The sequence below is a fragment of the Capricornis sumatraensis genome, chromosome 3 (assembly GCF_032405125.1).
Source record: "Capricornis sumatraensis isolate serow.1 chromosome 3, serow.2, whole genome shotgun sequence".
In the NCBI taxonomy this organism is placed as follows: Eukaryota; Metazoa; Chordata; class Mammalia; order Artiodactyla; family Bovidae; genus Capricornis; species Capricornis sumatraensis.
The window spans coordinates 8,853,359-8,982,585 of record NC_091071.1 but is presented as its reverse complement, the minus strand read 5'-3'; the positions used below and the strand labels follow the sequence as shown (position 1 = coordinate 8,982,585).

Below are 129,227 nucleotides of genomic sequence, written 5' to 3'. Positions count from 1 at the left end.
GAAGGGGACAACCCAGGATGAGAGGGCTGGATGTCATCACGGACTCGATGGACATGAGTCTGAGTGAAATCCGGAAGTTGGTGATGGACAGGGAGGCCTGGCGTGCTGTGATTCATGGGGTCGCAAAGAGTCGGACACGACTGAGCAACTGAACTGAACTGAACTGAACTGAATCTACTGTCTATAAATTTGTCCATTCTGGATGTTCCATTTATTATTACTGTTTTTTTTAATTTGTCTTTTAATTGGAGGAGAATTGCTTTACAGCATTGTGTTGGTTTCTGCCATACAACAAGGCAGTTCAGTTCAGTTCAGTCGCTCAGTCGTGTCTGACTCTTTGCGACCCCATGAATCGCAGCACTCCAGGCCTCCCTGTCCATCACCATCTCCCGGAGTTCACTCAGACTCACGTCCATTGAGTCCGTGATGCCATCCAGCCATCTCATCCTCTGTCGTCCCCTTTTCCTCCTGCCCCCAATCCCTCCCACCATTAGAGTTTTTTCCAATGAGTCAACTCTTCGCATGAGGTGGCCAAAGTACTGGAGTTTCAGCTTTAGCATCATTCCTTCCAAAGAACACCCAGGGCTGATCTCCTTTAGAATGGACTGGTTGGATCTCCTTGCAGTCCAAGGGACTCTCAAGAGTCTTCTCCAACACCACAGTTCAAAAGCATCAATTCTTCAGCGCTCAGCTTTCTTCACAGTCCAACTCTCACATCCATACATGCCTACTGGAAAAACCATAGCCTTGACTAGACAGACCTTTGTTGGCAAAGTAATGTCTCTGCTTTTGAATATGCTGTCTAGGTTGGTCATAACTTTTCTTCCAAGGAGTAAGCGTTTTTTAATTTCATGGCTGTAGTCACCATCTTCAGTGATTTTGGAGCCCTCCAAAATAAAGTCTGACACTGTTTCCACTGTTTCCCCATCATTATGCATGTACCACCTCCCTCTTGAGCCTCCCTCCCCTGGACATTCTGTTTACATAGAATCAAATGTGGTGCTTTGTGACTGGCTTCTTCCGTTTAGCATATTTGCAAGCTTCACGCACACTGTGCCGTGCCGTACATCCATGTGCAGCACTTTATCCCTTTTTATCATGAAATAAAGTTCCATCATGTGGGCATGCTGCATGTTGTTTATCCATTCACCAGTCGGTGGACATTTGGGTTGCTTCCATTTGGGGCCATTATGAATGAGGTCGCATGGACATTTGTGTACTAGTTTTTGTGTAGAAACATGTTTTCCCTTCTCTTGGGTGTGTGAACTTCCCTGGTGGCTCAGACTGTTAAGCATCTGAGGGAGACCCGGGTTCGATCCCTGGGTCGGGAAGATCCCCTGGAGAAGGAAATGGCAATCCACTCCAGCACTATTGCCTGGGAGATCCCATGGACAGAGGAGCCTGGTAGGCTACAGTCCATGGGGTTGCAAAGAGTCTGAGCGATTTCGCTTTCACTTTTTCACTTTGGGTGTGGTTAACTCTGTGTTTCACGATATGAGGCGTTTTCTTTGGATTGTTTTCCAAAGTGACTGCACCATTTCACATTCCCACCAGCAGTACTTAAGGGTCCCAGTGTCTCCCCATCGTCCTTAGCACTTGTTATCTGTCTTTTTTTTTTTTTTAATCTGTCTTTTTGATGATAGCCATCTCACAGGTTTATGGGTCTGTTTTCATTTTCTTTATGGTGCTGCTTGAAGCACAAACAAATTTTAATTTTGGAAATTCGCTGGCGGTCCAGTGGTTAGGACTTGGTGCTTTCACTGCCAGGGCCTAGGTTCGATCCTGATCGGGGAACTAAGGCCCACATGCTGCACAGGCGGCTAATAAGTAAATAAATGTGGACTTACTGTTTTGAGCAGGAGTAGGGTTTCTGCTTCTTGAATCTTTAACATCCTGTCTTTTGCCAGTTCTGGAAAATTAGTAATCATCCTGTCTTTAAATATTGCCTTTCCCCCGTTCTTTGTTTCTCCTTATAGAACTTCTTAAGACCTGTGTGAATTTGTTATTCTTCCTTCTATGTGTCCTAACTTCTGTTTCATATTTTCCACCATTTTACCCTTCTGTGCCTTCTGAGCACAATCTATTCCTCAGATATGTCTCCCAAGTCAGTCATTTTCATTTTGAATTCATTTAACTTGTTACGTTACTAATTGCCCTTTTAAGATTGTGTTACATTGAGTGCATTTTTATCTTTAAAAGTTCTGTTTGTTCTTAAAACCTGTCTCCTTGGCCCAGTGGTTAGGACTCCACGCTTGCACTGCCGAGAACGTGGGTTCCATCCCTTGTTGAGAAGCTAAGGTCCCATAAGCCGCAAGGTGCAGCCAAAAAAACCCACAAAACCACCCTGCCTCTGTTTCCACCCCGATAATGTCTTATTCTTTAGCTTTCTAATTCCTAATACTTTTTCCTTTAATCATTTGTTAAGTGATTGTATTGAATTATAACATCAGTTCAGTTCAGTCACTCAGTCATGTCCGACTCTTTCCGACCCCGTGGACTGCAGCACGCCAGGTTTTCCTGTCTGTTGCCAACTCCCCGAGCTTGCTCAAACTCATGTCCATTGAGTCACTGATGCCATTGAATTATACATCTGAAAAAGTATACAAATCCTACGTATGCATGTCACTAAATCTTCAAAAACGGAACAAACACAGGTAACCGGCACCTGGATCTGGACACAGAATATTCCAGTACCCCTAGAAGCCTCCCTCATGTCCACTCCTTACCCCTAAAAGCAGCCACTCTCCGCCCCCACCCTGCTTTTTTGGCACTCGGGATTTTAGTTCTCAGACCTGGGATCAAACCCATACCCCCTGCAGTAGATGTGCAGAGTCTTAACCATTGGACCTCCAGGGAAGTCCGGCAACCACTCTGTAATCACCTTTAACAGACTTATTTTGTGTTCTCTTTCAGAGTGTTGTCCTGTATTCTGGAGACCTGGGGCCTCTGGTTTGTTTTGTCTTCTGAGTTTCCACCCCAGTGAATCGTCCCCCTGGGGGGTTTGACATTTCTTACTGTGAGCTCATCCTTAGGGTGGCTGGTTCTTGTTTTTTTTCCCTCCAATAGAATCTGTTGCAGCCTGGATCTTGGGAGCACGACTTCCAAGCTTTTTTTCCCCCTTTTCGCTTTTCCCCCAGAAGTATCCTCAGGCTTTGTTCAGTACTTATGTCTTTCGAGTTGGGACTTTCCTGAACCATTCCTGTCCAGTCAGTGCAGCGCTGGGTTGGGAGTTCTGATTCTCAGGCTGCAACAGACAAGCTTGCTTGTCACCTCCTTGTAGGTGAGCATTTTTAAAAATAATTTTATTCATTTATTTTTTGGGGGGTATGCTGGGTCTTCGTTGCCGCATGGGCTTTTTCTCAGATTTTTGGTGAGCGGAAGGCTACTAGTTGTATGGGGCTTCTTACTGTGGTGGCTTCTCTCTTGTTGCTGAGCGCAGGCTCTGAAGCACAGGTTCAGTAGATGTGGTGCACGAGCTTAGCTCTTCCGTGTCATGTGGGAGCTTCCCAGACCAGGGATCGAACCCATGTCTCCTGCATTGGCAGGCAGATTCTTTACCACTGAGCCACCGGGGAAGCCCCCTAGATGGGCATTTTTTCTCAAGTTCTTTAAAGGTCCAGCTTTAGATAGAGCTCTCAGGACCTGCCCCGAGCTTAGGCACGCTCCCAAGGCTGTCTCCTATCCCCACATGCGCTTGAGCACAAGCCCCTGCTGTGCCCCTGTCCTCACCCCAGAAGCAGGGCAAGCTGTTCTCTGCAAGGGTCAGCCCCTTCTTATTTCTGGCATCTGGGATTTCTCTCTTTCCTGGGACCTCAGCTGAGTGTTTCAAATAATTTCTGTTCTGTCCACCTTGAGGAGGTACTGAGCATTTGAAAGGTAGTTAATCCGACTGTGGAACTCATTTTTAAATTCTTTTTAATTTTAACCAAACTTCATTGAAATTTAAATAGCACATGTGGCTGGTGGCTCCCTTACTGGACAGTGCAGCCTTTAAAAGGAAGAAGGAGCTTAGGTCAGACTAACCCCCAGGGCATGGATAACCCGCATTCCAGCCTCCTGGGTTGGCCTGGATTCCATTCTGTGGGTTTGGACCCCTGTGTGCTTGATGAAATGGGCCAGTCAACCTGGAGGACAGGCCCTGGGCGGTGCCCCAGGGATTTGTATTAGGCCCCACCTATTTATGTCTATTTATAGTGTGACAGAGTTGAGAAGGATCCCGCCGCATTGCAGGACCTGAGTTCAGTCCCTGGGTCTGGAAGATCCCCTGGAGAAGGGAAAGGCTACCCACTCCGGTGTTCTGGCCTGGAGAATTCCATGGACTGTATAGTCCACGGGGTCACAGAGTTGGACATGACTGAGCGGCTTTCACTTTCATGGCAACTTAGGTGACAGTCAAGAGCCTGGATGACCTCTTTTGTCCCTTAAACCCTCAGCGTTCCTTCTCTCTCCCCTCCCCACTCCTCTATTCTGTCTTCAGCCCTTTCCTGACCCCAGACTCTCCCTGAAAAGTTCTTCCTCCGGGGACTCCAGGTCCCCTGGATGCTTAGATAAACAGCCTCATTCATCTTGGGATTCCCCAAACTGGTCCCACTTTCCAAAGCCAGCAGGCCTCTGCCCATCCTGATGAACTTATGGTTGCCAGCAGGGGTGGGCAGGGGGAGGAATGGATGGGGGAAGAGACAGTTAGGGATTTGGGGATGGACATGTACACACTGTTATATTTAAAGTGGCGCTAGTGGAATGGAGTAGCCATCATGGTCAACAAAAGAGTCCGAAATGCAGTACTTGGATGCAATCTCAAAAATGACAGAATGATCTCTGTTCGTTTCCAAGGCAAACCATTCAATATCACAGTAATCCAAGTCCATGCCCCAACCAGTAATGCTGAAGAAGCTGAAGTTGAATGGTTCTATGAAGACCTACAAGATCTTTTAGAACTAATACCCCCCAAAAAATGTCCTTTTCATTATAGGGGACTGGAATGCAAAAGTAGGAAGTCAAGAAACACCTGGACTAACAGGCAAATTTGGCCTTGGAATACAGAATGAAGCAGGGCAAAGGCTAACAGGGTTTTGCCAAGAGAGCGCACTGGTTATAGCAAACACCCTCTTCCAACAACACAAGAGAAGACTCTACACATGGACATCACCAGATGGTCAACACCGAAGTCAGATGGATTATATTCTTTGCAGCCAAAGATGGAGAAGCTCTGTACAGTCAGCAAAAACAAGACCAGGAGCTGACTATGGCTCAGATCATGAACTCCTTATTGCCAAATTCAGACTTGAATTGAAGAAAGTGGGGAAAACCACTAGACCATTCAGGTATGACCTAAATCAAATCCATTATGATTATAGAGTGGAAGTGAGAAATAGATTTAAGGGACTAGATCTGATAGAGTGCCTGATGAACTATGGACTGAGGTTCGTGACATTGTACAGGAGACAGGGATCAAGACCATCCCCATGGAAAAGAAATGCAAAAAAGCAAAGTGGCTGTCTGGGGAGGCCTTACAAATAGCTGTGAAAAGAAGAGAAGCAAAAAGCAAAGGAGAAAAGGAAAGATATAAGCATCTGAATGCAGAGTTCCAAAGAACAGCAAGAAGAGATAAGAAAGCCTTCCTTAGCGATCAATGCAAAGAAATAGAGGAAAACAACAGAATGGGAAAGACTATCTCTTCAAGAAAGTCAGAGATACCAAGGGAACATTTCATGCAAGGATGGGCTCGATAAAGGACAGAAATGGTCGGACCTAAAAGCAGAAGATATTAAGAAGAGGTGGCAAGAATACACAGAAGAACTGTACAAAAAAGATCTTCACAACCAAGATAATCACGATGGTGTGATCACTCACCTAGAGCCAGACATCCTGGAATGTGAAGTCAAGTGGGCCTTAGAAAACATCACTACGAACAAAGCTAGTGGAGGTGATAGTATTCCAGTTAAGCTATTACAAATCCTGAAAGATGATGCTGTGGAAGTGCTGCACTCAATATGCCAGCAAATTTGGAAAACTCAGCAGTGGCCACAGGACTGGAAAAGGTCAGTTTTCATTCCAATCCCAAAGAAAAGAAATGCAAAAGAATGCTCAAACTACCGCACAATTGCACTCGTCTCACATGCTGGTAAAGTAATGCTCAAAATTCTCCAAGCCAGGCTTAAGCGATACGTGAACCGTGAACTTCCAGATGTTCAAGCTGGTTTTAGAAAAGGCAGAGGAACCAGAGATCAAATTGCCAACATCTGCTGGATTATGGAAAAAGCAAAAGAGTTCCAGAAAAACATCTACGTATGCTTTCTTGACTATGCCAAAGCCTTTGACTGTGTGGATCACAATAAACTGTGGAAAATTCTGAAAGAGATACCAGACCACCTGACCTGCCTCTTGAGAAATCTGTATGCAGGTCAGGAAGCAACAGTTAGAACTGGACATGGAACAGACTGGTTCCAAATAGGAAAAGGAGTACATCAAGCCTGTATATTGTCACCCTGCTTATTTAACTTCTGTGCAGAGCACATCATGAGAAATGCTGGACTGGAAGAAACACAAGCTGGAATCAAGATTGCCGGGAGAAATATCAATAACCTCAGATATGCAGATGACACCACCCTTCTGGCAGAAAGTGAAGAGGAGCTAAAAAGCCTCTTGATGAAAGTGAAAGAGGAGAGTGAAGAAGTTGGCTTAAAGCTCAACATTCAGAAAACGAAGATCATGGCATCCGGTCCCATCACTTCATGGGAAATAGATGGGGAAACAGTGGAAACAGTGTCAGACACTATTATTTTGGGCTCCAAAATCACTGCAGATGGTGACTGAAGCCATGAACGTAAAAGACGCTTCCTCCTTGGAAGAAAAGTTATGACCAACCTAGATAGCATATTGAAAAGCAGAGACATTACTAAGGTCCGTCTGGTCAAGGCTATGGTTTTTCCAGTAGTCATGGATGGATGTGAGAGTTGGACTGTGAAGAAGGCTGAGCGCTGAAGAATTGATGCTTTTGAACTGTGGTGTTGGAGAAGACTCTTGAAAGTCCCTTGGACTGCAAGGAGATCCAACCAGTCCATTCTAAAGGAGATCAGCCCTGGGTGTTCTTTGGAAGGAATGATGCTAAAGCTGAAACTCCAGGGCTTTGGCCACCTCATGCGAAGAGTTGACTCATTGGAAAAGACTCTGATGCTGGGAAGGATTGGGGGCAGGAGGAAAAGGGGACGACAGAGGATGAGATGACTGGATGGCATCACTGACTCGATGGACATGAGTTTGAGTGACCTCTGGGAGTTGGTGATGGACAGGGAGGCCTGGCGTGCTGTGATTCATGGCGTCGCAAAGAGTCAGACACGACTGAGCGACTGAACTGAACTGAAGTGGTAAAGAACCCACCTGCCATTGCAGGAGACATAAGAAGCATGTGTTTGATCCCTGGGTCAGGAAATCCCCTGGAGGAGGCCATAGCAACCCATTCCAGTATTCTTGCCTGGAGATCCCATGGACAGAGGAGCCAGGTGGGCTACAGTCCGTGGGGTTGCAAAGAGTCGGACACGACTGAAGCAACTTAGCACACCCTTAGCACGAAACCAACAAGAACCTATGGTATAGCCCAGGGAAGTCTGTTTCATGTTATGTGGCAGCCTGGATGGGAGGGGAGCTTGGGAGAGAATGGATTCATGTGTATGGCTTAGTCCCTTCACTGTCCACCTGAAACTATCACAACATTGTTAATCGGTTATACCCTAATACAAAATAAAAAGTTTTTTTTTTTAAGCCAGTCTCAAACATTACCTCCCCCAAAAGCCCAACTTCTCTACTCCCCAAATATTCTAATACACGTGCATGTTCTAATACGTATGTACACAGGTGTGTGTACATATACACATGGATAACATTTGTTTTTAAGTGTAAGCTTTATAGCATAAGATTCAGAATCCACCCAGGGGTGTAAGGTGAAAAGTTTGTTTCCCCCGACGCCCTGGGCTCCAGGCCACCCAATTCCTCTTTCCAAAGACAACTGCTTCCCTGGTGGCTCAGATGGTAAAGAATCCGCCTGCAGTGCAGGAGACCCGGGTTCGATCCCTGGGTTGGGAAGATCCCCTGGAGGAGGGCATGGCTACCTGCTGCAGTATTCTTGCCCGGAGAGTCGCCATGAACAGAGGAGCCTGGCAGGCTACAGTCCATGGGGTTGCAAAGAAGCAGACAGGACTGTGAGCACACAGGCACACGTGGGCAGAACAAAACCTTAGCACACACCTGGAAGCCCATCAGCGGTAGAACAGGTGAAACAGTCATCATGTCATTCAGTGGGGTAGCTCACCAAAGTGAGAATGAGTCAGCTACAGCTGCACACAGTGTGGGTAAATGAAAGCAGCCAGACACAGGGCCTCCTCGGGCAGTCCTGTGGTTAAGACTCGGCACGTCCACTGCAGGGGGGGGCGCACTTGGGTTCCATCCCTGGTGGGGGAACTAAGATCCCACATGTCTCACGGTGCAGCCAAAAAAAAAAAAAAACAGACAAAAACATACTGAGTCTTTATATATTAAATGTCCGAAAAACAGGCAAAACTCAACTCCAGTGTTAGAAGTCAGGAGAGCAGTTAGTTTTGGGGTAGCACACGCTAGTATTGGGAGGCTGGAACCTACCGCTCCATCTAGATGCTGGTCAATTGGGTGTGTGAAAATTCACGGAGCTTTTCCCATATATATACACCTTTATATATGTATATTATATTACACTTTTAAAAAAGAAGTTACAAAAAAGAAATGAGAAACCTTTCCATATACTGCAATCAGGGATCTCTAAGGCTGAGATGGAAAGAAAAAAAGGGAGTACACGCCCATTAAAAACAAGTTGTTTTCTGGGAAGAGCATGAACCTCTTATCTGCTGGCAAAGCCACAGTATAATTGCATGGGCCTCCTGAACTTCTGCCACGTGAATGTATTTCTTATTGGAGAAAATGAAAGTTTCAGATTGGCCTTTAAGAAACATTACGGGGCCCCTGCCAGGCACTGGCTGGACCATGCTTCCTGCTCCTCACCTGATCCTGAGAGGACCAGCACCAGCCTGCAGGTACCCACAACGTGAGAGATGCTGGCAGTGAGGCCTGGAATGAACCACCCCACTCCTGTGATGGAGAATTTCAGAAGCACCTGGATCTCAGGTTCCCCAGCTCTGGCTTTCACAAGTGTGCTTTGGTGGCTTAGGAGCCTGGAGAAGGGCCCCCGAGGCCGTGACCCCAGCTTTAAGCACTGTGATTCTATTCTGTGTACTCGGTTCTATGAAGCTATTGTTTGAAAAATAACTCTATTGCTAAAGAGTCCAAAAGCCCCTTTTCTAATGAAATGCTTGCCCAGAAGTTCTCAGTAGCCTGTTGGTTATGTGGCTCTACTTACGGGACTGTCTCGAAAGTTGCAAGGATCTCAGTATCCACCGTGCATCAACAATATTTGCAATCACCATGACGACCAAAATCACCCCTTAAATCATCCAGCGGGCGAGAGGGGGCTGGGGTGCACTAACCAAAGCAAGAGATTCTTTACCAGTGTGACGGTCCACAAACTTTCTGGGATACCCCCCAGTGACAAGGAGCTCACTACCTCCCCAGGCAGCCCATGCCGCATTCAGCAGCTCTGTCTCCACACACAACTTCCTTTTCCCTGTAATGTCCATCAGTTAGTTCCAGGTATCAGTCAAAACATGGAAAGTAAATCAAACTCCTTTCCCATATTTACATCACACCACCCATGAGATGGGGGGTTCCCTGGTGGCTCAACGGCAAAGAATCTGCCTGCAATGCAGGAGCCTTAAGAGATCTGGGTTCGATCCCTGAGTCAGTAAGATCCCCTGGAGGAGGGCACGGCAACCGACTCCAGTATTCTTGCCTGGAGAATCCCATGGACAGAGGAGCATGGTGGGCTACAGTCCATGGGGTGGCATAGAGTCAGACTCGACTGAGCACAGCACAGCACCCATGAGTCATTTCTTTTATTTTCTAAGTTTTCCATTTGCTTGTTTATTTACTTGGCTGTGCTGGGTCTTAGTTGCAGCTTACAGGACTTCTAGTTGTTTTTTAGTTGTTAAGTCATGAACGACTCTTTGCATCCCCACGGACTGCAGCATGCCAGGCTTCCTGTTCTTCACTATCTCCCAGAGTTTGCTCAGACTCATGTTCATTGAGTTGGTGATGCCATCCAACCACCTCATCCTCTCTCCTCCCCTTCTCCTCCTGCCCTCAGTCTTTCCCAGCATCAGGGAGGATCTCTAGCTGCAGAATGTAAACTCTTAGATACAACATGTGGGATCTAGTTCCCTGACCAGGGATCAAACCCAGGCCCCCTTGCTTTGGAACTGCAGTCTTAACCACTGGACCACTAGGGAACTCCAGCCATGAGATGTTTCTGTCAAAACGATTAACTGAGCCGAGTCAAGTCTCTATATTTAACTTCTCTTCCCATTTATAGAAAATAAAGGGGACGGAGGAATGAGGTAAGTGCCACCTCAAGGAAAATGACAGATCCAGAGGATGGAACTTTGTACAAGATGATTGGCCTGGGACAAAAAAAAAGAAAAAAACAAAAAAAAAAAAACCAGGGATGACAGGATTGGTGGGGGCACAGGAAGAAAGAGAACAGACAAAGGTGCCCTGAGCCTTGACTGGGTCCTGATGCGACCAGCAAAAGAATAACAACTCAGCTATAAAATGCTTAGCTGAGAAGTCTGGGGAAACTGACTTTAGACTAGATAGTAGTAATACTGGAAATTATTATTTGTTTTTCATTTTTAAAAATATTTATTTGGCTGTTCTGGGTCTTAGTTGCAGCATGAGGGATCTAATTCCCTGACCAGGGATTGAACCTGGGCCCCCTGCACTTGAGAGCGCAGAGTCTTAGCCTCTGGACCACCAGAGAAGTCCCTATTGTTAATTTTCTTGAGTCTGATCATGGTTTTGTGGTTTTGAAGATAATGTATTTTTAGGAGGCGTCTGCATGCCGAAGTATTCGCTATGTTCAGGAAGTGAAATGTCATGATGTTTGCAAAGTGATTTCAAATAGTTCAGCAAAACCAACCAAACAATTAACCTTGTACACACACTGCCAGATGTTAACAATTATTGGATGTAGGTGGCGGGTGTAAGGGACTCATTAACTTATTATTTCAAGGTTTCTTAATGTTTGAAATGCCTCATAATGAAAAGTTTGCAGAAACATCTTTCCTTAAAGAAAGCCCACTGGGGGGACTTCCATCCTGGTCCAGTGGCTAAGACTCCAATGCTCCCAATGCACGGGGCCCAGGTTCGATCAATGGTCGGAAAACTAGATCCCACATGTGAAATTATGAGTTCCCATGCTGCCACTAAGACCCGATGCAGCCAAATAAATATTTTAAGCAGAACTCTATAATGTCTCAAAAAAAAAGCAGTTGATGTTTTATACTCAGTGTGCCCACTTTTGTGTATGTGGTTCTGTACAGTCAGCTTATGTAAACCAAGCAGACAAAAAGCTCAACTCCATGGAGACAGCTTTGGGAAAGCAAGTGGTATCTGGGAATTGTGAGGCCAGTAAGCTGTGTTTCTCTGGGGAAGAAGGTGAGGCTGGAGGGTGGTCTGGGTGGCTTGGGGAAGGGCCTCAAATGCCGGGTTAAAGAGGCTGATTTCCTCTGCAAGGACTTGGACCAGCTGCCGAGTGGGTCAACTCTGGGCTGTAGTTGGGAGCAGAGAGGGTGACAATGGACGGGGGAAGTGCTTTAATCTCAAGTGCCCTGAAGAGCAAGGCTTGTCCTTGGGGGTCTGTGATCATCAGTGTATGGCTGCCACTTGGGGACACCAAGGGAAGAACATGCATGTGGACCCAATAAATTACTCAAGAGCAGCCAGAGTTCTTTCCTTGTATGTGACGTCTAGTGTATAGTGTCAGCTCATTTAAAAGCAAAAGCAGGGAATTCCCTGGTGGTCCTGTGGCTAGGACTCTGAGCTCCTAAAGCAAGGGTTCTGGATCCTATGCCTGGTCAGGGAACCAGATCCCACGTGGCGCAACTAAGGAGTTCACATGCCACAACTAAGACCTGGCATAGCCAGATAAATGTTTTTTAAATTAAGAAAAAATAAAAAGAAAGCAAACCACCGTTGGAGGCAGACAAAGCAAGTCCGAGGCCCTGAGCAGGGGCCCACCAACCCCAGACTGGAGACTGCTGAGTTAGGAGGTATGATGACCCAGAGGGCCATGCTGGTGGCTGACCTCAGATGATGATGCAGAGGGACAGTGGCAGGCAGAGGCCTGATTGCGGAGATGCCCAGAAGTAGATTCCATCCTGAAGACTTTCAGAAAGAGGAGGCCGGGGTCCAGGGTGACTCCCCGGTGTCTGCGTGGGTTGGATGGGTAAGGATGACACTTTGGAGCTGGGATCCCAGAAGGAGGGCAGGATGCTTGGGGGAAACTGAAGTCTGTGTCTGGGCACTTGGCCTTTGAGGAGTCTTTGGGTCTTCCTGCAACCAGCTAGAGACTTGGAGAGATGAGTTGGAGGCCCTAGGGTGGGCAGCCCTGCTGCAGGTGGAATTCTCTGCCAAGAGTCAGGAAAGGGTTGAGGACAGGATGAGTGGGGAAGGTATGGAGAAGGAAAGCTGAGGCTTTAAGGGGCAAAAGGACACCCTATAGGGTCCTAACACGCAGGGCTTCCTGGTCCTTCACCATCTCCCAGAGCTTGTTCAAACTCGTGTCCGTTGAGTCAGTGATGCCATCCAATTATCTCATCCTCTGTCGCCCCCTTCTTCTTCTGCCGATCCTTCTCCACTCTGTGTCACACCCAGAATGGACAAACAGGTGGGGCCTAATGCAGACCTCTGAGATACCCCTAGGGCCTGTCCTCCAGGCTGACTGGCCCACTCATCAAGCACACGTGGGTGTAAATCCACGGAATGGAATCCAGACCAACCTGCATGCTTCCCTCATGACCTCCATCGAGGTCCTCAGAGACCTGGACAGAGGCTGGAATGCAGGTTGTCCACCCTGAGGGTATTCTGACCTGGGCCTGCCAAGCCTGTGGGGGTGGTGGTAAGCTCCTCCTCTCTGTTTTAGGGGAAGGGAAAATGATCTTTATTGAGTGGTTGCTCTCTGGTTTAATCACACATCAGACCTGCACAGTGGGTATTACGCTGACCACAGGCGTCACCCAGTCATCTTTCATGCATTCACGTATTCACTGTTCATTTACTCAGCATCTTCTGTGGGTGCATTAGGCACAGAAGTCTAAGACACCAGGAACTGAATCAGAACACCGGGGAAGTGAGTTGTGTCGTTTCCCACATTGTGCGTGGGTGCTCAGTGGCTTCAGTTGTGTCCCACTCTTTGCAACCCTATAGACTGTAGCCCTCCAGGCTCCTCTGTTCGTGGAATTCTCAGGCAAGAATCCCGGAGTGGGTTGTCATGCCCTCCTCCAGGAGATCTTCTCGACCCAGGGATCGAATCCACATCTCTTACGTCTCCTGCACTGGCAGGCGGATTCTTTACCACTAGCGCCGCTTCTCAAGTTACAGAGGAACAATCCCCACTGTCACCCCACTTCTGGCCCCAGATGCACCCAGATTTTGGCAGACGCTCTAGGAGGCAGTGTCAGGATTTTGGCAGGGGAAGAAGGCCTAGGAAACATGCTCTGAGAAACCTCCCCATGTGCTTCTGCTTTGGCAGCGAGGATAACCAGAAAACTCAACAAGTAAAACCCTTTGAAATGTTTGATCAAATTAAAGTTACTTTAGATGCACAGATGAGCTCCCAGGGAAGAAAGAGAAGACCCGGGAGTCCAGAAACAAACAGGGGACTAAACGCCACACATGACCGACAATGAGTCAATAATGTGTCTTCCCTTAGGTGTTAGTGAGGGTCTGTAACCAGGAGCGACAGGAGATGAGATTTACAAGAAAAAAAAAAAACACGACAGACTAATTCAGGATGTATTATGTATACGTAAAGTTTTGGGCTAATATGGCGGTTGGACTCACCTACAATGAAAATTGTACCCATTATTGTACCCATTATTAAGGAATGTCGTATATGTATAAGAAATATATGTATACTATGGCTGATTCATGTTGAGGTTTGACAGAAAACAACAGAATTCTGTAAAGCAATTATCCTTCAATTAAAAAAAAAAAAAAAAGTGTCGAGGGCTTCTCTCGTGGTGCAGTGGTTAAGAATCTGCCTTGCAACGCAAGGGGCATTGGTTTGACCCCTGGTCTGGGAGGCTCTCAGATGCTGCAGAGCAACTAAGCCCGTGCTCCACAACTACTGAGCCAGAACTCTAGAGCCTGTGAGCTGCAACTCCTGAGCCCACGAGCCACAACTACTGCAGCCCCGCGCACCTAGCTTGGCAGCAAGAGTAGCCACCACAAACAGAAGCCATGCATCACGACCAACTCACCACGACCAAGGAAAGCCCAAGTGCAGCAATGAAAGCCCACCACAGCCAGAAAAAAAGAAGAAATTTTAAAGAAATGTCAAAGCCCTTAAACAAATTTTCACATGTGAGAATCAAAGTTACAATCAGGACAATTATAGCCCCTAGATCCTGAGGATATACAACAGCACGAAAGAGAACATAAAATTCAGTATGCTGAAGACTCTTAAAGACATAAAATAATAAACCCAAACTTTAAGACAGCAAACACTCCATCTGACAAAGAACCAAATAAAGTTTCTAAAAAACTGAAAATGTAGTCACTGCAAGAGCACCATCAAGCCCTCAAGGGGTGGATTTAATACAGTAGTAGTGACTTCCCAGGAGGCGCTGGTAATGAGACGCAAGGGATGCAGGTTCAAGCCCTGGGTCAGGAGGACCCCCTGGAGGAGGGCACAGCAACCCACTCCAGCATTCTTGCCAGGAACACTCCATGGACAGTGGAACCTGGTGGGTTACAGTCCATGGAGTGGCAAAGAGTCAGATATGACCGAGTGCACACACACACACACACACTCACACACACACACACTCACACACACACACATACACACTCACACATCCCATCTACCCTTCCCACAACGCATCTACTTTCTATGAATTTGCCTATTCCAGACATTGCATGTACACAAGAGTCATCAACACGTGACCTTCTATGTTTGGCTTCTTTCTCTCAACATTATGTTTTCTGGGTTTATCCACACTGTAGCATGTATCACTATTTCATTCCTTTCCATGGCTGAATAATAATCCATTGTATGGATATACTAGTTTTGTTTGTCCATTTAGCTGGTGATGGACATTTGGTTGTTCCCACTTTTTGACTATTACAAATAATGTTGCTAGGCCCCTTCACATACAAGTTTTTATGTGTACATTTCCACCTCTTCTGTTTGTAAACCTGAGAGGGGGATTGCTGGGTGACAACTCTGTTATAAAAAAAAATTTTTTTTAAATTTGTTTTTGGCCGTTCTGGGTCTTTGTTGCTGTGCACAGGTCTTTCTCTAGTCGCGGTGAGTAGGGGCTTCTTTTCATTACGGCGAGGGGGCTTCTCATTGTGGCGCCGCGTCTTCTCGCTGAGCAGAGGCTCTAGGGCAGGCTGGTTCAGTAGCTGCAGCCCTCGGGCTCCGTAGCTGTGACTCGTGGGTTCTAGAGTGTAAGCTCAGTAGCTGTGGCACACAGGCTTAGTTGCCCCGTGGCATGTGGGATCTTGCTGGACCAGGGTTTGAACCCATGTCCCCTGAATTAGCAAGCAATTTCATAAAAACGGGACCACCAGGGAAGCCCCATAACGCTGTTTAACATTTTGAGGAAGTGCCAAACTGTTCTGCACAGCAGCGGCACCATTTTATATTCCCATTAACAGAGAAGGGAGTTTCTAATTCATCCATGTCCTTAACAACATATTTTTCCTTTCTTTTTAAAAATGATGGCCATCCTGTGGGTGCTAAGTGGCATCTTGCTGCGGTTTTCCACGGATTTACTCTCGAAATACTGAACCACTATTACATTCCCGGGGTAAATCCTACTTGGTCATAGTATGTTATCCTTTCTAGGTATTTCTGGAATCACCATGGTGCCTGGTTTTCCTCTTCCTAATTTCTGGCTTTAGAAAGAGAATGACGCGTTTGTGTACGAAAGATATCTGCGTCTTGTTATGTGGAAGCATTAAGCTGTTAAGAGTTGTATGGAAATCAAATACGGTAGAAAGGTGTGTGCGGGTGATGAGGAGCCAAAAGGCTGGGTTGTGCTGGTTGCTTATGGTGCCTCAGCCCCAAGCCCACTCCACTGCCTGTTCTGTGATACTGTTGCTGGACTGCTAAAAACTACATTTCCCAGATTTCCTTGCAACTGGCTTCCTGTTGAGGTGGGCCTGCTAGCAGGGGCCCGCTGAGGGAGACTGGAACATGGAGCAGGTGAAGAGACCTTCTTCTGCCCTTGTCCAGCAGGAGCCAATGTTGAGCTCTAGCACTATTTTTGCATCTTTTTTTAAAAATTACTTTTGGCTGCATCCGGTCTTAGTTGTGGCATGTGGGCTCCAGAGCGTGTGGGCACACAGGTTTAGTTGACCCACAGCATGCAGAACCTTAGTACACTGATCAGGGATTGAACCTATGTCCCTTGTACTGGAAGGTGGGTTCTTAACCATGGGACCACTGGGGAAGTCCCGCATCTATCTTCCTAGTAAGAAATTCCAGCACCAACTGGAATCCAACCTTCCCCCTAACACACATCAAAAATCTAAGCACTGTTTTCCATGTCTCTAGCCAGCTTCCAAGATGCCTCCAGTGATTTCTCCTGGGCTGTATTTGTGGCCCTGTGTAGACAGCTCACACGCTGGATCGGGGTTGGTCTGTGTGACCGGTGGAATATGGTGGAAGCAAGCCTGTGTGACTTCTGAGATTAGGTCCTAAAAGGCAGTGGAGCCTCTCCTTTGCTCTCTTGGGATGCTCACCCTCGAGGATGCTGTGAGGACTCTCAAGGGGCCCTGTGGAGAGGCCTCTGAGAGGGACTGAGGCCTCTAGTCAACAGCCAGCCCAGTTTGCAGCCATGAGCATGAGCCATGTACAGAAGGTCCTTGGAAAGGGACCCTCTGGCCCCAGTGAAGCCCTCAAAGCATTGCAGCCCTGGGCAGTATCTGACCACAAACACAGGAGACCCCAGGCCAAAACCACTCACCAAGCTGTTCCCAATTCTTAACAGAGAAGTTCTGAGCCACGAGTGACCACTGTTATTTCAAGCCACCAAATTTAAGGGGTGAATTGTTAACCTTGGCACCACATAACTAAATTAACTTCTTTCCTTAAGTGCCCCAGCCAAGGGGTGGCCGCTTCCTACAGTTCAAGAGAGATGGTTATCTCAGTATCCACTTTTTGTCCTTCCACTGGATTAAACGACTTCCTGGATTAAATGACCTACATTTGAAATATCTAGGGTGGTTCCTAGTTTCCTGATAGAACCCTTTACATTTTAGAAAAAAAAAAAAAAGGCAAGCATGAAATAAGAGCAGCCCATTCCCTAGTCTCCCTTGGCTCTCCACCTACTCCTCCCCCCACCCTCAAACTCAACTTTGGAAAAGCTGGGCCAACACCTCCATCCCCGCCCTCTTATCTGTCCCCACCCACACCTCCATTCCTGTCTTCCCAGACCAGGCTTCTAAATCAACAGGTCCCTCTGTCCTCCTGTGTCTTTGGGGCCCCCAGACACACGTCACAATCCGGGATCTGGGGGGGGGAGGACGGAATTTATTTTATTATTCTGAGTCTGGGTTTTGTTCCTTAGACGTCCCCATTCCTGGATGGAGATGACTCTTGTCACCTCTCTGAGTCATAGTCCCGTGGGCCTGTTTTTGATTGTTTTCCAGGTTCAAAGTGCACTGAGAAGGCTTCACAGTTTTAATACTTCCTAGATGCTCAACTGAGGCAAAGTGACAAAATGGCCCCCCCACCCCCGCCTGCCGAAAAAAAATAAAACCCCAAGCCCCCAGCAGCTGCTGCTGCAGCCGTTATGAAAAAATAATACAAACTCTTCTTAAAAAATAGATTACACAGAAAGAACCCAGAGGACAGAGCGGTGTGGGGAGGGGCAGGGGCTGCTTCAGCCACTGGCAAGGAGCCTGGGGAGAGGCCTGGAGGGGGTGCTGAGATGAACTTCAGGGGGCTGGGAGGCTGGGGGACTCTGCCTAACCACCCTCTGCAGCGCTCCCCAGCAGCTCTGGCCCCCGGACCACGGCTCCCCCCTCCCCTCCAGGGACCCTCCCTTCTCCCTGAGGCCTGGTACCTGCTTCCCACTAAAGTGGCTTCAATAAAGAAAGGAAAAGACCCAAAGTGAGTCAGGGCTGCTGTCTGGCCCCCGGGACTTCTGCCCCATGGGAGCAGACCTCTCTCCCTTTGGGGGTTTGGATAATTATCTATACCTGCTGCTACCCAGACAACCCACTGGGGGGCTGACGGGCCCCAGACTCCCTGTCTGCTCCTGGCAACACGCATGAAGGGCCACAGTAGGGGCGGGGGGTTAGAGGGGGTGGCCTGTCCTCCAGCCCAGCCTCGGAGGAACTGCAGACAGCAGAGTGTGCATGGGGGTGGGCCGGGGGGCAGGTGCGGGATGGGGCGCAGCTCACACGGGCCCTCCAGCTCATGCAAGGAGAGGCGGGAGGGGGCGGCCCCACCAAGACAGAGGTAAGGCAGGGTGAGGTGATGGTGTGTGTGCGGCCAGACCAGCTCTGGGGCCAGGGGCAGAGATGGGGCAAGGCAGGGCCTGGCACGGGGGAGGGTCTGGGTGCCCGCTGCCCCGGTGAGGGCGGCACACCCGGGCCGCCTCCTGTAAAGGAATCCAGTGCCGGGCAGATTCTCTGGAGGCAGACAGGGGCAGCCAGGGGTGCTGGGCTCAGTCAGGGACCTCAGGGTGGGCGGGCAGTCCGCTCTCGCCACGCCGGTAGGTCTCCCAGAAGCCCCTGTCCAGCTGCTCCAGCTGTGGGCCCAGCGGCAGGTGGCCAGCCAGGTGCATGTGGAGGGTCTCCAGCCACTGCTCCAGCTTCACAAAGGAGGGCCTGGGTGGGGGGTGGGGGGTGGGAGACAGGAGGCGGGGGCATGGTGGGTTCCGGCTCTGCTCAGGAACCCCCCCCCACACATCCCGCCCTAAGCCCTGCATCCCACTCACCTCTTCTCGGGGTCCAGGTCACAGCAGCGCACGGTAATGGGGAAGAAGCTCGGGGGGCAGTTTGGGGGGCAGTAACGGTCCAGGAAGCCTCGCACATTGAGGCCAAAATCCATGGTGCGTGGCAGGTAGTCCGGGTCAGCGTTCACTCGCCCGATGATCTGTCCAGATGAGGCCTGGCAGTTACCCGGGGTCCCTGGGGCTGGGTGCCACCCGGACGGGTTTGAGGGTGGATCTGGCACCCGTCTGATCATGGGGATGCAGGCAGTGGCAGGCAGCCCGTCCCCACAGCCTCCCTAGCCTGGGGGCCCGGCAGGCCTCCAGCCTGCAGCTTGGAGCATGTGGGGAGGGGGCTGGAGCCCGCTGCCGCCCGCCCCCGGGCCTACCTCGCACAGGACGATCCCGAACGAGAACACATCCACCTTCTCGTCATAGCTGCGGCCTGGATGGAGAGACCATGGTTGGCAGGTGCACAGGGCCGGGGATCCCAGCCAGCAAGGAGGCTGGGCCGGGGACCGCCCGCTGGGGAATGTGCTGACCCGCAGGTGGGGACCAGGAGGCAGATGCTAACAGCCTCCGCAGGATCAGGCCCTGGGCTCTGACCCTACCTGGGCCCACCCAGGCTGAGCCAGCCTGCTGGGGGGGTGGTGGCTGGTGGCTGGTTGTGGGCGGGGGGAGTCAAGGTGAAAGCCCTGGGCAAGGGGTTCCAGGCCCAGCTCGGTCACTAACCAACTCTGACTCCAGGCATGTCATGGACCCTGTGGTGACCTCGAGAGATAACTGTGTCAGACCCTCAGAGCCTGTTGGTGCTACTGTTTTGGGAGAGATAAAGAATTGATTTGAAGATATGATTCAAGATCCTGAGATGAGACCACCCTAGATTATCTGGGCAGGTTCTAAATGCCCTCCTGCATGTGTACTCACTCAGCTGTGTCCAACTTTTGTGACCCTTTAGACTACCGCCCGCTGGGCTCCTCTGTCCGTGGGGTTTCTCAGGCAAGAACACTGGGGTGGGATGCCATGCCCTCCTCCAGGGGATCTGCCTGACCCAGGGACTGAACCTGAGTCTTTTGCATCTCCTGAAGTGCAGGCAGATTCTTTACCACTGAGCCAGCACGGAAGCCCCAAAATGCCATCCTAACTGTCTTCATGAGAGAGACTGAAAAAGAAGACATACAGGAGGCGGCAGCCACGTGGAAACAGAGGCAGAGATCGGGCCGATGTGGCCACAAGCCCGGAATGCCAGGGTCAGAGCTCAGACAGAGCAAGGAATTGACTCTCCCTTGAAATCCCTGGAGGGAGCGAGGGTCTGCTGGATTTCAGACTTCTGCTGTAAGCACTCAGTTTGTGTGCATCTGTTACAGCAGTCTCAGGAACTGATACAGACTCTCTGAGCCTCAACCTGCCTTAGCTGTAAAATGGGAACAATACCGTCTACCTAATGATGTTAAAGATAATCAGGACAGCCACTCTCACTGAATCCTGACTAGTTTACAAATATCTTACCCAATCTTCATGCCACTTCTTAAAGATAGGGACTCTTTTTGTTTGTTTGTTTTATTCTTTTTCTTTTCTTCAAGATAGGGACGATTAACCCCACTTTACAAGGGCTTCCCTGACGGCTCAGACGGTTAAGAATCCACCCGCAGTGCAGGAGACCTGGGTTCGATTCTTGGGTCAGGAAGATATCCTGGAGAAGGAAATGGGTACCCACTCCAGTATTCCTGCCTGGGAAATTCCATAGACAGAGGAGGCTGGTGGGCTACAGTCCATGGGGTTGCAAAGACTCAGACACGACTGAGCAACTAATGCTAACATTTTCACTTTACCAGTTATGTTATTAGGGGGTGGCTTATATTAACTTTGGTCAGAGTTGGTGTTAAGATGACCCTGAGTCTGCCTGTCCTGACCCTGGGTTTGCATGTCCCCTGCCTGTGGATGGAGTTTATCACCCCCAGTCCAGGCACACATGGGATCACTGTGTGACAGGCCGGAAAAAAGAAATGGCCTGGGAGAAGGGTGCTCTGTGGGAGGCCTAATAATGGTCCTGGAGAGACCCTAGACCCTGTCCAGGGACCGCCTGCTCCTTGGACCCTTGGACCCTGAATGTGCTGCCTTTTATGGGACTTTGCAGGTGTCACTCAGTTACGGATCTTGCGATGAGGAGATGATCTTGGGTTAGCTGGCTGAGTCCTCTGATCACAAAGGTCCTTGTGAGGGAGAACGGAGAGTCAGGGTCAAGGTAGGAGAAGTAACGGGACATGGGCGTCGGAAAGAAGTGCTTACACTGCTGGCCTTGCCGGAGGCGGGGCCAGGAGCCAAGGAGTGAGGCCGCCTCTGCAAACTGGAAGAAGGAAGGAAACAGATCCTTCCCACTCGAGCCTCGAGAAGGAACGCAGTCCTGCTGACACTGGACTTTAGCTCAGTGAGCCTGATACTGGGCTCCTGACCTCCAGAACTATAGGATAATTTGCCTGCGCGGTTTTAAATTTTTTGGGTGAAACTCAAGATATGTAGGGCTTCCCTGGTGGCTCAGATGGTAAAGAATCCGCCTACCATGCGGGAGACCGGGTTTGCTCCCAGGGTCGGGGAGATCCCCTGGAGGAGGAAATGGCTACCCACTCCAGTATTCTTGCCTGGGGAATTCCATGGACAGAGAAGAATTTCACGACAGTGGACTATAGTCAGTCCTTGGGGTTGCAAAGAGTCAGACATGACTGAATGACTAACATTTTCACTTTTCACGTTCAGTGGGTCATACTCCCCTGACCAGGGATCGAACCTGTACCCCCCTGCATTGGAAGCATGGAGTCCTAACCACTGGACCGCCCAGGAAGTCCCTAGGATGACTTGTGCTTTTTAAGCCAAGTTGTGATAATCTGTTGCAGCAGCAAAAGGAAACTAATGACAGGACTCGAGGAGGAGGAAGAGGAGGCCGGGACCTCTGCCCCCTGCAGCTCCGCCTGGGACTGTGCGGCCCCGGGGATGTGCCCGGTGGGGCCCGACTCACCGTTGATCATCTCGGGCGCCATCCAGTAGGGGTTGCCCACCACCGTGTACCGCTTTTTCCGGTCTGGCTTCTTGAGGCTCCGCAGATCCTCAGGCTGCGTCTTCTCGTCCACCATGAGCCGCGCCAGCCCGAAGTCGGCCACCACCACGTTCTTGTTCTAGGGTGACAGGGAAGCAGGGCCGCGCTGAGACACGCTCCCGCCACCACCTGCCCACTCCCTCCTCTGCCTTCTGGGGGCAGCCTGTGGCCTCTCCATCACTGCCCCTTAGACCCTGGGCTGCCTGCTCCCATTGCCTCCCACTGAAGTGTATCTCCCTGCCCCAAATCTCTTTCAGTAAACCTCTCCTGATTGCCCCAGCCCCCACATCCAGGCCCTCCTCTGGGCCCAGAGCGGCTGGTGCAGCCTGGTGTGGCCCGTTCTCTGCGAAGGTCACCGTCCCAGCAGACCCCCAACCTGCTAGGAGTGTGGTGGGCGGGGGTCCCACTGGCCCCTCCTGCAGGCCTGCCTGCTCACCTCACGAACCAGGCAGTTGTGGGAGTTGAGGTCCCGGTGGATGATGTTCATGGAGTGGAGGTAGGCCTGAGGGTAGAGAGGCATGGAGATCAGGGGGCAGCTGCGCTGAGGGACCCAAGCCCCGCCCTTGTCATCCTCCGCAAGGCTCCCATCTGCCCCCCTACTGGGTTCCCTTTGTCTTCTCTTGAAGCTTCCTATGGAATTTAGGAGAATGGTAGAGAATTGTTTTGGCAGGGGTTGGGTCAGGGGGAACTGCAAAGCAAGGCAGGCGGGATCTTAGTTCCCTGACCAGGAATCAGACCCATGTCCCCTGCAGTGGAAGCATGGATTCTTAACCACTGGACCATCAGGGAAGTCCCCTACCCCGTGCCGCCCCCGAAATCAAAGCCTACTCACCATCCCAGAAGCAATGTCCTTGGCAAAGCTCACCCTCTGACTCCAGGGGTACTGGCTGTCCTGGGGGTGGGGGTGAGGGGGGAGAATGTCCAGGATGAGCCAACAGGGCCACAGGGACAGGACAGTGGATGAGAAAGGCAGGAGGGGGTGACCGTCCTGTAGGGGCTGATGACCATCCCCCCTACTCTCTACGACACCCACAACTGTTCCCTCTAAGGGGTGTGGGTGAACAATTCCAAACAATTTCCTGACAGAGCAGCTTTGAGATCAGAGGCTTATCCCCAGTGAAGAGCCTGGGAGACTGGGGTCCAGGGAGGAGCCACTGGGTCCAGGGTCCCTCAGTGGGAGCAACTGGGATGGGATGCAGGTGGGGGTGGGGTGGGGGCGAGGGTGTGGTTCTGCCCAGCACTCACCATGCTCTTGATGATGCCCCGGAGCGTGCCACCCTTGATGTACTCGGTGATGAAGTTGAGCCTCTTGTCCTTGTAGAGCACCCCAATGAACTTGAGCACATTCGGGTGCTCCAGGCATCGCATGACCTTCACCTGGGAAGTGGGGTGCAAAAAGGCTGCGCCCCCATCTTCTCCTGCCACTGTCCCACCAGAAGCCGCCATGGACAGCTCCGAAGGAGGGGGAGTCTCCACACCCCACCCTCTCGCTGGGGGTTTCTGCCACACCTGCCGCCGCCCCCCCCGCCCTTTGCTTGGGCTGCCCCCACCCCCAGGGCTGTCCCTGCCCCTCTCGCCCCCCTGGCAGTCTGTCTTCTTTCGATGAGAGCTTGAGCGTCACTTCCTCCCGGAGCCCTTTGCTACCCACCCCCTCTCGAAGGGCAAGCATGGGGCAGGCCCCTCACCCACCTCCTTGAGGAACGTCCGCTGGGTCTCCTCGTCGAAGCGGATCAGCTCCTTCATCACCATCACCTCGCCCGTCTCTCGGTGCGTCACCTGCATGGGGACACGCAGGGCACGGGCTCTGCTGCAGGCTGCCCCGCAGGAGGCCCACCGCTTCCCAGGCAGATGGACACACGGGGCCGGGGGCTGAGGCCTGGCTGGTGGACATGGGCAACCTGGCTGGTGCTTTTTCTATAAACCTGAACCTTCTAGGCTGGTCATTGCCAGAGAATATCAGAGGCAGGAGAGGGCTGGTCTCGAGAGTGTGGAGGGGGTAAGCAGCCCACGTTAGGCTGAGTAGGAGGGCCTGGGGGAGGAAGCCTTCAGGGTCAGTCTGGGCTGCCCTCCCATCCTGACTCTCAGAAGCCACTGTCCCAGGACCTCCTTCACAAAGTCTACCTATATACGGTAGCTAGCTTGACGAGGCCCAGGGGGATGTGAGCCCTGGCCAGGGAGTCTGGAAGCCAGACACCTTTCCACTGTGGCTTCCTGGGGACACTGGTGGGAAGAGGGTGGAGGGCCCACAGGTCACCCTCAGACAGTCCCCTCCCTCCCTGGCATGCCCCGTACCTTGATGGCCTGGCCGAAGCAGCCCTTGCCCAACACCTCCCCATGGATGAGATCTGAAGGCCGGAAGATGCGGTGCGGCCGGCAGACCACACGGAGGGACTCGGAGCGACCCAGGTCCTTGCGCTGGGAGGCCGGGGAGCCCAGCGAGCTGGCGCCCGGGGACCTGTCAATGCTGCAGCTCCTCCTGGGGAGACACACCAGCGCCCAGTGCCACCGGTGGCAGGTGGGGCCCTGGCCGAGGGCCCCTTGGGGGACGCCAAGCCTCAGCCCTGCCCCTTCCCCCAGCCTGCCATGCGCCATCGATGCCAGTCCATGTAAATTGCCCGTAGTCAGGAAGGGTGGCGCCGGGCAGCTCTCCGGGGCCATCATGAGACCTCTGCCCTACCCAGATGCAAGCACTCCGTGCCCTGTCTGGCTTGGACTTCCTGTTCAGGAAGGAATGTTTGCCCTTGGCCTTCTCTGCCTGATGACCCTGGATCAGATGCTTTGTCTCCTAGCATTTGAGTCCCGGGCCCCGAGGTGCAGAGGCGGAGGACCTGCGCAGGACGCCCCTAGGTGGCCCTGCAGGGTGACCTGAGCTCCAGACGGGGGAGGAGGAAACACAGGCCTTCAAGGTCACTGCTTCTTAGTGTAAAGGCAGTCACCCCAGGTGCCCCCTGACCAGGAGTCCTGAGCAGGTCCCAGAGTGAGTAGCATGAGAACCAGGCTGTCTCTGGGCTTCTTTGCACCCTTCACCTCCCCTTAAGAGGTGCCTCTGGCCCCTCCAGCCTGGACCACATCACAGCCCTCGGGCTGTCTCTGGTCCTGAGCACCTTCTTGCAAAGGGGATCAGAGTGGTCTCTGTGGGACACATCACTGTGCTGTGAGACCTTGGCCACCAGCTGCTGCCTTGGAGCCCACCTTGCAACACAAACCAGATGCCTGAGCACCAGGCCAGCGGCTCCTTGAAGCCAGGGCTCTGGTCCACCCTGGGAGCCCTGTCACCCCCAGCTGGGGGTGCCGCTTCCCCATTTCCTCCTTCTCATTCCCCTTCTTCTTCCCAGCTCCCTGCACCCCTTGCTGGCATGTTCTTGTTTTTTTTTTTGCAGGGCTGACTTCTCCATCAGACTGTGAGCAACTGGAGTGCAGGGACCGCCCCTCCCTACCCCCACTGAGGCCCAGCGTCAGGGAAAGTAACAAGACACAGAGCATCACGGTGCAGGGCTGACTTACAGCACGGGCTTCTGCCGGCTGGAGCTGCCTGCCTCCCCGCTGGGCGTGTGAGCCGGGGAGCCCAGGGGGCTGGGCTCAGTCCCCAGCCCATGGCCCAGACTGTCATGGGGGTCATGCTCCAGAGTCAGCTGGAGCAGGCGGCTGGTTTCCTGGATCAGCAGATCAATCTGGGGAGAGCAGGCATGTGGACAGGTGAGTCTCAGGTGGTGGGGAGCAGGCACAAGGGCACCACCTCCAACCCCGCTTGCCAGACCTGGGACCCGCACCTCGTCCAGGGGCACGTTCCGGATGGGCGTGCCATTGATTTCCAGGATCCGATCCCCGACGTGGATGGAATTCTTCACATCCGGGCTCATGCAGCCTGGGTCCACTCTGCGGACACAGAGCAGTGGTCAGACCTCTGCCTGCCCCAGGGAGCCAAGGCCAAGGGGACCAGATCAGGATTACGAGGGCAAACCATGCTGTCTTGCGTGACTGGTGGGTGGCAGTTGTCCAGAACCCTGAAGTCTGGCTTGGTGGGAAGAGTTCTACGTTAACTGCAACGCCTGCCATGGGTGGTGGAAAGTGCCATGCCCCATGGTATCTGCCCCACTATACGAGATGCTCAGGCTTCCCTGGTGGCTCAGATGGTGAAAAAAAAAAAAACAAAAACAAACCTGCCTGCCAATGCAGGAGATGCAGGTTAGATCCCTGGGTCAGGAAGATCCCCTGGAGAAGGAAATGGCTGCCCACTCCAGTGTTCCTGCCTGGAAAGTCCCTGGGACAGAGGAGCTGGCAGGCTACAGTCCACAGAGTCGCAGAACAGTTGGACACAAGTTGGTGACTGAACAGCAAGAGCAGCAACGATATGCTCGGGAGCTCTTGTGCAACACAGCACTGTCTCTGCTACGGAGGGCAGACTTCTGCCAACTGCCTGTGATGCTTGGGGCAGACGAGTGTCAAGAGGCCTAAGAGGGTCTGGGCCCACTGGCTTCCCGCCTGACCCCAAAATGTGCCCTGCAAAATGAGCCTAAGGCTCCCACTCCCCTGAGATTGGCAGGAAGGGGTGAGCAGCCTTCCCTGAACCACAGCTGCAGGTGAGGTGGGGCTGGTGGCTTCCATTAGTCGGCCATGAGCTAAGTCACAGAACGGCCAGCTTGCCACACTCCTTTGCTTCTTTTAACTCTTCCTGAGTGTTAATGATCTGATTTCATTTTGTCCTCATTAAAGCTTTCCAAGGAATGTCTGCCTCTGCCTTGAGATGTGGAAGGGCTGGGGCAGGGGGATACGGTTGTGGTGGTGGGCAGAAGAGAAAGGAGACAGAGCTTTAAGAAAAACAGAGTCTTAACAATTTTTCAATTATTGAGAGTATATTCTCACATGGGGGGGAAGCGCTTCCTTACACCGGGAAGTCACCTAACAAATGAAGCAGGAAGAACAGAGCTAGAAAAATCATCACTCTGTAGCCATCACAGTAAAACTGCTACAGGGAAGACTTATCATGAAGGCAAGAACCATTTAGTGAAAGGTGGTTGGGGACAGGATATTTACACACTCAAATCTCACAGACCACTCACTGGTTACACTGCAAAGGGGGGAAAAAAATCCTTTACAGCAGAGAGAGTAGATTGCATTTTAACCAAATAATCGAAGTTGACATCCCCAGTAAAGGGTGCACTTTACTGACCTCCTGTGTCTACCACTAAGATGCACAGAGGAGGAGAGAGCATCATCAGTTACGCGGGCAAAACGCATGACCTAAATCTAGGGAAGAGGAACCCAAGTGCGGGGGCGGGTGACATCCTCCCAAACGACTGACTTGCACTCTTCACAGATGTCAAGGGCATAAAGGACAATGGAAAGCGGAGGAACTGGCACAGGTTACAAGAAACTGAAGACACTTGAGGACAGCATTGTGGCGACTGACAAAATCCGAATTCGGGTTGTATACTGGACAAAAGTATTATATTAATGGTGAATTTCCTAACTGTCATATAGTTGCACTATAGGATACAGTGGGCAATTACATAAAGAGAATGCTTTTATTTTCAGGAGAATGTCTGAAGTATTTGGGGAAAGGATGAGTCAATGGTGCCTACAGCTTACTCTCAAATGATTCAGTAAATAACTGTGTGTATGAACATATACAAATAAATATATATATATGTTGATACACCCACACCTAGATATACATAAGACGAAAAGACACACATATCTCAAATGTAACAAAAAGTTAAAAACGATGAACCTAGGTAAAGGGTGTACACGTGCTAAGTCACTTTAGCTGTGTCTGACTTTGCGACCCTGCGGACAGGCTCCTCTCTACAGGACTCTCCAGGCAGGAACCCTGGAGTGGGTTGCCATGCTCTCCTCCTAGGGATGTTCCCGACCCTGTGATTGAACCCACGTGCCTTACGTCTCCTGCATTGGCACATCGGTTCTTTACCATTAGCACCATCTGGGAAGCCCGAAAGGGTATACAGGTATTCAATACACTTATTATTTCAGCAATTTTTCTGCAAATTTGGTATTTTTCAAGATAAAAAATTTTAAAATAGTGACTATGTTTTCACAGAGACTTCTTGTGGACCAGGTCAGTTCAGTTTAGTCGCTCAGTTGTGTCTGACTCCTTGTGACCCCATGGACTGCAGCACTCCAGGCCTCCCTGTCCATCAGCAATTCCTGGAGTTTACTCAAACTCATGTCCGTTGAGTCGGTGATGCCATCCAACCATCTCATCCTCTGTTGGCTCCTCCTCCTCCAGCCTTCAATCTTTCCCAGCATCAGGGTCTTTTCCAATGAGTCAGTTCTTCACATCAGGTGGCCAAAGTATTGCAGTTTCAGCTTCAGCATCAGTCCTTCCAATGAATATTCAGGACTGATTTCCTTTAGGATGGACTGGTTGGATCTCCTTGCAGTCCAAGGGACTCTCAAGAGTTTTCTCCAACATCACAGTTCAAAAGCAACAATTCTTTGGCGCTCAGCTTTCTTTATAGTCCAACTCTCACATCCACACATGACTACTGGAAAAACCATAGCTTTGACTAAACGAACCTTTGTTAGCAAAGTAATATCTCTGCTTTTTAATATGCTGTCTAGGTTGGTCATAACTTTTCTTCCAAGGATACGGCCTTAAAAATATATTTCCTGGACTGCCCTGATAGTCCAGTGGTTAGGACTCTGCGCTTCCACTGCGGGGCGGGGGGGGGGGGGGGGGCCGGGGAGGGGGGCCTGGGTTCAGTCCCTGATCAGGGAACTTGGATCCCGCAAGCCGCATGGCTTGGCTGAAAAACCAATAGGAAAGCGTGTATATATATATTCCTTAGACTCTCCATCTCCCTTGTCTCAGTCTCCTGCTCAAGTAGCGGGGAGGGTGGGGCAAAGATAAATTTAACTTCCCTTTCAATGCTGCTATAAACAAAATACACATAAACAAAATAAAAAGTGGCCAGCTAAGACTCTTCAAACAAACAGTTCAATCTGGCCAGGAGCCTTTGGGCAAGCTGGGCTGCTTTTGAGAAGGGTGTGGCCCCTCGCAGACTGCTGGGAAAGCAGACGTTGGCTGGAAAGAATGCTCGCCCAGTGAGGGAGGCAGGGAGGAGGTGTCATTGACTCTCTGTTCCTAAAATTCTGCCTGGCTGTCAGGGTCCAGCTGGTCTGGGAGTCTCCCTGTCTCTCTCACCAGTCCATCTGCTCACTTGTGTGCGGAAGGCAGCTGTGTGCCTGGCTGATGCTCCAGATGGGGCTGGAAACACAACATCAAGTCCAGCCTCCTCCTCTCCCCCACTACCCTCTCCCCTCCCGCCCCAACCATCTTCACTTCTCACCAGGAACTGGCCTGGTACCCAGCAGGTGTATGAGAACTGTTCACTGACTCCCAAGGAAGGAGTAGTCCACTGACTCCAAGGGGGTAGTTGTCCTACACTCAGGCAATTATTTCTCAAGGGTCCATGAAGGTCCAGGAGAAATCTTAGAAGGCTCCAAGGTATCTGACTCCCTCATGGTTTAGACAAAGACTACGAAGCTCAGAGGAGAAGGCAATGGCCCCCCACTCCAGCCTGGAAAATCCCATGGACGGAGGAGCCTGGAAGGCTGCAGTCCATGGGGTCGCGAAGAGTCGGACATGACTGAGCGACTTCACGTTCATTTTTCACTTTCATGCATTGGAGAAGGAAATGGCAACCCACTCCAGTGTTCTTGCCTGGAGAATCCCAGGGACAGGGGAGCCTGGTGGGCTGCCGTCTATGGGGTCGCACAGAGTCGGACACGACTGAAGCGACTTAGCAGCAGCAGCAGCACGAAGCTCGGAGAGGACAAGGAAGCAGCTCAGTGTCGCACAGTGTATGAGCCACTGGCTTGCCCCCTTAGCTTCCATTCCTTCCTGCATCTCAGCCCTTCTCTACATCCTTTGGAATTTTCTTTAGGGATGATCAGCTGGTATCAAATCCTGTTTTGTCTGCTTTAACATGTCTTTATTTCACCTTCATTTCTTTTTAAATTTTTAACTGATTTATCTGTTTGCTGTCTTTTGGAGCTGTGCTAGGTCTTCGTAGCAGTGCTGGCTTTTCTGTAGTTGCAGTGCGCGGGTTTCTCATCGTGGAGCCCGGGTTTCAGGCGCCTGGGCTCAGTAGTTGTGGCTCCCAGGCTCCAGAGCACAGTCTCAATAAGGTGCACGGACTTAGTTGCTCCACAGCATGTAGGATCTTCCCAGATCAGGGATTGAACCCATGTCTCCTGCATTGGCAGGCAGATTCTTTACCACTCAGCCACCAGGGAAGCCCCTTACCTTCACTCTTGAAGGACATTCTCATCAAGTATAGAATTCTGTTTTGTCTTTTTAAAATTATCTGGCTGTGCCTGGTCTTAGTTGCAGCATGCAGGATTTCTAGTTGCCTGACTAGGGATCGAACCCGAGCCCAGTGCAATGGAAGCTTGGAGTCTCAACCGCCAGACCACAGTCTGGTCTTTTTTTGAAGGAAATTTGTTTCTTCCCTATGGCTACTTTTAAGATATATATATATATATATATGTATGTATATATGTGTATATATATATATTTTTTTTTTGCCTTTGTGTTGTAGTTTCACTAGGTGGGGTGGTCCATGGGTAGATTTCTTATTTTTCTGTTTGGGATTTACTGAGTTTGAGTTTGTGGACTGACATCTTTTATCCCCTCTGGGAAGTTCTCAGCTGTTAAATACTGCCTCTCTCCCATTCTCTCTTCTTCTGGGATTCTAGATGGATAATTAGGTCCACTCACTCTGTCCTCTCTTTCTCTACTCTCTCAGGCTCACTACTTTCTTACGCCTCTCTACTTTCTTAGTACACCTTAGCCTCTCTTTCTCTACTTTCACCTTGTGTTTCTGCTTCTCACTTCAGCTGTTTAAAACCCTGCTCTACTGCTAAACCTGTATCTCACTTCTAGAGGTTCTATTTGGTCCTTTTCCGCACTCATCCGCTCTTCACTCACTTTTCCCAAGCATCTCTCACTTATTAAAACACATGGAGTGAATAGGAAAGAAAGCACAGAGAGTGCGCTTATTTTGCATGGCTTCTGATAATCTTGCTGTCTGCAGTTTCTGTAGGTCTGCTTCTGCCCCGTTGCTGCTGTTGGCTTGCGCTCACAGGGCCTTGTTGCCACACGTGCTCTGTGGTTTTTGACTGAACGGCTCCTATTCCTTGGGACACTCATCTCGGGAAATTCTCTGAAGCCTGGAGGTGGGTTCCACCTGCATCTGCTTCTGTCAGGGCCTAGGGACGTTCCCAGTGAAGAAGTCCTTTAAACTTTTACAATTTCTCCTGGATGCTTTTTGAACCACCCAGGCTTGTCAATTTGGTTGGCAAACCCAAGTGTTTGAATTCTCAGGGGAGATTCCCTCTCCCCTTCTGTTCAGGTTCAAATCAGTTTATTTTCCAGTTCTGGGAAGGAGGGGTAGAAATCGCTGGTGGAAGGCATGGTTTATTTCTTGTTCTTCCTGACCTTGAGAGCACTTTGGTGGGGGGGGGGGCAACTTTATGGAGAAGGGATAAGTGTCTCTTATTAGACTCACTTTCCTAGAGCTAGTCACTTGGGCTTTAAGAGATGCTCAGCCACAAGAAGACATCAAAAGTGAAACTTCATTCCCCCGATTTAGATTTGCCCTCAAGGTATGGCTGCCTTCCATGCTCTGCTGACACCCTCAGGCTCCCTTCTTCACCTGTTCCTGACCTGGTTACTTCTCTTTCTTGTTCGGTCATGCAGTAAGTAAAGAAAACATTTTAAATATTTTATCTGGCAATTGTTACAGATTTTTTCTCTTGGAGGAATGACTGGATCAGACAGCTGGTATACCAGGTTGTTGGAGCTGGGCTCCATCTGGGCTCACACTTACCCGTTCTCAGTCCCCGCCCCAGAGTCGGCCTGCCCACCTAAAGCATCCGTGCCCACAGCCACACCAGCTGCAGCCTTCGCAGGCCAGCGACTCACCCCTGGACGCGGACGGTGTGAGAGTGCTCCGTGCTGCAGCCCGGCAGGCCGTGAGGGGGGTCGATGGAGACCGAGAGGCCACGTTTGCCATGAGCTGAGGCCGGGATGGAGACTAGGGTGACCGTGTGGGGCAGGTGGGAGCCAGGGGAGTCGGGCAGAATTTGCTCGATGACGGGGGTCACCACGGTCTGGTAGTAGCAGTGTCCACTGCAAGAGCCGCCGGTGGCGGGGACCCAAAGAGCGGGAAGAGAAGTGCATCAGGGCAGCCAGCAGCATCAACCCCCCACAATCCCTCAGTCCCGGGCTCTTTTCTCCTTCCACCCTCCCCTTCCTGCTCCCCGTGGGAGGAGGAGGGTCTTGGCTGCTTGGTGGGCTGGGAGCAGGCCCTGCCCCTCTCTGGGGCTCAGTCATTCTGGGTTGTCTACACTGTCAGCTGGCCAGGATGAGGCCTGGGGATAAATCCCATTTGGGAGGAAGTCATTAAAAGTCCATTTGGTAGCCTCAAATGCCATGCTGCTCTCAAATCCAGCTTTATCAGTGCTGCCACACTAAAGGATTTCTCTGATCTTTGTCCTTAGTTCCTGGGAAAGAGGCTCTAAATCCTCAGGAGTGTGTCTTCTTTTTTCATGAGCCCCCTCAACCCACACTTGAGCTAATGTTTTTGTGTTTGCTTTTATCTGTTTTTCTTTTTCAAAATTTCTACTTATTTTAATTGGAGGCTAATTACTTGACAATATTGTGGTGGTTTTTGCCATACATTCACATGAATCAGCCATGGGTGTACATGCGTTCCCCATCCTGACCCTCCCACCCACCTCCCTCCCCATCCCATCCCTCAGGGTCATCCCAGTGCACCAGCCCTGAGCACCCTGTCTCATGTGTTGAACCAAAATTTTTATTTATTTTTTGTCTTTTTTTGAGTTAATGTTAGTGAGCCAATTCAAGTGGTGGTGGGGTAGGGGTAGGCTGGTCACCAGAAGGCTGGTCACCAGTAGGCTGGTCACATGATGAAAGGCTGCCACTCTGATCCAGTCTGACCTCAAGGAGCCCAAGTTCAACCCCATGTCCAGTGATTCAGTCAATTATGCCACATAATGACATCCTAATAAAAACTCTGGTGATGCTGGGGAGAACGGATCACATGCCTGATTCTATGAGCGGAATGCATGGAAGCGCTGCATTCCAGACTTCCCGGACCTGGCCCTTTGTGTGTCTCCACCTGGCTGGTCCCGATTTATAGCTTTTCAGTCTTGCCTCCTTTGTCATAGATTAATTGACCACAGGTGCATGGGCTCATTTCTGGGTTTTTATCCTGTTCCATTGATCTGTATTTCTATTTTTGTGCCAGTACCATACTGTTTTGATGACTGTAGCTTTGTAGTATAGCTTTTAGTAAAAACTATGATTGTGGTGCTCTCCTGAGCTCTGTGAGTCACTGAGTGAAGTATCAAATCTGAGGGGGCTGTGGGGATCCCTGAGTCTGCAGTCAGTTGGTCAGAAGTGTGAGTGGCCTGGGGACCCCTGCACTTGGGTCTGGGATATGGGCGGTCTTGCTGGGGATGAGTCCTGAGCTTACAGGGTCAGTATTCACGCTGGTGCCAGAGTTGCACAGCAGTGATGTCAGGAAGAGAGCTGATGTCTCAGGCTTCCTCCATCTGACTGCGGTGTCTTATTTCCCAGTGGTTTCTGCACTGTCACCATGACCGCCCCCTCACAGAAAGGGGAAGGGCCCTGGCGTGGGAGACCTGGGGGCACGCCAGAATCAGGGAGGGGTTGGCACTCACCAGTACAGCTTGGAGTGCTCCACCAGAGTGTAGGTGTCCCCGTCACCGATGAAGGTTCCGCATGTGAGGCAGATGAAGCATTCGGGGTGATATTTCAGCTCCCCAGCCACCTGGAAGCAAGTGTGTGTGTGTGTGTGTGTGTGTGTGTGTCGGGGGCCGTGCAGGGAGGGGGACCACAACCCAGCTCAGAGGTTCCTTTAGCCCCTGTAGCTTCTCCCCTTTGCCTCCTCTCAGAAGGGCAGCCCCAAACCAACTTGGGGGCAGAGCTGGCTCCACAGATGGGGACTGAGGGATACAGACAGACAAACAGGCTCAGGAGGCACCGGGGAATCAGAAAACCAGTGAAAAGAAGAACAAGAGAGATGATGGGAGAGAGATCTGGGGCAGGGAGTAACCTGTGAACACACACACGCACCCACCAGGTGAGGTTGGGGGGCGAACTTACCATGACCAGCCCCTTGGTGATGTGCTCTGAGCATCCGTGGCAAGACTCGCCATAGCGGGCCCAATAGTCCTTCTTGCAGAAGAGCTGCCCATCCTTCTCGTAGTACTGGTGCGAAAGGGAGGCACTGCATTCGCAACACCTGGGTGGAAGGGGAGCTGGGACTCAGAGGGGCCCACCCTTTGCCCCCACACCTGGGCCCTGCCAGTCCACAGGCAGCATTAGAGAAAGGGGTGTTCTCTGGATGGAGGCAGGCTGCTCTGGGCACAGGGCTTGGCGAGTGGACTTAGGGATGGATTTGGTGACCACCCCACTCCTTCCACCATGGTCCATTGGCCAGAAGCCTTGGTCCTGCGTGCAACCTCAAGTCACAACCCCCGCACCCCCACCACAGCAGTTCTGCACCCAGAGTGTCTGGCCTACCTGCTAGCCCTGGGGTGAGAAGTGCTCCTCATGTGAGGCCCCCATCCCCTGTCGTGCACGGAAGAGGGCCAAGTGTGGGCAGAAGACTTACTCTCAGGCCCAGGGAAGAACCTGGGAGCCCAGGACTCAGGCTGCAGGGGGCACTGGAACGAACCGTGAGCCCCACTCATCTAGTCTAGTCTGCTCCTTCTCCCTCCCTCTCCTCCCATTCCCAGCAATGAGGAGGCTGCTGATGTAAATGGAGGTGACTTTTTGGAGCTGTGAAGACCTACTAAGTGCTCGCATCTTCCCATTAAAAAAAATTTAATTGGAGTATAGCTGTTTTACAATGTTCTACTGGTTTCCGCTGTACAATGTGAATCAGCTCTAAGTATACACATATCCCCTCCTTCTCAAGCCTCCCTCCTACCCCCCCATCCACCCCTCTAGGTCATCACAGAGCATCAAGCTGAGCTCCCTGTGTTACGCAGCAGCGTCCACTAGCTATCTGTTTTACACATGGCTGTGTGTATATGTCAAAGCTGCTCTCTCGCTTCATCCCACCCTCTTCTTCCCCGGCTGTGTCCAGTCTGTTCTCTTCATCTGTGTCTCTATTCCTGCCCTGCAAACAGGTTCATCAGTACCATTTTTCTAGATTCCACAGATAAGTATTAATATATGATGTTTGTTTTTTCTTTCTGACTTACTTCACTCTGTATGACAGGCTCACTTCTTGCTTAAATTTACTTAGTCCTCACAGGCTACCATGAGGCAGGCATGGCTATCCCCATTTCTAGAGACGAGGCAGATGAACCTGCGAGGGTCTATTCCACCCAAGGTCATACAGATGGGGGGTGCAGGCCCCACAAAGATGCTCCCAGTTGCACTAAGATACAAGGCAGGAGTTCAGCTCAGTGTAGACCAGTCAGTCAGCTAAGACAAGGAAATCTCCTGGCTTCCTAGACTCCAGCTAGCCCCATGGGTGCTGTCGGTCAGAGGAACAGGGTTTGGCATGAGGAGCAGGGAGGCCTGGCTGGTGGAGCCCCTGAAGGGCAGGTGGGGAGAAATGATGTAGAGGTTTCCTCCTAGGCACAACTCCACAGGCCAGGAGCTAGAGTGACATCGCCTGGCTTCTTTATGCTCAAGGGTCCTGGTGGGGTGGTGACCAGCAGCCCAGCTAAGCCAGGGTGAGCAAATGCAAGAATGGACTCTGAGCGACCGACAGCCCCTCCACCCTGGGTACAAGCCCTGCTGGGTTCTGTAGAGCTTGACCCGGGGTCCTGGCATGCACAGGTATGTCTGAGCCTGAGGACATGCCATGCAGAGGACTGCTAGGGAATCCGTCCAGCTCTGCTGCTATCTGGGTGCTCTGCATGATGTGTCAAAGTCACACAGGGATAGAAGGACCAGGCTCAGAGCTCCTAGCTCATTGGGGGAACAATCTAGGAGAGAGGAGGGCAGGAGAGACTGGGACTAGGTCAGAGAGCCCCGTGCTCCAGGCAGGCGGGGAGGCCGCCACTCTATTGTAGCCTGCAGGGTGGCAGCGCTCATTGACTCCCTAACTGCTCCTGAACTAGGCAACTGGCGAGGTGGGGGCGGAGGAGGAGGAGGAGGGAGGGGACAGCAACCAGAGCCCTGATGGGACGCTGTCCCTTTAAGAGGATCCAGCGCGTTCCCAGCTGTCTGGAAGCCTGAGGGGAGGCTGCTGGGGACCACAGCTCAGGGCATTGGGTGGGGGCGGGTGGCAGAAGAGCACAAAATGCCCAGGTTTTGAAACCTCCAATGGTGGGGGGTGGGCAGGGAGAGCTCCTGGAGGCGGCGCTGGGATGTGGGAGGCGGCGGCTGCGGCGGAAGCGGCTGGACCAGAGCCATGACGTCACCGGGCGCCCCCGCGGCCCTTCCTGCCCCGACTTCACGGCCCCTGTGGTGGGTGGACGTCTTACCGCAGGGTGGGCGGCGGGCAAGGAACGCACCGAGCCAGGGGGCGGGAGGACGCCCCAGGGTGGGGAAGTCCCTAGGGGAAGTCCCTAGCGCAGCGCCCGGGGGGCTCTAACCCAGCGCGGAAGGGAAGGTGCGCGGCCTGAGAGCGGGCTCCGCACAGAGGCGGCGCGCGCCCGCCGCGCACCCCGACCCGGGAGTCACTGCGCCCTTCCACCGCGTCACGGGAGTGTCCCCGCGGGAGTCTCCCCCGACTCCCGGGCGGCTGGAAGCCCCCTCCCCCGCCCCAGTGGGCGGGGCGGCGGCGGCCGCCTTCCTCCAGGGCAGACTGCTCTTCTGGCGGAGAACTACTCCTTGGCTCACGCACACACAACACTGCAGCAGCCCTGGAAGACGCGACTGTTGATTCACTCAAGCGCTGAGAGTGCAGTCAGCTCCCCAATAACCACTTCCTCGCAGCCTGCTCCGATGCCCCCCGCCACGGGCTCCCCAGGCTGCCTGCAACCCCCCAGCCTCTGCCGTTATAACCTGCCGGCTCCCTGAGGTCCCAGGCCAGGCACCTATAAACGGTGTTCGCCGAGGAGAACAGAAGTGTTTCCTGTCCGACGCCATCAGCCTGGAGCAGTTCTCATCCCCCAGCGTCCTCGGGACCGCTCCCAGGAGCCTGGGGCTCAGCCTCTACCTCGGCCAGAGGACCTCCACCTCAGAGAGCGGACCCAGCCTAGGGTCACACAGCGGCTTGGTGGCTGGCCCCCTGGGGCCTCGGTGGACTCTGCTGATGGCAGGCACACAGGAGCCCCTGACGCTGGGCATCCCCTCATCCCTCAGGCCCCTATCTGGGCAGGAGCCAGAGGAGGCAGGTGGGGCAGGTTATGTCCCTACAAAAGGTGTCCAGAGAGGAATACCCAGGATACTGTACCCTCCCCGAGAGCAGGCAAAGGCACAGCCAAGCTTGGGCAGGAGAGAAGGGCACTGGGGGTGGGGTTGGGGGGGCTGAACAGGCCAGGCTGGGAAACCGGGATGACCCCCTCAAGGAAAGGGCTATCCCTCCCAGGGGTGCCCTCTACCCAGAATCATATTTCTGGATACCAAGGGTGCAAAAGAGCAGCCTGATGGGAGCCTGTACCAGAAGGGCCAGGGGCCGCAGCCTCGGCCTGCTTCCCCCAAACAGGCAGCCAACAGTGACCAAGGAGTTTCACTTCTCATGCCCCAGAACCCGGCCTCAGGTGGGTCTGTCCCACCATGGCCTCCGGCCCCAGCCAGCCCCAGCCGGCCCCAGCCCTCACACCGCAGGCCCTGCCTGAGGCCTGGGACGGGTCAGGAGGGGGGCTTTCCACTTACTTGGCCCTCCTGAGAAAGACGCGCCGTCTTCTCAGGGGGGAGGCCAGCATCCTTCGCTGCTGCCTATCTCTGGGGCCCCGGAGGCTGCGGGGAGCGCAGGGGTGGGCCGACAGAGCTGCTTCCCCGTCCACTCCAGGCACTGAGGATTGGAGGCTGCTGAGGGAGGGGCGAGCGTGGCCACGAGGCAGGGGAGGAGGATGCGGAGGTGTGGGCGCTGGGGGACCTGGTCTTAGCTCAGAACAGGAAGCAGCTGAAGGCCCTACTGCCTGGGCTCTGGTGCAGACGGGAGGCCTGGCCGCCACCCTGCCCTCAGCTCTGCACATCCGAGGAAGGCACCCTCCACGCCCCTCAGCCTCTTTTCTTTTTGGCCTCACTGCATAGCTTGTGGAATCTTAGTTCCCTGACCAGGGATCGAACCTGTACCCTCTGCATTGGGAGTGTGTGTGTGTGTGTGAGTGTGTTCAGTCATATCTGACTTTTTGTGACCCCATGGACTGTTGCCTGCCAGGCTCCTCTGTCCATGGAATTTTCAGGCAAGAATTTCCTTAAATTCTTGCCATTTCCTCCTCCAGGGGGATCTTCCCGAACCAGGGATCAAACCCGTGTCTCTTGCATCTCCTGCCTTGGCAAGCGGATTCTTTACCACTAGCTCCACCTGAGAATCCCTCATTGGGAGTGTGGCATCTGAACCACTGGACTGCCAGGGAAGTCCCCCTCAGCCTCTGCTTTGACAAAGGCTCCGGGGACTCTCTGGGGACAGGGAGCAGCTGCTTCTTCCGGTGCTGCCCCCAAGGGAACAGAGGCTGACTTCCATGAACAGTCCATCCTCCTTCCCTGAAAGTCCCCTGAAGAGGGGGGCACATCCCAGCCCGGGCTCCAGCCCCCAGTGCCAGCTGCGCACTGAGCTCTCGCCCTCCGGGCCCCACCAGCCTCCAGGGAGATGTTACCAGAGTTACGGCAGCCTCGGGGCTCCTGCACCACACTTTTCTGAGAATGGACCTCCCAGAGGCAGCAGCTGGGCCAAAGGAAGCCTGGACCACCCTGGGCCTGGCCCCAACCTTCCAGGAGGCTGGGAGAGAGAAAGGGGCGGGCCCTGCGGTGACAATGACACCTAGTGCTAACGCCAGAGGCATTCCATGGGCCCACTGCGAGATCTTGAAGCCCAGGGGCTGGCACTTCCGGGGGCCCAGCACCCAGTCCCTCCTTTATGAGCTGCTTTCCTGTCATGGGTGTGAGGACTGGCGGCCTTAACCAGATTTGGGGGCTATTGGGAAAACCACACAACGTGGGGCCTGAAATGCTGTGGGACTCACGACTCTTACTGCCTGTGGGCCCCCGCCCCATTGTAGGAGCCTTCCCTGTGGCCCCACCACACCAGGGACTAAACCCAACGTGCCCCCTCCCTACTGTCCCCACTTGGGGTCTCCCTCCTCTGCCGGTGAACAAAGCAGGGACCCCTCCCAAGTTGGGTTCCACGTGTCCGGCCCCACTCTGCCCTTCTCTGGCTTCTGCAGGCGCACTCTTGCCCCACCCCATGTCTCCCAAGACTCTAACTCCCTCCCTCCCCACCCCACACACAGGGACCCCCAAAGTTCTTCCCTTGATTTCTCTCAGCCTCATCTCAATGCCCTCTGCTGGCCCTCAGTGGGCTGATTTCTCTGAACTTTCCACCTGGGACTGGTCTCGAATCACCTCGGCCAGCTGTGGGCAGGGCAGGGCCACCCTGGCTAGCCTACTGCTTCTCCAGCTCAACAAGGACAGGGCATGATTCATGGCCAACCTGGCCCCCAGCTCCACCAGACCCAATGGACCACTGGTCTCCTTTGCACCCGGGTGTGCGAAGTCAAATGGCTTAGATTGTGCCTCTGCTGCTCACCAGCCCTCAGCTCCTCCCCCATCATCCCTGACTTATTCAACTCTGCAGTGACTTGGAGTGAGACAGCTACAGGTTCGAGTCCCAGCTCTGGCTGTTGCAACTTTTGGCAAGTTACTTGATTTCTCCGAGCCTCTGTTTCTAACATGGAAATTGGGCAAATGATAGTACCTCCTACAGTTATGGTGAAGGCTTGAGGACATGACATCACAGGAGTCACTGATGACTAACCCTTGCCAAATATCGTCCCTTTCAGATCTGAAACTCCCTCTGCTCTGAGTCACTGTCCCAGGTCAGGTCTTATAGGCACAGATCCCTGAACCACTGTGACAGCCCCTTCCCTGTCACGTGGCCACCATCTGCCCACTGGAATGGCACTTTTCAGGAGCACTCCCGCCCACAACCCTCTTCTGCTTCCTGACACTCTCCGCTGGCTCCCTACTGCCTTCAGAAGCTCCTTATCTTGGCATTCAGGGCCCTTCACACATCAGTCCTAACTCTGCCTCCTCATCACATCCCTCGACTCCCTCTGTGCAACCGGATGAGCTGTTCCCATGCCTCAGCTGCTGGCAATGCCCCCCTTCCCTGTCTCCATGCATGTGGTTTTCTCTGCCTGTTCAGAGCCCCGTTCCTCCTCGAAGGCCTCCTTCTGAACACCTGATTGGGAAGCCCAGGACTTGGAACCCACCTCTCCTCTGGGCTCCCCAGCCAATGTTCATTTCACCCCCGCGGCTGTGTGTCTTTGGTCAAGAGAATTAACCACTCTGTATCCCAACTAATGGAGACCACACGTATCCAACAATACAGAGTCCTTAAACCAGTGTCTGGCCCTTGCTAAAGTGTAGAAAATATTACAAATTATTTTTAAAACAGAAAAAAAAATCCTTGTTGGCGGCTCCCAGTGCCCAAATTTAACCCTTTGTTCAGCTAGCTGGTGGTTGCCCTGACCCCAGCGGGGCCTCCCAAACTTTACCTCCTTTCATTTTTGGTGCTTTTCTGCCTGAACTCTGCTGGCCACTGACTGGGCCAGGCCCTGTCACCATTCATTCTACCCTCTGCACCTGCTGGGCTCTCTGTCTGGAATTGCTTCCTACCACACTTCTCCACCTGCGAAATCTCCCATCCTTTGGACCCCAGCTCTGGCCCCACAGAGCTCTCTAAGGCTCCCCCCTGGCCCTGTTTCTCAGGATGGTGCTACCGGATTGCTAGGCCACCTCTGCGTCCCCATGTGCACCGCCACAACCTTGATCCTGGTCTCCTATACTTGAGAGTTGGTGTCCTGGAGGGAAGGGACTGGTCTTACTGGTTATGCATCTTGGCAACCAGCCGGGGGCTCATCTCCTCCCAAGGCCTGCTTGGTTTCCCTCTTCTCCCTGAAGCACCAGCATCCAGAAGGTAAGGGTAGACTACCCTCCACTCCCCCCCGCCTGCCAAAGTGCCATCAGGCCTTGGGATTATCAGCATAAATGCAGGTCTCTCCTTTTCTCTCTTCAGAGGTCTAGAATGACAAAAAAGAGAGGCCTCCAGGGAGCTTCTAAGCCAGATGCCCCATTTGACGGATGGGGAAACTGAGGCCCAGGACCAGAGAGAGATCCTTGTCTCTGGCAGGCCTTCTTTCAGGCACCCCAGCCCCTGCCAGCCTGCCCTACCTGAAGCAGTCTGCGTGCCAGTCAGCATTCAGGGCCTGGAGGTACTGGCCATCATAGATCCTCTGGCCGCAGCTCGCACACACGGGCAACTCACTTCCTGCAGGGGTGGAAAGGGTGTTAGGAACCATACTCAGGAGCGGTCGTTTGCTGTAGGCCTGGCCTTCCTTGCTGGACCCCACGTACACCTCCACAAAGCCCCCTGTACACACGCAGTGCCCAAGCTGAGCAGTGTCCGTACAGAGCAGGAGACAGAATGAGAGTTGTTGAGTCCATGGCTCAGTCTCCAAGGCCCCCTGGGCCTCAATTTCTCTCTGTAAGCTGAGGAGGAGGTAGCAGAGGCCCACCGCCCAGCAAGAGCATTCTTCAGCTCAGGCTCTGGCAGTGTAAATGCGGAGAAAGAAAGCAGCATGATTTAGAAGGAAGGCAGTGGCTGACACTCTCGTCACAGCCCCTTCTCCTCTCCTGCCTGCCCAGGAAGAGGAGCTCTTTCAAAGGGCAGGGCCTGGACAGCGCTAAGTTGGTGTGTCCTGTACTAAAGACCCCTGGAAGGCTTGGCTATGCCCTGGCCTCACAAGGGGCCAGGGCCTCAGGGCTGAGCTCCCAGATACCTGCTCCCAGGGAGGCCTGGCACCTCTTCAAGCTGGGCCACTAGGCATGCTTAGTCATCCTTGGGGCCTGGCACCCTTGGAGCAGGGTGGGCCCTGCAAGATCTCCCAGCTTGCCCCTTCCCATTGCACAGATGGGGAGATTGAGCCCTGGACAAGATAAGGCTTGCAAGGTCACCAACCAGGCTCCAAGGCCACAGCCTGCCCCTTCAAGACTCAGGGACCTAGGAGCTTCCGTAAGGTGGCTCCAAGTGGGCCTTCATGGACCTGGGGGGAGGGCAGGGCTGGAGGAGCTGGCAGAGTAGAAGCTTTGTTGGACCAGGTGGGCCTATGAGATGGCTCAGAGGAGGAAACCCAGGAAAGGAGACACTAGGGAGGGAATCATGGGGATCTTCGTACAGTAACTGTCCTGCAAACCCAAGCCTTGGGCCGCAGTAGGTGAAAGGGACAGAAGAAAGACTGATCATCCTCCCAGTCAAGACGGACAGCAGGCAGTGGGTTTGGTGCAGGGAGCGGGTGGGGTGGGGGCCGCTGCCTACAACAAGCTTCGGCGGACTCATATCTCTGCTCTGCCCATCCTGCCCGTAGATTCCCAGGCACGCCAACTATGCGGGGGCCAACTGTACAAACAGGGAAACTGAGGCCCAGAAGGTAGCGCCTGGCTCAAGGTCAGACAGCCGGCCCAGACTTGGGGCTGCTATTCGGACCCAGGGCTGCGGCTTTCCCAGCGACTCTTTCTTCCAAGGGCCGGTTAGAGACGCGATAAGGGGTGGCCCAGGGCGAGCCTGGGATGGACACAGCTCGCACGGATAGAGGCCAGGGCTGGGTGGGCTGTGCCCGGGCTTCCTCCGGGGTGGTCGGCGGTCGGAGGATGGGAGAAGGCGGGGATGAAAGGGAGGAGGGGGCCCGCCGCCAGCGAGGGGTGGAGGGAGCATCTCACCGGGGCCGAGGAGGGAAAAACGGGATGGGAGCTTTCCAGGGAGGGGCCTGCGGGCTTCTGAAGGACGAGCTCATCCCGGACGACACAGGGGCGCGGCCTCGCCGCAGACCCGGCCTCCGCGGCGGGCAGGCCCGGCCCCCTCCCCGCGCCCGGCCCCCCTTGCTTCTCCGTCTCCCCCCCAGCGCAGCGTCCCCGCCCGCCCGGCCCCCAGGTCGGCGCCCCCGCGCCCCGCGTCCCGCGCACCTTCCTCTCCCATACGTTCTTCCCTCCAGGTACAACAAAGTAGCGTCAACCTCATGCACTCGGCGGGGGGCGGGGCCCGGCGGGCCTGGGGCTGGGGGCGGCCCGGGCCCCGCGCGCTCGCCCGCAGCCGCCGCCGCCGCCGCCGGCCAGGGAGGCGGGAGCGGAGAGCGCGGGCCGGGCCGGGCCGAGGTGGGCTCGGGGCTTGCGGCACCGCCGCCGCCGCGTCTCGGATACCGGCTCCGGCAACCGCTCCGCGCCGCGGCGGCCTGGGGAGCGAGCGGAGGGGCGGACCGGGGCGGGGCCTCCGAGCTGCGGCACGGGGCGGGGCGGGGCGCCGGCGAGCGGCGGAACGGCCCTGCGCGGCCCCGCCCCCGCCCGCGGCCCGCCACGCCCACTGCCACGCCCCTCTCCACCCGGCCCCGCCCCGCTCCTCCTTTCATTCATCTTTTCCAGAGCGACAGCACTCCTCCGAGTCCCTAGGCAAATCAGGAATCCGAAAACTGCGGCTTAGGTGGGATGTGTGCTCTGATGCGGCAACCTAGACGGTGTAGAAGCCGCAGTTGTTCAGTCGCTCAGTCGTGTCCGACTCTGCGACCCCATGGACTGCAGCCCAGCTAGGCTTCCCTTGTCCTTCACCATCTTCCGGAGCTTGCTCGAACTCCTGTCCGTTGAGTCGGTGATGCCATCCAAACATTTCGTCCTCTGTCATCTCCTTCTCCTCCTGCCTTCAGTCTTTCCCAGCATAAGGGTCTTTTCTAATGAGTTGGCTCTTCGCATCAGGTGTCCAAAGTATTGGAGTTTCAGCTTCAGCATCAGTCCTTCCAATGACTATTCAGGACTGATTTCCTTTAGGATTGACTGGTTGGATCTCCTTGCAGCCCAAGGGACTCTCAAGAAGTCTTCTCCAACACCACAGTTCAAAAGAATCAATTCTTCGGCGCTCAGCCTTCTTTATGATCCAGCTCTCACATCCATACACGACTACTGGAAAAACCAGAAGCCCGCAGTTAGGAGCTTCGGTTTCCCTGCGCAGAGCCCGTCTGATCCAGGCCTGCTCGATGGAGGCTGAGAACCGGGACCGATCGGAAAGAGACGTCGCGGGACCCTGAGGTCCATAGGGGGAGGGGCCTCGGGCAGGTCCTTTCCCTCCCTGAGGCCTGCAGTGAGAGCTGGGCGCACCAGGGGCAGGTGGGGTGCTGGATGGGGAGGAGAGGTGAGGCTCTCACCAGCTAGGCAGTGTGCTAAAGGTTCAGGCCCCAGGGAAGACGGTGACAACTGAGCCCAGGGATTTGCTCCTCCCAGTGCCGGAGCCCTGGAGCTGGCGCCACCCTGCCCAGGGTTCAGGAGGAGGCACTACTGAAAGGAGGGTTTTGAGAGAAGTGGCCGGAGGAATTGGGTGGTCCCCAAAGCCCAGGCTTCCCTGGTGGCTCAGACCATAAAGAGTCTGCCTGCATTGTGGGAGATCCAGGTTCGATCCCTGCGTCAGGAAAATCCCGCTGGCTGCCCATTCCAGTATTCTTGCCTGGAGAATTCCACGGACAGAGGAGCCTGGTGGGCTACAGTTCATGGGGTCCCAGGAGTCGGATAGGACTGAGAGAGACTAACACTTTCACTTTCAAAGCGCAGGTGCTCCTTCCAGCCCTGGAAGTGTGGAGCACCGTCCCTACAACTGTCTGTCCGAGGTCCACCCTTTCACTTCATCCCACTGCCTGGGAGCCTATACTGGGAGAGATTGACCCACGTACCCAAGTTCATCCAGTGAACAAGGGGCAGAGCTGTTCATGCTCCAACTCCAGCCATCGTGTGTATAAATTTTCTCTAGCCAGGGCTTTGTCCAGTGGCCTACATGAGGGGCAGTCACCTCTGGGTGCCAAACAACTACCTGGGGGAGGAAACAAAACATAATTTTTCTTTTTTCCTTCTTTCTTCCTTCCCTAGCTGTTTATTTCTTTCTTTTTCTCCCTTCCTTCCTTCTTCCTTCCTTGCCTCCCTCCCTTCCTCCTTCTTCCTCCTCCCTCCTTTCTTAACATGCAGGGTTGATGCTTGTCCTCACTCTATGCTGGTCAGATGGCCCTAAAGTACTTATAGTAAAGTGTCCTAAGGAGGTGTGTAGGTCCTCAGGGGCTGGACAGCAACGTCTTTGCTTGTTTGTTGGTTTCCTTCAGGGTATGTATCAGGCAGGGTCCAGGCTGATACAGGAAACAGGAGCAGTCAGCGGGGATTACTGAGGAGTTTAATAAAGGAGATTTGACAATGGACTGGACAGAGTTAAGGGAAATCCATGAAGACAGGCACAGCCTCAGTGTGGCAGCAGTTAGTACTACTGGGTGAAGGGGCTTGGGAGAGGCCCCCAGTGCAGGGGGCTACCAAGGGGGATGTAGAGGGGCCGTGGGCCTGTGCCCAATTAGCTGGAAGACAATCACTCAGTTTTAACACAATTAACACTTACAGAATAGACTTGTGGCTGTGTAAGATTCTGGAAAAGAAAGCAGAAATTGAAGATGATGCCGATGCTGTAAGACAAACAAGAAGACGAAGGTGACACTTCCCTCTTTTATTGGAGCTCCTTGGCAGCCGCGTTTTTCTGTGAAACCAAGGACCAGCTCATCAGATCTGACATATTCAGTCGCATTGCCATCCAAGTTGTCTCTTTTTAACTGAAAGCAACAAACCAACTTTTTACTTTTAATAAATAAAACATTCACATATTGTTTATCTCATCCTTAGAACAAGGGGCTTCCCTGGTGGCTCAGGTGGTAAAGAATATGCCTGCAATGTGGGAGACCCAGATTTAACACCTAGGTTGGGAAGATCCCCTGGAGAAAGGGATGGCTACTCACTCCGGTATTCTTGCTTGGAGAATTCCATGGACTAGAGGACCCTGCCTGGGTGGTTCCTCTAGCCCATGGGGTCACGAAGAGTCGGACATGACTGAGCAACTAACACTTCCACTTTTCACTTTCATCTTTAGAACATTCTTCTTAGATTCTGTTTTTGCATTGTTATGTGATGACCATTTTAAAAATAATTTATACAACCAAGAAGGTATGTAATTTGTAAGTGAATATGTCTATGTGTGCATTGGGGAACAAATATTAAATTTTTATATTTTGGCTGTACCACACGGATTATGGGCTCTTAGTTTCCCTACCAAGGATTGAACCCGGGCCCCCAGCAACAAAAGTGCTGAGTCCTAAATTCCCTGGACTGCCACAGAATTCCCAAATATTAATTTGGGTGCAAATTAAGATCTCTGGCTTGGAGGTGTTAAGTTTTAGTACCTATTTGCCATCCAAGTGGCAAATATATATGTGATGTTTGCTAAAAAATATTTTACTGACTGTGTTTGTGATACAAGTTTTGGGATTAGGGGTCCAGAGCCCTTTGGGAAAGAGTTACTCCAGGTCTGGTGGCTCAGACAGTAAAGAATTTGCCTGCAATGCAGGAGACCTGGGTTCGATCCCTGAGTGGGGAAGATCCCCTGGAGAAGGGAATGGCAACCCAGTATTCTTGCCTGGAGGATCCTATGGACAGAGGAGCTTGGTGGGCTACAGTCCATGGGGTCTCAAAGAGTTGGACACAACTGAGCAACTAACCCTGAATATTCACTGGAAGGACTGATGGTGAAGCTGAAGCTCCAAGACTTTGGGCACCTGATGTGAAGAACTGACTCATTGGAAAAGACCCTGATGCTGGGAAAGATTGAAGGAGAAGGGGTTGAGATGGTTGGATGGCATCATGGACTCAATTCACATGAGTCTGAGCAAGCTCCGGGAGTTGCTGATGGACAGGGAGGCCTGGTGTGCTCACAAAGAGTTGGATATGGCTGAGCAACTGAACTGAACTGAGCAACTAACACTTTCACTTTTGCTCCAGGTCAATGATTAGGATTTTTCCAAGTTGCCAAATTGTGGCCTGGCTGAACACAAGCTGGTGCCAAAAGGCTGCATGGGAACACTGACAGGATGAGCCCAAGACTGTGACCCAGGACAGGGGCCAGAGCCTGAACTGTCCTAGCCCAGGGAGGGACAGACAGCTGGCATCACGGGATCCCTGCTGTCAGATGCAGCCTGCCCCCTCCTTGCCCACTCTGTGTGACATCACCCAGACACGTGGCTCAGGGACTCCCCTGCCCTCTCCTTGAACTGTGGACACAAAGACCCAAATATCTTTGAGGCATCTCTTGGAGGACAAATGGGCACCTCAAACTGAATGCATCCAGATTAGAGCTCTTAACTGGTGCCCGGATCTGCTCCTCCCTCAGTGTTTCTCATCTCAGTGAATGACACCCCTGTCCTTTAGTGGCTCAGCCAAAATTCGAAGACATCCTCAACTTCTCTCTCTCTATTCCTTTTCTTGCACCCGTGTGTGTGTAGTCAGTTGTGTCTGACTCTTTGCAACCCCATGGACTGTAGCCCACCAGGCTTCTCTGTCCCTGGGGTTTTCCAGGCAAGAATACTGGAGCAGGTTGTCACTTTCTCCTCTAGGGGATCTTCCTGAACCAGGGATTGAAACCTGCATGTCTCCTGCAGGCTAGTTCTTTACCACTAACGCCACCTGAACCTGATCCATCAGCAAATCCTATTGGCAGATTCTACTGGTTCCCTGTAGATCCAAAACTCCACTGCTTCTCCCTCCAACCCGCCTCTTCCTTGGTCTAGCTGGGTGTACAGTACAACTGCCCCCGGGTTATTCCCCCATGATGCTCCAGAGCCTCTGCACATGTGGGTCAAAGTGTGACATTTCCTTACTTTCAAATCCAAAACTCTTACTGCAGCCATTAGGGGACCTCATCCCTGGTTGCTCTTTGCTCCTGTTTCTTCTCTCCTTTGCTCTTTTTTCAGTAACCGCAGTGCACCTCTCTGCTCTTGTAACTTCCCAAGCAAGGGGTCCTCACAGGGCTTCTCACCTGAGATCAGGTGTCCCCAATCATCCCAGCTGACTTAACATTCTTCCTCACTCTCCATCTCCTTCCCTGGCTTTTGATCTAGCACTGATTCGCCTGATGTTACAACTAATCGTTTGTTCACTGTGTTCATTTCCTGTGGCTGCTGTCACAAATTACTGTGCTCACAGTGCCAGAAGCCAGAAGTCCCAACTCAGTTGCACTGGCCAATATCGAGGGCGGCATTCCTTCCGGAGTCTCTAGAGGAGAATCTGTTCCTTTCCCTTTCCGGCTTCTTTTCCTTTTAAAATTGTGTTTTAAAAAAACACACATAGTATAAATTAATCATCTTGACCATTTTTAAGTGTACATTTCAGTGGTTTAAGTACAGTTGATACTTGAACAATTCAGGGGGTTAGGGCCACCAACACCCCCTCTCGCCCATTCCCACTGCCCCCAGAGACACACACACACACATACACACACACAAAGTCGTAAAATCTGCACGATGCTATCTCTGCCTTAAAACCAAAAGAGTTGATAGATGATGACTCACCCAGGCCAGGAAGCCGAAACTGGAAAGAATCAGGACTCAACTCCCTGTTCTTTTGATTCTGCAAATTGCCATCTCTACTCAAACACAAACTTTCCCCCACACTTCATCAAAGACCTATAAAATGAAAATGCAGGCACTATATTTATTGAAAAAAATCTGGGTATAAATGGACACTCCCAGCTGAAATGGATGTAAACTGTACATTCACACTGTTGTGAAACAGATCTCCAAAAGTTTAACTTTATTTTTTTGGGGGGCTATGCCATTTGGTTTGCCAGATTCTAGTTCCCTGACCAGGGCTCGAACCTGTGCCTCCTGCAGTGGAAGCATAGAGTCCTAACCACCAGACCACCAAGGAATTCCCCAAAACTTTAGAGGAAAAAAAAAAAAAAGTCTTTATTTATTTATTTGGAATATAATTGATTTACAATACTGTGTTGGTTTCAGGTGTACAGTAAAGTGAATGAATCAGTGATATGTGCACATATACCCAAAAATTTTTAAAGAGTATTTTCCCATATAGATCATCACAGAGTGCAAAACTTTTCCATCTTGCAAATCTGAAGCTCTGAACCTATTAAAGAGTCCATCTTCTTTCCCCTCTCCCCCAGCCCCTGGTGACCACCATTCTACACTCTTTCCCATGAATTTGGCTACTTTCGAGGCTTCATCCAAGTGGGATTGTACAGAATTTCCCTTGTGACGGGCTTTTCACTCAGCAAGGTGTCCTCTAGTTTCCTCCATGTGGTAGCACATGACAGGATTTCCTTCCTTTATTTATTTTTAGGGTTTCCTTCCTTTTTAAGGCTGAATAATACTCCACTGTAGATATACAACACATTTTCTCTCTTTATTCATCTGTTGTTGGAAACGTATGTTGTTCCCATATCTTGGCTAAGGCGGTTAGTACTGCTATAAACATGGGTGTGCAAATATCTCTTCAAGACAGTGATTTCATTTTCTTTGCTTATTAAGTGAAATTGCTGAGTCATATGATAGTTCTATTTTTTAAAATTTATTTATTTTTGGTTGCGCTGAGTCTTCGTTGCTGTGCAAGGGCTTTCTCTAGTTGTGGCCGGGAGGGGCTGCTCTTTGCTGCGGTGCACAGGCCTCTCTTGGCAGTGAGTTCTCTTGCTGCAGGGCACAGGCTGTAAACACGCGGGCTTCAGTAGTTGTGGACTCGTGGGCTTTAGAGTACAGGCCCCAGGCATGTGGAATCTTCCCAGACTAGGGTTCGGTCCACTAGTGGATTCTTATCCATTGCGCCACCAGGGAAATCTTTATTTTAAATTTTTTCGAGAAACCTCCATACCATTCTCCATTATGGCTGTCCCAACTTACATTCCCACGAGCAGTATACGAGGGTTCCTTTTTCTCTACGTCCTCTCCCACACTTGTTATCTTTTGTTTTTTGATAAGAAACCATTCTAACAGGAAAGGGGTGATATCTCATTGTGGTTTTGATTTGTATTTGCATCACCTGATGATTAGCGATGCTGAGTACCTTTTCATTTACCGAATGGCCACTTAGATGCTTTCTCCTGAGAAACGTCTGCTCAGATTTTTTTGCCTATTTTAAAAAATTGGATTTTTAAGAAAAGATTTTTGAGTTGCTTAAGTTTCAAATACATTTTGGCTATTTACCTATATCAAAGATACGATCCAAAAATATTTTCTCCCATTTCATAGATGGTCTCTTCGCTTTGTTGATGGTTTCCTCTTCTGTGAGAAAGCTTTTTCGTTTAAAACCATCCCACTTGTTCATTTTTGCTTTTGTCATCTGTTCTCCTGGGGTCTTATCCAAAAAAATTGTTGCCCAGACCACTGTCAGGAAGCTTGTCTTCTATGTTTTCTTCTAATATATTTTTCTTCTGTACGTTTATTTTCTTCTAACATTTTGTAGTTTCAGGCCTTACAGTTGTCTTTAATCCATTTGGAGTCGATTTTTGTGTGTGGTGTGAGATGGGGGTTCACCCTCCTTCTTCTGCATCTGGATATTCAGTTTTTTCCAGCACCATTTATTGAAGAGACTATCCGTGCCCTGTTGTGTGTTTTTGGTGCCCTTGTTGAAGACTGGTGGTGGTGGTTTAGTCGCTAAGTTGTGACCGACTCTTGTGACCTTACAGACAGAGGAGCCTGGCAGGCTACAGTCCATGGGATTCTCCAGGCAAGAATAGTGGAGTGGATTGCCATTTCCTTCTCCAGGACATCTTTCCAACCCAGGAATTGAACCCGGGTCTCTTGCATTACAGGCGGATTCTTTACCAACGGAGCTACAAGGGAAGCCCTTGAAGATCAGCCGATCGTAAATGCATGGATTTATTTCTGGACTCTATTCTGTTCCTTTGGACTCTCTCTTTCTCTTTATTACTGTAGCTTTGTAATGTATTTCGAAGTCAGGAAGAGGGATGCCTTCAGCTTTATTCTTCCTGTTCAAGACTGTTTTGACTGTTTGGGGGTCTTTTGAAGTTCTGGATGAATTTTAGGCTTGTTTCTGTGAGGGTATGTGGGCTGAAGACCTCCTATTCCGCCACCTTGCTAATGTCATTTCTCTGTAGTTTTCTCGTGGTATCTTTGTCTGGCTTTCAGAGCAATGAAATGGTATCAGGGTAATGCTGGCCTCTTAGAATGAACTTGGATCTGTTTCACCTCTTCAGTCGTTTGGAAGAGTTTCAGGAGAATTGGTATAAATTCTTTAAATATTTGGTAGAATTCACCAGTGAAACCATCTGGTCCTGGCTTTTCTTTGTTGGGAGGATTGATTAATGATTCATTCTCCTTTCTTGCCATTAGTCTGTTCAGATTTTCTATTTTTTTCACCATTCAGTCTTGGCAGATTGTGTGTTTTTAGGAATTTATTCATTTCTTGGAGGTTATTCAATTTGTTGGCAACAAGTCTCCCAGCTTCTTTTAAGGATACTTGTGATGGCATTTAGGGCCTATCAGGATAATATCCTCATCTCAAGATTCTTAATTACATCCGCAAAAACTCTTTTTTCATATAAGGTAGCTGCCATGGGCTTAAAATTCATGCCCCCTTAAAATTCATATGTCGAAGTCCCAACCCCCAACATCTCAGAATGTCACTGTACCTGGAGATAGAATCTTTAAAGAGGCGATTAGGTTAAAATGAGGTCATCAGGGACTTCCCTGGTGGTCCAGTGGCTAAGACTCCACGCTTCCAATGCAGGGGGCCTGGGTTTGATTCCTGGTCAGGGAACTAAGACTGTCCCATGCCACAGCTAAGAGCCCTCACATGGCAACAAAGACCCGGTGCAGCCAAATAAATCAATGCTGAAAAAAATACACACATAAATGAAAAGAACACAAGAATTAAAATAAAATAATGAAAAAAAAAATAAAATAATGAGTTTGTCAGAATGGGCTCAAATCCACTATGACTGGTGTCCTATAAGAAGAGGAGGTTGCTGCTGCTACTGCTAAGTAGCTTCAGTTGTGTCTGACTCTGTGCGACCCCATAGACGGCAGCCCACCAGGCTCCTCCATCCCTGGGATTCTCCAGGCAAGAACACTGGAGTGGGTTGCCATGTCCTTCTCCAATGCATGAAAGTGAAGAGTGAAAGTGAAGTCACTCAGTCATGTCTGACTCTTAGCGACCCCATGGACTGTAGCCTTCCAGGCTTCTCCATCTATGGGATTTTCCAGGCAAGAATACTGGAGTGGGTCGCCATTGCCTTCTCCGGAAGAGGAGGTTAGGAGACATATATGGCATAGAGGGAAGACCATGCAAGGACCCAGGTGGAAGGCAGCCACCTGCATGCCAAGGAGAGAGGCCTTAGGAGAAACTGGCCCTGCGGACACCTTGATCTTGGACTTCCAGCCTCCAGAACTGTGAGAAAATAAATTCCTGCCAACCAGCCTGTGGTACTTTGCTATGGCAGCCTGAACAGACTACTAGCAAGCAGCGGTATTTACAGGGTTTCAGGGATTAGGACCCAGGTCTCCTTGAGACTGTTATCAGCCTGGCACAGGATTCCTGCCTGGAGAATCCCATGAACAGAGGAGCTTGGCAGGCTACAGTCCATGGGGGTCTCAAGAGTTGGCTACGACTTAGAGACTAAATCACCATCTCTCACAAAGTGTGTATAACTAGAGGAAGCAGGGCGTTTAATCTCTTTTGTTCTTACAACAAAGTTTATCCTCAAGGAATTGCATTAGGGGTGTGGATAGACGATAAACAAAGAAGCAACGTGTACTCTGGGCTTCCCTGATGACTCCGTGGTAAAGGATCGGTCTGCCAATGCAGGAGGCTTGCATTCCATCCCTGGTCAGGAGGATCCCCTGCAGAAGGCGATGGCAAAACCCACCCCAGGCCTCTTGCCTGGGAAATCCCATGGACAGAGGAGCCTGGCGGGCTGCAGTCCACGGGGTCGCAAAGAGGTGGACACGACTTAACGACTAAACGACAACAACAAAGGGTGCTGTGTTGCGTCATGACTTGACAATGGGTATTGGTCACGGGTGCTTGGAGAAAGAAGGCAGGGCCTGGTGCTGGAGGAAGGTATAGTTTGCAATTTTATTTAGTTAATTAATAAATGTATTTTGCGCAGCTTGTGGAATCTCAGTTCCCCAATCAGGGACCTTTGCCCCCAGCAGTGAAAGTCAGGAGTCCTAACCACTTTAGTCACTTCAGTCTCTTGTTTGGCAGGTGGGTTCTTTACCTCTAGCGCCACCTGGGAAGCCCTAACCGCTGGAAAAGAAAGTGAAAGTCGCTCAGCCATGTCTGACTCTTTGCAACCCCACGGCCTGTACAGTTCATAGAATTCTCCAGGCCAGAATACTGGAGTGGATAGCCACTCCCTTCTCCAGGAGATCTTCCCAACCCAGGGATCAAACCCAGGTCTCCCACATTACAGGCGGATTCTTTACCAGCCGAGCCACCTGGGAAGCCCAAGAATACTATTCCTTCTCCAGCAGATCTTTCTGACCCAGGAATTGAACTGGGGTCTCCTGCACTGCAGGCAGATTCTTTACCAGCTGAGTTACCAGGGAAGCTCCTGAACCACCAGTTTGCAATTTCAGAAACGGGGTCAGGGAAGCACCTTCTGAGAAGGTGACATTTGAGTCAAGACCTGAAGGAGGTGAGGGTGCCAAGCACGTTGATAGCAGAGGGAAGGACATTCTGGGCAGGGGAGACAGCGGAGGTGGTGGCCGGAGAGGGGGTGGCCTCTGCCCGCGGGGAATGGGGAGAGGGCAGGGTAACTGGGTGGCCTGTAGGGGGCCAGGTAGCAGGACGCAAGATCAGAACAGCTGGTCCAACTCAGGTAAGGGGCTCCTCAGCCATGGAAGGGCCTCTGGCTTGGGCAGACGGCAGCCACTGCAGGATTTTGAGCAGATGCGTGACCTGAGCTGACTTTATGTTTTAAAAGGATTGTTTTGGCTGCTGTGCGAAGTGAAGGCTGAAAAAGAGCCAGGTCAGGATGGGGAAGCCCAGTTTGGAAGCTGTGTCAGTCGTCTAGGCAAGAGTTGCTGTGGATCACGGCCTGGACCCTGGAGGTTGGGAGGGGTGGTTGGACCCTGGTCACCCTCTGAAGTTGGCGCCCCGGGGTTTGCTGGTGAATCGGGTGTGTGAGATGGGAGGAGGGGAGGATTCCTAAGCTGCTGCCTGAACCTCTGGAACTGAGATGGGGAAGGTGTGGAGGGGCAGGGGGGAGCAGGTTATGGTGGAGGGTGGGAGGGGGAACCCATGCTACTCAGGGTTATGAGACTTTCAGGTGGGGATGTTAGGAACTGGCTGTGAACGTGCAGGTCCTGAAAGGGGGAGGTCTGCTTGATGTATCAGTTTGGGAACTGCTAATGCATACATGGTATTTAAAGCCATAAATTATGAGAAACCACAGCTGGGGGGCCCCCGGGCTGAATGCTGGAGCTGGCCAAATTTCAGAGTCTGGAGAGCTTGTGGAGGAATGAGCAAGGGGTCTCTTCGATGAACAAATAAGTGATGAATGGATCTCGTTTGCCACTGCTCTTGGGCAGGTTGTCCCTCCTCGCTGGTGGTCACCCCAGCCCTCCGTGGTCTCTGCAAACGCACTCCTACCCGCTTCTGACCCATCCTCCATTTTTTCCTGGGCTCTGCCCGCTCCGGCCAGGCACTGCGGACCTTCACAGGGCTGCTCTTTCTCCTGAAAGGCCTGAGCCTCCCTGCTCTCTGCGCTATTCTTGGCCTGGTAAATTGCTTCCTATGCTCTGCTGTCCTCCGGGACTGGGTCCCTGAGCACCGCCCCAGCCCGGTGTCTTTCCAGTCAGACTCCTGGCAGCGTGAGAGCCCCTGTGGTCAGATGCGCGGATACTAGTGTCTACATGGGCAGACCCCACCCGCACTCCCAACACAGTTCCTCCTTGCCACCCTTGTGGCTTCCCCGGGTGCCCACTGGCCCTGGGGTTCTCTCTGGGGAGGACAGACGCTAGCCCATTCGGGCCCTGGAAGTGCACTTGCTGGTTTGGGGAGGGAAGTTTGGAATCTGGTACCCAGAGTGCTCTAGAAGGGAGGGGTGGGCTCCGGGAGGGCACATCAGATGGATGAGTGGCCCGAGGGGAGGGGGATGGCCCTGGGGAACGGGTGCAGTCAAGGGGGTCCTCAGTCTCCTGTTGAGCCAGCAGGGTGTTTTGTCAGGAAGCAAAGTGATGCCTTATGCCAGGTGTGACAGGGAGGGAACGTGGAGAGGGAAGCATGCTCCTGTTTTTTTCCATTGGACCATTTCTTCTCTCTTGGCTGTTCACCAAGGTCAAGGTTCGGTCTGGACAGAAGGGTCATTTTTGTTTCCTCTGCTCATCCAGCTGCAGCCACAGCATCCAGAGGCCAAGGACTTGGGTCTGAGGGGTGAGGGCTGGGGAACGCGTCCTGGTGAGCCCATCTCCTTGGAGGGATGAGTGTGTCGGACTGGCTGCCCTGCTTCCCCTAAAAGGGATTATCATTTTTAAAGGACAGGCTGAACTTGAAGAAGGTTCCTTTCACCAGAAGTCAATGGCAGATGATTTTGGTGAAATGAAAGTGTGAAAGTGTTAGTCGGCTCAGTCGTGTCTGACTCTTTTCGACCCCATGGCCTGTAGCCCACCCGGCTTCTCTGTCCATGGGATTCTCCAGGCAAGAAAACTGGAGTGGGTTGCCATTCCCTTCTCCAGGGGATCTTCCCGACCTAGGGATCGAATGTGCGTTTCTTGCATCTCCTGCATTGGCAGGTAGATGCTTTACCACTAAGTGCCACCTGGGAAGACCCAAGGTTCCCCAAGATTCCCCGAGCCCTGTCCCCTACCTGGACCAGGAACTGAAGGCAGATGAGCGCTTACAAAGGAGGCCAAGACAGTTTCCTTTCAAAGGTTTTCTTTTATTAGTCTTTTCTGAAGCAGTTAATTCTCTTATTTTTTTAAAATGTGTGTTTCATCCAGAGCTATACCAAAATGATTAAAATGAATTTTCTAATGGGGATATAGCTCCCCAGATCAGAAAAAAAAAAAGGTGGTTTTTTTTGTTTGTTTCTTTTTCCATAAACCACACAAGTAAAATGAAAGGAGAACATCAACAATCAAAAATAATCCCCAAATGTCCAGGACAAAAAATAAAATATTTATTGATCTATCACAGCGAGACACATAGAGATGGGCAGGGCGGGGGGAGAAATGCTCTGAAATACAGTGGCTCGAGGAGGGGATGGGGATACAGTACTGCGTGGGGGGAGACCCAGGTTGGGGGGTAGATTCCTGTGGCCCCGGCTGGTACAGCTTCTCACACCCAGAGGCTCGGGGCCCCTTTGTAGGGGTGTGTGCGATGGGGTGGAGGCTGGGCACAGGCTGTCACAACCGAGTCGATGGTGGGGGCGCCCAGCCAGCAAGGGGTGCCGGGCGGCCAAACCGGGACAAGGATGGACGGATGGATGGACAGACGGGCAGATGAATTCCACAAGAGCAAGAGGGCTGTTCCCAATACTGGGGGGAGTCTTCAGACATGGGGAACAGCGATGGGCCGGGGAAAGGGGGGCCAAGGAGGCCAAGAGATGGTGTGACCCAATCCAGCGTGAGGGTTTCAATGCTTGGGTACCAACTGGACCGCAGCCAGAGGTGGGTCCTGGTGGGCAGGGGGAAGTGAGACTGCCCAGGAAGTGTCTGCACCATCTTCAGAGGAGCCCCAGGGCGGGGGTTCCCTAAGGGGCTGCCCTTCCCTCCTCCCTCCCCGCGGGAATTGTGAAAGCACCAGCACGTAGCACCAAGTCCCCCAGAGATGGAGAGAGTGAAGGGGGAGTTCCTGGGTGGGAAGGGCGTGGGCGCAGGGGGCCAAGCCCACCCTCCCCTCGCCTCTGAAGGAGGGGGGCCTCCTGGGGCCCACTTGGCCACCACTCTCTTGCCTCCTTGCCCTGTGGATTTCCAAGGCCGCCCGGCCTGCCCCGTTCCCACCCGGGGTGGGAACTTAGGAGGGGGCATGGGAAAGTGGGGTGGGGTCACAAAGGGTTTACATTCTCCACCAAGCAGTAGCACCAACGTTGATGAGGTCGTGAGTCAGGGGTCCCAGGAAGCTCACTTTCTCTTCCGGCCACAGGATTTCCCCAGGCAGGCCCCACCTGGGTGCAGGGGAGGCACGCCCCACAGTCAGTCCTGGCTGCTGGTGCTCAAACCCTTGCCCACTCTGCCCAACTCCAAGCTCTTCTCACATCCGCATCATCACCATGGGAAACAGAGGCTCCAGGAAGCCAGGCGGAAGGAAGCCTGGCCACCTCCTTAGGCCAAACTCCGCGCCCTTTCATTGTGCAAACTCCCACCGGGCACGTGGATGGTAGCAGGGCCCTTGCCCTCTCCTGGGGAGGATCTGACTGGTTAACCTTGTTTCAAATCATCAAGCCACCGGGTCGGGTCGTGGGGCCTGGACTAGCGCCTACCCCTGCAGGAGCGAGGTGTGGCTCGTTACCGCCACCTGGTGGCAGTGAGACACTATCTCTGCAGAGCTCATCCAGGGTGTTTGTTGGGAAAGAAAGCAAGCAGGGTCACGGGCCACAAGCACCAGCTGATGCCTGACTGAGAGCTGGGCGCCTTGAATGAGGTCAGGCTGCTCTGGCCTCTGTTTCTCCCTGGGCTGCCTCGTCTCAGGGTGGGGTGGGGGCGGTGGGAAGCAGGTGTAGGTAGAAGGGGATCCACAGCCTGAGCGCCAGGGTGGAGCTGGGGCTTCTCTGAGTCCCTTTCAGGCATCCTTGGGAGAGGCCTTGAGGGTGGTGATCAGACACTGCCAGACGCATGTCTGCCCCTTGGAGCAAGGGCGTGGCTCCAGCACTCCCTCGAGGTCTACCCCTCCAGTTCCCTGACACCAGGGCCCCCTGTCACCTCCATCCTCTCTCTCCCTCCCAGTCCCTCCTCCCCCCGCCTTTTCTTTCTCTCGGCTTCTCCCTGCAGGAGTGGGGGTGTGGGTACCAGGCAAGGAGGGCTTGCCAGGCCTGGCCTGGGAGAGCCAGGAGGGTCCCTGGCCCACTCTCAGCTCTGAGGATCTGTTTCAGAGACAGCAGAAGCAGAGGGTAAGGTGTCCAGCTCCCCAACCCCTGGCCTCCCTGCCGGGCCTCGTCTGACATGCCGCCCGCTGCTCCAGCCTGTCCCCCGACCCTGCCCTCTTCCAGGGGCAGAGTCTACTCACCTGGGAATCCCAGGGCTCCCAGGGCCCCTCCGAAGGGCTTGGGAGGTTTGCCTGTGGAGGGAAGGCAAGGGGTTGGGGAGGTGGCCAGGCTTCCCCATCTCTACCAGCCCGCCCCCCTACCCTGCACCCATGCACCTGCAGCAGCAGGTTCCGAAGTTCTCTCTGCCCCCAGCCTGACCCTCCCGCCCAGCCTCGTTCCTTTCAGCCTGTGGAGGTTTGAGCAGCTCTGTGGCAGCCCCTCCCACCACAGTCAGACCCCAGGCCACATTTCCCAGGGGCAGCCTCACCTCCCAGCCAAGGAGCTCCAGGCTCGGCCTCCTTGACCACCTGCTTGAATAGGCCCTGTTTTTACCCAACATTATCTTTCCTCTTCTATGGGACCTTGTCAACCTCTCTGGTTAGACCCTAAGACCTGGCATGACCCACGTCCCCGTCTCACTCCTGATGCCCCGTCAAGTGGCAGGCTGGGAGCTCTAGGAATTGGGGTCCCCACACCCCAAGACTGGTCGTTTCAGCTTCTGTGATTCTCCCGTGGGCTCCGTCAAGCCCCCGTACCAGAAGGCCAGCCCAGGGCTGTGGCTGCAAAAACTATTCCCTCAATAGGATGGAGCCACCCCCCCACCCCCCGCCCACGCTGCAAAGGAGTTCAGGGCCCTGCTTGAAATGAGGCCCCGACTTGTGAGACAGGTAAACTCACCACCAACTCCCAGGCCCCCGGCTCCACCTGCAAGGCAACCAGAGGGGTGGTGAGGGTGCGCGTCTCCAGGGAGCCCGCCAAGCCCTCCCCGGCAGTGTGGGCCTTGTTTGAGAGGGGCCCAGTTCTGGGCTGGGGCGTGGAGGGCTCTGCCAGTGACTGTGTGACCCTGGATCCTCTCTGAACCTCAGTTTGTCTCATCTGAATGCGATGTTTTGTAAAATCCGATGCCCCCTGATGTTGCATGGGAGGAAGAGAAGAGGAGGAGGCCCAGCTCTGTGCAATCTAAGGACGCAGGGGGCCCCCGACTCTGTAGCCTGGCTCAGCCCTTCTGGGCAGGGGAAGAGGAGGGCTGGGGCGCCTGGCCGTACCTGGGAAAATAGGAGAGAGTCCGAAGCCAGGCCTTGCTGCGACTCCTGCAGGAGGGGTTTGGGGTTGGCGTGGGGGAGTGGGGGCATGGGGTGGGCTGGGGTGGGACCCTGGGACCCGCCGCGGCCTGGTCACCTACTCCTCTCCGCCTAGGATCACCTCCTCCCCCCTCCCCTCCCCCACATGGCAAAGCAGCTTTCTTAACAAAGCCTCATCAGCCTGGTGTCTGAGGCCCACGTGTCTCCCCCACCCTGCAGCCTTTCCCGGACTGTCCCCTCCACCCTCTTTCTTGGGTCCCTATGCTGATACAGCCCTGGAGTCCCCACTGCTAGCCAGCCAGACTCAGCTGCGGATCTCACAGCAGAGGCGGCCCCTACCTCCAATTGGGAATGGCGGGCCGGCTCCTAGGACACCTCCAAGGCCAGCGGCACCTGAGAAGAGGGCAGATGAGGGTCAGGATGAGGCACAGCGTAAGGGGCCCTGAGCATCCCCTCCAGCGTCTGAGGACGTGATTTCCAGGAAGGATTCTTCATGGGTATTGTGAGCAGGACTGGGGACTGAGCTGGTTCATGGACAGGGCAGTGAGGGTGGGGTATAAGCAGCTTGCAGGCCTGGGCTCGGGGGGGCTGTGGGAGCAACTCACCGAATTTGGCTGCTTTAGCAGCTGCAGCTGGAGACACACCTGGAAAGATGGGGAGCAGCAGGGCTTAGGAATATCTCCTTCCTCCCAGAGTCGTGTCCTCCTCCTGGCCCCTGCCATCAATCTGCCCCTGCCCACTGACTCATGCTTCCACCATCCTTCCACCCCTCCATCTCTCCAGAAATCTTTATTAAGCTCCTACTGTGTGGCCAGATTTGTGGAGCACACGGGGTAAGAAATTTCAGGCTGGGTCAGAGACACAACGATGACTTGAGAGAGAGAGAGACATTAACACAAGGTCCACCACAATGGCAGAGACTTTGGGAAAGGGATTTCCCTCCAGGCTTTGCTTTCCTTCTCTGAACTCCCACTGGAGGTGGTTGGGCAGATTGAAAGAGAGAGGAGAGGGAGAGATTGGGACACCCAACTGCAAGGGGCAGCCCTCACTAAACCTGCTCTGTGCTCAGCCGCTCAGTCGTGTCCGACTCTGTGAGCCTGTGGACTGCAGCCTGCCAGGCTCCTCTGTCTGTGGGATTTTCTGGGCAAGAATACTGGAGTGGGTTGCCATTTCCTCCTCCAGGGGATCGTCTTGGCCCAGGGATCGAACCCATGTCTTCTGCACTGCAGGCAGATTCTTTACCCGCTGAGCCATTGGGGCCCCTTCAAATGCTGCAGAAGCCCAGAGAAGGGGGCAGGGCTCAGTATAACCTTGAGTTGCTGATGAAGTGTGGGCAGGGTCCAGGCAAAGAGGATCGCCTGAGCAAGGTGTGGCCAGATGGGAAAGAAAGTCAGTCTCTCTCTCTCTCTCATTCATATGTGCTGCTGCTGCTGCTGCTAAGTCACTTCAGTATGTGCACGGGTGTGCAAACACACACGCACATCCCACGCCATTCATTCACTGATTCCAGAACACACTTTACCTCCAAGGCCCACAGCCCCTGGGACAGCTCCGAGCCCACCGACTCCTCCCAGGCCTGTGGAGAGAGCTGTGTATTAAACCCTGCAAGTGACAGCAGTTGGCTCTGTCTGCAGAGGGGTTGGAGCCTGGGCCCCCAGGGCCTTGGAGGGCTGGTGGGGCCAGGAGGTGGGCGGGACCCCCAGAGACAATGCCCCTGAAGGCCTTGGGGAGCAGGCCAGGGAATATATGCTTCATGGCATGTAGTCAGACACACCCCCCCTAACTCCCACGGCAGCCCCCACCTCACACCCGTGCTCACCAAATTGGGCGGCTTTGGCGGCAGCTTTGGCGGCAGCAGCCGCGGCAGCAGGTCCGACTCCTGGGGACACAGAGGGAGCTCAGGGAGGGAGTCTCCATGGATCAGTCTCCCTCAATGCCCAGCCCATCCTGGGGTTTCCAGTAAGGTAGGTACCGTTAGCCCCATTTCACAGATGAGAAAACTGAGGCACAGCAGAGGTTAAGTAATGTGCTCAAAGCTTCATGGTGTTTCAACTCACCTGCCACACCACCTGGAATGCCGGCTCCACCAAGATCTCCAACCCCTCCAAGGGCCCCGACCCCTCCTGGTGCTGTGGAGAGAGGGTGGAAAGTCAGTCCTTCCCCGCTTCTGAAGGACGAGGCTTCCCCACCCCAAGGTCACTAGGCAAGTAGACAGGTGGTGAAGGCCACGTGACCCAGGGGAAGGAGCAGAGGACAGAGGTCCATTCCCAGACCCACGGGTCTGAGTCCCAGCTCTGCCCTGACCCTCTGGACAAAGGCAGACCCCATCTTGATCCTTGACCTGCCCACCTCCTCTCCTTTCATCCAGGCTGGCACTGGGAGCCGCAGGTGGTCCCAGTGGTGGCTGCGGCCATGGGCTGCCAAGGGTGGAGGACTAGCCTCAGGCCCTGACAGCCCTGGGTTTGAATTCTGGTTTCTCTGCTCATCAGAGCTGTCACCTCTCTGACCCTAAAGGGGATGACGATCCTTTCCCTGTTCACCTACAGGTGTTTGAAGAGTGAGAGGACACACTCTGTGTGAAGGTCCTCTGAGTGTGAACCACTGTCCAGGACAGAGCTGCCAGGAGTTACAGCTAGCGCTTTAGGGAGACACTCATGGTCAGTGCTTCAGTTAGCTGGCTTATTGTTCCAGGCAGCAAGAAAGGTAGGTACCCTTAGCCCCATTTCACAGATGAGAAAACTGAGGCACAGCAGAGGTTAAGCAAAGTACTCAAGGCTTCAAGGCCAGGAAATGACTTTGGAGCCAGAGCCCTTAGCTTCTCTGTTTCTCTGGCAATGGCTGTCGAGCTCAGACCAGCAGGGCCGCCAGCAAGGAACAGGAGAGAGGCCTGTGGGTTACCAGGCCCGCTGCGGGTGGAACACTTTCCAAGGTGGAGACTGGCCCCAAGTGGACTGGCCAGACCTGGTTGGCAGTTCCCTGGCGGAGGCCCCGGCCCAGATCCTAGGAGGCCGGAATGCAGGGGGACACAGACAGCATGGGTCTGGCCAGGATGGGGCTGCCTAGGTGCCAAGTGTCGGGGGTGGGGGCGGGCAGGCTTGCCACATCCTCGTGGCGGGCACAGTCCTGCTGACAGCAAGGCGGGGGCCAGATGAGGAGTCCTGGCTTTGCTGGGACATCAGCCCTGGCCCCTCCCTGGCCTTGGGCCCCATGAAACTGTCAGGGCCTGAGGGGCCTTAAAGACCATGGTCCTCACCAATGTGGAACTGCCCCCCCGGGGGGCTGGAAACGTGAGGGGTGGTTTGGGTTGTCCTGGGGCTGTAGTCACGCTCGGCATTTGGTGGGTAGGAGCCGGAGTCTGCTGGGCTGTCATTAATGTGTCCTATAAACTGCCTTTTTCCACGCTGACCATCCCAGCCCTGTGATGTAGGCTCCAGGCACTGGGCCCTAGCCCAGGGGGAGAGGAGACAGGTGACCAGGTGCTATCAAGGATGGTGGGGCAGCAAGGGGATCAACCACTGGGGGTGGTGTGTTGAGGGGCTCTTACCGAACTTGGCTGCTTTAGCTGCGGCCAGGGTTCCAGGTACTGGGGAAAAGGGCAAAAGGAAGAGTCGGGGAGGTCAGTAGCTGAGCTCTGTGCCTGGGAGTTCTGCTTCCTCCAGGGAGCCCTCCTTGACTTCCTCAGCTTTCTTTGTTTCTCTCAAAGCCCTGAAGCCGTGACTCTGCTGCTAGGAGCTCACAGGGCCAGGGACAGAGCTCCAGTATCTAGCTGTGTCTCTACCAGTCTGGTCTGGGGGTGCTTGAGGGCTGAACTATGCCTCCTCTTTCCATTCTATCCTCTGCTGGCTCCTCGAGGACCAGCACGGTCTGCCCGAGGCTGGTGTAACTAGGAGATGAAGAAATAGAGTTCCCCGTGCCCCCGCACACTGCTGAAGGGGAGCTAAGTGGGCCCAACCACTTCCACTGACCCCAGGGACCCTCACCCTCCTTCCTTGGGTGGTGGGCTTCCTTTCAGCTTGGAGCCCTTCACCTGGCCTGCCCCCTACCTCTCACCCCAGTTGTCTCAGACGGCTCAGGAGGATCTAACAGCATTTATCATAAGCTTCGCTGCGAAGATGCTGGAGGACGTGCTGGGGAGAGAGCCCTGCCTCCTTTGGGCTCGGGGGGCATTGCTGTTCAGCCCCCAGAAGGCCCCTTACCTGCCCCTGCCCCAAGTCCAGGAACTCCGGCCCCGACTCCAAGGCCAGGAACACCAACACCCACTCCAAGGCCAGGAACTCCCACGCCCACTCCAAGGCCAGGAACGCCAGCGGGAAGGCCAGCGGCAGCCCCTGCAGGAGATGGGGGAGTGGGGTGACGGCGGCAGACAGGAAAGAGGCCCTTTTGAGGGTGTCCTGCCCAGGAAGCTGAGTCAGGGCCCAGGAGAAGGGGCCCAGTCTCATGCGGGGGCCTTGTCCCTTTCATCTGCCCTCTACACTGCCACCAGTTTTCCTAAAACTCACATTGACCACCAAGTCCAGCCCCTCCCCAGACTGTCATGCAGGGCCGCACATGCTGGACACCACTGCCCTTTTCAGCCTCACCTTCTGTCCCTCCCTCTTGGATGAACTCATCTGATTCCCCTAACAAGCCTCCCTGGCAGGTGCCCTCGGTACCACACAGGGACATCAGAGGTCACTCGGCTGGTGTGGGATCTCCCTTATGCTAAATCTGTTTCTAATGTCCATGTCTGCGGCCTGAGGGGCCTCAGGAGGCTGAAGGGCAGGTCTGAGAGGTTGGGTGTCCAGGGACCCAGCTCAGGCTGGGGTCACACCAGACAAGAAAGCAGGCAGAACACTCACGGAACTGGGCTTTGGCGGCGGCCTTAGCAGCAGACTTAGCTGCAGCTGGGGCTGCAGGAGAGGGAGAGGATGAGGTTTAAGGATGGTACCCCTGGAGGAGTCAGAGGACCCTCACTCAGGCCCACTTATTCACACAGCTTACCTATGACACCACCGGGGCCAAGGCCGATGCCAGGAGCTACGCCGACGCCGGGAACCACGCCGACGCCGGGAGCCACGCCGACGCCGGGAACCACGCCGACGCCGGGAACCACGCCGACGCCGGGAGCCACACCGACGCCAGGGCCTAATCCTGAGAAAGAGAGCAGAGCCAATCCTTAACCAAGTCCTGACCAAGGAGGACAGAAGCTGATGGAAAGAGCAGCTGGCTGGGGGGGTCAGGAACCCTGGATCCTTGTTCCAGCTGGGCACAGACTTGCCGTGTGACCTTGGGCAAGTTACTTTCTCTTGATGGGCCTCAGCTTCTTCATCCCTAATAAGAGGTCTGTGCAAGATCAGGAGCTCAACTTTCGGAGTTCCAGGGACCTCTTTGATACAGGCAGACTCATGTAGCAACCAAACGACTGCAACAACATGTAGTGAAGGGAGTTTGGCAAGACAGGCAGGCCCGGCTCCAAAGCTCAGCTCAGCCACCATTTAGCTACATGAGTATGGGCAAGATACTTAAGCTCCTGGAGACTCAGTTTCCACATCTGCGAAATGGGTGCAACAGAACCACTCTCATAAGGCTGGTGTAAGGATTACCTCACCAAATGCTGAAAGTGAAAGTGTTAGTAGCTCAGTCATGCCTGACTCTTTGTGACCCCATGGACTGTAGCCCACCAGGCTCCTCCGTCCATGGGATTTCCCAGGCAAGAAAACAGGAGGGAGATTCCTGGCCCAGAGATGGAACGCACATTGCAGTCAGATTCTTTACTGTCTGAGCCACCAGGGAAGCCTTCAGCAAATAGTAGTTTTACAAACATGAGTTGCCATATCTGAGTTTAGGAATCACTGGTGGCTCAGTGGTAGAGAAGCTGTCTGTCAAGGCAGGTGATGTGGTTTCGATCCTTGGGTTGGGAAGATCCCTCGGAGAAGGAAATGGCAACCCACTCCAGCATTCTTGCCTGGGAAATCCCATGGACGGAGGAGCCTGGGGGGCTACAGTCCATGGGGTCACAAAGAATCAGGCACGACTCAGCAATTAAACAGACTTGAGGTTAAGATTTCTCTGGCATGCAGCTGGGCTCTAAAGTGAGCTGTTTCACTGTGCCATATTCAGGAGGGTGTGGGAGCCTGGGGCTGCCAGGGTGGCCCTCGGCTGAAGCAGGAGATGCAGAGCCCAGTCAGGGAGTGAGAGCACCGCTGTCGCTCAGAGAAACCCAGCGCCTGTTCCAGAAACAGGGCAAGGCCCCAGCTGGACTGGAAGGCAGCAAGGGCTTTGGGAAGGGAGGGGGTGGGTGCTGGAGGGCTCTCCGGCATCTCTTCTCTCTTTGTCTTCCTGCTCAGAAACTTCTCCCCCATCCCTCAAAGTGCTTGGATGGGCCAAGACCTGTGAGGAAGGCTCAGGCCCAGAAGGTGACAGCTTGGAGAGGTCACATTGGAGAGGGGTGCTCTCAGACTCCAAAGCAGAGATATGAGAGAGCAGCGCTCTGGGATCAGGCTCGGAGGCAGAATTGGCAGGGGGCTTCCCAGGTGGCTCAGTGGTAAAGAATCCATCTGCCAATGCAGGAGATGCAGGTTCCATCCCTGGGTAGGGAAGGTCCCCTGGAGAAGGAAATGGCAACCCACTCTGGTATTCTTGCCTAGGAAAATCCCATGACAGAGGAGTCTGGCAGGCCACAGGCGTGGGTCCGCAAAGAACTGGACACGAATGAGGGACGAAACAACAACAACTTACCAAACTGGGCGGCTTTGGCGGCTGCTTTGGCGGCTGCAGCTGCTGGAGTCCCGACCCCTGAAAAGGCGAAGATTAAGGATGGGGAGCGGTCCCCAGCACCGCTCCCCTCTCTCTTCCATCCCCCATGGTAGAAAGACTTCACAGAGTCCATATCTCGGGAACTGCCCCCTCTCTCAGGCCCGCACTGAGATGGCCCGCCAGCCGCTCTGGGCATGTCCTCTCCCTGAGAAGCAGCTCTGACTCTGTGGCTATTGGAGGAAATGGCTTATTTCTTGGGGGAGAAATGCAAAAGGGGAATTTCCCCCCCCTCCACCCAGAAAGAAGAAGAAATGCAGAAGAGAACTCTTCTGGTGGGAAAAACACCCACAAACCGACAAGGAGGATTGTAAATTAATCTCATTTCCTCCCTTTGGAGAAAGAGTGCCGGGTAAACAGAGACTAACACAGGCCCTCCCACCTGATCAGAAAGCAGAAAGGCCCGGTGGGGCGGGGGATGAATGAGGTCTCCCCAAACCCCAGCCAAGCAGAGTTCTGCTGCCTCTCAGGCTGACATCCTGAGCATCCCTGAGGGCAGGGAGGAGACTTTCTGGGTTCACTCAGCGATCTGGAATTCCATGGAGACACTTCCCTTCAAAGTATGGGAAATCCCTTTTTCTCTACCCCTGTCTCTGGGCTCAGTCTTGCCATCTGCAAAATGGGACCCTTCCATGAGCTAAACCAAACCCATGTCTGGGCTGGGACACAGCTCACCTGGCACCCCTCCAACACCTGGCACACCTCCAACACCCGGCACGCCTGGTATTGCTCCTGGGGCACCTGGCACCAGCCCTCCCAGGGCTCCTACTCCCCCAGCACCTGGAAGGATGAAGAGCATGCAGCTTTGCCCTTGAAGCAACCCCCAACGGGGAGCCGAGGGTGGAGGTGGGGGCTGCATCATGGCCGGGTATCTTCCAGGCACCTTTAACTCACTGGTGCGGGATGGGGGATGATGAGCCAGGTACCAATGACCCCAACAGTGGGCAATTGAAAAGGGCAGAAATGTTCACTGTGGCTTTGGAAAATGGGACCGGGGCGTCTGACTTAACTCCGGCCTTTTCAGCCCCAGAGGCCAAGAGTGTGAGGTTGCTCTGATTTTTGAGCTTTGGCCCCCACAGGAGAGCCTGGCTGTGGAGGGGAGTGGGGAGGGCTTGGCCCTGGGGGGAGGAGTAGGGAGGAGGGGAGGCGGAGGGGGCAGGGAACGCAGGGCTGGGGCACTTACCGATCTTGGCTGCCTTGGCAGCGGCAGCTGCCTGAGCTGCTGCTATGGGGAATCGAGAAAGAGATTCAGAAACCTTGCTGGATCTCAGCTGGGCTGTGCCCTTGGCTGTGCACCAAGGGCACGGGAGGCCTGCCCTGCGCTCTCCCCCACGTCCTGCCTGAGTTCCCAGAGTTCAGTCCACCCTCCCCAGCCTCCATCCCTTTCCCTGTCCCCACCCCTGCCACCACCACCTGCCTTCGTGGAACTAAGTCTCATGGGAAAGGCCGGCTCCTGGAATACCTGCGTCTCCGTAGCCAGGAAAGCCCCCAGGGCCAACCCCGAATGTGGGAATGCCTCCAACTCCCACTCCGCCTCTGGCCCCTGAGGAGGGAAGAGAATCAAGTGGTAAAGGGTTTAGTGGGAGAGGCTGGGGCGGGCTCTGGGGGATGCTGGATTGGGGAGAGCATGCGAGCCTCCCTGCAAGTCTGGTCCATGAAGGACAGGAAGCCATGAGATGCCTGAGCCCCACCAGCTTCCTCCCTCCTGACCCCCCCTGGTGTGTCCCCAGCCCCTCTCTCCTCTGAGGAGCTGGGGAAGGGTCTCTTTGTTGGTGATGGGCAGACTGTGCAGTCTTATCCCCCGCCAGGCTGGGGCTCTCCTCTGAGAGGGTCCTGGCCAGGACAGGGAGGTCAGGGACACTGTCTCCACTGGGAATGACATACTGGGACTCTACTATCACTCAGGCCCTCAGGCTCGTGGTGGGAGACACCTGGGGGACACATCGTCCTGGGGCCCAAGGGGTCCAAGTCCCAGCTCTGCCAGTGACTTGCTGTGTGGCCCGGGGCAGGTCACTCCCCTTCTCCGGGCTGTACAATGGGGAGTAGAAGATGAGGGTCCCGGAGTCCAGGTAAAGGCCAGAACAGGGCGGGGTGGAGCTGTCCGCTCGGCACTCACCGAATTTGGCTGCTTTGGCCGCTGCTTTAGCAGCTGCGGCTGGTGACACGGCCCCTGGAGAGACCAAGAGAGACCCCAACGCTCAGGGGAGAGTGGAGTGGACACTCGGGAAATGTAGATATATACCCCTCTGACTTTCAGTCCGTCTTCTTTCTATCTATTGAGCCAACATAGGGTTGTCCATCCATTTACCCACGCGTATCTCCACTTACCCGTCTGTCCGTCTGTCTACCCAGCCACTCATTCATCCACCCTCTGACCTTCCCAAATGTCTGTCCATTTGTCTATCTTTTGATCTCAATCTACCCGCTCAACCACTCATCTCTCCAGCCACCCACACATGCATTTATCCGTCCATTTATCCATCAGCCTGCCTATCTATCCTCTCATCTAAATGTGTAAACGACTATCTGTTTTGTATTTGCCTTCTACCTACCCATTCATCTGCTCATCCGCCATCCATCCATTCATCCATCATTCTAACCACTTATATTGTCCCTCCCTGCCTATCCGTCTCTCTTTTCATCTACCCTTTTATCTTGCCATCCACCATTTTACCCATCTTACTTATCTATCCATGTAACCACCCATCTTTTTATCTCTCCACGCATCCACCCATCATCCATTCCCTCATCCATCAGTTTGCCTACTCATCCACCTGGCTGTTCACCTACCTCCCCAGCTGCCCATTTGCCCATCCATCCATCCATCCATCCATCTCCCCAGACATTTATCCATCCTTCCACCTACCCACCCATCTATCCACCATTTACTGAACACATATTCTGTGAAGGGCTGGGAGCACAGAGATGAAAAAGACATGGAGCATACTGACAACCAGAAGGTCAACTGAAGAAGATAAGAGGCTGGCAGTAGTTAATTATAGCCCAAGAAAGAGAAGATGACCAAGGGTATGGAGAGAAGAGGATAGAAGGGTGACGTGTTAAGGAGAATCAGAAAGTCTCGGCAGTAATTTCTAACATCTCTCTCTTGCACACACAAACATGCGTGTGCACACATAGCCAAGCTCAGCTGGTCCGCCTATGATATCCGAGCATACAATACCTGGAACTCCGACACCAGGGATCCCAACACCAGGGACTCCGACACCTGGAACCCCAACACCAGGGACCCCGACACCTGGAACCCCAACACCAGGGACCCCGACACCAGGTACTCCAGCTCCTGGGACGCCAACTACTCCTGGGCCAAAGACTCCAGCAGCGCCTGTGGATGGAAGGATTGCTGTCCTGGCCTGGACCCTGTGGGAACCTCAGGGGGGCCTTCGGGAGCATGACTTTGGGGAGCTTCAGGAGCTGCGGGTCCTGTGTGCAGGATGCTAGCTGCGGGGGCATTGCCTCTGTGTGGATCCAAACTGAGGGAACCCCGACAGAGCTCTAGGGGTTTGGATCTGTGGCTGGGAACAGCAAGGTCTAAGTCTAAAGCAGATTCAGAATGCTCTGCTGGGCCCAGGCAGTTGGTACAGCAGCTGTGAGTGGCCCAGCGGGTAAAGTGGGAGGAGTCAGCAGGGTCCCTGCCCACACTGCTGGGCCAATCAGTGGAGAGCAGTGGACAGAGCCTCCTGGACAGAGGCAGGGAGGCATGACCATGATGCTTGAGGGGTTGGGGGGGGAACAGTTGCCCCAGCTTGACAAAGACAAAGTCCATCCAGCCTTATAGGCCTGGAGCCTTCCAAGGTGCATGCTGAGGCCGGGGCTGGCTGGAGCCCTGGCACTGCCCGTTCCGGGGACACTCACCGTATTTGGCTGCTTTAGCGGCGGCGGCAGCAGCAGCAGCAGCGTCTGGAGCCCCGGCCCCTGGAGAGAAAGCGGCAGAGGGTGAGGCCCTTTCCCTGCGACCTTCTCAAGGACACCCCTCGCCGCCTGCTGGGATGGACCCTACCTGCAATGCCTCCAATGCCAGGAATTGCGCCGGGCGCGCCAGGAATGCCAGCACCACCAACACCAACTCCAGGGAGAACTCCGGCTCCTCCAGCACCTGTTTGGAGCGGGGACAGTGAAGATGTGGCTCCCAGGGGCCCCTCCTGAAGCCAGGCAGGAAGGCTGCTTGGACGCTGGTGTTTTCACCGCTGCAATCTCCTCTGGGAATGAGGCCCAGGCATCTCCGGCCGGGACTGCTTGGGAAGAGGCCCCCACCCCACTGTTCCTTGACTCACCCCTAAAGTGTCCATTTCAACAGCCTCATTAAGGGACTCGTATGTTTTCAGACAAATCCCATTCTAATCACTGCCACATACTGAGAAACCACAAGCGGCCGCTCCCCGGGCCAGAGGGGCCCCTGCAAGAATGTTCAAGACTTCCTCTCTCTGTTCCGAACACGCGGCCAAGTTTGTAATCCAAGCGCCCGGCTGCCTGGCTCTCGCAGCCCCTCGCCGCCCCACTCTCTTGCTCCCACATTCCAGCCATCCCCTCCAGCCTTGGGGGCCTGGAAGAGGACCTCTGTGGGGCAGGCCTCCAACTCACTGCTTCCCTCCACATTCTCGCCCCCTTGGGCTAGTGGGCAGGCATCTTCCATCCCATCATGACTGCAAGAAGGGGATCCCTTGGGACTGGGGCTGAAGGTGAAGACTTCACCCCCACGATCTAACTCTGAACTGGGGAATCGCCAGGGGCCCACTCGGCCCATGCATGGCCCAAGGGAAGGCCATGCCACATCGACTAGCCAAGGGATCGTGGGCTTGAGGCGCTAGTTAAAAGTTTTATAGTATATATTAAATTGATACTCAACTATTAAACTGTTTAAACGCTCATACATGTACCACCTAAAATGATCATTCTAACCACTGCTGTACCCACTCCCTCTGCTTGCTCCTTTCTATTTTAACCGCCCAGCAAACTCTCTACCTATGTTCTAAGGCTATGAATCATATCATTTTCTCTGAGAACCATTCCTGGTTATCTCCAGATAGAAGCAACGTCTCCCTCTTCCTGAGCCCCACGACAGTGCTGAAATTCTTCAGCAGAGCCCTTATCTGTCCCTGGTTTCTGAAGCGGAGGGCGGGATAGAGGAGGGAAGGATGGAGGGATGGATGAATGGATGGATGGAGGGGTGGGTGGACGGGTGGATGGAGAGATGAATGGGTGGATAGATGGACAGAGGGAGGGGCGGGTTCATGGCTGGATGGAGGGAGGAAGGGACCGAGGAGGGAGGGATGGGTGAATGGATGGGTGAATGGATGGTGGAGGGATGGAGAATTGGAGGGGGGACCGGGTGCACAGGCGAAAGGAAGAGTGAATGGGGGGAGGGAGGTAGGAACGGGTGGTGTTGAAACAGCCAGATAAACAGGGGCGTGGCGAGGAGGGGCCACCTTGGTCAGTTAATAGGATAACTAGGCTCTCAGTGGTAATAGCATGGTGAGGCTGGAGGGCTGGCAGCTAGCAGGCAGGGGCTCCAGGGGTACTTACCAAGCTTCGCTGCTGCTTTAGCCGCTGCTGCTGCAGCCTGGGGGCCAACCCCTGGGGGAAGAGGAAGGGGAGAGACTGGAAGGTGTGCCCCAGCACTTCCGGAGCCCATCTCTTCCAGGCCCAAGAAAACCAACTGGTTCATATCTGGGTGTGGATGTGGGGCATATAGCAAGCAGAGGCTGGGAGAGCTGCCCCAGCTTCCTGCCTTGCCCCACAAGGGTCCTTCTTTAGACTCAGACCAGGGTCTGGATATAGGGTGGGCTGGCTGGGTTTCTGGAGCCTGAGTTATTTGGCTGGCGGAGGGGTGAGGCTCTCCTTACCTGTCCCCGTTGGATACCCAGCCTTGCCTGCGGCACCAGCCACTCCTCCAGGCCCATAGCCTGTGACAGGAGAGGCTCAGTGGGCATCCATGCGATCTCATGGTGGCTGCCCCCGCCCCTGCCCTTCAAGGACCAGGCCACCCAGAGCCTCCACCTGTCACCCCCAGCCAGAGTTAAATATAAACATGTGTGGAATGGTTATTCCCATTTAACAGATGAAGAGACTGAGGTTCCGAGAAGAAAACCTGTTTTCTCAAGGCCTGGTGATAAGTGCAAGGGCCAGGATTGAGAACCAGGCTGTCCTGAGTCCCAGTTCCATGTCCCCCTCCTTAGGGGGCTCCCATTCTGAGACTGCACACCCACCCTACCCCCCAGTTGGTATTCTCCTAGCCCTGGACTGGGGCCACAGCTCCCTGGCCGGAACCCTGCGGCTGGAAGGAGCCAGAAGCCCGCCAGTCTGAGAGGGCCTTACCATAGGGCAGTTTCCCAGTGCTGTAAGGCAGTCCATAGCCACCTGGGGAGATGGAGCGTGGGCTCAGCGGCTGCCCCCGGCGGCCCCACGCCTCACCGGGCCCCCGCTACCTGGGCAGACAGACCTAGTCCCCACACACACTGAGGCCTGAGGCCTCCTTCCGTCCACCAGGGTCCTGAGCTGCTTCCAGAGGCTCTCAGGAGAGCCAAGGACTTGGAGGAGGGGCGGGGAGAGGACGCCCCGCTCTAGGGCGCAAAGGGACGGCCATTCTTCTACCCGCCATGGCCCCCAAGTCTGAGGTCTTCCTTACTCTCTTCCCCAGCAAGAAATAGCTCATCATCGTGTGAGCTTGACAGCTGGAGTGGACTGACATCAGAGGTTTCTTTCCAGTGAATGGTGTTTCTTACCATCAACACATATGGCTTCCCATCGGGGCTACGGGTCTCTGTGCGTGGGTGTGTGTGTGTGGACACGGATGCATGTGTGTGTATGGGAGGCCAGCACCTGCAAGATGTTGGTCTCTCCCTGCTTTCTTTCTTTTTTTAAAAAAAATTTCTTTCTTTATTTGACTTTGCAGCATTTCAGTTGAGGCATGGGGGGTTTTTAGCCTCAGCGTGCAGGCTCTAGTTCCCTGACCGGGGCTCGAACCCAGCCTTCTCCCTGCACTGGGAGTGTGGAGTCTCAGCCACTGGACCCGTGAGGGAAGTTCGTTCCTCCCTGCTTTCTTTTGCTGTTGACCAGAAGTGGGCAAAATTACCCAGGTTTCCTGACTACCCTCTCCATCCACCCCAAGATACAGGTGGGCAAACAATTCCCCTCTCAAGCTGACCTCCCAGCAGGGAGGCCCAGTGAATGGAGTCTCTTGAATCCTCTGCCTGCCTTACCTGGCAGCTTGGGTGCCTTGATGGGGTATCCCAGCGGGACTCCAGGCTGCTGCCCTCCGAAAGGTCCAACTCCTGAGGGAACAAGGAGAGCAAGACAATCAGGCTCCAGCCACGTGGGCCAGGAGCCCCTGTGATGCCTCCAGCCTCCAGTTCCACTTTCTCCTCAGACTAGAATGAGCTCCCATGGCATCGGAATCCAGAAAGAGACTGAGGGCCTTCCTGCCTCTTTATGTCATCAGTCGGCTGAGCAACGCCCAGCGATGGGCCGCTTCCTCCAGGAAGCTGCAGGATGCTCCCCTTCCTGTGGCTTGGGCTACACTTGGAGACTGCAGCCCTCTCGCCATTTGGCACAGGCTGCTGCATTTTCTGGGCTCCTCTAGGCTGCCAGACAGGGGTTTGGGGCAGGAGAAGCAGGCCTGTGACAGACACCACTTTGTGCCGAAGCCGGTCCAAGGCCTGGAGCAGTGGGAGTGCTCAGCTCCTCCCAGGGCAGGAGTCCCTGCCTGGCTGGCCACCCATGGGCCTGCCCACCCTCCCTGGAGTGGAGGGACCCAGCCTTGCCTTACCTGGGATTCCAGCAAAAGCTCCGCCTGCACCTGCAATGACAAGGAGCCATCACTGCGGCTTGGCCACCACGGGCCCAGGGCACCCCAGCTCCAGTGAGGGGAGTGCTGGCCCAAGCCGTGGCAAGTTCTGCCCAGACCTCTCAGCTCATCACAAACACATTGGGGATTTCTCACCACCCATCTGAGCCCAAGTTCCCTGCCCCGCTCAATCCAGGACTGAGGGTAATCAGAGAGTCCCACATACCTGGGGCCTTGGGCTTGACTCCTGCTCCAGTGGGAACCCCGGGGAGTACCCCTATACCCGGGAACCGAGCTCCTGAGAGGACAAAGAGGAGGCTGGCGATGAGGGTGGGGAAGGTCCAACCTGGAAGGGCCAGCCTGGCACCGCACCCACCCTCCATGACACAGCTGGCCTCCTTTGATGTCAGCTACTGGCCTGGCTCATGGGGTGGGTGGAGGGCCCCTCTGGTGGTGACTTCCCTGCCCTGTCTGCCCCAAGGTCAGAAGTTTTAATCCTATTTCCTAGCCCTTCTGTTGGCCTGTCTCTTAAACTGGAGTTAATTTCCCATTGCCCTGCCCAGCCTCATCAGAGAAGGCAGACAGACAAGGGAACAGGCTGCAGGTTGGGGAGGGCTATGCCCTCGGCAGGGGGAGGGGCTCTCCCTGGATGCGATTCACAACCAAACACAAAGCCGTCATCTGCTCTGGCTGGGAGGCCTCCAGCGCTCCATGCTGCCACCTCTCCTTTCTCCCCCACCGGGGCTGGGCCACCATGGCAGGGAGGGGCCGGGGGGGCCGAGGGGGACCCTCTGTCAGCCAATCCCACCCAGCCAGCCTGAGTCTGGGGTTTTGGGGGAATTCAGGAGGTCACATGTTGTATAGGGTAGCCAGGCCATGGCGGGGAAAGAGGTTGAGAGGGCAACTCCGAGGGTCTCCTGCAGGGCGGATGTGCTGGGCGGGCCCCCCTGGTGACTCATGGCGTTTGGGAAACAGCTGGCCACGCTGGGGACTCGGTCTGTCCCCGGAGACCCACCACAGACTGTGATGTTGGTCTGGGTCTGGGCCTAGGCTTGGGGTTCTGGGGAGGCTGGGCTGGGAGGAGCTCTCTGGTCTTCCTAGGGGAAAGACAACCAGAGCTATCTTAGGTCTGTGGCCTGAGCTTTGATGCTTGGGGCAACAGTGCCTGTCAGGACTCTGGTGGCCACTGTTTGGGGGAGCTGGGGGCCCCCTGGGAGGCTAACAGGGGCTGCTCTCCTCGAGTTAGGGTTCCCCTTTTCCTCTTTGCTCTCACCTGTGCCTGGGAGCACTCCACCTGGGTATACACCTGGGAGCCCCACACCTACGCCCAAAAGAAAACCGTGTGAGCAGCAGTCTTGCCTCCAGGAGCCTCTACTGGCCCTGCCCTCTACAGCAGCCCCAAGGCTCCCGAGCTAGCCCCCCAGGATCGCCCCTGGGGAAGAGCCAGGGACATGAGTGTGGCGTCTGCAGGCCCCCCTCCCACGAGTTCCGGAAGTCATCTGCAGATCCTTCTGTGCGTGGATTTGTCCTGTCTCCTGGAGCCTGTTTACACGGCCGGCCCAGCCCACCTCGGGGCTAACAGCTTCCAGATGTTCCCTCCCCGCTGTGCGGACTCAAGCCGCCTTTGGTTGAACCTGAAGTCACTTCCTTGAGGGCTTGGTGTGCAGGGACGGGCACCAGATGGGGCTTCCCCCCAGCCCCGTCGGGACTGGGCGGGCCCTGCTGCACTGACTCCCTGATCTGCGCCTCAGTGTCCCCATCGGTCACCCAAATGCCTGCCACAAAGCCTGTCTCTCACGTCTGCTCCAAGGTCCTGGAGGAAGGGCCTGGAAGGATAGCTGGAGTCCCTCACCCCTGTCTGAGACCTGGGATCATGCTCTGGGCCTGCCTCTGCCCCTTGACCCCTGCCCCGCTGCAGCCAGGCCCTGACCTTCCTGCCCTGGGGTGAGGGAGTTTGGGAGCTCTGCCCTCTCCCTGACCTCTGCCCTCCAGTCCCAGAGACTCCGTCCACTGACCTGGCACTTTCCCAGGCTTCACTCCAACCCCAACTCCGGCTCCGAGCTGAGGCACCACCGCACCTGGAGGGGAAGGGGCCACATCAGAGGGGCTCCCCTCCTCCCACGACCTCCCCCCAGGCCACCCAGGTCTCGCCTCCATACCTGTAGACACTCCTAAGCCACCAATGCCGCCGACCCCGCCGAGACCAGCAGCACCTGCAGAGGCGGAGGCGAGTCACACCAGGAGCCGCGAAAGGCAGGAGGCCGCTGGACTGAGGTCTGGTCTTGCCTATGCCTCACTTTGAGACTCGGACCTAGCTGGTTGCCTCCCATCACCCCCATGAGACTGGAGCTGAGGATCCTGTTCACTGCTTCCCCAACCCAGGAAAGGTTCTTTGCAAGGTGGAGAGCCCACAGAGGCCAGAGGGCTTATGGCACGTCCCAAAGGGTAATACTCACCGGCCTTGGCAGCAGCTTTATAGGCTGCAGCAGCGCCAGCCGGGCCACCGGGCACCAGAGCCCCTGGGAAGGCACCTGCGGGAAAAGCCCCGAGCCCTGCAGAGAGGAGGATGGGTGAGGTCCTTCCCCCAGCCCAGCCCTGGCCCGCCCCGTCCAGGAGGTACATCTGAGGCTCTTCTGCTCCGTGCAAAAATGTGACTGTTGCTCCCAGGACTGGGTTCAAAGTCAGAGATGCAGTATGGCCCAGGCTGCTCCGCTCAGCCTGACAAGCTACAGGGATCTTTTGGGGTCAGACTTCCACACCTCCCTCCTTCAGGAAGCCTCCCTGAAGCCCCGCTGAGTCGGGTGACTTCTTTGGGCTCCTGGGGCTGCTTCCTTCTAGCTCTTCTTGCGTGCTGCCTGCTAAGTTGCTGCAGTCGTGTCCGACTCTTTGGGACCCTATGGACTGTAGCTCACTGCAGCTCCTCTGTCCACGGGGTTCTCCAGGCAAGAATCCTGGAGTGGGTTGCCATGCCCTTCTCCAGGGGAATCTTCCCGACCCAGGAATTGAACCTGCCTCTCATTATGTCTCCTGCATTGGCAGGCGGGTCCTTCACTGCTAGGGCCACCTCATCAGTATAATAGCACCAAGACCCAGCTGTCATTCCCGGGGCCCCAGGCAGGTGGTCTTAGCATTACCCCCTACACCAGTGCCCAGGACAGGCCTGGTCTGCACCCTTGTACCCCTGACTGCTTGTACCCCCGATGGCCCAGAGGGGCATCTTGCCTGGATGTTAACACTAACCTGCCCCAAGGCCAGCGCCAGCGAGCCCTCCGACACCTGTAGGGAAAAGAACACAGAGCTAGGTGAGGGGAGGCTGGTGTAGGTCATCGTTCCTGGGCCCAGGGTGGGAAGGGACTCACGAAACCCGGCAATGCTGGGATCTGTGTGTGGTCACTCAGGTCTCTAAGCTGGACTCAAGTTTTCGGTACTTGGCAGCCAATCCTGGTAAGGTAGTCACCACTGTTTAGTAACCAACTGCTTTGTGCCATGTGGATGCCACTGTGTTGATCCCAACCAGACCTTTCAGTTTCCTTAGAAGTCCTGCCAGCTAACGGGGTACCCAGAAGGGCTTTCTCTCAGGGCTGGAGCTGAGCAGAAGCTGCCAGCAAGGCCAGGCCAAGCCCTGCCCTGCTCCCACGTCAGCCCCACCCCAGGCCTTTCTTCGGCTTCCTTGCAGGAGTCCCCTGGCTCAGCCCACACCCTCTCCCTTGTATCTGGAGCCCTTTTTGTCATCCATCTAGCCTGCCCTGCAGTCTGGGAGCCTCCTTGCCTGCAGACAGATGCTAAAATGTTTATAAAAAGCCAAATGGGTCTCTCTGGCTCTCTCCTTCCCACATCTGGGCTCGATCTCTGCTGTTCTCCCTCCAGGAGACATTCCACGGCTTTGGCCAGGACCGATGGGCAATCAGGTTGGAGTTCACAACCGTGCCGGCTTTGCTTCCAATTATGTGAGAATCTCTCCCACAAGCGCCAGTCCTGGTCACCAGGGTCCCAAGCTCAGGGGCAGCCTCTCTGGGGACCGACCCCAAACAAGCAGGACAGCTGAGCCCCGGAGAGTTCACCTGCCTTTCTCTGGGTGTGGTCCCCTGGCCTCACTTCCTACTTATGTGAGCTGGCCCGTCTGAAAGCCAGCCAGGGCCTCTGTGAGATGGGCCGCTGCCTCCGGCCCATCTCCCTTCCGGGCAGGTGTGGTGTGGTCTGGCTGGGCCCGGGGTGTGCCTGGGTTCACTTCCCAGTGCTGCCGGCCCCGCCCCACCCCAACTCTGTCGAGGGTGTTTCTCTCCAGGCTGGCCTATTTCCTGAGGTCCAGCAGGGCAGCAGACACCCTCTGGCCTTTTCTGACCGCAGAGGGGCCGGGAGGAGAGGATGGGGACCGGCCAGGAAGCGAGAAGAGGCTGGGTGGGTGGGGTGGGGGCAGGTGGCTTTCTGCAGCCATCTGCCCTCTTCCCGTGCTCCCCCCCAGGGTCGCCCTGCAGCCTGAGCAGAGTCCCACCCCTGCTCCCCTTCTTCCCGTGGACTTCTCTGGCCCAAATGCCCCCAGGAGTCCAGCCCCTGAAAAGAGGGAGAGAGGGGTGAGGAGGAGAGGGGGGTGAGAATGGCCAAGGTTGGGAGCCCCGAGAGGCCTGGCTTATCCAACCGTCACTCTCCAGAGTCACTGAGCTCTGGATTTAAATCTTGCTGCCCCACTGCTACTCGCTGCGTGAAACAGCAAGTCACTTGCCCTCAGTTTCCCCACGTACAAAAGGGCAGGCGTGTCCCTAACCTTCCTGGGACCACAGGGCTTGTGAGCAGAGAGCATGTTGTGTCTGCAGCCTGTTGGGGTGACCACTGGATGTCCCCCCTGCTCTTTCCTGGGCTCTTTGGTGGGTGACTGGCCTTCAGCCGGTGCTGGGGGTGGGGGTGGTGCTGGGTCCCAGCTGCCTGGTCCCCCACTGAGAGCCCAGGCGGGGCCAGCCCACTGAGGCCCACGAGGAGCAGCTGCCAGGCCACCCACCCTCTGCTCGCCAAGGGATTAGTTGTTCCCAGGCATGACACTCGCTGCCTGTGCCCAGTTCCATCTCTCCTGGGCATGCCCTGTGTTGGGGGGCACTGTGGCCCAGTCCAGGCCTTTGGAGCCCAGAGTCCTAAGGCTGAAAGATAAGCTCTGGGAGGTCATGGAGTCCAGTCGCTTTTCATCAGTTGAGGTCCTGACTTTCCTCTCGGTCTACATCTTCACCCCAAGCTGGAAGTCCTTCTGGAAGTCTACGCTCAATCTTTCGTTACTCAAAGCTTCACTTTATCAACTGCAACTGTGTGGAGTTTTCTCAGTCTTCTCTCTGGTGTTTCATCACAACCGACCGTGTGTCCCCGGCTGCCAGCGGGATCAACCAGTCCCTCCTCTAGCTCTGCGGTCACGACTTCCTCCGTTTGGGTCTTTCCAGATACGTGCGATCCTAATTCCACCCTCTTGCTTATCTAGCCTTTCCTCTGTTCTCTCTCCACCATCAAAGACCCTTTTAAGATCACTCACTCCTCTGAGAAGATAGGAAACAGGTTCTGCTGGGATAAGCAGTGAATCCCAAAGGGCTCCCAGCCCTGCAGACTCCTACAGACCCCAGTAAACCCTTTGCCCAGGCCTCCTGCCCTCCTGTATCTCTCTCTCTCTTGCCTGGCCCCAGCCCTAGCGTTTCACAACCCAGATGGGGCTGCAGGGAAGGGGAATCTGGGTCTTGTAGATTCATTTGCACTTGAATCATCGAACATTGGGTGGGGGGGTGGGGGGTTGGATTTCGTAAGAGCTGTTGGACATGCAAACTGTCCTGGAGTCTCAGGCTTCAAAGCCAGGGAGACATGGAGCGGGGTGGGGGGGGGGAGGTGGGGGGGGAAGGCTATATCTCATGTTGATCAGATCATAAATCCAGACGGAGACACCCCTTCCTCCACCTGCTCCTTATCCACCAGGACTTCCCAGAGGAACGCACCCTCCCTCTTTCCTTGGAGCGGGGGTGGTGTGTTCTCTGGAGCTTAGTGGACCTAGTAGTGGCTTGCAGCCCTGTGGGCCAGGAAACAGCCAGCCACATCTTACTGGAAAACTCCATGGTCGGAGCACAGCTGAAAGGGGCTTGGGGTCAGGGTGCAGCCTAGGGTTAGGTGCAGGGCTTTGATCTGGGGTCAAGGCTCAGCCTGGGGTCAGGATAAGGGCTCAGAGTGGATCATCAGAGTCAAGAATAACCGAGATCTTGGCCTGGAGTAAGAGAGGGCTTCATTTGGGAGTCTGGGATCATTCAGGCAGAGGCCAGGAATTATCTGTGTCTGAGCCCAGAGTGACATTCACAGACTTGGTGGCCACTGGAACATCATTTCTGACTTTTGACCCCAGCACCAGGGCTGTTTTCTGGGATCTGGTGCAGAGGGGACTCTCGGGGGGCACAGAGGCCCGGGCAGAGTGGGTGCCGGACACCCCGTCTTCAGGGAGGACTGTGCTGCCTCTAGCCTCCTGACCCTGGAAGCCCTAGAGCTCGGTCCTAGCCTGGTCCTGGGAGGCGTTGACTAGAGGGGAGGGTCCGTCCACCACCTCACTCCCTCCTTCCATCCACAGGCCCGGTTTAGGGCTCTGTGGCCCCTTCCCTCCCCTGCCCCCTGGCCCTAGCTCAGTGCTCAGAGGCTGCAGGGCTTACCTGGCTTAGCTGGTTTGCCTCCAGGGCCCAGTGCTACGGAGGGAAGACATAGTCGTTAATGGGGAGTCCCAGCCCACCTACAATCCCCATAGGGCACTGTGGGGTCTCACTGTGGGATCAAGAATGGTCCTCCCCTATGTACAAGGAGCTGCTGGGAGCTCAACACCCAGATGCTTGGGTGGGGGGCCCAGGTCCCGTCCTGACCTGGGGTTTCCCCCTCTCTCACTGTTTATCGGGCCTCTGAAGAGGGTGATGGTTCCCACTCAGCTGGATTTGCATGGATATTACTAAAGATCAAAAGAAATACGAAAGAAGGCAGGGCCCCCCAGGGAAAAGAGACTGGGGGCAAGAGCTTAGGGGGCAAGGGCTTAGGGGGTTGGGGGATCTAGCTTTTAAGAAAAGTCCCTCCTCACTAGACGCTCAGTCTGGGAAATGAGGGACCCCTTAATGCCTGGGTTTTCTGAGCTTTGAGGTCTAAGGATATGTGTGGATTAGGCTGAGACCCAGACCCCATCAGTGAGGAGCCAAGTTTGGTGTTTGAACTCACCTCCTCCTCCCAGACCTCCAAGACCAGCCCCTGTGTTGCACGGTAGAAAGAGAGAGAGAGAGAGAGAGAGAGAGAGGGAAAACCATCAAGGTCCCTGCCAAGAAGCCATCCACTGACCCATGGTCAAATCCATCGCTGCCTAGCCACATGATCTTGGGCAAGCCTTGAGCTCTGTGAGCCTCTGTTTCCTCTTGTCTCATCTGGCCAAAGTTTCCTGCCTCTGTGTGTGCCTGGGAATGTGCTGGTGGCTTCTTTCACTTCCACATGAGTTCTGAATGCTCAAACCCTTTTATTCTTTGTTTTTTTTTTTTTGTCTGTACTGTGCGGTATGAGGGGTCTCAGTCCCCTGAACCTGGAACCCGTCCCTCCTGTAGTGAAAGCGTGCTTCCTAAACCACTGGATCACCAGGGAAGTCCCTTAAACACTTTTTAAGTATTGAAAATATTACTTGTGATTTTTCAATCTACGTTAAAACGTCACGCTTTTTTTCTCAATTAAAGGACAAGATTGCCTCCCCCTCTACCCACCCCCCCCCGCTCCCCGCCCCCCAGCCATGCCATTGAGCTAACATTCTGCCCTTTTTTTTTCCTTTTTTTTCTTCATCTGCACCTTGCTCTTGCTTTTATATTGTTTTTACTTGAAAATCACTTGACCATCAGAGAGCATATGCATACTTTTTAGTAGTTGCATAACCTTAGTTTACTTAATCACACCCTCCTGTCAAGCGGGTTTCTTGTTTTGCATTTTTGCTAATAACATTCCTATGAACCTTGGGGCAGATGGCTCTTTTTTTCTCTCTTCTTTTCAATTATTTCCTTTGAATGGATTCCCAAGAGTGGGGTTAATGGTTCGAAGAGTAAACAGCAGAGGATCAGTGAGGCGGCCACTTTCCTCCCGTTTTCCAAGCACTGAGTTTCATCTTTTAGAAAATTTATGCTCAGTAGTTGTAGAACAGCATCATGTAAACAGCTTTTTAATACAGGAGTGACTGATGAGTCCTCTGCGGCGGGCATGCCAATGTTTTTCCCTTTTGCAGTGTTCACATGTCTGCCTCTTGCAAATTAAATCAGCATCTGTCTTACCTGGGCACGTGCAAATTTCATGTACATTACCTGGGAAGAAGACGCCTCCAGGAACTCCACCAGGAACAGCTCCTGGAACCCCTGGAAGGAAGGAGGCAGAGTCCCCCATGAGCCAGAATGAATTAAAAGCTAATGATAAAAGATAGGGATGATGGCAACAATACTGTGTGTCTACAAAGTAACCAATATCACCCAAGCACCTTATATTTTCAAAGCATTTTCTCTTTCCTGCTCCTCAAAATGGCCCAGTAAGTTTGGAAGGGCAGGAATTATTAACTTCAATTTAACAGATGTGAATTCAGGCTCAGAGATGTTAAGACACGGGCTGGGGGTCACACAGCTGCAAATAGATGGAGGCTGGATTCAAAGCCAGGTCACTCCTCTGAGCAAATGGCTCACACTGTGTTACCTGGAGAGGGTCTGGCCGAGGACTGGGTCTGAGCACCTTTGGCTGGGCCTCCACTTCTCTCCAGCCTTGAGCGGCGTGGGCAGGACCCAGCGTTGTGGGAGAGCAGGCCCGGGCTGTGACAGCAAGCGGTAAGGAAACGCGGCTGCTGCCAGCCGAGGCCCAGCCATTCCCACACTGATAGGAAAGCATGAGGTCAGCGTCCTTAGCCGCTGGGCAGCAGAGCTTGGGTGGGGCTCTGGCTGTCTGACACAGAGCTGTCTAAGGAGGTGCGGGGGCCCAGAGGGGGACACCATGAATGAGCAAAGTGAATAGTTTCCTAAGGAAAAGCTAATTCACTGGCTGGGCCAAAGGGGCCGTCTGCCCAGCCCGGATCACGAGTTCAGTCCCCACGGACCCGTGAAGCTCTCACAGGGGAACACTGGGAGGCCGGGCCCCAGACCCAGCCTATGTGTAGTCATGGCAACAGACAATCCTGGTGCAGACCAGGCCCTGACTCCACCACCACTGAATGGCCCCTTGACAAGCCGCCTTGCCAGTGCCCCAGCCTGAGCCCCAGCACCACCCAGCTGAACATGGCTGAATGGACGGAGGTGGGGGAGCATGTCGGGCAGCTCCCCAGCATGCCCAGCAGACATCTGGCCTCTGTGGCCTTGCTGTGCTGCACAGCTGGGCCTGCTGGCCCCAGGGCCTGGTCAGCCTCAGCCATGGCCCAGGAGGGTGGAGGATGCCAAGCTGTCATGGTCCCCCTGTGCCAAAGCCCCGGCGCCACCCGCTCCTCCACCCAAGCCTGAGCCCCTGAGCCTGAGCCCCTGAGCCGCCCCCTGCCCCCCCACCCGCTCCCACCCCCTCCCCCCCACCCCCGCTGCCCCAGGCACTACGATCCAGGCCTGGAGTGTCTAAATAATCTGCTCAGAGCCTTGAGGGGCTCAGAGCGGTGGCCCAGGAGGCTGGGCCTGCTGGGAATGGGCGCTCGGGCCCTGTCATCAACTGCCAAGCGCACACATGGTCCTTTGATGCCTTCTCTGGCTTGGGCTTCCAGCTCTGAGCACTGTCTCGTGTGTGCCTTTCTCTGCCTCGGCCTCTCTCCCTCCTCCCCTTCCTTCCCCTCCCCCTCCTCTCTCCTCACCCCTCCATTCTCTGGCTCCAGAGTGGGGGTGAGGGGGCTGCAAGAACAATGTGGTGGGCGGAGGGAGCAAAGGGCTCAGGACAGACCCATCTGTTCTCTAATCCCGGCAGTGCCAACTTCTTACCATCTGTGTGACCTCAGGCAAGTCACTTAACCTCTCTGAACTTCAGTTTCCTTTGTAGCAATGTGGGGCTAATAGCTTCTGCCTTGCCAGGTTGCTGCCTTGTCAAAGAGTTCCAGAGACCTGCCCCGGCTCGATAATTGCTCCAAAATAAATAAATTAATTAATGACTAACACTTTGTTTCTACTTCACAGTACATGGCCTGGGGCCAGGGAGACGATAGGTGCTAGATAAAGGATGGGTGAATTTGGTGGAGGGGAGGCAAGGAAGTTGCCTGGAGGTCTGGTCTGACCTCTTCCATCCCCAACCAGGTTACTGGTCTCCCCACCTCAGGCTGGTCTGGTTGAATCCCCAGTTCCTCTCCTGGGCTTCTGTTCTCCCCCCAGCGCAGGGGCTGGGCCCGTCCTGTGATCGGCCAGCTCCTCTTTTGCTTTCGCTCTCCCCAGGGCCTACCCAGCTCTCCCCAGCTCTCTCTTCTCCCTGCTCTCCACCTCCATGATTCAGAGCCCAACAGTGTCTGCCAAACTCCATGCCTGAACCATGACAGCCCGCGGAGCCAGAGGTTTTGATCCCCGTTTTGCACTGAGGAAACGGAGAAGCCTTAGTGGGCGAAAAGGACCCCCGCTGGGCCCCTCTCGAGGACAGGAGAGGTGCGAACAGAATAAGACTGGTGGTGATCAAAGGCCTTTGAAAAGGCAGCGGTCTCCTCTCCTGCCCCTCATGCGAAGGGTCATCCTGCTTCCCACCTCCCGTCCTTGGCCTGAGCTGTTCTTCCTGCCAGGAATGCCCTTTCCTCTCTCCAAGTCCTACCCTTCCACCGAGACTGGGCTCAACTTCTCCCCCCTGCCGTCTCTGGGCCTGTGGTTCCCACTGCTCAGCTGGCCCAAAGCAGTTGGCCTGGAGCATACTTGTCTTGTTTTATGTGGGTTTGGCTTGTTTCACCAGTTAGCCCAGGGTGGAACTTGTCTCTTGCATCTTAGAATCATGGTCCTAGACTCTCAGGGATCATAACAGTCTTTTGGCCTGGGTTGAAATTCCTCTGCGAACATCTTGTGTTTCTGCTTGCACGCCTCCAGTGACAGGCAAATCACCACCTCCTGATGCTATCAGCTCTACCAACAGAGAGCTCTCCCTGCTATTGAGGTAGAATCTGCTCCTCTTTCCAGTTCTTCCCCCCAGAGCCCCAAAGACTGAGGCTCACCTCCCATCCACAGAAGCCCCTCAAACATTTAATTTTCTTTCAAGATTTAACTCAAATGTCACCTCTGCCATGAAGCCTTCTTGGATTTCCTCTACACCACCCCCTCTCCCTGTCTTGTCAGCTCCCTCCGTTACTGTGTCTCTGTTTACACATAGGCTGCCTCCCCATTAGACAAAACGTGGCATGAGTGGCAAGAGAAAAATTAAACCTTATAAATGTGTATGAATTACAAAGGCTGATATTAGTTCATGCTAGCAAATCCCCAATAAGAGAATATATGGTTTTTAAAATTCGCATTCCCGTAGTCCTCTTACTTGATGTATTACTTGCAATGTGACATTGCTGGGGTCACCCACTGGCCCTAGGAGATATGCTGGGCAAGGATGCTTCTCCCTGTTTTACAGCCAGAGAAACCATCCATGAACCAGAGGGATGAAATGCCTGGCCAGGTACCCACAGCTGACCCCAGTCACACACAGGGCCTTCTGCCTGGGCCCTGGGCTCCGGGTTCAAAGAGCTGGGAGATGGCTGTTTGGGAGCAAGCAGAGGGCCAGCAGGCCTTGGCAGGGGACTTTGCCAATTCCAAGTCCAGGGGGGCCGGCCTGGGGAGCAGATAAGACCACATGAAGCTGTTTGTTGTTTGCATGGAGAAAGGCTGCCAAGGGCTTTTCAAAAACAATCCGCCCTTCAGTGACTGAGTCTGTCCCCTCCCTCCCCTCGGGTACGCCTGCCTTCCTGCCTTGGCCCCAGCAGACTCAGAGAGCAGCATCAACCCCTAAACTGGGGGTCCGAGGCCCTGGAGGCCCCTCAGAGTCACCTGGGCGGCGGCTTGAACAAGACCTACACATCTGGGTCCCTCCTCAGACCGAGTAAAGCAAGAATTTTTGGGTGAGACCGCATGTCAGAATGGTTTCAAGTTCCCTGTGTAATTCCAATAGGCTGAAAAGAAATTCCTGTTTCAAAACCATCTTCAGTTCCAAAATCAGAAAAACAAAAATAAAAAACCACCCAAAGCTAAAATGATAAAATTTCTGGGGGTTTGGGGCAGCTGGTCCCAATTATAACTGATTTAATTTCTCTCTCTCTCTTTAAATGGCAAGGGAGTCTGGGGCAAATGATCTTCAAAGCTACTTCTGACCCATCTTAAATGGGTCCAGACAACCCTTCCATCGCAGAGCCTTCCTGGGTTGTCCCTGTTTTGTCTCCACTGGCAACACGGTTCTTTGGGACTGGGGGACCCATGAGGGTGACATCCTTCAGGAAAGCCGGGCAGGTGTGACTGTGTGTGTGCTTGTACGAGCCTGTGCATGTGGGAGGGGGCCCCTCCTTTGGGAGGCTCTGGGCACAAACCCCAGAAGACCGCATCAGTTCACACACCCCTTATTTGGACCCGGCTACTCTACCACCCGGGACAGAGCTGAGATTTATGTTTGCAAAAAAAGAACAGGGCCAGCGGAGCATTTAGCCCGGTCATTGAGGGTGCATTCTTCTTAGGGCAGGCCCACCCTGGAGTACTCAGTCCCAGGCCTGCTCCTTCCCAAATGCCGCTTGGAACCTGGCCCCCACCTCCCTCATCCTTTAGCCAGGGATGAGCTGGCTGGTACTCACCCCCTGGTGCTGCCTTAGCCTGCCTCAGCCTCAGTCTCCCTGTTTGTGGAGCGTAGATAAAAATTCTCTACTCTTAGGGTTTCTGTGGGGGCTACGTGTCATGCTCTAGCGAGGAGCCGTCTCTGGGAAGGCAGGTGTTCAGGGGCCAGACTCCAGGGAGGAGGTTCAGATGGGACCCGAGCTGCCATCTCAGGCCCGGGGATGGCTGCTCCCGTGGGATGGTCTCTCTGCCCCCCGCAGGGCCCCACCTGATGCTGCTCCAGCATCCCACAGCTTTGTCCAGATTCGGGAGCTGACCTCTGTGCAGGAAGCCCCTGCTCCCAGCGGTCCTGCCCTGCTGGTCAATCTCACGGAAACAGCTGCTGCCCCTGCCCAGCTCCTGCTCCTGCCCTCCAGCCTGGCCCTGTTCCACCCAGAGGCTCCCCCATCCAGACACTGGACCCCACTGGTTCTCATGGCAAAGAGGACTCTCCTGGAAACCAGACCCCACCCAGGCTACCCCACCAAAGGTTCAGGAGCCTGCCTGCACCTCTCTCTCCCCACGGCCAGGAGCACCTTCGGGGGACGCTGGGGGACCACTCCCAGAGTCCCCCCCAAGGTGCCTGGCAGCCCGGAGAGGGGCGTCCTCTGGGACCAGGGCAGGGAACATGCCAGGTGGCCCGGGAGTGCCCCCAGGTTCACGCAGGCCCCCAGCACGCAGGGCTCTCCCTCTGCCAGGAGACAGATACCTCCCCAGCTTCCTTATCCTTGCTGGTGTTCCATACCACACACACTCGCATGCACACACTCACACACATGCACATGCTCAGTGACAAACCACACCCAGTGACACCTGGACACCAGATCGCCTCTGGGGACATGCCTGTTGGGTGGCAGACTTTTGCACATGCTAACAGGCACTTTCACATATCCTATAACACCCCTCCTTCCAACACACACACACACTCACACACAAACACACACACCTGTCCCGGGATGAACCTGTGAACATTCATCCCCTCCCAGAAACCTCCTCCTTTATCTGATGACACGATCGGACATATACAGACCATGCACACCTGTGCAAGGGCATGTAACACACTTGTGCACACACGCACACTCACACACTTACACACATGCTCAGAAGTCCTAGCCTTTCTCATCAGGGACAGACCACAGCGGCAGCTTTCCAACCCGCAATCCTGCAATCAACTTAACCCTGACATCACCCGGAGCGGGTCCCGACTTCCCAGGGGACGAGGAACCTGCCGAGGTCAGAGAGCTCACTGCCGCAGAGCTGGCCTGCAGCCCAGTTCCCCTGTCCCTGGGGCACGTGTGCACAGCCACTGGGTCCACAGGTGTGCCAACTGCCGGTGCTCACAGACCCGATGGGACCTTGTCAGCCCTTCCCCAGCGTGCTCGGGACCCCCATCCTGAGAGAGCCCCCCAGGACAGAGCAAGGTTCATCCGCTCTGTGGGGGCAGCAGAAGCCGGCGCTGGTCTGGGACCATTCTGAGTCTCGGGGCGAATGTATGACAGGTTTCTGCTCCGTACGGCTGGCTCCCAGGAGGGGTGGTTCCGAGGGTCCAGTGGCTGAGGGGATCCTGCCTGGGACCCCCCCTTGAGGGTGCTGGGAGGGCAGGGCGCCCTCTCGTCGGTCGGTCCAGCCACCTGAGCGGGCGGCCCCAGGGCTGCGGGTCCTTCGGGGGAACAGGGTGAGGCCTACCTCCAGGCTGCGAGGGGTGAAGGATGCACAGCAGGAGCAGGAGGACTCCGGGCCGCCGAGCCGCAGCCGTCAGACCCGCCATCTCGGGGAGAAATGCCCCAGCCCGCTCTCTGCGCCTCGTTTTATCCCCAAAGCGTAATTGCTGCCTCGTCGGCTGCGAGGGAAGGAGGGAGGGAGAGAGGGCGGGCGGGAAGGCGGGAGAAGGGGGTGGCCTCGGGGAGGGGGCCACGGGGAGGGGGCAATTACGAAAGGCCGGCTCGCAAGCCTCCCAGGCTGGGTCTGACTGGACTGGACTGTGGGCTCTTTTTTTTTTTTTCCCTTAAAACACACGCGCGCACATACACACGCACGCGCGCGCACACACACACACACACACACACACACACACAGAGTTTCCCCCCATCTCTCTCTTGCTTTCCCTCTGCGGCTGTTCTTTCGCTGCTGGCCCTGTTCCCGCCAGAAAGTGCGAGGGGGGCCTCTGCCAGGACAGCCCTCAGGAGAGGAAGCAGGAGGGAGGGCCCTGCAGCCCGGCCAAAAATCCGGCCCCAGCCAAGGCCTGAGTGGCCAGGCCCCCGCCCCTCCGGCTGGGCCCCGGGCCCAGTGTGGGGACACAGGCCAGCTGTCCTGCGCCTCTGCCCCCCCCACCTCGGCCCTCCAGACTCCCTCAACACTCCCAGACCCAGCCAGAGACAGGCCAAAGCTGGGGAGGGGGCTGTTGGTTAGACCTGGAGTCCAGGGTCCATCCAGGCCAGGGTCTGGAGAGGTCAAGGGGCTGTGGGCAGAATGTCTGGGAAGGTGAGACCGTGTTGCTGCTGCCCCCGTGGGGCATCTGGGTGCAGGGAAGGGTCCCCTGATGCCTTGCAGGGCTCCATTCTCTGTGGGTTAAGGTCACAGCCTCCTGCCTGAGGCTGGGGAGGGGGTGATGGGTTGGTCTAGGATCCAGGTCTGCAGAGGCCAGGTGGCTGTGGGCAGAATGGCTTGGGGGTTGAGACCCTGTTGGTGTCATTCCCTGGGGCATCGGGGGGTCACATTGGAGACTGATATATTACAGGGGCTCCGTCTGTCACGGGTGAAGATAGAGCCCCCTGCAGTTTATGCGGGCCACAGTGTCTGGTTAAGATCAGGCTGGATCCCCAGGTGCCCTGCAGAGAACCAGGGGGGCGGGGGAGCCCACTCAGACTGATCAGTGGCCCAAAATCCCCCACCTGTATCATTCGGCCCCCACCTGTCCCAGCGCCGAGCATCCCTAGAACCCAAGCCAGACCTGGTAGCCCTCAGACTACCAGGTTTCTCCTTGCCCCAGGAGAACGCCTGGGACTGACATTCCTCTGGTGGCCAGGAGGGGGAGGCCCTGAGCTGAAACAACTGGGACCAGCATTTCCAGAAGGACTTGGGTTGTCCTCGCCTGACTGCGGGATCGGGACCCTGGGGATTGAGGGGGTGAGATGGGGTGGGAAACGAGGGGGTCATGCCTCCCCCACCTAAGTGGGGAAAAAATCTGGGGGCCAGAGGATAGGAGGGGGAGACTGGTACTTGACTTTACCCCAGCTTATGACGGGGAAGAGTCAAGGCCGTGAGTTCTGAGAGCTTTTCTCTGCATCCAGAAGGAGGATAAGAGGAGAGCACAGTCACCAGTCCGAGGACAGGAGTTAAAGGACCCCTCCTCCAGCCAGGAGCACCGAGGCAGTCGGCAGGGCCAGCGGGAGAGGCCGGGACTGCAGGGGCCAGAGGCCAGGCACTGGGCTCAGTGGGGGCCAGGCACTGGGCTCAGTGGGACCCAGGATTAAAATTCTGGCTCAAGCACTTTCTATCAGGGTAACACCTCTTCAAAGGACTTCGGTTTCCTCATCTGTCATATGGTGATACATACTCCTGCCTGGGAGCTTATCGCAAAGATGGGTGAGATGAGGTCATATATTTCTGTACCGCGTCTGCAGTTCCGAAATGCTCTGTCCCCTGGTCTTAGTTCCAAGGCTGCTGCTGTTAACGTTGTTCTGCAAGCCCAACGCCTTGTAGCTACTAGACTTGGCTCTCTGCTGGGTCACCCTGGGACCCTGGGCTGTCCCCTTCCTCTCCACGGTCTCAGGCAGTGGCTGCTCCAAGAGTTTGGAAGGGGGTGGGCGTGCATGCTAGAAGAACTGTCTTGAAGCTGTGCGTGCACAGTAAGTGTACAGCTCTTACTTCCTGTGCGTGTTATTTGGGGATCCTTTGGGGGGGCGTCTCTGATGAGATGATGAGCCCAAGGCAGCCCTTGTTTTTGAGGGTAGGGGATGCTCAGGGTTAGGGGCTGAGGCTCGCGGCCTGAGATGTGCCTGCTGGGGGAAGGGAGGGGAGGCCAGGGGGTAGGGTGGATCTGAGTGCCGGGGAGGGGGAAGGATGAGGGTACTGGGGAGAAACTGGGCCCCACTCCTCTCAGGGCAGTGACGTGGGCAGGAACCGGCTTTCAGACTTGCAAACCGCAGTCTGCTCAGAGTCTTTATTAATTCCAGGACTGGGAGGGAGGCTGGAGCCAGCGGGAGAGGACTTGCTGCGGGGGTGGGAGGGGGGTGTCCAGGAGAGGTGTGGGGGCGCCTGCAGAGTATGACTTGAGGCTGCCGGGCCCGGCCTCTCCCCTGTGTCCTGTTCCCCACCTGCATCCCTGAGTCCCCCCTTTTTCTTAGCATCCTGTATTACAGCAGCTCCATGAACTCATATGCCATAAGGTTTCTGTACACCTCCAAGGAATCACACCCAGTAGACTGATTATCCAGTGCCACTTAGTCCAATGCATTCAAGGCATAATGTAAGAACTGGAGGTTACAGTGATAGACTAACATTCATTCATTCAAGAAACACAACAGTCCTGAATTGCTCTCCGCCCACCTGCCTACATAGCTATACAGATGAAGCAATGTAAAAAAAAAAAAAAGAAAGAAAATGTCAAACTGCCTAGGGCACCAAATGTTGCAGGGGCTTGGCTTTACTGTTAACACCAACAAGTGTTACCCACCTACTTGGTCCAGAGCATCCAGGTGAGTCATTGATGGGCCACCAGCCTTTCCAGACCTTTAGGAAGGCAGAGCCCCAGCCTCCATTTGGCTCTCAGTCATGGCTGTGCTCAGAAACCCTCAGAAAAAGCATCTCAGACAAAGCCCAGGTTTCTGAGCACATCCTTCAGGGCCTTGCCCGATCTGGCTCCACTGTTCTGCCTCTCTCCTCCCCTCTGGCTGATGGAGTGGCTCCCCAGCACCTGGACTCGTCCTGGAGGGCTGGGTGCTGGACCTTTGCTGTTGGAGTTTGCTGGACTCAGCTTCCTCCAGCTCTGTGCCCCTCGACATCCCTGCCCCTGGAAGCTCTCTGACGGTTCTTGACTTGAGCTTGGTACTTCATTCTTATCCTCCACTGGCCTGGCCATCACTGAAGGAAGTGTGAGGACGGACTCATTTCTGCTTCCTTTATGGTTGAAGAGTATGAGATGAGAAACACAGACGTGCACTCCAGGAGATGGGGCAGTGTCCTGGTGATAGGGACAGACCTCCAGAAACCCGGGAGGTGTGGTTTCTGTTTTCTTCCTTATCTACACGTGGTCCTTTTGTCCGTTGAGTACAGGATGTGCTATCTATCCGCACGGGACCTCGGACCAGAGAGAGTAAGCGTAGGCTGCCAGCTAGCCTGGGAAGAGCTTGATGTCATCCCAGACCTGGAACCCCCTACTGGGGTTCCCTCAAATGAGGGGATCTCAGTTGTCAGTTATTTACACCTCCATGTGAGCGAGTGTCCCCCCAGGTGGTCCCATGGGAAATAAGCTCCTCGTTACACTAATAGTGGGAACAAGAATTTCTCAACCTAAGTGAGGTTTGGGAAGGACTTGCATGCTGGTTGGATAGTGTGGGTTCCAGTGCAGACCTTCTAAGAGAGAATCAGCAGGAAGGCAGAGTGAAGGCCATACATACACACGTTGCCCTGGCCCATCCCTTCTCGCCCATGAGACCCAGCTGCCAATGACATCAAGGTCTGAGCTTTCCCCTCTTCTGATTTTAAATTTTCTAGTAGCCTTGGAAAGAAAGCTATGACAAACCTAGACAGCATATTAAAAAGCAGAGAGATCACTTTGCCAGCAAAGGTCCGTGTAGTCACAGCTATGGTTTTTCCAGTAGTCACATATGAATGTGACAGTTGGACTATAAAGAAAGTTGAGCACTGAAGAATTGATACTTTCGAACTGTGGTGGTGGACCAGACTTTTGAGAGTCCCTTGGGCAGCAAGGAGATCAAACCAGTCCATCCTAAAGGAAATCAGTTCCGAATATTCATTGGAAGGACTAATGCTGAAGCTGAAATTCCAATACTTTGGACACCTAATGCGAAGAGCCAACTCATTGGAAAAGATCCTGCTGCTGGGAAAGATTGAAGGCAGGAAGAGAAGGGGATGACAGAGGATGAGATGGTTGGATGGCATCACCGACTCAATGGACGTGAATTCAAACAAACTTCGGGAGATGGGGAAGGACAGGGAAGCCTAGCGTGCTGCAGTCCATGGGGTCGCAAAGAGTTGGACATGACTTAGCAACTGAACAATAACAAGTAGCCACTTGAAATGAAAGAAAAGACAAATAATTTGCTTAATAAGCTAATTTATACCTAAAAGATTGTATTTGGAGCAAGTAACGGATACAAAAAATTATTCGGGAGATATTTTGCATTCTTTTTTGTATAAAGTCTTCAAACTGGAGTGTAGGGTACACTTTGAATATCACCTTGATTGGATCAGTCACATTTCAAGTGCTCTGCAGCCTCCTGTGGCTAGTGGCTGCTGGGCGGATGGTCCAGGGTGAGACCACGAGGGGTCTGGGTCTGGTGGGGAATGAGCCTGACTTGGGACCAGTGAGGAGGGAACACTGGTAGCAAGAGGGTGGTTCTTGCTACTGAAAGGTTACCGGTGGGACAGGGCATGAAGAGAAGGGACAGAGGGAAGAGGGCAGTCCTTGGGGGCCCTCAGTGGGAGGCCCGAGGCGCACACAGCACAGGGGAGAGGCCATTGCGTTGGTGACCAAGCCAGGGAGGGCAGCCTCCTACCGAAGGGTACCAGGCAGCATTTCATCCGAGAGAGGAGAGCGGCCTTCTGCAGCTCGGCCTCCCCAGAGGCGGCTGGGACCCCCGCAGCGGACCTTCCTGGGGGTAAAGCGTCTGCAGCTGAAAAAAGACTGCAGATCTGGGCCACTCGTGGAATCTTACTTCATCACATGGGATCAGCCCAAACCCGGGTAAACCCAAGGGAAGTACAGCCTGTGCTCAGAGTGGGGTTTGGGAGTTGGGAAGGCGGGCTAGCATTTCTACAACCCCCCAGCTGGGGTGGTGGGAGCAGGCTGGGAGGGCAGACGGGCCAGTGGCTGTCACTGTGACAGGGATTAACGCTGAGCAGTGTGTGAGCTGCGACGGATCACCTTGTCCTTTTATGGAGACGGGACGGGGTCTCCACAAGCCCTTATGAGGGAAAACTTGCGGCTTTAAGAGTCTAGTCACTGCTGGCTCAAATGTTTAAGAATCTGCCTGCAATGCAGGAGATGTGGGTTCAATCCCTGGGTTGGGAACATCCCCTGGAGAAGGGAATGGCAACCCACTCCAGTATTCTTGCCTGGAGAATTCCATGAACAGAGGAGCCTGGCAGGCACATGGGGTCACAAAGAGACACGACTGAGTGACTAACACACAGACACACACACACAGCAAGTACTCAAGAGTGGGACAGGGCCCACTGAAGCAGACGTTTGAGGCTCGGGGAGGAGAGGGCCCAGGAGGACCATCCCCCCCGCCCCACACCCCAGCTCCACATGCTGCCCCAGGGTGTCCCAGCTCCCGAGGCCCGCGTCTCTGATCCAGTAACCTCTGCCCAGGCCCGGGTGTTTGTATGTCTGAGTCATTTGTCAGTCCGGGTCCTTGGCCCGTGCGAGCCAGGGGGTGGGTGTCCTGGACGGGCCGCTCTGCCCCGAGCTGTTCCCGCTTTCCCTCGCGGGCTGTCTGCTGCGTCTGGGGGGAACATCGTGAGCTGGGTGCTCTGAGCCCCCCTCCCCAGGGGACCCGGGACAGAGGAGTCCAGGACACGCCTCTCACGGCTTTCACACTTGACAGTTTACCAAAGCACATCTCCATTTTCGATCTGAGATATTATTAACCAAGTTTATAAACACAGGGGTTAGGAGGCCTGTCTACAAACTCGGGCCGCCAGAAAGCACTGCTATCTCCTACAGATCTATTTAATTCTAACTCTGAGCCCCTGTCACATGGGCGGGGGCAGCGAATTCCATCCCAGTTACTGGGCCTCTCTGCCTCCTCCCTCCACCCCCAACCAAAATCCAGGCGTCTCCGCTAAGCCCTGGAGCCTAGAATCGGCTCTGGCTCAACGATCGCCATGTGGGAGCCTCTGTGCCTTTGTGTACCCCGCATTGCGCTGTGGCTAGGGAGCCAGGGCCTGGGGAGGCTTTCATGGGGCAATCCCCTCCTGGGAGTCACAGAGGGCTCTCCCGGTCCCCGAGAAGGACCTCTTCCCTCTGGGCCTCCTGTCTCTCTGGGATTCTGACTCAAAGTGAGGATGACTTCAGCCCTGTTGGCCAGCAGCCTGCTAAGCTGCTGGAGGGGAGGGATTCAGGACTGACACTTACAGGTATTCACAACCAAATAAACTATTCTGCTTCCCAGATGAGGAAACTGAGCCTTAAGAAAGCACACACCCGGCCCAAGGTCACCCCAAGGCGTTGTGGCCTGGAGCTGAGGCCTTTGCGGTGTTTCACCCCTCAGCCACCTGTCTTCTGATCAAGTGATGGAGAGCAGGGCCTGCTCTTCCCTGGGTGGGGCACAGAGTAGGGCCCGGGGCTGAGCTGTCTGCCCTCAGGGGTTCCCACAGGGCTCTGGTGGGAAGAGCAGTCTGTGCACCCCGCCCTCCTCCATGCTCCCTCTGCCCGGCTCTCAGCACTACTCTCTCCTGCACGCTCTTATCACCTCGCCTCCCCCAGCCCTCCGTGCCCAGGAGCCCTTCCAAGAGCCTGACCCACGAACACGGCTGGGCAGGGAGCTCTCTTCGCCTGGATCCTGCCAGTCTCCATCTCTACACCACGTTTGGGGCCACTCCCTGCCCTGAGCAGACCCCTCCACCCATGCCCGGAACCCTTAACTGGCCTGATCCCTGCGGCGCCAGGCGGGTCCCATGGGACGGGCAGGGCAGCTGCCAGGGTGAAGGGTGGGAGGCAGGCGAGGCCAGGCCAGGGGTCCTGCTGGGATGGGGTTATCTACTCTGTCAGTTCTTTCTGTCCTTCACATTCCTGAGCTGCCTGCTTTGGCTGAGCGTGGAGCCTTGGGAGTGGGGGACTCACAGAACACTAGCACCAGCAATCCTGAAATGAGGAGCAATCAGGAAGACTTCCTGGAGGAGATGACGCCAGAGCTGCATCCTGGTCCCTTCTCTCAAAGGGAGATGCACTCTGGGTGGCATCTGCAGAAGCAGGAAGGCTGAAAGCCCTGGCTGAGACCTGTACCCTTCAGCCCACCCACGGGCTGCCTGCCTGCCTGCCTGCGGGGGAGGGGTAGCTTCCGAAAGCATAGATCCCAGCTGTCCCCGCCCTGTTTCAGGCCACCAGTAACTGACCCTGGGAGGATGCTGGCCCTTCCTGCTCAGGCTTTCCCGCTCTACTAGCAGGCTGTGACCCATTGATGGGGTATAAAATTGATTTAGTAGGTCAGGAACAGCATTTTAGAAGGAGAGAAAAGAAGAGATGCAATTGTAAAATACATGTGACCAAACCAGCCTTGTATCTTAACTCTTTTGTCTGGTTTTCCTGTGTTTGCCTGGGAGGCCTGGATGAAGATGAATTGTTTTTCCTGCATGTCACAGTCCGAGAGGCACCATGACCATGAGGGTTTACAAACTGTTCTCATGCTCTGCACGGGAGAGCTGTGGGGAAGAGGCACCTGTGATGTGACTGAGTGACGTCCAGGTAGACAGCTGAGTGGGGGGAGGGAGACCCCCCAGTGCTACAACGCCTTCCTGATACCCCTCGCCTGGCCACAGGTGGGATTCCCACCAAGCTGCTGAGAACTGAGTTCTTGGCTCCCAAGCTTGGGTCACCATAGTTCTTGGGGGTCACTATGCCTGCCGTCTGGCTCCAAAGCCCCTAAGACTCCCCCAAGGGCCCTCCTGATGCTCTGATTCCTTTCCTGACCCTCAACATGCTCACTGCTCCCGTTCCTGAGAGCAGTCCCTCTGGTGCTGATTCTTGCCTGGATTTGCGGGGTGGGTTTCAGGAGGTGTATAGACCTCCTGACATGACATTTCAAAATGTCCCCTAGAGGACAGAAGTTCCCTCCCCTCCGCTGGCTTCTCCAAGGAGGTCTCTCCTGGTCACGTGGTGTTACCAGATGGGCCGACTATCCAGACGGGTGTAGGACTGTTCTCATCCGCTGCTTTCAGAACGTGTTTTGAGGTCTTGTAGGGCTGGAGACTGGCAGAATCTAGGAGGGCTCCCTGCCCGGCAGTGTTTGGCTAAGGTGCCCTCTCTTTCTCCATCAACCCAGACTTCTGAGAGCCCTGGTCCCTCCAGAACCATGTGTGTGTAGAGTTCGCCGGTTAGGAAAAAAAAAAAAATCTGATACTGCTAAAGGGGATTGGGGGCCATCAAGCAGAAGAAGTGTCAGGTGGGGTCAACCCAGGAAGGCTTCTCAGAGGAGGAAGGACGTGGCTTTGGATCCAGCCAGTACTGTGCTCCCCTCATGTGTCAGGCCCCATGCTGGGAGCTTCAACGGCAGTAACCCGTTTCATCTCCAAATGAATGAGGAGCTGGTGTTATTTTCCTGACTCAGTCACACTTTTTATCTGGTATTTTTGATACTTTTGCCATCTTTGGCTCTTGCTGATCCTGGAGGGGCCATCCTTCCCAGGGCAAGCTAATTCCTATAGATAGTAAACAACTTGCCTGGGAGAGGGACTTTCACATATAAACCAGCCAATCCAGAGTTCACACCTCAACCACCTTCTCTACGGAGCTCTCATCCTCCGGGCCACCACTCACCTGCCCTAATCAACCTCAGGCCAGGGATCGGTGAATTCAACTCCACAAGGGCATTTTAAAGTGAGAGCTGGTAAAGAATCTGCCTGCAATGTGGGAGACCTGGGTTCACTCCCTGGGTTGGGAAGATCGCCTGGAGAAGGGAAAGGCTATCCACTCCAGTATTCTGGCCTGGAGAATTCCAGGAACTATACTGTCCATGGGATCACAAAGAGTCGGACATGACGGAGCAACTTTCACACAACACATACAGAGTCAAGTGCACAGAGAGTAGGCGGGTAGCTTGAGGGTTTTTGTTTTATGTTATTTTTTTGCTTGAGGGTTTTTAAATGCTTACACACCCGTGTCACTACCCTTCGCATCAACATACAGAGCACTTCCGGGTCAGTCCCCACTAGAGACACCACTTGGCTGATGTCTCTCACCACAGAGTAGTTCTGCCTGTTCTTAACTTTGCAGTGGGCCTAATTGTGTCCCTCAAAGATACGGCCAAGCCCTAATGGCTGCCACCTGTGACCTTATTTAATACTTGAGTTTTTGCAGATGTAATCTAATTCAGATGAGGTCCTACTGGATTAGGGTGAGTCCTACATCCAATGACTGGTGTCTTCATAAGAAGGCCATGTGGGGACTTCCCTGGTAGCCCAGTGGCTAAGACTCCCAATGCAGGGAGCCTGGGTTCAATCCTTGATCAGGGGACTGGATCCCACATGCCACAACTAACAGTTTGCATGCCCCAATTAAGATCCCATTTTTGGGAAAGGAGTACATCAAGGCTGTATATTGTCACCCTGCTTATTTAACTTATATACAGAGTACATCAGGCGAAATGCCAGGCTGGATGAAGCCAAAGCTGGAATCAAGATTTCCAGGAAAAATATCAATAATCTCAGCTATGCAGATGACACCACCCTTATGGCAGAAAGTGAAGAGGTGCCTCTTGATGAAAGTGAAGAGAAGAGTGAAAAAGCTGACTTAAAAAGCAACATTCAAAAAACAAAGATCATGGTATCCGGTCCCATCACTTCATGGCAAATAGATGGGGAAACAATAGAAACTGTGAGAGACTTTATTTTCTTGGGCTCCAAAATCACTGCAGATGGTGACTGCAGCCATGAAATTAAAAGATGCTTTCTCCTTGACAGAAAAGCTATGACCAACCTGCACAGCATATTGAAAAGCAGAGACAATACTTTGCCGACTAAGGTCTGTCTAGTCGAAGCTATGGTTTTTCCAGTAGTCATGTATGGACGTGAGAGTTGGATCATAAAGAAAGCTGAGCAGTGAAGAATTGATGCTTTTGAACTGTGGTGTTGGAGAAGACTCTTGAGAGTCCCTTGGACTGCAAGGAGATCCAACCAGTTCATCCTAAAGGAAATCAGTCCTGAATATTCATTGGAAGGACTGATGCTGAAGCTGAAACTCCAATACTTTGGCCACCTGATGTGAAGAACTGACTCACTGGAAAACACCCTGATGCTGGGAAAGACTGAAGGCAGGAGGAAAAGGGGTCGAGATGGTTGGATGGCATCACCGACTCGATGGACATGAGCTTGAGTAAGCTCCAGGAGTTGGTGATGGACAGGGAAGCCTGGCATGCTGCAGTTCATGGGGTCTCAAAGAGTCGGACACAACTGAGTGACTGAACTGAACTGATGCCTTAGCTAAGACACAGAGCAGCCAAATAAATAAAATTTTAAAAGGCCATGTGAAGATGTGGGGGTGCAGACACACAGGGAGAAGACGGGCTTGCGAAGACGAAGGCAGAGATTGGAATGAATCACCCACACGCCAAGGAACACCAAGGACAGCTGTCAGCCATCAGAAACTAGATAGAGGCACGGAAGGTTCTTTCTTAGAGCCTTTGGAAGGAGCATGGCCCTTTCAGCACCTTGAGTCTGGACTTCTAGCCTTCAGAGTTGTGACAGGATACATTTCTCTTGTTTGCACACCAGGTATGTGGTAATTTGTTATGAGTCTCAGGAAGCTCATACCGACTCATAGGAATGAAATCCCACAGTGTGTACTTCTTTGTATTTGGTTTCTTTCGCTCATATTGTGACTATCAGGTTTACCCATACTTTCGTATAGAACTAGAACTCATTCTTTTTCAATGCCGTGTAATATTCCATCTGATAAATATACCACAGTGTATTTATCTATTGTAATTTTAATGTGCTTTTGGCTCCTTTTTTTGGGTATTGTCAATAATGCTGCTGGGAACATCCCTGTCTTTAGTAGAAATATGTACTCATTTCTCATGGATATAAAGCTAGAGGTGGAATTGCTGGATTCCATGCTAAATATATGTTTAATTATCTGAAGAATTCCTGGACAGTTTTTTTTTTTTTTTTAAAGAAGTACCATTTTACTTTCCTATCAGCAGCCTAGGAGAATTCCAGTTATTCCTCATCCTGTCAACATTTAGAATTGTCAGTGTTTAAATTTTAGCCATTCTGGTGCATATACAGGGGTATCTCATTATGGTTTTAACTCTCATTTCTCTGATGAGTGATGATGGTGAGCTCTTTATCATATGACCTTTGGGCCTTTGAATATCTGTGTTTGTGACATGCTGCCTATTTAAGACTTCTATCCACTTTTGAAAATTGAGTTGTTTGATATTTTTCTATTGGTTTGTAAGAGTTCTTTAGGTATGCTGACACAATTCTGTGGTTAGCTGTAAGTATTGTAAAGACCTCCTACTCTGTAGCTTGCCTGTCTTGCCTTTCTGTCTTGTGATGAACAGGAATCATTGACTTTAATGAAGGCACAGTTATCAATATTTCTTTAGTGGTTAGTGCCTTTTCTGTTTCATTTAGGAAATCTTTGCCTACTCGAAAGTCTTAAAGATATTCTCCTATGTTCTTTTAGAAGTTTTATAGTTTTGCTTGTCACTTTTAGGTCTCAGATCTACTTTGACACAGAAGTAATTAAAAAAAAATATTCATTTGGCTGCATCGGATCTTCATTGCGGCACATGGGATCTTTAGCTGTGGCATGCGAATATTTAGCTGTGGTGTGTGGGATCTAGTTCTTTGATCAAGAATCGAACTGGGCTCCCCTGCATTGGGAGCAGAGATTGTTAACAATTGGGCCACACAGGGAAGTCCCAATACAAGAGTATTTTAAATCTCAGCAGAGCCAGGCCTCAGTCTGCCCACCCAACCACTCTCTAAGCTTGGTGGCTCCAGCCTTTGGGAGAAGTCCTTCCCTCCTGTGTTGCCAGCTGTATGGCCTCTTTCACTAGCCCCTGCCCTTCTCTTAGGCCCTGGATTTAATAAAAGCTCTGAGCTGCCTGTGGTTTTCAGACTGAATGTTGGCTCCAACCTCTGTCAGGATTCAGGCAGCAGGTGGGGTCCCCCATCCCCTCTCCATATGCGTGTCTATTCCTACCTGGGGTGGGACAAGCTCGTCAGTTTCTACAACTCTCAGGGTCCCCACACTGGGATGTGGAGCCTTCTTACTCTTCCCCAAACCCACCCCACAGCCTGGACCTTACCCATAGCTTATCTCCATTTGTTCGTAGATTTATGGGCCAGAGGAGCTTGTCCTGACCAGGATGACAAATAGGCTCCATCACCGACTGCATTTGACTGGCACCAGCTGCCTGAAGTGGTGTTAAAAAGGATTCTGGGGATATCCAGTTTCAGCAGGTGAGAATTGCACGGTTGCTTGGTAACGTCTGCCTGGAAACAAGAGATGGGCGCTGTGCCCTGCACGTTGTGTCTTTAATGCCTCTGATCCAGTCTAAGACTCTCACTAGGATTAGTCAAAAGTAGAGTTTCAATGACTCATTCAAGGGCACTCAGCTCTTAGTTAAGAGAGAGAGTTTGGAAGCTCAGGTGTTACCCATTCAGCCAAAAAGCAGCTGATTCATTCACTCACCAAATATCAATGGAGCACCTACAATACTTCAGGCCCTGAACTGGGCACTGGCATCACCAGTGGCATGAGTCTGAGCAAAATCTGGAAGACAGTGAAGGACAGGGAAGCCTGGTGTGCTGCAGTCCGTGGGGTCGCAAACAGCCGGATATGACTTAATAAGTGAACGATAACAGCTGGGCATTGAGGATATAATGATGAATAAGGCCTAGTCTGGCATATCCCTCATCCCATAATTTCCCTGATGCCAATATTCAACATACAGAGTCAGTGAATCAGGGGGTCTCACATGATGCCCACCTCCCATCCTGCCAGCTGCCGCCGCTCACTTCTTCGTCCTCCAGTGCCAGTCTCCGGGGTGAAATTAAAGTGCGATTTTTAAAAATGGAACTTGGTATGTGCCTGAAGTTCCATGATTGAAATGCTTCTCCCCAGATAACTTTTACAAAACTCATCCACAGACGAGACCTGTAACAAAAGGATGTGAAAATCGCTGATGAAATGGCCGAGGGGGACCCCGGGGATTCTGAAATGACTTTCGGGGACTGTCTGGGCACCATCCGACAACAACCCCCTGGTCCTGCCCCCTGGTCTGTACACCCTTCTCCCTCGGAGCCAGCCTCAGGGCTCTCCACTCTTCCCCAGATGCACACACACGTAGACAGGTACTCACACGCACATACACACACGCAGAGGGGCACACACGGGGCCATAGACAAATGCAGGCTTAGACACACCTTCTCTGCCCCCACAAGGGTCTGTGCTCACAGATCTCAAGTTCAAGCTCTCACTGTTCCACTTGGGACTCAGCCTTGGGTGAGGTAGCCTCCCCGAGCCTCAGCGTCCCCATCTCTTAGAGAGGGTGGTGGGTGAGACCTCCACGAGCACAGGGCACACACATTGGGCGTGGGGTTCAGCAACCGTTACCGGAGCACCCCCCAAGGCCCCGCTCAGATCCCCGGCTCAGAGCTGTTCCGAGAAGCTGGAGCAGGGCGGAGGGCGTGGCCCGGCATCTGTAGAACATTCATCACTGTGCCCCCTGCGCAGACTTTGGCACGGAGCTGGGAACATGGTAGACATGCAATCAAGGCCTGTTACAGGAGGGAGGGAGGGAGGGAGGGAGGAAAGATCAGGGTTTTGCTCTCAATCTTCTGGTTCCTTCCCTCTGGGTAAGCCCTAATTGGTTTCAGAGGCCTGAAGGAACAGGGTCTGTCTGTTTTCTATCCCAGGTAAGCTGGGAAAAAGGCCACTGCCGCCTCGGCTGGACTAGAGGGAGCCCTGGGAGGTGAGCCCCAAGTCTGCTGCAGAGCCGCCGATCGGAGCCCAGCTGGGCCCCTGCCTCCCACCCGGGCCCCATGTTCTCCGCTTTCATCATGTCCACCGCCCTGGCTGGGCCCCCGCCAAGCCCTCACTCGCTGGTGAGGGCCAAGCCGGGGCCGTGCCAGGCTCAGCGGAGGCCCTTGGCCAAGAACAGCAGAGCCGTTCTCAGGAAAGCTGGGGGATTAAGCCGCAGGCCAGCGGGGACTCAGGTATCCGCCTCTTGTCCCCGGGCTGGAGTGGAGGGGCAGGACGACCTCAGAGCTGCCACCCTCTCGGGGACACAACACCCCCCGAGCCGGCTCGCCCGGGAACCTCCTTCAAAGAAGAGCCAGGGCCACCTGACTCGGCCCTCTTGCCCCCTCAGTCAACCTGGCTTTGCAGCCTGGAGACCCTCTCCTCCAGCCCCGGCTGAGCGCTGACCCCAGGCTGGACCCTGCCCCAAACCTGGGATCTCCCCTACTCTGTGTCTCCTGGGGTTGGGATCTGCCTGGAGGAAGGGGTTGGAGGAGGTGGGAGACTCAGGGCAGATGGTCCCTTCTGCTGGGACCACTGCTGTGCTCGGGTGGGAGACAGCATGGGATGGAGATCCCGGCCACGGCTGCTGGGTCATGGTGTGGGGCAGATTCTGGCTTGAGACCTGGGGCAGGAGCTGTCCTGGGTTGCCTACATGTGCCCCCCCGAGGGGTGGGGGTACCCCGTTTACTCTGGGGCAGGCCCCCGGGTGCCTGGGGCTTCTGTCCATCTTGCAGCCCTGACTACGCTGTCCGTACCCAACCCATCTTTCAGGACTTCCTGGCCTCTGGGTGTCTTCTCTGACCCTAGGCGGGGCTGAGGGCTCCCTTCTATTTCCCCAGGCCCCTACTTCTCCCCTTCCTGGGACCTCGACCACCCTGGGCTGCCCGCACCTGCAGACTCTTCTCAGACGGGAGTCGCAGGGCCGGGCGCCCTCTTCTGCCACTCCCTAGCCTCCCTCTCTTGACCCTAACGGTCCTGCCGCCCTCTGGGCTGTGACCGTTACTGGCTGGGTCCCCACTGGAGCAGGTGGCCGCTTGCCCCGGCCCAGTCCCCGGTCTGGGCCGCCTCTAGGCCCCTCCTTGCGGGCCCAAAAGGGTGGGGGTGTCTGCAGGGACGCTGACTCAGATGTTATTTTGGGCTCCCCTTGGGCCCGGCGGGCCCTGGGGCCTCAGGCCTGTTTAGACGGCTGGGCCGGATGTGACCACGTCCAGGCGCTTGGGCCTCCCCGAGGCTGGTGAGAGGCAGGCCAAGGCAAACGCCAGCTGGGCAGGGGGCAGGCAGGGAGGCCAGGCCTGGCTGGTCAAGGGATCCAAAGGCTGACCCAGGCCTGGGTCTCAGTTCCAGGGGGTCCCAACTGAGGCCCTGAGCCATGAAGCTGGAGCATTAGGCCCTGAGGTTATTCTCTGATAAATCCCCCAAACTGAAATGCCAGTCACAGAGGGTTGGGCTTCCCGGGGCATAGCCTTGACACCTCTCACATGGACATATACGTATACCCCACGCAAGAGCCTGAGGCCCAGAGACGGAGGGACAGGCCCAGTTCAGATAGAGAAACCCACCTCACCCTGAGTCTTTGGGTCCCAAAAGACAACACTCTTTAGAGCTGCCACAGGCTAGAAGCTGCGCAGCCAAAGGTTGAGGGCTGGATGCCCTGGGCTCCCATCTGGGCTCCGTGCCCGTGCCCGGTGGGCCTCAGCTTCCTCGTCTGTCACCCCCGAGCCCCTGGCGCCCTGTGAGCCTGTGGCCCACGACAACCCCACGTCTCTGTGTAGACCTGGCCTCCCAGGAGCGGGCAGGTGGTGCCTGCCGCTCCTCCCTGAAGTCGCTTGTCTTCGGCCCCTGCCCCAGGCCCCAGCCAGAAATGTTTAAGGAAACATGGAAATCCTGAAGCTCTGTCCACCACGTCCAGCTGAAAACAGAAGGGGCTGGAGCACTGCTGTTAACTCCAGGAGAGCCAGTGACAGGCCCGGGGCCGGGGCCTGGTGCCCAGACGCACACTTCTGCCCCAGACTCCATCGTGGGCAAGTTCAGGGCTGGCAGGTGGGTGCTCCTTGCCAGCCAACCGCATACTCTGGGCCCAGGGACAGCCAGACCCGCTGCCTTGGTGGGAGGCCTTTCTGGGGCAAGGGAGGGAGCAAAGGAGGGAAAGGCTGAGAGATGTTTCAGAGCTGCCCGAGGGCTGGGCCTGGGCTCCTCCTTTGAGAGAGGAGTAGGGCAGATGGCACACCTCACCACTCCCACTTTGCTTTGTCTCAGCACAAAAGTGGGGCCCGTGTGAGACTAAGGACACCGTGGCAGGCTGGCCGCTGAGCTCAAAGCAGGAAGGGGGCAGTTTTTCAGGAAGGATGCCCACAGGCACAAAGGCTGGCGTGTCCCTGATGTCTCAAAGTCGGGGGGCAGGTGGTTCTAGTGAGCCCTTTGGGCATGAGATGCTCAGATTCCAAGACCCAGGTTCTACCTTCAGACCCCTCAGAGCTGAGAGGACCTTGAAGAGAGCCCATTGTCTGGAGGGTAAGACTGAGGCTCAGAGAGGGATGTGGCTTGCCCAAAGTCATGTGGTTGTGGCCAGAAAGGGATCTGGCCTCCATGTCTGTATCCCAGACTCAAAGGCAGTGTTTGGCCAGCAGGGCCCTGGGCATGGGTGGGAGACTTCCATCCCCAGCACCCTCCCCTTCCTCCTTCCAATCCAGGTGCCAGCCCCAGGATATTCCCACCTGTTCTCCAGAGAGGTGGGGGGGTGGCCTCCCGGGGGCCAGTCCTCTTGGGACGGAGGCCGCGGCTGGCCCCGGGCAGCCCAGCTTTCCGGCAGCCACCCAAGTATGTGGACGGCCGTGTGGGCAGCCGTTCTTGCCACGTTCCCAGAGCATGCACCAAAGAAAACACGGAATGTTTCTTGGATGACACAGTCTCCAACCCAAGTCACGCATTCCTGTGGGAGGGCTGTGAGGAGGGGTCTTGGCTGTCTGTAGAAGCGGGGCTCTGCTGAGACACCCAGTCCTGTCTTAGACGTGGGTCCCCGGGCTGTGTCCACAGCTAAGGACAGTCAGTGCCGGGTGGTGGTGCCATGGGCAGGCAGCTGTCATACTGTCCATGCAGGCCGCCGGTGGACACCAGCCTTGTCACGGAGCTGACGTCCTGGTTTTGTGTCCTGCCCCCAGCACTCAGCTGGTCATCTCCCTGCCCCCATGGGGACAACTGGTATGACCCTGCCCACGAGTGTCCTCAGTCCTGATCAGGCAGCTGGTACAGCCTCTGCCCTTGCACTCACTGACCTTTCCCCACCCGCGTGTCCTGCCTGGGGACCGGCCTGGGCTTGTTGGAGGATGGTTTGGATACGTATGTGCCCCCCAACCCTTAGCTTCAGTTTTCTCCTCTTTAAGGGGTTCTTGTCACACGACCGCTGTGATCAGGATCAAGTGCGATGGCCAGGACTCTCTTGGTCTCTGGCCCAGGACTGGGTTACGGGGAATGACAGAGAGTGTGGGTGTGTATAGGAGGTGGATTAAGCTGGAGGTCTGATCCTTCCGGCCTCTTTATAAAAGGAGGGAGCCTCTAGTCTTGAACTTGGAGATTCTGAGTCCTCGTTAGCTGAAGATGGAGGTCAGGGGCCCAGAGAAGGTGGGCTGAGGCCTCTGCCTTAGAGAGCCCATCAGAGAAAGAGGAGGTGGGCAAGAGTGCTGAGTACCGTAACCAAGAGGACCGGGACGGGGTTGGGGGTTGCAGGAGCTGAAGGCAACCCCTTTCCTACCTTAGGGAGACAGGAATGACTCTCAAGGAGGGGACTTATGGGATGGGTTTTGATGGTTGAGTAGGAGTTTGCCAGCAGATCAGTGCAGAGAAGGAGTTTAGAGAGCAGGCATCAAGCATCATGTGTGCAAAGGCCCCCAAGGTGGTATAAAGTGTGAGGCACACTTAGAAAGGCTGTGCTTTTTTTTTTTTTAAGATTTGTATTTACTTATTTATTTATCCTTGCCCGTGCTGGATTTTCGTTCCTGCACGAGCTTTCTCCGGTTGCAGTGAGAGGCGGCTACTCCCAGTCATGGTGTGTGGGCTCCTCATGGCGGTGGCCTCTCTTGTTACAGAGCACAGGCTCTAGCTGCGCAAGCTCCATAGTTGCAGCGCAAGCTCCATAGTTGCAGCGCAAGGGGCTTAGTTGCTCCGAGGCGTGTGGCATCTTCCCAGGCAGGAGATTGAACCCATGCCCTCTGTATTGGCAGGCAGATCCTTAACCATCGGACCAGCAGGGAAGCCCCAAGGCTGAGACTGAGAAGGACTGTGATGAGCCAGGAAGAGGAGAGACTGACTTGAGCAAAGGCAGTGATGAAAGAAAGGACTAGGTTTGCTTTGAGAGAGGATGAAGTGATGTGTGGAGGTGGCCATTCCCCACGAAGGAGAGGTTCAGGCCAGCTCGTGGGGAAAGGTGGGCGGGGTCCTGGAAGGTCCTGACACCTTCCGTCCTTAACCTGCCCCAGTCCCGGTGTCTCCGGCTGGTACGGGGCGGTGGGGAGTGCGGGGGGGCGGCCGCGGTGTCCACCCCCTGCTGTTTACATCGCTCACATACTTCTGGGCTCTTATCTCCAAGGGTCTGTCGTGCGTGCCCACCTTGCCAAGTGGTCCCATCGCTGCTTGTCTCATAAGTCAGGCCTGCCTCTCCCCAGCACCTCCCATCTCTGGCCGTGTCCTCCCCTTGCTGCTCGCCTCACCCTGAGTCCCACCCAGCTGGGGAAGCAGAGGGGGGCCCAGAGGTGAGCTTAAGGGCCTGGCCGGAGCTCCCAGCTCTGCAGAACAGATGTCCCGGTGACCTGGTTCTGAGGAAGCAGCCCCAAAATTCTCCAAAGACTGCTCCAGGGGACCCCGATTTTCCTGGCCCCTGGAGGGGTGGTCAAGACTACTGTTCCCTGCAGGGGATGATCTGGGGTCGGGTGCAGAGGGGAAGACGCTAGAGGCTAGAAACTGGCCCACACCCTCTGAGAAACTCTAGGGCCTGTGTCTACACTCCGCAACGGATCAGAGGCCCTGTCCCCGCTCTTCTGGGCCTCACGTCCCTTGTCTGTGAAATGGGTGCATTCTCTCCTTCATCGGACAAACATTCACTGCGTGCCAGGCTCCAGGCATGAGGCGGCACCAAGCAGCATCTACCGTCTAGAGGGGACGATAGACAAACCCAGAGGGGCTCCCCCAGCATCTCAAGGTCTAGGACAGATGGTACAGGGGGTGCCGGGGGACAAGGCAGAGCAGTCAGTCCTCTCTGGAAAGAACAGGATCCATTTCTACCATACCTGGGGCCGGGCTGGGGGACGGAAAGAGAGCTCTGGGCAGAGCAATGCAGTGGGCGAAGGCTCGGGGACCAGAGTTTGGGGAACTGCCCAGGGTCTATCTGATGGAGTGAAGTGCTGCGGATGAGCCGTGGGTGTTGAGACGCGAGGCTGGGGAGGCCAGCAGACCATAGGAATCACACCCAGATGTGGGCCCAAGGCACTGGGGAGCCATGGAGGGTTTGAGACAGGGAGCATCATGATCAGATATGGGGATGAGCAGCTACCCTTGGGCTGCAACAAGGCAGATGGAGGGCCCTGTTAGAGGGCTGTGGGATCCTGGTCGGGGGAAACTGGAGGAGTCACAGGAGACCCCAATCAGAGGTGCTGTCCAAGACTGGCTTCTGACCTGAAGGGTCACACCGCCTTCTCTGTTACCAAGCCAGCTTGGAGGAGAGGCTGGCTCACCCTTGCAGGGATGGTTCTCCTTTGGGCTTCCTGGCCAGGACCCCTTGACATCTTTCCCAAGCCGGATGCACCCAGGTCACGTGAACTGATGCTACTGAAATGGAGAGATGGGGGTACTTTGAGGGGAGCAGGAGGCTGTGGGAGCCCAGAGGAGGTGCTGACCCTGCTTTAGCAGTCAGGGAAGGCTTCCTGGAGGAGGGTGCATTTCAGCCAAGTCTTCAAAGACAAGAAGATGTTTGCTAGCTTAAAGGGAGACAAGAACATAGCAACTGGGGTAACCACAATTCAGAAAACACACAAGCCAGATTTGAAGGCTGGGTTTCGGGTAGGGTGCCTGAGAGTGGCAAGTGGAAAGAAAAAGGCAGGGAGGCCAGCGGGGCCGGATCCCTCCAGGCGTGGCTTTTATAGAGGCGAGTGGGAGCCATGGGAGGTTCGAAGCAGAGGGGCCACACAACCAGACTTGCATCTTCGGATGGCCTTCAGGGCATCACATCTGTGTGCAGAACACCACCCGCTGGTGCCCGGGAAGGGGCTGCAGCGTCCAGGAGGGGCACTTCAGAGATCCGAGGGGTGGACTCCTGAGAGCTCAGGTGGTGAAGGGGAGGCACAGGCCATTGCCTGCATCAAATAGACACGTAAACACGACCCTGGCAGCTCCACGCGATAGCTTTGATGAGCCTCAGACGTAAACGGAGACATATTGTAGGATTCCAGTTACATCCAGTTCAGAAACAGGCAAAATTTTTCTATGGTAAGAGAGGCTGGCACAGTGGTCATCCTGGGGTGCGGGGGGAGCGGTCATCAAGACGGAAAGGGGGTGTAAGGTGGCTTTTGGGGGACCCGGCAAAGGTCTCTATATTGATTTCGGTGCTGTCAATACAAATGTGCTCAGTTTGCGAAAATTCACATTGGATTTGATGAGAGTTCGCATATGATTTTTGTGCTTTTCTAGAGGAACAATGGGGTGGCCAAAAAGTTCATTCAGATTTTTCCATAAGATGGTATGAAAAACCCAAACGAACTTTCTGGCCAACCCAATAATATAATACTGTGATTAAAGAGTTCAAAAATGAGTCACAGTATTTGAATATATATGTAAGTACATATTTGTGTGTGTGTACAAATCTGGGCTTCCTTGCTGGCTCAGCTGTAGAGTCCACCTGCAATGCAGGAGATGCGGATTCCATCTCTGGGTCGGGAAGATCCCCTGGAGAAGGAGATGGCAGCCCACTCCAGCATTCTTGCCTGGAGAATCCCATGGACAGGGGAGCCTGGTCGGCTGCCGTTCATGGGGTCACAGAGTCGAACACGGCTGGAGCGATGGAGCACGCACAAACATCTATCATCATTTAGCTATGTGTACTCGAGAAAACTTCGGTAACACTTGCATGTTGGGTTCCCTGCAGGGAGGTGGGTGAAGGGAGGTAAGGACCAGGTCCCCCCTCCCCCACTCACCCAGAACAAAGACCCTCGGATCTGACATCCCTCCGCCGGAAGGGAAAGGGCTCGGGGTTGTGGTGGGGGTGGTCTTTGAGCTGCAGAGACAAACAACACTGCTGGCCAGAGCAGACGACTGCATCGATATCCTCCTCCTGGTCCCTGCAGGCTGGCAGACCAGGCTGTAAGCCCCTCAAGGCCGACCTATACACCCCTAAATAAATATGTGCTGATCCACTGACTGCCCAGCTTGCAGACTGCTGCCCAGCACTGGCCAAAATGCCCAGAAGCAGGTGGAGGACATACCATCTCGTTCCACTCATCAGGGACCTTCCGGGAAGAGCAGTCAACACAGGCGGCGCAGACTCCGGGATAGGACAAGGGGGCGGGATGGCTGGAGAGAGCTGCACACACAAGGTCACAGACGCACCCAGTATGGACCTGGGCACCCAGGTGTCTGCGTACCCTGCTTCTGAGAGGGTGTGCCCTGGGGAGAGGGCTGGTGCGGGGAGACCCGAAGGGTGACACACAGATATGCGTTACGCCCTAGGGAGGCGCCCAGGTGGGGCACAGACAACAGATGGACGGACACACACTCTTGCTTGTTCTCAGTCTGGCTGGAAGAGCTGGTAACAAAGAACTGATGGAGAAACTGGAGAGGCTGCTGCGAGGTGGGAGCGGGTGCAGAGAGACTCCCAGACTGGGGATCCTGATCTAGGGCTAGGCTGCCGCACGTGTCCTTGATCCCTCACCCCTGCCGTCCCCAGTGACAGGAGCCTTGCTCCTGTGCCCCCAGCCCCAGGGGCTGGCGGGGTGCCTCAAGGGCTGCTTTGTCTTTCACTCCCACTTTGAAAGGGCAGCGACAGCTTTGCCAGCGACCCCTGACCTCTCTCTGACCCCTGCACCCCCCCCCCCCCATCACATCCCCAGCCCTGACCTCATGTCTACAGGGCCTGGGCGAGGGCGAGATAAGCCGGGCATTGCAGGCTGCTCCCGCCTGGGGACCGACGGGAAGGGCGGGCCAGGCCGCCAGCCTCGAGAGTGCCCATGACTCACCAGGTGGGCAGGGTCCAGGCTGGCATCCGGGAGGAAATGCCGCTTCCCCTGGATAAGGCTATGGGGCCCGCCGTTTCTGCCTTCAGATCTGTGCTTCAGGGGTTTTGTTTGAAGAAGTCCTTCCCCACTCCTGTGTTACAAAACTATTCTCCAACAGTTGATTCTAGCAAATTCAGAACTCTGCTTTTTATATTTCCGTCTTTAATCCATCTGGAGTCCCCTTTTTACGATAATATTAAACCAGGATGAGGTTGTAATTTTTCTCGGTTGAGTGAGCCCCTCTCCTCAACCCTATTAAGCCCTCCACCCTCTCCCCGTGGACCTGGAGTGTGTTAAACTCTGCCCCGAGCTTGCGCATCTGCTCTGTCACCAGCTTCTCTGTTCTCGCACCCACACCAAATTGTTTTCTCCCAGCGGCTTTGTTCTGTGTGCTAATGTTGGACAGGGCAAGCGAACCCTTCACTCTCGGTACTTCCAAGTCACCTGGCCATTCATGGATCTGTCTTCTGTGTCAATTTTAGAGTAAGTTTATCGAGCTCCTCAAAAATATCCAGATGGAACTAGGGGTTCCAGAAGTGGCAGACGGGAGGATGATGACACATTGTGGTTTTTAAGCAACAGGGAACTGTGACCTGAAATAGACAAGGAACGCCTGCAGGGCAAGGAGAGACAGACCGCAGCCCCAGTAGAAAAATGGGCTGAAGGCTCTGATCGGACAATTTGCAGAGGAGACACACCCAGCTAGAGAACATAGGAAAAGAGACTCAACCTCACTTATAATCAGAGAAATGCTAATTAAGATAATGAAAGTGAAAGTTGCTCAGCCGTGTCTGAGTTTTTGTGACCCCATAGGCTGTACCCTCCATGGAATTCTCCAGGCCAGAATACTGGAGTAGGTAGCCTTCTCCAGGGGATCTTCCCAACCCAGAGATTGAACCCAGGTCTCCCACACTGCAGGCAGATTCTTTACCAGCTGAGCCACCAGGGAAGCCTTTAAGCCCAGGGAATTAAAACAATAATGAATTTTTTTTTTTTCAAATTTTATTTATTTGTGGCTGCCCTGGGTCTTCTTCGCTGTGCGGTCTTTCTCTAGCGTGGTGCATGGGCTTCTCATCACGGTGGCTTCTCTTATTGAGGAGCATGGACCCTAGGGCCTGCAGGCTTCAGTAGTTGCAGCTCCTGGGCTCTAGAGCGCACGCTCAATAGTTGTGCCACACAGGCCTAGTTGCTCCTCGGCATGCGGGATCTTCCTGCACCAGGGGTCGAAACTGTGTTTCCTGCACTGGCAGATGGACTCCACCGCTGAGCCACCGAGGAAGGCCAATGATGAGATATTTCTTACACTCATCAGACTGCTGGGTATTAGTGTGTACTTAGTCGCTCAGTCGTATGACTACACAGAATACGACTTTTTGCGACCCCATGGACTGTAGCCCGCCAGGCTCCTCTGTCTGTGGGATTCTCCAGACAAGAATACTGGAGTGGGTTGCCAAGATCTCCTCCAGGGCATCTTCCCAACCCAGGCATCGAACCCAGGTCTCCCTCATTGCAGGTGGATTCTTTACCATGTGAGCCACCAGGGTAGGCCATTAGAGAGCCATGTACTGCTAAATGCTGGCATGGATGTGAGCAGGAGTGATCAGCCCTGATGGAAGGCCATCTAGCTGGGTTTCGTTAAGTGCACACGTACCTTCAGACCTGGCAGTATCATCAAAACACTGCCACCCGGGCCCACAAGGGGGCATCCACAGCCACACTGCTCTTGGTGGCAGGGAGAGGGGTACCCTTGGTGCCCACGCTGGGATCTGGGTGTACGATGTAGGTCACCATGCAAAGTGACCAGCCCGATGGAGACAAGACCACGCTGTTAGATCTTAAAAACAGAGCCCTGCATGGAAAAAGTAAAAAAGAAATATAGCTCGCAGCCCAATTCCATTCAAGTAAATAAAAAATCCCCCCAAATAGTGATGTACATTTTAAAAAATTGAGCTAAAATTCACATAATATTAACCATTTTAAAATTATTTTAAATTTAATTTAATGTTATTTTTTGGCCATGCTGTGTGGCATGTGGGATCTTAGTTCCCAGACCAGGGATTGAACCAGTGGTCCCTGCAATGGAAGCCAGGAACCTTAACCACTGCACACTGGGAAAGTCCCCCCCATTTACCATTTTAAAGTGTGCAATCCAGTTGCATGATGTTATGCAATCACCCCCTCTTTGTAGCTCTGGGACATGTCATCCCCCTGAAAGGAAGCCCCGCAAGCAGTCACTAGTAGTCCACATTTGCAAGAACCCTTGTGAAGAAAAGGACCTGCGTTAGAAAGATGACCGGGAAGGGCAGGGCCACGGGGCTGAAAACAACAATGGAAACGAACTGTCTGTGCTTGAGGGCCAAAAAGAGATTGAAAAATTAAAATGTAAGGCATCCCTAGTGACTCAGTTGGTAAAGAATCCGCCTGTCAATGCAGGAGACGCAGATTTGATCCCTGGTCCGGGAAAGTCCCATGAGCCGTAAAGCAACTAAGCCCGTGTGCCACGACTATCGAGTCTGTGCTCTAGAGCCTGGGAGCCGTATGCCTGAGAACCCATGCTCTGCAACAAGAGAAGCCACCGCGATGAGAAGTCTGACTATTAGAGAGTAGCCCCTGCTCACCGTCACTACAGAAAAGCCCGCAGGCAACAAAGACCCAGCACAGCCAAAATTAAATAAGTAAATTAAAAAATTATTAAAAAAAAAAAATAAGCTGGAAGTTCATATTCCCTCTACTTTAGGGACTCAAGGAGCAGAGACCATGAAAGGTCCCAGGGGAGAGTCCCCCATCGCTTCCCGACTCCTGGCACGTGTGGAGAACAGGCTGAAGGTGGTCCTTGGGCTTGGGAGGGAGACGGTGGGGAGGAGGAAGCAGGCAGAGTAAGGCTGGAGCTGAGGGGCTGGACGGTAGTAGAGGGGGGCCCCTTTTGGGGAGCATGGTGTGGCGCTGTTGGAGTGGAAGCCAGCGGGAAGAGCAGGGACCAGGGGGCTGTGTCGGGCCACACGCTCTGCCGATCCCCGGGCTCCAGGGCAGAGCAAGAAACCCAGACGTGTGGTTTGCCAGAGGTCTGGGCTTTCTTGGATTTGAGAATGTATTTATATGAAAAGTCTCACCAAGGTATAAACATTCTGGGCCTTTGCACATGCAGCAAGCTCAGCTGGAATGTTCCCTGTAAGCCCCCTCCTGCTCTGTGTCTGCCTGGTGAACTCCACCTCCTTGAGGAGGCTTTCTTTGACTGAGCTCCGTCACCCCCGCTACACACACATGCACTTGCTGGGAGGTTGCTTTCTCCTGGGGGATCCACAGCCCCTCACGTGCCGGTCACCCGCTGTTTCCATATCAGCTTCATTCCATCCTCACTTGGAGGCAAGCGTGCGGGTGATGTGTGGATGTTTAGTTACACTCTCAGGGGCTCACAGCCAGAGTGGGGGCTGCCTTGTCAGCACCGAGTCTTTGGGGTTTGAACCATGGGGGTCTCCAGGCCTTGCCTCACCTCTCCTCGGCTACCCCAGGAAGCTGGAATGAGCCTGTTCTCTGCCAGAGAGTCCGGGGCCAGGACCTGTGACAGGGAATTCTGGCCCCTGGGCACGGGGCCTTCCCTGTGGGTAGGCGATTGAGACCCCTCAGACCCCCAGACTGGGTGAATCAGGTGCCCACCACAGGGGGCTCTGGCCCAGGGCACCTCTGTCCATCTCAGCTGCTCTTGGTTGATCAGAAGGAAGGGCACCGGGGGTAGCTGGCCCAGTGCTCCCAAGGCCTGACGGGGGCTGCCGTGCTTAGGGCTCATCAGTGGGGCCACTTCTAGACCCTCCGTGGGCCAGAGACCCCCTCTCCCGCAGCTCTGCAGGCTTTGCCTCTGAGTGGGGCTCATCTGGGCCTGTCTAGAGGACCTTGTTTGAGCACACCCCTCCCTCCCTTTTGGGAACGTGAGAGAGAGAAGGGAATTTTTAAAATGCATGTACTTTGGTTTTCTGGGCTCCCCCCGACTTGCTTGGCAGTGCTGCCCGCCTCGTGCTGTTGACCTTGGCTGTGGGTTTGCGGGGGCTGGAGCTCTCACACCATAAATTCCTGTCTTCTAGGAATCCAGCCTGGGAAAGAAAGGAAACACCAAGGAGAATACTTGATTAACATTTTTCCAACGTGACCACATCACAGAGACGTGTGGCCGGAATTCTCACCCTCGACTGGGCAGGGTGGGACTCGGCTCGTGCCCAGCTGCAGGGAAGGTGAGCTGAGCCAGGGGGCCCTGGAGAGAGGGCTGGAGTGGGGTCTGGGCTAGCATTGCCCTTCAGGGTGGAGGGTTCCTGGATAGGAGCTGGGCCAGGTTAGACAGCTGGAGTTCAGAGCGTCTGGGAGAGCTCAAGTTTGTCCTCAGTGGCTCTTGGGCTGCACCCTGAGTTTGGGGTGAACCCCAGGGGTGTGGGGCTCTGACCATGTTTTAACCATCTGCTCCCCACTCTACATGGTGATAGTAGAGTTATGTCGCCACGCAAAGTAGGGCTTCCCCGGTGGTTCAGATGGTAAATAGTCTGCCTGCAATGTGGGAGACCCAGGTTCCATCCCTGGGTTGGGAAGATACCCTGGAGAAAGAAATGGTGACCCACTTCAGTACTCTTGCCTGGAAAATCCCGTGGACAGAGGAGCCTGGCGGGCTACATTCCATGGGGTCGCAAAGAGTTGGACACGACTGAGTGACTAACACTTTCACCCTTTCCCTCCCCACTCTAGACAGGACCCTCTCTGCCCCTGGATTGAATCTTGGCCCTAACTCCAGACTCAGACCTGGCTCAAGGTCCACAGTGACCTCTGACCCCAGCCCCAGGCTGATTCTGGACTTGCCTCTGAGCTCTTAAACAGAAATCCTTCAAGTCCTTATCACAGTCCCCAAGCTCTGAGCCTTTATTCGCAGCCTGAGGCTCGTTCCACGGGACCAACATCAACCTGCTGCTTCCAAGCCTCTGGCTGTCTGTCCACTCTCCTCCTCTCCATCCAGGCCGAAGAGACCCTTCCTCCCAAGGTGCCTGGCTCCCCTCCCCTCCACCTGCTCGGCATCTCAGCCCATCCAGCACTTAGGTTCCCAGCACCGCTGTTTTTATCAGTCCCTTCAATGGCATGCAGACATTCCACTGACAAAACAAAAAGAAAGCCTCCCTTGAACCCCGCGTCCACCTCTGGCTGCCCCTATCTCGCGCCTCCCTGTCACAGCCAAACTCTCCAAAAAGCTGTCTGCACAGTTGTTCCCACTCCTCACCTCCCTCTCACTCCTCAGACCACTCCTGTCTGGCTCCCGCCCCCACCGTACTGCCCAAACAGCCCTCACCGGGGTCAGCAGTGACCCCATAGAGCCCAGCCCCAAGGGCAACATCGCAGTTTTTTTACCCTACTCGCCATCTCAGCAGCATCCAGCGCTTCGGACCACCCGCTCCCTAAAACCCTTATCCTTTCTGGCTCCGAGGACCCTACTCCACCCTCCCTGGTCCAGACAGGCAGTACCATCTCTGCTGGCTCTCCCTTGGCACCTAAACTTCAGTCGTGCAAACCTGGAGTCCTCCTCTTCCGCTAAACTGCTCCCTCTGCCGTGCTCATGTCCCAGCCGCTCAAACCCGAGGCATTTCCCACGCTTGCCCCCTCCTCTCCATCTCAGGTCGAAACCAGGACTGTGCCCTGGGGAATCTGACCTCATGAATCCCTCGAGTACTTGCCTCCTTCTGCCCCGTGCCCATCCCCTCACCACCCTGCACTGTCTCGTCACCCCCACTCACTCCCACCCCCATCATAGCCACGGCTCCCCCCTCATCTCCCTTCCCCTGCCATCCTCACAGCTCGTCACTCCCCAAACCATCCCCGTCACCCGACCCCCACCACCTTCCCAGCACCACTGCTCCTCCACCGTCGCTCCCGTCGCCCCGACGCCTTCCTTCCCTCCCCTCCCACCTCACCGCCCTCCTCCAGCATCACCCCTGCACCTGACCGAGCCGCTGTCACTTTCACCCGCCCTACTGAGATAGCTTTCCAACTCAACTGCCATCAGCCACTCTTGCCCCCTTCTAATCCAGCTTGATCTTTACAAAATGCCAAGCTCATCCTGCTGCTTGCCTCAAACCCACCAATAACTTCCCACCACCAGTAGGATGACCTAGGAAATTCCTTCCATGCCCACAGAGCCCTGTGTTATCTGGTTCCAGTCGACCGCACCAGTCCAGCCATCCCAGATGCACCTGAGTGTCTGTCTCATGCTGCCCTCTCCATGCAGCCCTCTGTGTCCCGTCTCCCTCCAGGTGTACCTGTCCCTGCCACGCTTCCCATCCCTGTTGCCCACTCCTGTCCTGCACCTGGATGAAGCCCCCGACCCCAGGACCACTTACATGTTGATCCAGCAACTATTGAAAGAGTGAGGAAGGGGCAAAGGTTGGAGGGGAGTGGGTTTTATTTTCCTTCAAATGCCATCAAAGCATCCTACATTTCATCTGCAAAAATACAGGCTGAACATTTTTTTTTTTTTTTTTTTAGAAATTCAAGACAAGAGGAGAAACGAAATCGAAGAAGATCCCATGCACATTGGTAATACGTGCGGCACTGACTGTATCAGGCACTTGCTGAGCGCTTCACGGGCACTGTCTCACTGCATCATCACTGGGGCACATGTGAGGTTGTCATCAGGGGCCAGTCTCCATTGCCACCCCGCCTCAGATTTCTATTTGAAGGCATGGCAGCGAGAGGACGTCCCAGTTCTCTCTCCATTCGTGTTTTTCCTCTCTCAGGACACTTGTATTTTCTGCTGTGCTCGGCAGTAACTTTATGAGGGAAGCCTCCGCCTGGCACGGGGGGGAAGAATGTCTAGGATGTCTGGCACTACCAATGACTAAGGTTTAACTCTATCCACGTCAGGGAGGAAGGGTTAGGATGCCCACTGAGGCTTTGTTTTGTTGTTTTTCTAACCATCATACCTTTTCTTTTCTTGCCTTATTGCAGTGGCTAGGCTCTCCTGTACAATGTTGAACGCAAATGGAGACAGCAGACAGCAATTCACAGTCATAAGGTTAGTGCTGTCTCTGACAGATTCCTGCAGCTATCAGTTTTTTTTTTCTGAACTGGTGAAGAAGATGTTATTTATAGGCCTCCTAATGCCCCATTTTACTGTGAGGTAACTAGCCCAAGGTCACACATGTATTAAGTGGCAAAAAGCTCCTATGTAAATCTCAGTCAGTTTGACTTCAAAGGCCATAATCATAATTATTATGCTATAAAGCCTTCAATAAAACATGTCCTCTAAGAACAATAATTTAACGGTGCAGTAAGATTAGAAACAGGCATCACTGGAATAGAATACAAAGCAGTCATTATATGTAAGGACCACTTCTACGGAAAAATGGAATGCACGGTAAAGCAAGGATTATAAAATGAAGGGTCAGCAACTCGGGGTGGAGGCCATTAGCTAAAATCTGTACTATTTAACACTAAAATCATCTCCAGGCAGAGGACAGAGTTAAAACTTATATAAATAAGTAATAAAATTCTACAGTAGCTAGTAGGAAATACTGAAGATTTTCTTCCCTCTGGAAAAGCATTTATACATATTCCTTAAATTCTTTAACTTTTCTTAAACTTCCTGAGGGGGTTTATAAGCTTCTAAGCAATAGAAGAAATAACAAAGAGAAAGGCAAATCTTTCTGGCTGCGGGTTGGGTGATGTCAGGGGAAGGAGCAGAGGGTACTCCCCTGGGCATGACCACGGGGGACGAGGGCACAGTGGCTAGTGGTATTAACCATCTATGAAGACTGAGAAAGAGACCAACATAAGGCTGCCATGTTGCTGGTACCTGGCCACCCTCGGATGCTCACACCGGCCACACCCTCAGGGCACACTCACACCTGGGTTGTGCACTACAGCCCTGGTTGCACTCTCACAGCCTTGGATTTCCACAGAGGCATCTTCTCTTGACTTCACTCACCCCAATTTGTGTCCCACAAATGTGCTCACCCCTCTGCCAGCTCCTACTGCCCCCTCATATTCCCAGCCTGGCCCACCTCTCCAGCCCAGTCAGTACTGTGCATCTGCAGGCCTTGAGGGACAAGTGGCGTGTCCCAGGCAAGGTCACAGGGTCCCCTTCACCTGCAGATTCAGCTCTGTTCTCTAAGCCCTCCTACCTGCGCAGGCTGGGAGGAGGCATCCCCACCTGCCAGGGGGCCTCCAGGGAGCAGGACTGGCCTCCATCCTGTGTGTTCCAGGTCTGCTCCTGCCCGGCAAGCCCACACCACCCTTTACCCCTCTCTAGTCGGTCCAGTCCCAACCCCAACATCTGCCTGGGCTTACTCCCCAGACCCAGCTCTTCCCCGTAGAATTTGAGTTCCGCCCTGAGCTCCATCTTGGCTGAGCCCAAGTCCCATCTCCAAGCGCTTGGAAGCCCCTTCCTTGGAAAGCCAGACCCCCTGTCCCACCTCTGTGCTGGAGGATGCCAAGCAGAACTGAGCACAGCGCCCAGCACATAGTAGGTTCTCAATAAATATTTGCCAAATGAGTCAATTCCTCAACAACCCCTCGAACACTCTAGTGATCTCCTTGACCCGTCCGCTCGGCCAGAACCCCAGGGGTGGGCTGCTTTGGGCCAGGAGATGAGTCCTTGCTCAGGGCAACTCTGCTCAAGCCCCTTCCCGCACCCTCCCAGGCATCCGTGTGGAGGGGTCGTCCTTCCTTACTCGGAGCACCTTCTCCTCGGCGCTCAGAGCAGGGCCCAGCACCACCAGCTTTCCTGGACCTCACCCTTCCTGTTGCCCCGGGACTTTCTGCCGGCCTGGCTCAGCCACTGCTTCATTTGGAGGTCCAGGCCTCCCACCCTGCCTCTCCTGTGCTGAGTGTCCTCAGACCCCTCTGAGGACAAGTGAGTATGTTACTCTCAGAGCTTGACCTAGGGTTTCCAGGCAGCGCCAAGTGCTTGGCACTCTCTGCTGTCTGTGCAGAGGGGCAGGTACCAATGCTGCTGCACCTGCGTGCCTCCGCTTCTCAGCCAGCTCTTCATTCTCTCTCCCTGTGATCCTGCAACCTTGTGGTTAGAAACTAACAGAGACATCAAGGCAGAGGGGTCATCCTGTGGGTCAGTGCTGCTCTGAGATCTACAAAGGTTGTTTTGGGTTTTTAATTATTTATTTATTTGGCTGCCTGGTGTCTTAGTTGCAGCATGCGGGCTCAATCGCTCTGTGGTGTGTGGAATCTTAGTCCCACGCGTGACCCGGGATAGAACCCGTGTTCCCTGTACTGGAAGGTGGATTCTTAACCGCTGGATCACCAAGGAAGTCCTTGTGGTGTGTGTGTGTGTGTGTGTGTGTGTGTGTGTGTATGTGTGTGTGTGAGTCGCTCAGTTGTGTCCAACTCTTTGCGACCCCATGGACAGTAGCCCACCAGGCTCCTCTGTCCATGGGGATTCTCCAGGCAAGAATACTGGAGTGGGTTGCCATGCCCTCCTCCAGAGGATCTTCCCAACCCAGGGATTGAACTCAGATCTCTTGCATTGCAGGCAGATTCTTTACCATCTCAGGCACCAGAGAAGTCCAAGGAAGTCCCTACAAGGGTGTTAAGGTGGGCAGGACTCCATCTCCAGATGCACCACTGAGGGTCTCCCAGCCTCACCCATCCGTGACCCCAGCAGCTCCTCCGCCGCCCTGCCATCTCGCCCTGAACAGCTGTTCCCTCAGTGATGCCCCATCCAGAGTGCCCGCAGCTGGACAGAGCGCTCCAGGGAAGCTGCCCGGTGTGGGGAGATGCCTCTATTCTCTGGTGGCACTCCTGACACCTGGCTGGGCTGTGTGTCCCCAAACTGGATAGCAAATGTGTACCCTCACTCAAAGGCCAAAGCCGCAAGTAGGGTCAGGCTTTTTCTGGGCTTCAAATGCATGGATCTTCCCAAGGACTTGTCCTGAAACTTTCCACCTCAACAGCCTTTGTTCTAGCCCGACTGGACAAGAAGCCAGCTCTTGGGCACCCAGTCTTGCTGCTGCCCAATTGTGAAGTCTTCTCAGTGGGAAGAACATGTTTTTAAAACACACAAAAAATCCCATCCTGTCTGAACTGAACATTTTCTCCCGCTTGTTCAACACCACCATTTACATTCTTGGGCCCGGCCTTGGCCAAGATATTTATAGCCTTGCCCTGGCACTCCATCTTGCCTAATTGGCGTGGCCTGACGGGGCCCCCATCCGTCACGGTAAGTGGGGCCTTTCACCAGCTTCTAGCGGGCTCTCAGCCGGCCCAGACATTCCCAGGCCCTGAGGCGGGGGGTGTGGTGGGGGGGAGTGGGAAGCTGCACCCCACCCCAGCCCCAGCCTGCTCCCTGTGCCCCTCACCAGTGGGTCGGACCACAGCCAGGGGAACCCCCAAGAGTGAGCGTGTAACTCAAGCTGCCTGTCCTGTCCAGCCCAAGGGTGACGGGGGATCCTCGACAGCATCCTCCCAGACGCTCCAGGCCACCACAGTGCCTTCAAGGCCCCTGTCGTTTCTCACTCCATCCTTCTCGCTTATAGAGTTGGCCTGCTCACTCCACTGCCTCGTGACTTCACGGGTTCCCTGCGCTGCAGGAGGAAGCCTCGAAGCTCTCCAGCCCTGAAAGGAGCGGTCACCCTTCACCCCACATGCCCCTCTCAAGCCGGTCCCCTCTTTCTACTCCAGCCCCAGGGAGCTACATGCCGTGTCCTTTGAGGCCTCCAGGGGGCGCTCTTCCCTCTGCCCGACACCACCCAGCCCTTCTCTGCCCCTCTGCTCTTCCTCCCCGATCTACCTTAGCTGCCCCCTCCTCCAGGAAGCTTGTTTGTGCCCTTCCCAGGGTTGGGGTCTCCCTCTGGCGCCCCCAAGAGGTCCTGGGCTTCCTGGCTACAGCACTGAGCTCGGTTCATCACGGTTGGATTGTCCTTGCTTGACCTTGAACTCTCCAGGGCCAAGGGCGGGGCTTCTCGGCTCTTCCCGGGGTGGCTACAGAAGAATCCTCAGTGCTGCTGAGAAACCCATCTATTTTGTCCCTTGGATCGTAAGGACTAGATGGTTTTTGTTTCCAAAATACCATATTTCATCAGTTCCCCCAAAACACTGTTTTCACATTTTCACGTCTTTGAAATTGGGATGGCATGTCCCAGCTTAACTGTCAGGGGTTTTAATCTTTCTTAATGGGCCAGAAAACAATGTCACATCCTTGACTGGATGGCTTCTAACCCTTGGTGGAATACAGGAATGGCCTTGATTGCATCACACCACTGAGCTAGCACAAGGGTTAGGTCAGACCTCAGGTTTGACCCATCTGAGTTGTGAGCCCAGCTCTGCCCTGTTCTGGCTGCTGATACTGGGCGACTCATCCCAGCCTCTGAGCCTCGGTTTCCACATCTGAGAAATGGGAGCACTAATACTATCTACCTCCTTGGGTGGTGAAGATGCTTATGGTGAGAGAGAGGCTTAAGTGCTCAATCAGGAAGAGTTGCTGCTCTTCATTCAGCAGAGATTTTGGTGCCAATCAGAAGCACAGAGCGAGACAGACGTGCTCTGCCCTCGGGGATCTTAACAGTTTGCGGCAGAGACAAAGGGATGCATAATTGTGAAGTGAAAGTTGCTCAGTTTTGTCCGAGTCTTCATGACCTGATGGACAGTAGCCCGCCAGGCTCCTCTGTCCATGGAATTCTCCAGGCAAGAATACTTGGGTGGGTTGCCATGCCCTCCTCCAGGGGATCTTCCCAACCCAGGAATCGAACCCGGGTCTCCTGCATTGCAGGCAGATTCTTTACCATCTGAGCCGCCAGAAAAGCATAATCGTAAATTAAAGCAAGTTCCTATAAAGGAGACAAACCAGAGACTCTGAAGGAACAGCCTGGTGAAATCCTAGTTGGGGACCATGGTGAAGAAAGTGAGACACAAGCCCAGATCTGGAGGACAAGGAGCGACTGTCTGAGTGCAGAACTGCAGGGAAGAGCTTCCAGGCAAAGGGAACAGCATGTGCAAACACACAGATGCAAAGAGAAGATCGGGAGAGTGGAAGGAGGTGAAGTAATACCAGGTCGTCAGAACCTCAGAGCCACTGAAGGGATGCCAGTCTTGCTCTGGAAGCAACAGGAAGCTGTTGGGGGGAGGGGCTGTTTAAGCAAAAGAGTGGGATCTGATTCACATTTTACGTTTTAAGCCCATTCTTCTGGCAGAGGGGAGGCAGGCACTGTGGTCCAGGGGAGAGCCCGTGGTGGCGTGACACAGCGGTGGCAGTGGGAACAGAGGAAAGTGGATTGGGGATTTATTTTGGAGGTAGAATTGACAAGTTTGGCAGGGGATGGATGTGGGTGGCGAGGAGTGGCAGGATTCAAGGATGCCTCCCAGTTTTCTGGCCTGAGCAACTGGGCGGACGATGGTTGCCATTTCCTGAGATGGGGAAGACACAGGGAGGAGCAGGTTGGGGAGGAAATCAAGAGTTTACTTTTGGACGTGTTAAGCTCGAGCTGTTATTTGTCTTGCCTGGTTCACTGCTGACAGAGCTCTATGGGTCTCGGAGCTGCAGGAAGACCAGAAAGAGGGGTGTCTCTGACCCAGAAGCGGCCCTGGCCATGTATGGCCCCATTAGAAAGGTGTTTCTTTCTCATTTTAAAAATACTTACTTATTTATCTTTGGCTGTGTCGGCTGTTTGTGGCACACAGGCTTCTCTTTTTGGGCGCATGCGGTCTCAGTAGTTGCCACGTGCTGGCTTAGTTGCCCTGCGGCATGTGTAATGTTAGTTCCCTGACCAGGCACCAAACCCACGTCCCCTGCATTGGGAGGCGGATTCTTAACCACTGGACCACGAGAGAAGTCCCCCCATTTGCTGTTTTGAAGTGCCGAGATTTTTTAGGTATCCTTTATCTTGTCTTTAAGGTGCCGGAGGCCAAGGAAATTTCCCAGTTCCTAGGAGAGGAAGACCCGATTGGCCCAGCCTCTTCATTTTGTGGCAAAGAGGGACCATGGATGGCCTTGTCCACAGGCTCAGAGGGGAGGCGCTGCATCTCTGCTGGGACCACTCCACCACTGTGCGCCCCGGGGTCTGGGCCTGCCCCTTCTCTGCGCCCCCGACCGCCCCCGTCTGCATATCCTGGATCCTCCCTGCAGAGTCCTCTTAAACCACACAGACTCCAGTTCAAATTCCACCTCTCCCTTCCACATCTACTAGTTAAGAACTGGGTGGCCGAGGACAAATGTTCCGCATCTGTGAAATGGGGGTAGAGGTATCAGTGCCCCGCTCAGGGGTGCTGTGAGCGACCACCGAGCTGATGCTGGTAAGAGGTCCCCAGCAAGGCTGCTGAGAGGCAAGTCCACATACTGCTGTCCTTGGTCCCTCACTCAAGCTTACTGCATCACCCGGAATGTGGGATCCCCAAGCCGGGACCCCCAAAGCCTTAGCTTCTTTTCCTGCCTGGACCTCTGCACACCCCAACAAAGCGTTGAGGGGGGGATTCCAGGCAGTGACAACCAATGGGAAGGGAGGGGGCACTGAGTCACCCCCTGTTGGCATGTGGTGGCCTCTGGGGCCTGCAGGCAGGGCTGGCCTTGTCTGGTGACTGGGGCGGGAGCTGGCAGGGGGCCGGGGAAGGGGGGACAATGGGCCCTTGTCTTTGCCGAGCTTTCTCCTTCCAAGACGCTTCAACCCCTAGACAAACATGACCTCATTCCTCCTCAGGGCTCCAACATGAAGGGCAGAAACAAGCCCGGAGTTGGACCCACCCATCCCATTTCACAGACTGGAAAACCAAGTCGCCAGGGGAGTGGAAAGAAGACAAGAGGGCGCTGAGGCTCCGGCTCTCATGACCTGAATTCACTCCCTCCTGGGTCGCTGAGCTCAGGGGAGGGGCCCCGGAAAACGGCCAAGGTCCAGATCCATGGTGGGGGTCAGACAGGCTGTGGAGGGGGTCCCAGCTCGGCCACTCATGGCTGTGCGCCCTGAGGAACTCAGTCAGCTTCTCCGAGACTCAGCTGCCACATCTGATGGAGGGACCTGGAAGCCCTCCTCCTGGCAGGGTGGCACGGTCCTTGGACATCACTGACCAAGGACCAGGGCTCAGACTGGCCGGCTTAAAGTCAAAGTGCTGCCCCCTCAACCCACAGGGTGGGTCTCCCTCACCCAGGCAGATTTTCTCGGCAATGGGGACTAGGACTCACTGAACCCAAGCCCCCAGGGCCACCAACGCCCCCATCCGCCGCGCTCAGCCAGGGGCCCTGCAGCAGGAGGTGTGGCTGGGGCCTGGCATATCCCCCTGATCAGTTTCTAAAGGACATTTTCAGGCACTGACCCTCTGGAGCCCTCACATCCCTGCCCCAGGGCAGATCTGACCTCCGATGCTGCTACCCCCCACCCCACCCCACCCCAGAGGGTCTTATTCAGCCTGGGCTCCATCCCACCTCCACCTGGGGGTGCTCCAGGTAGCCCGCCTCTCTCTAAAAGTGGGATCATGACAATCCACGGACAGGTGCGAGGTGCGGGTGGGAGCTGGGAGCCCGAGAACCAGCCTAGGGTGGACATGGGGTCCGTGCTTATGAAATGGTAGGTTTATTACTAACAGCAACAAGAACCCTCAAAGGTCATTTAGGACAACTTCCAACTCCCAGACGGAGGAAGCAAGGCCCGGAGACAGTATGTTCTCAGCCTGGCCGCATAGCCCATCCATGCAGGGCTGAGCCCAGAACCCCGCCTCTGGGCTCCAGGTTAGAGGCTGTTAGAGCGGCCCCTCCCTGAGCGGCGGGGCTGAGATGGCTGACCCGGTGGGCTCAGCTTGGGGACCCAGGTGAGGGAGGCAGGCGGTCGGGGCTGGGGCCCTCCTGGAGGCTGCCCAGGCTCCAGCCTTCCCCTTGGCCCCAGCTTCCGCCGCGGCTGCATTCCCAGTGAGATAAACAAGGGATCAGTAGGAGCAAAATGAATGAAGTAACGGGTAAGATATGAAGGGACGCGCCCAGCCCCCGGCCCACCCCGGCCGCTGCCCGACCAGGAGGGCTTTGGAAGAGGCCAGGCCCACCCACACCCCCAGCCTCACCCGGTGCCAGGCATCAAGGGAGCTCAGCCTAGGCCAAGCCTCATCCCGTCCCTGGGCTCAGGGCACAGGCCCCTCTGAGAAGCCCTGGGTCCCCCTCTGGGCTGTGTCCCTGAGCCCCACCCTCTTGCCTGGCCTTCTCAGCCCCCAGCCCGCCCTGAATGGAGACTATTTCCAGTCTGGATCCTTGGTGGTCTGGGGGAATGCCTTACTTCCCTGTGCACACTCAAGGACCCCTGAGCCATCTGGGCAGCTCGGGGGTCTGCCACCCTGATCCAGATGGGTGGGCGATTCGGCCCAGCACAGCCAGTCTGCATCTCTGGGAACCTACCCACTGAGTCTTGGCAGGTGATGGCAGAAAGCCCAAGTTCTCCCCAGCCCTGGTACCAGCATCCTGACCTCGCTTAGTAGAGCCTGGAACTCTGGGGGTGTCTCCGGGGCCAGATGGGAGGCTGGCGCTGCTGACCTGGCCTGGACCCCAACCAGGCTGGACACGGTCACCTCCTCTGCTGGGGAGCAGACAAAGAGCGCGTATCAGCTGGACAGGGCTCCGCCTGCTGGCTACGGGGTCAGGCTTCCTGCTGCAGGAATCAAGGCCTAACAGCCCCGATCGGGGGACCCACAGGCTCAGCCCCTGCCCCTTCTTGCCTCAGAAGGGAGAGGTGGAGGTAACTGGGTCTTCTCCCTGCCGGGGATCACGCAGAGGGCCCACCTGTGCCAGGAGCCTGACACAGACAGGGCAGGGTTCACCCCAGGCCTCAGCTGCTCTTTGCAAAGGGCCCCTAAACTGCCCCAGGCCCTGATCAGGCTGAGAGGGGGCCATCTCCCTTTTCCTTAGATCTCTCTACTTCTTACCCTGCTGGAGCTATGGGCCTGGAACCTGCATTTTTAACAGATTCCCTCAGGTAGGGAAGATCTCCTGGAGAAGGAAATGACAACCCACTCCAGCATTCTCGCCTGGAGAATTCCACGGATAGAGGAGCCAGGCAGACTACAGTCCATGGGGTCGCAAAGAGTTAGACACTGAGCGACTGAGCGTGTGCACGCACACACACAGGTGATCAGAGACAGCGGGTCTGCGGACACGCCTGAAGAAAGCCTACACCACAGCAACCTGCCCCGCCCGCCCAGCTTCACCCAGCCCCGCCCCCTGGTCCCCAGATCCCCACTTTGCCCTCTGGCTTCCTGCCACCCCACCCCCCACACACTCCCTGCTCTGACCACTGAGAACCGCATCTGTTTCCCCAGCACGATAACCTTTGCTCTTCCACATGCTGGCCCCTCCGTCTGGAAGGCTGTTCCTCTTCCTCCTTTCTACCCGGGGTTACCCCTATTCGGCCTCACGGACAGCTCCAATTTCACCCCAAGAAGCCTCTCCCGATCCCCACCCGGTCCGTGCTGCCCCTTCTCCCTGACGTATCTGCCAGTGGCACTTGTCACCTGAACTGAACTTGCCTCCCCTCCTGGCTGGGGCTAGGTTTAAAGTCCCAGTGCCGGGCTGGCCCAGAACTGCTGGGAGAGCGGGGCAGACCAGCCTCGCCGTGACACACATGCTCAGACCCCCATCTTGGGGTTGCCGAAGTCCTGCCAGGTACTCGGCCCTCTTCTTACTGTTCTTCAGGGAAGACTGAGCCGTGAGCCAGGAAAGTGACTCACCCAGGGTCACTCAGCTTAGGTGATGGCACGGCTCCTGGAACTGAGGTGCCCTGAACCCTGTGGCCATTTGCTGCACCGGGACCTGCCCTACACCATTCACGGACCAGGACTATGGTCTTAGATGGAGGTTTGGACGCAGGTTCACCCAGTTCCCGGGCCCCACATAGGCTTCAAGGGGAAAAATACTGCAAGAAGAAAAAGAAAGGCTTGCCTGGAGCCAGTGGCCCGGACACCGCCTGCCAGAACAAGGGGATGGCATATAGCATCTTAGGACACGGCCAGCCCTGCACACGTGGTGACCATGCTCTCACTCGAACCCAGCGCCCCTCTGGCCAGCGGCTCATTTGCCCTGTGGGACTGCGGATTCCCAACGCGGTTCTCCCAGGAGAAACCAGGCAGGGGCTAGATCTCAGAGCTGATGCTGAACACACTCCATCCCACCAGACAGACGTGGGAGGCGCCCCAAAGAGTCCAGTGCTGCTTGAGCGGAGCGGCGATGAGGTGACCTCTGACTCCTTGCCAGCAGGCCACTTAGCGGCAGCCGCCGGCACACCGGAGACAGCCAATCCATCAGCACCGGCCATGTGAGGGGCCGGCATCCAGCCACGCCGTGAGGGGAGCCATCGGTGGGGGACCAGACGCGGCTCAGGGCCCTGCCTCGGAGCTGGGAGGGAGCCGAGGTGGCCAGCCTGAGGGAGCCACCTTGCTCGGTGACAGGCTCAGTGTGCTCAGAGCCAGCTTGAGCCCCACTCTGCTCGCCACTTACCCACTGTGCGTGGCTGCAGGCGGGACCCCTCACCACTGACCTTTATGTTCTTTCTCCTTGAAATGGTCTAGGTTGTACTTTAGAATCCCCGAGGAGCTGTGGAAAAATTCCAGGGCCAAGTGGAATCCTTCCTCAGAGATTCTATCGGTCTAGTGATGGGGTCCAGGTGTCAGGATGTTTAAAAAACTTTCCAAGTTTTCATTCTAATATGGAACGCACATTGCGAACCCCTGGGAGAGAGGCTGGGGACTCCCCAGTCCTGCCTGTCTCTACATGTTGGCCCCCAAGCACCACAGACTCAGCACCCCCAGGTCTGAATGCACCTTCCCCTCCCCATTGGGATGTGTACCCCAGGAGCATTTGCTTGAGCTGGAAACATAGCGGTTGTTTTTGGTTCCTCAACCTCTCTCGCCTCAGTCATCCTCAGGTCTGGCCAAGTGCCTTCTAAACGCCTCTTGAGACGAGCCAGTTTTCTCTGCCCCAGTGCCTCCTACGACTCGGGCAATGCAGATCTCAATTCTCCCTTTATGGGACTTAGAGTTTAGCGCAAGAGGAATAGTCCTGTATTTACTACTCCACCCACAGTCCTGGACGTTACCCCAGACCTCTCTGGTTGCCCACCGTAATTTGCATGTTTGTTTACAGCTTTATTGAGGTTCAACTGACATAGATCAACATTAATAATCTGAAATGTTCAGTTTCAGTATGTTTTGACAC

The 129,227-nt window shown here is 54.6% G+C and overlaps 2 protein-coding genes across 9 annotated transcripts; both read right to left on the bottom strand.

Moving 5' to 3' along the window:
* Positions 1–17,978: 17,978 nt before the first annotated feature.
* LIMK1 (LIM domain kinase 1) lies at positions 17,979–43,403 on the bottom strand. 2 transcript variants are annotated; one of them, XM_068967553.1, is made up of 16 exons: positions 43,349–43,403; positions 41,561–41,657; positions 34,361–34,499; positions 33,916–34,025; positions 32,132–32,338; positions 25,953–26,058; positions 25,687–25,853; positions 24,475–24,658; positions 23,872–23,958; positions 23,428–23,559; positions 23,015–23,074; positions 22,619–22,684; positions 22,105–22,261; positions 19,481–19,536; positions 19,098–19,255; positions 17,979–18,987 (listed from the first exon to the last, which is right to left on the bottom strand). In XM_068967553.1, exons 1-16 carry the CDS (start codon positions 43,401–43,403, stop codon positions 18,825–18,827), a joined length of 1,944 nt encoding a protein of 647 aa, XP_068823654.1. In that variant the 3' UTR covers positions 17,979–18,824. The 2 variants fall into 2 exon arrangements, with proteins under 2 accessions (XP_068823654.1, XP_068823656.1); XM_068967555.1 differs by lacking the exons at positions 41,561–41,657; positions 43,349–43,403 and adding an exon at positions 38,039–38,110.
* Positions 43,404–56,199: 12,796 nt separating this feature from the next.
* Positions 56,200–88,715, bottom strand: ELN (elastin). Of its 7 annotated transcripts, none has more exons than XM_068969338.1 (36): positions 88,571–88,715; positions 82,430–82,480; positions 81,318–81,347; positions 80,771–80,803; positions 77,355–77,390; positions 76,571–76,666; positions 76,274–76,327; positions 76,130–76,192; positions 75,388–75,435; positions 74,341–74,412; positions 74,097–74,126; positions 73,531–73,602; positions 72,647–72,688; positions 72,175–72,234; positions 71,855–71,905; positions 70,332–70,427; positions 70,187–70,246; positions 69,495–69,656; positions 68,430–68,483; positions 67,776–67,856; positions 67,497–67,535; positions 66,989–67,093; positions 66,239–66,295; positions 64,502–64,651; positions 64,360–64,410; positions 63,718–63,849; positions 63,066–63,104; positions 61,579–61,650; positions 61,341–61,400; positions 61,044–61,097; positions 60,127–60,165; positions 59,861–59,914; positions 59,486–59,530; positions 59,118–59,144; positions 58,421–58,471; positions 56,200–57,362 (listed from the first exon to the last, which is right to left on the bottom strand). In XM_068969338.1, exons 1-36 carry the CDS (start codon positions 88,650–88,652, stop codon positions 57,319–57,321), a joined length of 2,292 nt encoding a protein of 763 aa, XP_068825439.1. In that variant the 5' UTR covers positions 88,653–88,715; the 3' UTR covers positions 56,200–57,318. The 7 variants fall into 7 exon arrangements, with proteins under 7 accessions (XP_068825439.1, XP_068825440.1, XP_068825441.1 ...); XM_068969339.1 differs by having other exon boundaries at positions 67,497–67,538; positions 76,571–76,645; XM_068969344.1 differs by having other exon boundaries at positions 56,201–57,362; positions 67,497–67,538.
* Between the last annotated feature and the right edge of the window lie 40,512 nt (positions 88,716–129,227).

What these genes read in the sequence shown, in the direction of transcription:
- LIMK1 (XM_068967553.1), bottom strand. Translation starts at nt 43,403, where the DNA reads ATGAGGTTGACGCTACTTTGTTGTACCTGGAGGGAAGAACGTATGGGA. An exon ending in AGAACGTATGGGAGAGGAAG is followed by an intron (nt 41,658 to 43,348) that starts GTGCGCGGGACG and finishes CCACCCCTGCAG; the next exon opens with GAAGTGAGTTGCCCGTGTGT. An exon ending in AGGACATTGCTTCTGGGATG is followed by an intron (nt 22,685 to 23,014) that starts GTGAGTAGGCTT and finishes CTCTACCCTCAG; the next exon opens with GCCTACCTCCACTCCATGAA.
- ELN (XM_068969344.1), bottom strand. Translation starts at nt 88,652, where the DNA reads ATGGCGGGTCTGACGGCTGCGGCTCGGCGGCCCGGAGTCCTCCTGCTC. An exon ending in AGGCAAACCAGCTAAGCCAG is followed by an intron (nt 77,391 to 80,770) that starts GTAAGCCCTGCA and finishes TTTTCCCTACAG; the next exon opens with GTGTCGGAGGGCTCGCTGGC. An exon ending in CACTGGGAAACTGCCCTATG is followed by an intron (nt 72,235 to 72,646) that starts GTAAGGCCCTCT and finishes CTCCTGTCACAG; the next exon opens with GCTATGGGCCTGGAGGAGTG.